We start from the raw sequence: 138,993 nt of genomic DNA on the forward strand, positions 1-138,993 counted from the left end.
GCGGGGCGAGGTGGGCGGGGGGCGTGAGTCAGCATCGCCCCGGCTCCCGCCTTCCCTCTGCGCCTCCCTCAGGCGGTTTCTTCCACGCCCCGCCGAACCCCCCTGCGCGGCTTCCCGTGGGCTTCAGTGACCTGGTGGCGCCTGCCCGTCCCCTGTGGCCTCCGCCCGCCCGCGCTCGCCACAGGCTCTCCATCACTTACCCCAAAAACCAGGCTTTTACCCCGACTTGGGCGCCCCTTGTACTGCTGGTTTCAATCCCTGCAGATGCTGCTGCCCTTGACCCCCGAATTTAAAGTAGACCCTCTGTGGTCTCAACTTTACAATTGCACCTGGTTTGTTTATTTTTTCCCTAGAGCCCTAAGGCATTCTCGAATTATTCTGTTTGTTGGGGCAGGCGGCGGGGTGTGTGTGTGTCTGTGCCTGTTATCAAGTTCTCTTGAGAATGTAACCTCCATAAGAGCAAGGCAGGCCTGTCACTTGTCCCCACCCCCACTCCAACCCAAGTTTAGCACTTTGTAGTCACTCAAACTGTGTGTGGAATAATGAAGGGGCTTTGGAGCCAGACTGCCTGCTTGCTAGCTGTGTGTTCTTGGACCAGACCCCTTGACGTCTCTGAGCCACAGTTTTCTCACTTATAAAATGAAGATGATGATGCCTCCCACACAAGGCCACTTGAGATCATAATTGAGAATATGTACTTGAGTACTTGAGATGCATAATTGAGAATATGCATGAAAAGTACCCACCACAGAGATCTCCATAAGCCATAGAATCTTCTCAGTTCTCAAAATCATGGTAAGGTTGGGGAGATGGGCTCTATACCCATTTTACAGATGAAAAAACTGAGGTCTACATAAGAGGAGGCTGTAAAGGCACCTGAGTAGCAGGAAGTACAGTTTGAGCCTGGTTCCCCCAAATCCAAGGCCAGAACTCTTTGAGCCCTGTCTTCTGGGCCATGTCAGAGCTTTGCTTCAGTCTGCCCTAGACAAGGGGAGGAACTAGGGAGGATGACTGTAGGGGTAATCTCCCGGCTCCCTGTGTGTTCCCCAGACACCTCTTCATGCCCCTCTACTCTATATGGTCACTTTCTTACTGAAACATCCTCCATAGACAACTTCTCTTTTGCTCTTGGAGGCCCAACCACTAGCCTCCTTCCACCCACCCTACCCCCGCAAGGGAGTCCCCAGTTTAGCTCACTCCATGAACATTTACGGAGCACTTAAGATAGATCAAGCCGATCACTGTGTCATCTGGACTTGCCAGGAAGCAGACATGGAGATGGGTTTAGGAGTGCAAGATGTTTACTGCAGGGCAAAGTGGGGGTGTGGTAAAGCCTTAGGGGAAGGAAGCAGGACTGGGCTGGGAAAGCCTCAGATGGTGTTGCAGATTCTTCAGAGTGAGTAGTGGACCTCTGGGGCAAAGAATGTTCATTAGAGGCTGTCTGCCACCTGCACTTCTTGCAGGTGAACAGTGATTTCTTTCTTGAAGAAAGTAGCCTGGAGCTCTGTGACATATGGAGGAAAATAAGAAACATCCCCTCTTGCTCTCTGGGTGCTCAGAGTGCACTCTAGAACTAAAGACAAACACTCATGAAACTCATTCTAAGAGCCCAGCTTCTGGAAGGCCTTTTAACTTTGGGAGGCTGCAGAGCTTGTGGGTAGCCTGGCTAGGAGCCGGGACAGAGGCCTGGGCGGCCGTTCAGGGAGGGTTCCGTAGAGGCCAAAGGACGAGGGAAGAAAGGGGTGGGAGAGGTGCTTGGTTAGGTGGCTACATAACCTGGCTGGGCTCTCCTGTCTCCCCTGAATGACCTTGGATGGGTTCCCTCTGCTCTCTGTGCTTCAGTATCACCATCTGCTTCATGAAGGTGTCAGACCAGATCAGAGTAGTTTAACCTTTGGAAAATCTAAGCAAAGCTAGGGAGTTTCTCCCCTGATATGTGCATTTGGGTTTTTAAAAAAATGATTGTGGTAAAATACATGTAACATACACCATTTCAATAATTGCAATTTAGAGGCATTTGGTGCACTCATGATGTTGTGCAGCCATAACCACTATCTGGTTCTAGAACTTTTCATCATCCCAATAAGAAACCTTGTACCCACAAGTCGCTCCCCATTCCCCTCTCCAGAGCTGCAGGCAGCCACTGATCTTGTTTTTATTGATTTGCCAATTCTGGATATTTCCCGTAAGTGGAATCACACACTATTGGGCCTCTTATGTCTGCCTGCTTTCACTCAGCATAATGTTTTCCAGGCTCATCCATGTCATAGCCTGAGTCACTGCTCCAGTCCTTTTTATGGCCGAATAATATTCCCTTACTTGGCTCTGCCACTTTTGTTTAATCACCATCTATGCTTTTGGTTTTGCAGGTGATTTTGCATTCAATTCCAGGAACTCCCTAGAGTTTGCTCATGTGTCCCTGGAGTAGACTAAGGTCAGTTTGCTCTAGACAGAGCTGAATCATCTCAAAGTGGATTTCCAACTCTAATATATGAGCTCAGAGGGGAACCTGGGAACAGCAAAATGCATCAGGGGAGCCTTCAGGGAGGAGGTAGCATTTGAGGTGAGGTGCAGAAGGTAAGAAGTCAAAAGGCAGATCAGGTGATAGGCCCTCCTTGTGGGGGGACACAGCAGGAGCTGAGGTCCCAATAGGAGAATGCTCTGGGTGTGGAGAGTGGGGCAGGGACCAGCATCATTTAGCTGGAGCAGTTCCCTCCTCCACCCCCACCCTCCCATCCACCCCCCACCCTGGCCCCCAGCAACCTCTCTGGAGCTCAGGGAGGAGAGGCAGTGGCTGGGTCGACAGAGGGCATAACCTCAATTACTGCCTTGTGTCTCAGTTTATTTCCACCCAGCCAGGTGCCGGGCATGTCGTCAGCCACTCTTTGCAGAGGCTAAATAGCCTCCTGAAATAGAAACTGTGTTTTCTCCACAGGCTTCATGGTCCCCTTCCAGGGACAGCCACCCCTCCCAGGCCCGAGGCTGGGGCAGCCTATTCTCCAGTCCCTCATATCTTGGCATCAACCACCCTCACCTCTGGCTCTCTCCTCCCAGGTCTGGCCACTGCTTCAGCCTCACTTCCACAAACACACCTGGCCCACTCTCCACACCCAGGAGAGGGTGGGGCTGGCTCACCCCCATCTCATCTGGCTGCCACTCTGAAAGGACAGATCACCCCACCAGCCTCCTCACTAGAACCTGGCTCAGCTGGCATGCAGTGGCCATCTTAGATTCTTCTGGGCCCTGAAGTCAGGCCACGGCTGGACTCTGTTCCCAGAACGGACTGACTTCAGCCTCAGGGATGATGCGCAGACTCTGGGCACCACCCCCAGGCTCAAATTGCCCTTCGTCTCCCCGGAGAAGGACACAAGGGGAAACTTTTAGGATGCTGCACAGAGTGAGGGTAAACCACTGGTTTGCATCTCAACATTGCCCTTCCTAAACCACTTCTCTCCTCTTTGGAGTGGGGACAGCATTGATCCCCGACTGTCTGTCACCCTCCATCGTCTCATCCTGTTTTGCTATCCTCGGAATCCTTACTCTGTCCTTCTGTACGTAGTTTGTTGGTCTCCCCTCACCGAAGCATGAGGGCCAGGGGAGTAGACACCTTGCCAGTCAAACTCGGTGGCTGTATCCCAGTTCCTGGAATAGTGCATGGCGCATGTAAGCCATCGACAAGGATGGGGAGTTGGGGGGAAGCCTGGAGAAGCATCAGTAGGTTCATGGTAGATGCCTTTAAATATCTGTGGGGCACAGAGAGAGCCTACCCCATCCCTGCCGCCATGTAGCAGCACTCAAAGGCAAAACCATAAACCACAGTGACATTCTTGGGAGTTTTGCTGGAAGACTTTTTAATCAGAGTTTGCCTCTGGTGTGGGAATCTCTGGGACCACCTGCCTGGGCGGCTGTCAAGGTCATGCCTGAGGCCAATGGACTTCATGGTCTGGGCTCTATGCTGAGGTTCTCCCCCAAAAGGAGGTTCTTGTCTGCCTTCTCCTCCCCTCTCTCCCTCCTTCCCTCCTGGTCCTGGTTCAGGAGAAGGCTGCTGGTTGAGGGGAGAACCAGGGCCAAGGGAGCTGGCTCACCCAGAGGGCTTCCTCCACTAGACTGTGGGGGTACCTGACAAGTTGCCCCACTCCATCAGTGAGAACACCATTTTAGTGGCCCAGGGCCTGGACCCGGGAAGGAAGATGCTGATGAAAAGTCTCTGGGCCTGAGTCTCTTTCTAGCTGTGTGACTCAGGCACTGTGCCTCCCCTCTTCTGCTTCCCTTACAGGATAGACTCCATGCTGCCTTCCTTAATCTACTTCCCACAATCAGTGTAAGGAGAAAAATTCTGTGTAAGTCCTCTGAAAACTGCAGATGAAAGAGGTTATATAGTTAAGGCCCAGAGCACTCCAGTCCACTAGATAATTTCTCTCTTAGACTGTGTAGTAGGCAGAATGATGGCTCCCCAAAGATTTCCACATCCTCATTGCCAGAAGCTGTGAATTTGTTAACACAGCAAAAAAGGACTTCGAAGATGTGATTTACAGATAAGAATTTTGAGAAGGGAAGATTATCCTGAATTATCCCATGGGCCCAGTGTAATCACAGGGTCCTTATAAGAGAGAGGTAGGGGAGGGGCACCTGGGTGGCTCAGTGGTTGAGCATCTGCCTTTGGTTCAGGTCAGGATTCTGGGGTCCTGGGACGGAGTCCCACATCAGACTCCCCACAGGGAGCCTGCTTCTCTCTCTGCCTATGTCTCTGTGTCTCTCATGAATGAATAAATTTTTTTTTTTTTTTTAATGAAAGAGAAAGAGAGGTAGGAGGTAGGGAGATCAGAGTCAGAGAAAGAGATGTGATAGCAGAGACAGTGGCAGAGTGATGTGGCCATAGCCTTTAGCTGCTGGAAAAGGCAAGTAGCAGCTTCTTTCCTAGAGCCCCAGGAGGAACACAGGTCTGCTGATACCTGGATTTTAGCCATTTCCAACTATTGACTTCCAGAACTGTAGGATACTAAATTTGTGTTGTTTTAAGCCACCAAGTTTGTGGCAATGTGTTGTGGCAGCAGTAGGAGATTAATATAGATGGGGCATATAGACACTGCTTCAAATTTGATTCTCTAACATTCTTTTTCAGTATTCCTTCTCAGTCAATGAAAAGTTGTGTCATTCCCAAGTTAGTTCATGACTCCATGTACCAGGATGGATCACTGCTTATTGGTCTTAAATTCCATTTTAGCAGAGCATCCAAATTCTGCATAACCAAGTTCAAATCCCAGCTCAGTAATTTTCTGGTTGGGTGACTTTGAGCTAGGTCGCTTGACCTCTCGGAGCCAGTCTGTTCTGTGGCAAAAATAGGGAGTTGTAAGAATTAAATATGATTCCATTCAAAAACTCTTGGGGCCCTGGGTGGTTCAATGGTTGAGCGTCTGCCTTTGGTTCAGGTTGTGATCCTGGAATCCTGGGATCAAGTCCCACATCAGGTTCCCCATAGGGAGCCTGATTCTTTCCCTTTGCCTATGTCTTAGCCTCTCTATGTGTTTCATGAATAAATAAATAAAATCTTAAAAAAACAACACCTCTTTCTTTTCACAGGTAATAAGGTCATGTTCAAGTTGCTAGAGAAAATACAGAATGGCCAGTTAAATTAGAATTTCAGATAAAATAAATATGTGTGTGTATATATATATATATATACGCACACACAAGTATTTCTCATACTTGGAGCATATACTAAAAATGTATTGTTTTGTTTGAAATTCAAATGAAACTGAGTGTCTGTATTTTTATTTGCTAAATCTAGCAACCTTAGTTGTGTCCCAGGTCACATAGCTTGTAAGGAATAGGGTGAAGGACCTGGACTTGAGCAGACTGGCTCAGCCACAAAGCAGCCGTGGACTTAAAACTCAATGGAGCTTCAAAACCAAATGCAATTTGAGCCTTGGAAACCCATCTCATATCTTAAAAATATCTAAAATTATCACGAAAATCAAATTTTATTTTTTAAAGTAATCTCTATGCCCAAGTGTGAGGCTTGAACTCATGACCCTGAGACCAAGAGTCACATGCTCTACTGACTGAGCTAGCCAGGTACTCCATGAAAATCAAATTTTAAAACACCAAATACATATTTATATCTATTGTATGTATACAGAAACGTGTATAAAGTATGTAAAAATTGAAACTGAGTATGAAAATAAGTGGGAGAAAAAACTATGCCAAGAAATGCTATAAAAAAGAAAGATTTATTTATTCATTTGAAAGAGAAAGAGCACATGGGCAAGGGAACAGGCAACAGGGAGAGGGGGACAAGCAGACTTTCCGCTGAGTAGGAAGTCCGACCCGCAGGACCCCAAGATCATGACTTGAGCTAAAATCAAGAGTCAGGTGCTTAACAGACTGAGTCATCCAGCCGCTCCAAGGAATGATTTAACATCTATTAAGAATGTGAGTTCAATCTCTAAAGGTCACATGCCTTTTAGGAATTTTTTCTATCAGCTCAATCAGGACCACCTTACAGGTCCCACAGAGTTCAAGCTAAACGTCAACTAACCGCACTGAGAGCTCACCATGGCCTGGGTAGCCTTCTAAGTACTTCAGCTCCACTGACTTTAAAAAAAAAAAATTTGAGATAAAATTCACATGACACTTCACTACATAGAATTCACCATTAAGAGGTGCCTGGCTGGCTTAGTTGGTGGAGTGTGTGACTCTTGATCTCAGGGTTGTGAATTCAGGCCCTGCATTGGGCATAGAGTTCGAGAGAAAGAGAGAGAGAGAGAGAGAGAGAGAGAGAGAGAGAGAGAACAAGTCAGGGGGCAGGAGCAGAGGGAGAGGGAGAAGCAGACTCCCTGCTTAGCATGGAGCCTGATATGGGGTACATGTGGGTGGGAAGGCGGGGTGCTTGATCCCTAGGACCCCAGGATCATGACCTGAGCCAATTAAATTGTCCCTAGACCTCAGACCTTGTTCAAGATTAAGGTTGCCTGCTTCACAGTTTACATCGTTTATTTGTATTGTTCATGAATTAGCCTGAAGCGTCAGTGCTGGGTGGGGACCTGGAGGAGGGGTGTTTGTTTCCTCAGTGATCTAAAGCAGCCTCCAGGAGCTGAGGCCTTGCCCACCTTGTCCTCCACTGGTGCTGCAAGACCCTCAGAAAGGCATCTGGCCTCTCACTGGGGTCTTGATCACAATAAGAAAGATCATCAAAGAAAGTGAGGCTTGTGTAAGTTGATCAGATTCTAGGGCAATGGAAGCCCCAGCCTGAGTCAGGAACAGCAGGAATGGAGGTAAGGAGGCCCAAGGTCTAGGGAAGAATGAGGGGCAATGGGCACTATGAGACACCTACTAATCAGAAGGTGGGAGCAAAGGCAAGGCACACTCTGAGAATGTGCCCCAGGTATCAGGGGTCTGGGAGGCAGACCTGTCTGCATGGCTCAGCCACCTGAAGAATGGGGCCATTCCTGTCCCACCTGCTGGGAGATGGAAAGGAACATTGGTATAAAAAGTCAGCTAGTGAGGGGCCCTTCCTTCCACTGTGGGTGATGCTGCCCAGAGGCTGTGACTCTGTCCTGTGGGCACACACCCTCCCAGCCACCTGGGAGGTGGCAAGTTCTACAGTAGAATGGGAAGAAATTTTTTCCAAGCCGATCTACTGGCAAGTTTCGGCATCACAGAAATGGCAGGTGCCTTGTCAGGCACCAGGAATTCCTGTTCAGGACCTGCCTTCCTTAGGGTTAGTATGCCCAGGGCACTGTAAATTACAATGAAAACACTAATGGTAATAACTACTGCATTTGTCAAATGTGCATTTTGTGCTAGGAATGGTACAAGGGCTGTCCATCCATCCATCCATCCATCTACCCATCCATCCATTCATCTATCCATCCATCTATCCATCACTCCCAACCTTACAATAACCTCAAAAAAGGCACAGTCCTTGCCTTCAAAGGTGAAGGAATGGAGACTCACAGAGTGAATGGCTTAATTAAGGTCACCCAGCTAGTAAGTGACACTGGCCTCCTCCCAGAGGCATTGCTATGACAGCCACTCAGGTCACACCCCAGGAGCCTAACTACCCTACCATCCCCTGCTCCAAAGATGAGAGAAGAGGCTGCTGCTCAGGTTGGATGTGAAATGGGAGCTGTTGATTGGAGAGGAGGCAGGACACGCTGTCTGCAGCAGTCACAGTGGCTAAGGGCTGCTGTCCCCACCCCAACTCCATACTCAGACACCCGGTGCAGGAAATAATCTCAGACATTGGCTGGCCCAGTGGTCCTGAAGTATGTCTGAGCACTAGGTTCACTGGGGAACATTTAAAAATACAGATTCCTGGGACGCCTGGGTGGCTCAGCAGTTGAGTGTCTACCTTTGGCTCAGGGCGTGATCCCAGAGTCCTGGGATTGAGTCCCACCTTGGGTTCCCTGCATGGAGCCTGCTTCTCCCTCTGCCTGTGTCTCTGCCTCTCTCTCTCTCTCTTTCTCTCTCCCTGTGTCTCTCATGAATAAATAAATAAATAATTTTTAAAAAATACAGATTCCTGGATACAGAGATTTGGATTCTGTAGATTGGGCGGGGGTGGGTAGGGCAGGAATGTGTATTTTATGGCATGTCTGATGGTTCCGATATAGCACCAGCCTTGAGAAGCTGCAGCTGGTCCAACCCCTTCACTAAATCCCATCACGAACACTGGATCTCAGATGAGGGAACTGTCCCCACCTCCTCCCCTCCCCACTCCCCCCTCCTATGGTCATGTAGGCGGGAAGCAGCAGAGTAGAGATTCAGCCCAGGTGGGCCTAGCCACCAACATCAGACTGCATGTTCTGGGAGGAGAAGCCAACTTGAAAGTTGCCCCTAGGGACGCCTGGGTGGCTTAGCAGTTGAGCATCCACCTTTGGCTCAGGGAGTGATTCTGGGGTTCTGGGATCGAGTCCCCACATCAGGCTTCCTGCATGGAGCCTGCTTCTCCTTCTGCCTGTGTCTGCCTCTCTCTGTGTCTCTCATGAATAAACAAATAAAATATTAAAAAAATAAATATAGAAAGTTTGCCCCTATCTCTGGAGCATGGAACTGACAGATAAGTCATAAGGTAAAGGATGGACTCAATATGTAAATATTTGACATTTCTAGAAAACTTATTTCCAAAAAAAGTACAAATCCAGTATACCGGAAGCAATTTTTTTTTTTAAGATTTTATTTATTTATTCATGAGAGACACAGAGAGAGAGAGAGAGAGAGAGAGAGAGAGAGAGAGGAGAGAGAGGCAGAGACACAGGCAGAGGGAGAAGTAGGCTCCATGCAGGGAGCCCGATGTGGGACTCGATCTGGGTCTCCAGGATCAGGCCCTGGGCTGAAGGCAGGCGCTAAACTGCTGAGCCACCCAGGCTGCCCACTGGAAGCAATTTCATAGCAAATAAGACAAAGAGTCAATATATAGTTATGATATATAGTCTATCTAGACAGTGCATTCAACTCAAGCAGGAAACCAAGGGTTAACTGGCCAAATAAGTAAAGAGCTTAAATATGCATAAAATCATTAGTAAATAAACATTTAATAGAAAATGTTTAATCTGGTTGGTAAACTTTAATATGTAAACTAAATTTACACAATATTTAAAACTAGATGTGCATATATATATACATATATGTATATATATATATACACATTTGTAGAAAAGGGTTGAGAAGGATACGCATGGTGGTAGAGCTATCTGACTGCCACTTAATATCCATTTGCACACACACCCCCAGTTTTTTTCTAAATTAACCAAGCTCTTCTATTATGGGGGGTGGTGGGGAAGAAGCAACATGCTCAGGCTAAAAATTATATTCTCCAGCCTCCTTTATGGATAAAGGTGGCCAATTAGAAGCAAGCTGAGGTCATAGGGCAGGGGGACTTTGGAGGAAGCCCTTTAGAGGACGCTGATTCAGCTGGAGGAAACACCATGCCCCCCTCCAGCCTCCCTGCTTCCTATTGCTGGGAATGCAGACTTAATGGCTGGAACTCCAGGAACTGTATTAGACCATGTGGAGCCTTTAGGATGGAAGTTAGGAACTGAGGGGACGGAGTATAAAGTTAGAAGCTTGGGTTCTTCATAGCCAATGATCACAGGCACACCATACCAGCCCTGAAATGTTCTGTCAAGACCTCTTCTATATGGAAGAAAAAGAAATATATTCATTTGCTTAAGCTTATGTTACTTTGGTTTTCTGTCCTACACACTTAAACCTAAACTTAACTGATAGGACTACCACACTTTGCTCTCTATGCTATGGTATTGCCTGCACTGATTATTACTTTTTACAATAAGAACATATTCATGTGTTATTTACATACACATTTGTTTTGGAGCCCCAGAGAATGCAAATTGAGTGCCAGTCCCACCACTACCTACCTAGGTGACTTGGACAGTCAATTAACTCTCTGAGCCTGTTCCCTCATCTATAAAATGGACATGCTTATAATAGAACTTATCTCATTGGGTCGGTGTGGAGCTTAAATGAGCTAATGCAGATAAAATTCTTGGCATCATGCCTGGCTTAGAGCTAGGACTGTACTACATAATGCCACCATATAGGGACTGTTGGTGGCAGAACCAATAAGAAAAACCCAGGACATGTTGTTGAATAAAAAAAAAAACAGCTTGCAAAATTGGCGCATGAATATGATCCTTTTAGTGAGAAATTATTTTTATTTCTACATCTATATGTATACATATGCATCAAGACGTTTGGAGGGCTGGTTGTCCAAATGTTAGTAGTGGTAACTTCTGGGTAGTAGAATTTTTGCTTTCTTCTCTATGGTTGAAAAAGAGCATTATTATTTTTTGAGCAGGAAAAGAAAAAAGAAAACTCTTCTGGAAAACTCTAATAGTTCACACCAAGAATCATTAGAGCATTCTCAACCTTTGACCCAACTACCTTACTCTTGGGAATTGACCTAAGGAAATAATTCAAATGAAAGAAGCTAAATTCATAAAAGCATGCGCTGCAGCATGATTTATAGTAGAGGAAAACGGAAAAGTTAATTAAATTATTAACTTTAATAATTATTAAATTACTTACCCATTGGAACATTGTACAACAATTAAAATGAGAAAGAGGACGACCATGTAACAACGTGGAACGATGCTTATGACCCAACAGGAGGCCAAAGGGGCAGATGCAAAATGAGATCTGTGCAGGCAAAAATCTTGCATGCATTTGGAGGAGGGTTGCAAAGGAACACAGGCCAATAAAAAACACTGAATTCCTTGGGGCCATTGATTGGTGGGGATTTTTTTTTTTTCATTTAGAATTCCAATGTTTCTATGATGTTGTTTGTGTAATATTTTTTTAAGTGGCTTTAAAAATCCCCTTAGGGAAAAGAAAGGAAAGCAGAGAGAGCAATATACGAGGGAGGGGCTCTGCATAAGAGAAATCCAGAGGGTATCTAAAATCCAGGGGCAACATTTCCTGCTTGGCCTTCTACCTGGTCGTCTCAGGGATTGTATCCACTTGACACCAGGACTTGAGAGTGATCTGATGGACAGAAGAGTTGCCAAGTTAGGATGGCAGCCGGTTAGCTGATAATGAAGCTAGGGTTGAGTGCTCTTCAGATTGGGATCATCTGGACAAGTCGATCATGCTTGCTATTGACAAGATTACAGAGAGATGAACACTGGTCAGGGAGTGAACAAGCAGGCTTCCTAGAGGGTAGTTTGGCACTGTGTATTCAAAGGACTCCTCAGATTCAGCAATCCCACTTCTTAGGACTTATCCTAAACCTAAGGAAATGGTCAAGACAGTGCATAAAAATATTTACATAAGATGTTCATCACAGTTTATAATAATTTAACATTTAAACCCTCAGTCTCACCAAAAAGGAACTAGTAAACCGAATTTTGGCATAACCATGCAGTGGTACACTATGGAGCTACACTAACAGGGTATAGACACAAATCAGATGTGCAAAGATGCTCACCACATATATACAAGAAGCTTCCACAGCAAGACCTAGATTATGTACGTAAACACGTTCATTTGCCTATAAGAATTTCTACAAATACGCACCAGAATCCTGACGATGATTACTCTTTGAATGTTGGGTTTAAACATGGTATTAGCCAGTGTCGTCTCAATTACGCTGCAGTGATGCCCCGAAAACCTACCAGTTTCCAACAACAAGCGATAATTTCTCACTCCTGCTTATTTCTGTTGTGGTTGGCTGCTCCTCTGCCCCCCATCTTCACTCCAGGACCCAGATGGACAATCTCCACCTGAACACTGCAGGTCTCTGGAGTAGAGAGAAGAGACAGTGGCCCACCCACAGGCTCTTACAGATGGTGCCAGGCCACTGTCACGCTCCCCCCGCCCCGGGTCCAACAGGGCAGGCATATGCTCTTCCACAGGTCCTCAGGGAGGGGCATTCAAGGAAGGCTAGTAGACCTTTTGAACAATAACACAATCTACCATGAAAGTTAGTTCACCCTCATCTTAGTCCATTTGGGCTGCTCTAACAAAAATCCCACAGACCAGGTGGCTTAAACCATAACCTTTGACTTTTTGGTTCTGGAGATGAGGAAGCTCAAGAACAAGGTGCCAGCAGATACGGTGTCTGGCAAGGGTCCACTTCCTGGTGCATAGATGTCTACCTTCTCTCCATGTTCTCTGGGGTCTCCTCTATAAAGGCCCTAATCCCTTTCATGAGGGCTCTGCCTTGCCCAAAAGTCCCAACCTCCTAATACCATCACTTTGGGGATTAGGTTTCCAGTGATGAATTCCTGGGGGTAGGGAGCCACAAACACCAACTCTACAGCAATCCTATCTATTTCAGTCCTTTCCTTTGCAGCATGTAGTCCTGTCCCAGGAAGTGGATGGGGTCACTGTTGGAGCCTCTTCAGGAGGGAAAACAGAGATACCACGTCCAAGCTACCTGGCACGGGGCAGACGCTGCAGTTTCAAGCCTGAGGCAGAGGGGCCAGAAAGCGGTCAGAAATCTATCTAATTTAAGAGACAGGTTAACTGACCTGTTCTAAAATGATGATAGGACAGAAAGTTCTGGATGTCCTGAATTGTTATGCCAGGTCTGCTATTTATTCTTTTTTTTTTTTTTCAAGATTTTATTTATGTATTCATGAGAGACACAAAGAGAGAAAGAGAGAGATGCAGAGACATAGGCAGAGGGAGAAGCAGGCTCCATGCAGGGAACCCAACATGGGACTTGATCCCGGGACTCCAGGATCACGCCCTGGGCCAAAGGCAGGTGCTAAACCGCTGCGCCACCCAGGGATCCCCTAAAACGGAAATTAAAATAGGGGCGCCTGGCTGGCTCAGTCAGCAGAGAATGTGGCTCTTGATCTTGAGGTCTCAAGGTCGAGCCCCATGCTGGATGCAGGGCCTACTAGATAGATAATAAAAAAATAAAATAAAATAAAAAATAAAATAAAATAAAATAAAATAAAATAAAATAAAATAAAATAAGATAAAATAAAATAAATAAAATAAAATAAATAAAATAAAATAATAAGATAAAATAAATAAAATAAATAAAATAAAATAAAACAAAATAAAATAAAATAGCTATCTTGCCTACTTCATACTCCTTGGTGGGGGGTGGGACAACTCAGTCTAAGGCTTTAAAACTTAATGCTCTTGCACATGGAACATTTGGTTCTTCATGTTGTAACCACATACTCACACATATTACATTTCCCCAGCTCCTCTCATCACTTTGTTCCCAAAGTGGCTTATCTCCCCTTTTATTTGTGTTCCTGCGCTTTCACTAGGGTGGGTGAAAAGATGACAACCAAAGCCTCCATAGGGAGGGAAACCTCTCTGATGGGTGAGCCATGGAAGGCCCGGGATGCAGAGGAATGGGCTCCACTCCACTGTATCATATTGAGAAGTAGCCATGTCCCCCCTTGTTCCTCCAGACCTCAGCCTCTTAGGATAGAAAGGAGATGTCAGGGCTTCCCAAACTGGCTTGCTTGGTAGAGCTATGTAGGAAGCATTTAAAAACTAGCTTCCCAGGCTCCGCCTCCCAGAGATTCTGATTCAGCTGGTGAGGGTGGGGCCAGGCCGAGTCACAGGTGATCCATGCCACCCCCACCTGGCTCTGGCTCCTGTCCAAGCCCTGCACTGGCCTCATGAGGTGCCCCAAAAGGGAGGGCCCACACATCTCGGGTGGCACGAGCCCTGGCAGCTGGGAGAAACCTGAGTGCACCTAGGTTATCTGATGGTGCACCTGCCCTGGTCCTGTGCTCACTTCTTGAATATCAAGAACAGGGGAAGGCTCAGGAAGAAAGGCTCCCCCCCTGCCCCTCAGCAGCACAGCTCACCCTGCAAGCTGCCCCAGTGCCAGAGGAGATATTAAAAAACATATTCCCCTTTTCCTGCTCCTAGCCCTTCAAAACCAAATGCACTGCAGGGTTCTATAGCCTGCCTGCACATCTTTACTGATAACCCTGGAATTTATCGCTCGACACATCTATCAACACGGCAGTGAGTTCCTCGAGGGCTGGGACAGGTCTTACATGACCTGAGCAATGCCGAGGACACCATTAGTGCTTGCTGAATATTTCATGAATAAAGGAGAGGTAGTAACACTACCCATGTTACCACAGGGTCAAAGAAGGGCTGATATTCACACCCACTAGGCTCCCAGGGAATGCACATGCTCATACATCTGAGGGGCGGAAGGAACCCCATCCTTAGTCACCCAGCTAGAGGCTGAGCTTACCATGCCCGGATCAGCACCAGTACTAAATTACTTTTGACATCACAAGACCCTTTGATATAAGGTAAGAAAGTCGGAGAGCCTCTTCACAGGAAAATGCCCTTTCTCTCTCCCATCGCCCACCTGTCTGTCTGTCTCACATACACACACACCCAGCATACAATTTCTAGGTTAAGGGTTTCAGCCCTTTCAAAAAAGGGGAAGCTCCTTTTTTTAATGGAAGTGTATCAGTTACAAACGTAGACAGTATATTAGAGTCACAACTGAACATTCTGCACCTCCCAGTCTAGTCACTGATTTAGGCAAGGATCATCAGTAAACACTAAACTTACTGAAGCAATGTTTGTCAGGGAACAGGGCATTTGTTTGGTTTCCAGGTATCACTCTACTGATAATCTATCAATTTCAAAGTGAAAAATGTACTTGCATGACAGACAGATTGGGCATCCACCACTTTAATCAAGTAATCAAAATTAGTATTATTGATAGTGGGCTGAGCTGACAGGATGTATCTTGAGCTACACAATATCTATATGTATGCTTGCCAAAAATATTTTACCTAAACCCAGTCATTAGCAAACAGATACACCCAGAACGTGGGACATTCTATAAGACAATGGTCTTGACTCTCAAAAATCTAGTGTCATAAAAATGAACACAAAGGAAGGAGGCTTTTTAAAAAAAGAACAAGGGCGCCTGGGTGGCTCAGTCTGTTAGGCATCTGCCTTCAGCTCAGGTCATGATTTCAGGGTCCTGGGATTGAGCACTGCATCGGGCTCCTTGCTCAGCGGGGAGTCTGCTTCTCCCTCTCCCTCTGCTGCTCCTCCTGCTGGTGCGTGTGCTCTCTCTCTCTCTGTCAAAATCATCAAAAAATAAAATAAATATAAAAGAGAACAAACAGACATAACAGCCAAAAATAAAGCATAAAACTTCACTGGAGCCTGTATCTCCCCTTTCCCCCTCTCTCCCACCCAGCCCAAGGAAATTTATAGTGTTTTGGAGACACCTGGGGAAATTTGAAAAAGGACTGTACACTAGCGCATACACTTTCTTAGGTTGATAATGGTGCCGTGCTATAGAGGAGAATGTTCTTTTTCTTAGGAGATACAAGCTAAAATGTTTGATGTCTACCTTTCTTTCAAATGGTGCAGCAAAGAAAAAGAAAGAAAGAGCTAGCTATTCAAAGGTAAAGTAAATGTGGCCAAAATTTAGCAATCAGTAACTCGACAGGCTGAGCACAAAGTCAGCAAACATGGCTCTTTTCTTTTTTTTACAGGTCGAAGATGTCCTTGGTGACATTATGAATACTTCCTCTTTCCAGACTGTACAAACACCCTGCAGCGAAGGCTATGTGCTTTACATTGAACTATGCTTTTAACTTTTCTGTAGGCTTGAAATCTTTCAAAATGGAATGTACGGTGGGGGAAGGAATCTCAGCCCTGGACTAAGGCTCGGGCCCCCAAATCAGGATTCTACGCTCCAGGGAAGGAGCCTGGACAAAGGAGAAGACCAAGGTCAAGGCGGGCTCACTGGATTTGCCAGGCTGTTTAAATAAAACCAGGCAAACGCTTCTGTAGGTAAAAGGCCAGGGGAAAGTTACCAGACTCTGAGTCTTTCCTGAATTCTTCTCTCCTCCCCTTTCCCTGTGAAGCTCGCCCCACCTTTACTCTCTTGAGAGAGGGACTGTAGCAGGGAGGGGAGGGGGGCACCCAGGAGGGTCTGTGAGGCTCTGGCACCCCAGACATAACCTGGTTGCCAAAAGAGAAAGGGTAAGGCTTGCTCTGATCCTTCTCACTGTCCTCAGAGTCTAGCAGGCCACTGTGCTGGATAGAGGCGCAGGTCCACCAGCACATGCCAGGCCCTCCATGTCCTGCCCTGTGCTTTAGGGGCTAGAAGTCTGAAAGCTAGAGTTCTCAGAATCTCTTGCCAGCCAGGATTCACTTTAGAGCCCACTAATGAGAGGCACTTGCAGAAACCATTACTCCCTTCTCTGGCAGTGGTGGGCAGACTTGATGCCAGTTCCCAAACTAGAAATGTCCTTCCAGGCACCTCACTTTAGCCATGCCCCTGGGGATGCCAAGGCGGGCAATGACTGGAGCTGAAATGGCACCTGCCAGTGGAGAGCATCAGTCCAGCCCCCAAAGCCCACCTGGCATGGCACCGGGACACAGGAACGTTTGGTCATTCTCCTTGCACAAGGGAAGGGGCTCTCTGCTGCCAGGCGTCTTGGAGTCGAGGCAGGAGGGTCAGCAACAGAGAGTCTAGCACAGCCAGACCTTCCCAGGAACACCGAAGACCCCTGGAAAACCAAGAGGCCTGACGTGACTGCCTCATCTTACCAATTCCAATCCTCATCCTCCACCAGTACGAAGCCCCGGCACCCACTGGCCCCTCCTCATCAGTCTTTTTCACTTCTCCTGGGCCTGTGGATCTGTATCAAGGCTCCCTGGGCTTCCTGACACCCACCCCTGCAACACACCTGTGATCCAGCAGCAAGATGCCCTGTGCCAGCAAAGCCTTCACCTCCTGGCTTGCTCCAAACACGTCCCATAGGCTCAGCTGGGGCTCAAACTGCTGCCAGTGCTGGGAAACCAGAAAGGTGAGAGGTGCAGAGACCGTGGGGGGGAGGGTAGCTGGCCAGGCTACTCTGGTCAGAGGTCTGGGGGTGTAGTGAAGGGCAAGGGAGGGTCCGGTCCCTGGCGGGGGCAGGAGGGGGGTTGTGGCCCTAGTCCAGGGTTCTCACCACACTGCCCACTGTTTCTGCCCATCAGGCCTTGGCTGGACCGAGGCCAACCTCCAGTTGCCAGCCCCAGAGAAAGATGTATGCATCTGTGTGTGCACACAGAAGGGGACAGTGATTCTGCAAGACTTAGGAGAAGGAAGTAGTGTGCCACAACTCCCAATTCCTTACCTGGTGAGTGATCCCTATGTCTGTACGTAGCCCCATGGCCAAAACTTCCTCCAGCCTGAGAGAAAAAGCATCAGTACATATTGGAGAGGAGACCTGGGCCTACTCCAATTCTTAAAACCCTATGCTGGGATGTGTATATGGGATACACATACAAGGAAGAGCAGGATGGTGAGGGAGGGGGCAGGGCAAGACAGGAAAACAAAGACGTGCATGTGGGGAAGGCTCTAGGAGTGCATGCAAACCCTAGGTGAAGAGCCCTGCGCCTTCAGATGCTCACAGTTCCAGCTTGCTCAGGGGGATGCGTCTCCGGGTGCCATGCCCAAACAGCATCACTTCTTTCATCCAGTTGTCCGGCTCCAGGGTCTGAATCCGAGCCTCTCGGGTGTGGTCCCCGGCCCCCTGGGGTGCAAATCGCCCATGGGCCCCTGGCAACATCAACCACCACCCCCACTTTAGTAGTACCGAATGCTGTGTGCTTGCCTGATGTTGCATCAGTGGCTCTCAAATGTGGTCCCTGGACAAACAGCATCTTATATGCTAGAAATATAAATCCTTGGGTCCTCCTCCCACAAAATCTGTTCAATCAGAAATTCTGGATGTGGGGCCCAGAGACAGGAGTTTGAACAAGCCTTCCAGATAATTCTGATACACACTAACAATTGAGAACTACAGTGCCAGGCACTACATCAAGCATCTCAAAATATATATTCAACAGCTCTACAAAGCAGATATTATTTCCTTGCTGCACATTATGCATAAGGAAACGGAAGCCTTGAGAGGTTAATAAGTGGCCCAAGATCACACAGCCTTGACATTGTGCTCCTGAGTCATCCCTTTTACGGTTCACAGGGGACTCACCTGGCCCCACGCCAAGGTACTGACCGCACTGCCAGTAGGTCCAATTGTGGGTACTAAGCGCCCCCTGTGGGGAGGGAGGGAATAGTCCGTTCAGAGTGAAGGTCAGGGGCACCTGGTTAGGATGTCCTAGCTCAGTCTTCAAGAGCACCGAGCAGAAACCACCACCCTCCCCACAGGGCCACAATTGTCCAGTCATGGATTAGCCCACCCGCCTGTTCCCCAGCTTCAACCATCAGCCCCAGGACATACATTCCGGGCAAAGTTGGAGACCTCATACTGGCGGAAGCCAGCGTCTCGAAGCAGTGCCCGTCCCTCCTGGTACATCTCAGCAGCGAGCTCAGGGTCAGGGGCAGAAAGGGTACCCCGTTGCACCTGGGTGAAGAGCTCAGTGCCCCGCTCCAGAGTCAGCTGGTAGAGGGAGATGTGATCATCACAGCAGCCCAGCAGTGTCCGCAGCTGCCTGAGCCATGGCCCCACCTGCTGCGCCGGCAACCCCAGCATCAGGTCCACAGATACACGCCCGGGGAAGAGGCGCCGAGCCTCCGCCAGTGTCTGGAGAGCATCCCTGGATGAGTGTGTTCGCCCCAGCAGCTGGAGCTCAGTGTCATCCAGGGACTGAGGAAAGAGGGCCAGGTATAAGCACGGAGGCCAGCTGAGAGGCAGACAGGCACATGTGACCCACCTTACTGAGGACAGATACAAAAGGACACACCAGAAAGCTGGGAGGCCATGGTCAAGCCTTGCAAAGCATTTTTAAGCAATGTCTAATGTATCCTTATAACCCTCCGACATTAGCTCTACTTTATAGATTTAAAAAATGAGGTTTAGAAATGTTAAACAGGGATGCCTGGGTGGCTCAGTCAGTTAAGCATCTGCCTTCAGCTCAGGTCATAATCCCAGAGTCCAGGGATGGAGCCCTGCAAGGGGGGGGGGGTGACCTTGCTCAGCGGGGAGTTTGCTTCTCCCTCTCCTTCTGCCCCTTACCCTGCCTGCAGCTCATGCTCTCTCTCTCTCTCTCTCTCTCTCTCTCTCTTTTTAAAGATTTTATTTATTTATTCATGAGAGACACAGAGAGGCTGAGACACAGGCAGAGGGAGAAGCAGGCTCCATGCAAGGAGCCTGATGTGGGACTTGATCCTGGGTCCCCAGTATCACACCCTGGGCTGCAGGCGGCGCTAAACTGCTGCGCCACTGGGGCTGTCCTCTCTCTCTCTCTCTCTCTTTTTTTTAAGATTTTATTTATTTATGCATGAGAAACAGAGAGAGAGAGAGAGAGAGAGAGAGAGAGAGAGAGAGGCAGAGACACAGGCAGAGGGAGAAGCAGGCTCCATGCAGGGGCCCAACATGGGACTTGATCCCGGGTCTCCAGGATCATGCCCCAGGCCAAAGGCAGCACCAAACCGCTGAGCCACCGGGACTGCCCTCGTGCTCTCTTTGAAATAAATATATAAAATCTTAAAACAAAAAGAAATGTTAAACAACTTGCCCAAGGTCATACAATGGCAAAGTCAGACCTGGAATTTAAAACTGATTCCAAAGCCAAGAGTGTTTTTAAATTTTGCTTTTTTGAAATGCTTCAAACCTCTACAAAAATCGAAAGAGTACAATAAACACCTTCATTTAGATTCACCAAGTAACATTTTGCCACATTTGCTTGGTCTCTAATTATACATGTATGTGATTACAATGTTGAATCATCTGACAGTAAGTTATAGGCCAGCACTGACCAAAAGAATTTTCTGAGATGACAGGGATGTTCTCTATCCGCACTCTCCAATATAGTAGACACTAACCACATGTGGCTATTTAATTTTAAGTTAGTTAAATTTCAATAATCATATTCTAAGTGTTTACTGACATGTGGTCAGTGACTACTGTACAGGTCACTTCAGATATAGAACATTTTAGCAGAATATGCTAGCCACTGACCACATACTAGTGAGCACTTGCAATGTGGTTGCCTAAATGTAATTAACTTAAACACTGTACCCCTGTACCGCTAAATACTAAAGTGTGCATTTCCTAAGAATAAGGACAATCTCTTACATAACCACAATCCAATTATAGAGTTCAGGAAATGTAGGAGTGACATGACACCATTATCTAATACACAGTCATATTCAAAGTTGTCCCAATAATATTCATTGTAGTAACTTCCCTTTCCCACCCGAATCCAGGATCCATCTGGGTCACACATTGCATTCAGCTCTCATTGCCTCTTTAGTCTCTTTGAGTCTAGATACTCAGCCTTTGTCTTTCATGACATGACATATTTGAAGAATACAGACCAGTTTTTAAAATGTCTCTTAATAAGTTCTAGATACTTACTGTACAACACTGTGCTTGTAGTTAATAATATATTGTACACTAAAAATTTTGTTAAGAGGGCAGACTGATCTCACGTTGTTTGTTCTTAGCACACACACACAAAAAAGGTCTTTCTTAAAAAAGTTTGTTTATTTAAGTAATGTCTATTGTGGGACCCAAACTCACGACCCTGAGACCAAGAGTCCTACACCGCAGCCAGGCACCCTCAAAAAAGTCTTTTAATTTAGATTCTCCAGGTGATTCCTCACAATTAGATTTAAGATATGCATTTGAGGCCAGAATATCTCAGAATATCTCTTTTCAGTACATCCCATTAGGACAAAGCCCTGACTCCAAACTCTATGGTAAGTGGTAGATATATTAGAAAGGTTGACAATACTGGATATGGAAATACCAGGAGTCAAACTGAAAAGAATGTGTTTCTCCCCTACTTACAAACCTTCAACAGGTCCCTTATTACCACTAGGCAAAAACCCAAACTCCCTAGTATGATGCTCAAGGCTTTTGGGCTCTACTGTGCAGCCTTGCCTCCAACCTCTCCAGTGACAGAATGACGCATAGCTACCCAGAATATGCAAGCCTCTTCAATATCCTGTCTTTTCCTGCCACACCCTCTCTCCTGTGGAAGTCCTCCTTTTCATTCAAAGATCACCTCCTCCAGGACGGTTTCCAGGGTTTCATCAGACTGAGATGCCCTTCAGGCTGTACTCTGAAAGTCTTCTGTTGAGACCCCCTTTATTGGCAGCCTTTACCATACTGCACGGATCTGATGACCTGCCTGCTTCCTCCTGTGTCTCCAATCACATAATAAGAATTTTTCTGAGTGTCTACTATGTGCCATACACTATGGTGGGTACTTGGAATACGATGATTAAAAAAAAAAAAAAAAAAGAAGGCGCACATGATTCCTGCCTCATGAAGCTTGTGGTCTAGCACAGCACCAATTAAGCAGCCTCACCATACACCTTCCACTGCCTACTGGGCCCTGGCACCCAGAGGAGTCAATACGTGTTTGTCCAATTAATGAATGTGCCCAGAGGAGAGATGGCACTGAAGGCCTGGGTGCTCTGGGGTGCCCTGTGTGAGATGGGTTACCTGGAGGCCGATGGACAACCTGTTGACCCCTGCTGCCCCAAAAGCCGCCAGCCTGGAGCTTGGAGCCGAAGTGGGGTTGGCCTCCAATGTGACTTCCGAGTCTGCAGGCAGGTGAGCTGCCTGGTCCACCGCCTCCAGGACAGCGGCTATGGTGCTGGGACTGGCCAGACTGGGGGTGCCCCCACCAAAGAACACAGATTCCACTCTGGGAAAAGAGGACGGAGAAGAGGAGACCTGGAGGAGCCCTCCGGATGCCTGCACCGGTCCTGGCTACTCCCCGAAACAACTTCCAAGACCTCAGCCTACTGCCCAGCACGGACCTCCGCACGCCGCTGAGTCGCAGCAGAGTCTGCGCCTCAGTCACCAGACAGCTCCGCACGGCGGCCTCCTCCACGCCGCGGGGGATGTACTTGTTGAAGTTGCAGTAACTGCAGCGCTTCTCGCAGTACGGCCACTGGGGACGGGTAGATGAGCCGGGCCAGGGGTGACCCAGTGGCCCTGGCCACTTGCCGGGTTCCGTCGCACCCACCCCACCCCCAAGTCCTCAGGAGTGGCTATGCCGTCTAAGCCCCACGGCTCCCCACGGCAGGTGGGACACGGAATACTGTGCCCCCACTTCACTAGGAGAAAACTGAGACTCGGAGGGAAGCCCCTGGGTCAAGGTCACCGAGCTGGGGAGCGCCCCAGACTTCAGGTCCCCGGACCACGGCATCTCCTTGCCAGGGCCCCGCGTCCGGTCCAGACCTCGGCTGCGCGCCGGGACCCACGCGGGTGGCTTCACTGCGCGGCCAGCCGCCACGTGGGCGCCGCCCCGCCCCCACCCCGCCCCACCCCACTCACGTGCACGTAAAGCGCCGCGCGCGAGCTCGGGGGTCCTCGCGCGCCCTCCGCGCGGCGGCGCCTCCGGGCCGCTCTGGCCGCCGCCGCCCAGCCTCGGGCGCGGGCCCCGGGGAGCGCCACGGCGCCGGGGGACGCGGCGGACACGCGCCCGGGGCGCACGGGAGCGCGCGGAGCCCGGCCGGCTGGGCCGCCGCGGCGGAAGGAAGGGGCCCCCGCGGCTCCCGGACCGGCAGGCAGGGCCCGGGGCTTGGCCGCTGCGGCGCCACCTGCTGGGCACCGGCGCGCTCCCGGCAGCCGCCTGCCGGCCCCTGCAGGGCACCGGGTTGTGGGCGGAACCGCCCCCCTTTTGCACCCTGTCAGAGGGCGACTTCCCCGGCCCGTCTAGGAATTCTCAGTCCGTTCAATCAGTTCCTTCACATTTTACGTGCGTGGCTCAGGGCTGAGCCCTGGGGAGGTAGATGCATAGAACCAGATCTCAGTACATGTGCCTAAGACAGGAGAGGCAAACTAAGAAGAGACGGCAGGCGACAGATACCCAGCATCTGCTGGATACCAGGCAATGTGCTCTGTGCTGTGTGGCCGGGCTGTTACAAGGGCCGCGAAGTCAGGGGAGAAGGAGAGGGCACTTGGGCTGGGTGTCGAAGTTGCAGAAATTCCCAGGGGCAGCCGGCTTGGCCAGGAGAGTAAGCTGTCATCTCCTGGGTCAGGCCAACCTGGGAGGAGACTCAAAGATGCTGTATGTCCGAGAGAGATGCGGTGCAGAGGAAAGAAAGGCCAGGAAAGCAGGCATCTGAAGAACTGTCTGTTAAAGTGGAAAGACCATGGGCTTTGGAGTCAAACAAGCTGTGTGGCCTTGGATAAGACTCTGAACCTCTCTGAGTTTCCAGTCTCACCATTTGTGAAATGGGGCTAGTGCTTACTTGGTAGGGACTATGGTAGAGAAAATGCCTATGAAAGCACCTAGCATAGTGCCAGGCACTAGGAACATCCTAAAGGGCCCTGGATTTTCTAAAAAGTAAAGAGGCTGCTGCTGGAAGGGACAGACACACTGGGAGGTAAGTATTGAAAGCAGCCGGAAAGTTTTGGTCTCTATGAACTGGAAACTGATAGGCCTTTTTGGAACCCAGCTGTTTTTATTTCTTGGGCCAAGCTCCAGTGTGCTTGATCTGGCCCAGCCCATCAAGGAAGCCCCAGGTTCATCTATTTAAAAAAAAATTGGGGGTGGGGGGTGGGTAGGGGAATAACAGGATATGGGATGATAGCTATAGGGTATGGAGTTTTTTGTTTTTTTTTTTAAGATTTTATTTATTTATTCATGAGAGACACAGAGACACAGGCAGAAGGAGAAGCAGGCTCCACACAGGGAGCCTGATGTGGGTGGGACTCAATCCCAGGACTCCAGGATCACACCCTGGGCCAAAGGCAGGCGCTAAACCGCTGAGCCACCCAGGGATCTCCTGGAGTTTCTTTATAAGGTGTTGAAGATGTTTAAAATTGACTTTGGGAAGCAAATGTAACATTGTGTGTCAACTATGCTTCAATGAAAAAATTGACTTTGGGGATGACTGCACGTATCTATGAATATACTAAAAACCATTAAATGGGATACTTTAAATGGGTAAATTGGATGGTATGTGCAATTATATCTTAATAAAGCTTTTATTGTTTTAAAAGGAATACTTCTTGGGCAGCCCAGGTGGCTCAGCGGTTTAGCGCCACCTTCAGTCTAGGGCGTGATCCTGGAGATCCAGGATCCACCCGGGCTCCCTGTGTGGAGCCTGCTTCTCCCTCTGCCTGTGTCTCTGACTCTCTCTCTGTGTCTCTCATGAGTAAATAAATAAAATCTTAAAAAAAAACGGGGGGGAATACTTCTTGCTGGAGTAATCTGACAATGTGAAAAAGCAATGAGTATATCTTTAAAAAAATTGGGTGGGTATCTCAAAGGGATCCAGTGAGTGAGGATTAAATTAAGTAGATAATGAACGCCAAAGTGCTTAGCACCATCGTGACAAGGAATGGGAGGTCTGAAAGTGCTTCATCCCTTCTCCATCCCACAGCAGCTGCCAAGAGAGCACGCCAGCAAGAGACCAACCAAAGAAAACAGAGAAGCTCTTTATGTCAAGTCACAAAGACAGATGGGAATGTGGGGGAAGGGCAGGGAGGGCTTGTGAGGACCCCTCAATCCCTTATTCACAGGTTTAAATGTTGTTCCATCTGCTCTCGAAGTTTGAATTTCTGGATCTAGGGTAAAAAAGAACAGAGTGAGAGCCAGGCTCGGGGCCTCTGCCAGCATGGTGACCAACTGGCTTGGTTTGCCTGGGATTGGGGAGTTTCTTAGGGTAAAGCCAGGAAGGTTTGGGGCAAACCAGGATGAGCTGTGTGGTCACCCTACTGTTAGCCTGGAGAGACACTTCTGCCCATCACTGAGGGAAGCATAGGTGGGGTCAATTGGCCTTCTGGGAACCTAGGACCCCAGCCCCCTGCCCCCCCCCCTCCCCTGCCCCTCTCTGGTCTCTGTTACACACCTTCCCTGAGACGGTGAGGGGGTATTCTGTGACAAACACGATGTATCGAGGAATCTTGAAGTGGGAGATCTACAGACGAGAGGGAGATAAAGTGTGAGGCTGGGCGAGGTCATAGGTTTAGGGAGACAGGGTGCAGGTGAGGACAGGGACGGTGGGAGAGCGGGTTGGAGAATGAAGCAACTTCAGCTTGGGGTGGGTTGAGGTTCGTTCCCACCTTCCCTTTGCAGAAAGCCTTGATCTCTTCCTCTGTAGTCTTCTCCCCCTTCTTCAGGCGAATGCAGGCACAGATTTCCTCCCCCATCCGAGCGTCCTTCACTCCCACCACCTTCCAGCACCAGAAACAGATCTTAGATATGGCCATGCCCATCCCGATTTCCTGATCCTGGGGGCTCACCTGGCTCACCTGGGCTGGGTGACCCACCTGCACTTCCAGCACCTGCGGGTGTTTGTGAAAGAAGTCCTCAAGCTCTGCGGGGTAGATGTTCTCCCCGCCCCGGATGATCATATCCTTGGAGCGGCCCACGATCTTGCAGAAGCCCTGTTTGTCTATCACGGCAATGTCTCTGCAAGGAAAGCCCAGGAATGGCCTCTCACCTCTGCTTCATCTAACTGGCTTGCTCCCTTATTCATCAAACATTTATTGATCACCTACTGTGTGTCTCGCACTAGAGTCTGGGGGATATAGCATGAACAAGACATTCTATATATATGCTTTTCGTGGCTGGCTTTTTTATTTTTTTATCATTCAGGTCTCAATTCAGGCATGTCCACTAAGAGGCTTTCTCTGACTCCCCCCAGTCTAAGAGAAGCTCCCCTCTCCACCACTGCCACTTTCTTTGACCCTACTTTACTGTTTTCATGGCATTTAGACATGCGGAAAATAAGAGCAGGACCCTCCTCATCTTGGCTTCCCTCAGACGGCCAGCGTCCAGAACAGGGCTGGCAAATGACAGGTGCATAAGAACTTGTTCAATTGACAGATGAGTGAGCCTTGGCTCAGATTTTACAGACGCTGGTGTAGGCCACAGCACTGTCCAGAGCACTCTCATCCATACTATGCTTGATCCTTTCAGGGTCCCTGTGCAGAGGGCATAAGCATCCCCATTTTACCCATTGGGGAGATTTTATTTATTTATTTGAAAGAAAGAGGTATCAAAAGAGAACACAAGCAGGGGACGGGGAGAGGGAGAAGCAGGTTCCCCACTAAGCCGGGAGCCCTTAGTAGGGCTGGATCCCAGGACCCTGAGATCATGACCTGAGTCAAAGGCAGATGTTTAACCGACTGAGCCACCCAGGTGCCCCTTTGTTCTCCCTGTTTTAGTTTAATATTTCCAGCTTGGCCTCAGACCTCCCCTCCTCAGACCGCGCCCCCCGGCCTCTCCTCAGCCCAAGCTGCCTTCTCACCCTGTCCGATACCACTTGTCTGGTCCAATTGCTTCGTTGGTCTTCTCGGGCTCACCCCAGTAGCCCAGCATGACACAGTACCCTCGGATGAACAGCTCTCCGGGTGTGTTCAGCTCTACTTGGTTTCCTGTCTTCATGTTCACAATCTGGGCCTGGGACCAAGTAGCTTCAGTCTGGGGCCTCCTGCCCTCTCACCTCAGATGAGGGGGCCCTCAGGGATGGGGAGAGCTTTGCCTTTCCACCCTCTGGCTTTGCCCATCCCAATCCAGGGAAGGGAGAGACAAAGACTGGAGTGGATCCATCACCGGCTAGACACCTGAGCTGGGCTGGAAGAACAACCCAGGCAAGGAGGTGCTGGGGAAGCAGAGGGGGAAGCAGAGGGCGAAGCAGCTGCCGCAGAAGGGCAGGCCAGCTGACGAATTATAAACTGTGCAGAAGAGAAGGGAGTCTCCTCTTATTTCCCATTAAGCAGTAAATAAAGAAGCCAAAGAGGTGGTGTGGTAGAGACATGTGAACAGGAGGAGGCAGAGAGGCAGAGTTTGAAAGCCCTGGTAGAGAAAGGAGCCACAGCCAACGTGCAAGAAAAACTTAGTCTGTGTGCCTCGGTGTCTGCATCTGTGAAATGGGGAGAATTTGGCTTGCCCCTGTCTACCTTGCAGCTGGGCATCCCAGCAAGTAGCAGTGAGACTGTCAGACACATGGGAAGGAGCTAATGTCACTGCACACTCACTCCCTGGTGCAGGGCAGGAGAGGTCTGCACAGAGGATAGTGGTTAGCCTCTGGAGAAGGGCTGCTTGGACACACTGGCAGTGACCCCACCGGGCAGGGGGTGGTGGTGGTGGTGCAGGCCGGCATGAAGCACCAGTGTTGGTGCAGGAAAGACACCCCAGCTGGGAATTTCAGAGCGAGGTGCTCTGGGTCAGCCTTCAAGGTGTAAGAGGCCCTCGGAGGGACAGGCTGCTTGGGAAATTAAGTGTTTACGCCAAGCAAACAGAGGAGCTCTGCAGAAGGTGGGGAGTAGGGGGAGAAATATGGGAGAGAAAGAGCTGTGTAGGAAAAATCTCTGTGCTCTGGCTTCTCTTTGAGGCTGTCCTGGCTGCCCTGAAACAGACAGTGGGGCTTGGCAAAAACACACCTCAGACAGGAAGGGAGGGTGCGGAGTTCAGCTGGCAGCTGCTCACAGCCACTGCTCCAGCTCTTCCCTCTCCAGCCTCAGCCCACAGAAGAAGCCCCAGGCCAGGCCAGAGGAGGACCTTGCAGCTTGGGGGCGGTGCGGGGGAGGGAGGTGGCAGCTCTGCACACCTTGAGCGAGTGTATGGCTCTTTTAATTGAAGGTGATAACCGTCCTCAGGAAAGGCACCCTAGTTGAGTGATAGGATGATAGGAGGTGGGGTCCAGAGGGCCAGGGCTGGGGCTCACCTCTGTGTGAGGCAGAATTCTGCCCACAGTTTCTGCCTTCTGCTCCACAGTGTCCTCCTCGAAGTTCATGAAGGTCACGGGACTGTTCTCCGTGGTTCCATAAGCCACCTGGAAGATTGGGGAAGGGTTGTTTGGAGGGAACCCTAGGATGCAGGGGGAAGGGGAATGAGAAGGAATCCGGGAGAAAGTAGAAGGCAGCTGAATGGTGGGAAAAGAGGCATGTGAGCAGAGGCCAGGGGTCAGGGGTCAGAGGCACTGCGTGCCCAGCAGACTAGCTCAACTGGCAGGGGCCCCAGGTCTAAATTAAAATTGAGAGCAAGGAAGCCATTCTTTTCTAGCCAGAGCTCTTTCCCTGCTTCCTGGAGCAGCCATATGCCTGAGCCTGTGGTTCCCTGCATTACCAATACCCCAGCCTTCTCTCCTTCAACCCTAGGCTGTCTGACCACCCCCTTCCTGATTTCAGACTACAACATCCCCTGCCCCTTCCTTCCAAACTGAAGGTCCCATAAACTTGATTAGAAAGCCAGCCCGCCTCGGCCCAACTGGGAACTGCACAGATAGAACCTGCCCATCCACCCACCCGAAACCTGGGGTCAGTGCCTGGCCTTGGGGTGGGTGATCCCCAAGCTTTTTCCTGTAAATTTATTTCCATCAGAATTAAAATATAGCCAAAGCAAGGATCTAAAAGCCAGTGGCACCCTCACCACCAGCACTTCTAGTGGTTGGAACATTCTGAGCAACAGAAAACCAGAAGCCAGCCTTAGAGGAGCCTAAATACCACCAGGGAATGTTCTGAGCCAACTGTGACCCCCCTCTAGAGGCAATGGGTGAAAGGTCTTAGGAGAGAGGCTAGCTACCCTGTATTCTAGGCTCCTGAGCAGCAAAGACAACAGACCTTTGTTCATCCTCCATTCTCCACCCCCCCACCCCCCACCCCCCACCCCCAATTTCCTCTGTGTTAGCTGGCACACTGCTCGGGTCTGGCCCCTCCCCCTCTCAAACACAGACAACAACCCTGACCTGGCAGCCCAGAGCTCAGACCCTGCCTGCCTCCCCTTCCCTTTCCACAGGAATCCGGACACCGTGGCTGGCAAGTGGACACACAGAGACCTGGTCGGCTGGGGCAGGGCTTGCCCACAGGACCCCAGCCTGCCTTGGCTCGTCCCTGGTAGCCAGAACCTGACCCCGCCCCCCCACCCCCAGAGTCCTGGGGCCACTGCCCAGGTGTGGCCTCTGCCAAGTACACCTTGGCGCCACTCTGGCCGCCACCCTGAGAGACCCCTCAGGGGCAGGTCCTGACCACTGGGGGTGCGGGTGAGGAGATGGAGATATTTTAGGGAGATTAAGGAGGGGGAAGGTGGGAAGGGGGAAACGGTGAGACTGCTGTTCAGTTGTCCCCACTCCATGCCTGCGGTCTTCAGGTGTGTCTGCGAATTCTGTGGGTCGTCCCACCCCCCTCCCCGTTCCCACATTTCTGGTTAGCTCTCAGCCGTGCAACAACGGGACAGGAGTGCAGGGGACGGACGGAACTCAAGCCCTGCGCTGGGAGGGAGGGCGGAGACCAGCCCGGGGGCGGGGGCGGGGGGGGGCGGCAGCGCGCCCGCGGCCTTGGGGTGGGCCGGCTGTCCGGCCGGAAGGGGGAGCCCGCCGCCAGCGCGGCTCTCACGCTCCGCCGGCGCCGCACAAGAGTGCCATTAAAGCGCCGCCGGCCGGCCGACCGCGGCGAGACTCGCGTCCGGCTGTCCGGCCCCGCTTCCTGCCTCCCCGGGGCCAGGGCGCCGCGCCGAGCGGGTGGAGGGGGGCGCGGGGGCAAGGGGGCGCGAACCTGAGCAAACAAACAAGCTCGGGAACGCCTCCTCTCTCCGGTGTGAACTCGGGGCCCTGGACGCACCCGTGCCCCCGGTCCCCGAAGGATGGGGAGAGGAGGTTTTGGGGGGCTGGGGGCGGGCGGGGGGCAGGATGGGAGCGCGGGGAGAGAGGGGGCCTGGGCTCGGGGGTCGGCGCCAGCCCCGCACGGTCGCCAGCTGGGGGCTGGGGGCTGGGGGCTGGGGGCAGGGCCCCGCCCCTCCCCGTCGGGGGCGGGGGCGCATCTCCGGGCGGGAGGGAGTTAAGCCCGGTGGCCGGGATGCTCCACGTAGGAGCTGGCTCCGGCTGCCGGCTGCGGTCAGGGCCGCCGTATAAATAGGGCGGGAGACCCGAGTGCCGAGGACTCGACGCTGCCCGCGCCCCGCCGCCGCTGCCGCCCCCCACCCCGGCCCCGGCCTCAGGCGTCCCGGCCATGGCCCGTCCGATGCTCTTGCTCGTCCTCGGCCTCCTGGCCGGCCTGCTGCCGGCACTGGCCGCGTGCCCCCAGAACTGCCACTGCCACGGCGACCTGCAGCACGTCATCTGCGACAAGGTGGGGCTGCAGAAGATCCCCAAGGTGTCAGAGAAGACCAAGCTGCTCAACCTGCAGCGCAACAACTTCCCGGTGCTGGCTGCCAACTCGTTTCGCGCCATGCCCAACCTCGTGTCGCTGCATCTGCAGCACTGCCAGATCCGCGAGGTGGCTGCGGGCGCCTTCCGCGGCCTCAAGCAGCTCATCTACCTGTATCTGTCCCACAACGACATCCGTGTGCTGCGCGCCGGGGCCTTCGATGACCTGACCGAGCTCACCTACCTCTACCTGGACCACAACAAGGTGACTGAGCTGCCCCGGGGGCTGCTCTCCCCGCTCGTCAACCTCTTCATCCTGCAGCTCAACAACAACAAGATTCGGGAACTGCGCGCTGGTGCCTTCCAGGGCGCCAAGGACCTGCGCTGGCTCTACCTGTCGGAAAATGCACTCACTTCACTGCAGCCCGGCGCTCTGGACGACGTAGAGAACCTGGCCAAGTTCTACCTGGACAGGAACCAGCTGTCCAGCTACCCCGCAGCTGCTCTAAGCAAGCTGCGGGTGGTGGAAGAGCTGAAGTTGTCCCACAACCCCCTGAAAAGCATTCCTGACAACGCCTTCCAGTCTTTCGGCAGATACCTGGAGACCCTCTGGCTGGACAACACCAACCTGGAGAAGGTGAGCTGCTGGCTGCAGAGCTCTGTCCTGGCTCCTTTTCTGCCTAGAGGACCAGGGATCCGGGGCCGAGGCTGGGCACCATCCCTTCACCTCTAAAATTGCTTCTGTCTCTCTGGCTATCTCTAAGGTAAAGAGCTCTGACAACTCTGTCCCTCATCTTGCCTCATCCCCACCCTAAATCCCACCCTGCAGCCCCAGTCCCTAGTCTCAGCCACTGCCGTCCTCGGATTCCTACTTATAGACGGAGCTGGGGCTGCCCTGGCCCCGCCAATGGCCCCTAGGAGGCATGTCCACTGCTCCCAAACCCCCTGCTGTGGGCAGGAGCCACCTCTTCCTGTTGGACCTTCCATCCCTCCTCTGCTGTTTTTTTCCTGTCTCCAGTAAACTTACCACCCCATAAAGGAAGGTTTGTTTATTGAGAAGCTTTCCTGAGGAGCTGTGCAAATCAGGCCCACAAAGAGACCCTGTTCTTGGTGGGGGGTGTACATGTGTGCTGAGGTGGGGTGGAGGACTGGGGGGTGAGGGGAAAGCAAACAGCTGAGGAAGAAGACCTCCTCCATGTCCCCCGGAGGTCCTGGTGAATGTTCTCCTTCTCCCCTAGTTCACCCACGTACACACCCCACTGCATTCCCTGGTCCATTTCAACTGAGTGGGGCTCGGGAACCAGGGCGTTCCCCGGGTTGCAGGGAAGACACCTATGGGCTCTATGAAGGGCCAAAGACGAGAGCCACATACCATCGTCAACATTTGGCACAAGACGCCAGGTGTCTTCCCTGCAAGGAAGACTGGCTGTGCCTCACTGTCCCCCAGACCACTTACTGCCCCTTGCCCACCTTGGTCGACCAGACCTGTCACCTGGCCGCATCCCTGCTTAGTCCTTTCTGCCCTATAGGATACCCAGTGGGGCTGCCTTGGGTTGGGGCAGGATCCCTTCTCGGAACTGGAAAATCACTCTGGTACTGGGGCTTTGGCCAGGAGGTTTGGGCAGGGACCAGGGCAAGGTGTAGAAGACCATCATCAGAACAGTGTGGTTCCAGGGAACTTCACACCCCTCCTTGATCCATGGGCACAGAGTTGAGGGCAGAATCATGCCTGGATGGCAGCCAATCTTTGTCTGGTCCCTCTAGAGATAAAGCCAGAGGTCCCTGTGGCCCACCAGTGCCAGAGTGACCTTTTAGTAGGGAGCAGAGGAGGCAGCAGGGACTGATCTGGGGCCGGGGAGGCCAGGCAGCACTGTGATGACTGGGCCAAGATGTGGGCACCAATAGAATGTTTCCTCTGGAGCCATCCAGCCTGGCCAAAGGTTCCACTAAGGAGGCTCCACAAATAGCCGCTGGCAAGCAGTAAGAGAGGGAGCAGTGAGGACAGAGCTAGGGGAAGTCCTAGGACCCTGGGGCTTTGGGGAGCCTGGGCCCATTGCCCATCCCACCAAACACTGACCAGCTTCATGGTGTGCCAACTTGGGCCGCTGGAACCAAATTCTGGCTGCCTCCCTGGTCCCAGTGTTTGTGCAGGGAGTGCACTGCCAGGGGGAAGAGGAGCTGGGTGTGGTCCTGCCGCTACTGTTTACTTGCTAGTGTGACCCTGGGCAAGAGACTTGACTGCCCCTCACATCTGCATTTTGGAAATGACACCACCTATCTCAATATGTAGATGTACAGATCAGATCACCAGAGAGAACTCAGTCTCCTTGAGGAGCCACTGCTTCTATCCAGGGAAGGACCCTGCCCTCCGGGGCCACAGAGCTGGGAGAGGCTGGGCACTCACTCCTGTCCCCCTCACTCTCCAGTTCTCGGACGGTGCCTTCCTGGGCGTGACCACACTGAAACATGTCCATCTGGAGAACAACCGCCTGAACCAGCTGCCTTCCAACTTCCCCTTTGACAGCCTAGAGACCCTTACCCTCACCAACAACCCCTGGAAGTGCACCTGCCAGCTCCGGGGTCTTCGGAGGTGAGAGCACCCCCACACTTCCTCCCAGAACCCGCTCTCATGTGATGGAGTGGAGATGCACTGGCCCTGCACTAACACAGCAGGGGCATAATTCCTAGATCTGCTACCTAATAGGGGTGGGACTCTAGGGGGTTGTGACGTGAAGATGACGGTTCCAGGCTGTCCTAGAGCTAAGTCAGTCCTGACCCCCCTGGCTCGATTGCCCCTCCCCCAGCACTCCCACACCTCTTCCCCAAGCCCAGCAACTCTCTCTCTCTAGGTGGCTGGAAGCCAAGACTTCCCGCCCTGATGCCACTTGTGCCTCGCCCGCCAAGTTCAAAGGCCAGCATATCCGGGACACAGATGCCTTTCGCAGCTGCAAGTTCCCCACCAAGAGGTCCAAGAAAGCCGGCCGCCACTAAACAGGTGGGGGGGGGGTCCCCCCACTCCCCTCTCTGGAGATTCTAGCAAGGGAGGAGGGTGTCCCGGGATACCGTGTCCCCACAGACGGGCATACAGATCCTCCATCTGCACAGGGAGGGCCAGGGAGGGCCAGGGCTTCCCTTTAAAGTGGTAATGGACACTGCTGGGGACTCCCATCCTTCTCTGCAAGCCTCATCTGGGTGGTTGGAATCCTGACACCGAACCTTGCCTCTCCACAGGTCCTGACCCAGCTGGTCCTGGTGACCGGCCTCTGCCTTCCGCCGGAGAAACTACTGACCTTCCCACCTCTGACCCCCACCTTCTCCTCACAGCCTCTGCTGGCGCACAGAGCTGTCCACTTCTAGACATGTCCTGGCAGGGGGACACAGGCACTCTGGCACAGACCCAGCTCCACCTGATGGTGAGAGCTCCATCACCCCTGGCCCCACTGCCATGGCTCCTCTCAGAGAAGCTGTTGCCAAGACCTCAAGTCCTTCAGAACCAGAACAGGGTGGCCATCAGGATGGCCACCCTTCCATAATCCTCCTTTCCTCTGCTCCCCAGACCTTGCCATTTGGAAACAAACATCAGATCCTTGCCCCACCCCTTGCTTCCAGAAAGGGTCTTGAGCCCATACCCCAAGTCTGACAGCCCTCCTCCCCTCCCGCCGCCTGCCAGGACACTCTAGCAGGACACTGGTGCTTTGCCGCATACCCTACTGTGCTGCACTTCTTTCCCAATTTTTCATAAATATAAATGTATGTATGTGTAATATTTACTCTCCTGTCACCTATTTCTATGGCTCGCCAAGCTGCTAATGGGAGGGCAGACTGCATTTTCTCACATCTGCTTTCTGGAACGAGGGCCAGCCAAGAGGGTCTTCTGTGGAGATCTCCGGCCTGAGCTCATCGCACACCCACCACTCTGTTCTCACCCCGGCCTGGCCTGCCCCCTGCCCACGGCCCCAGCCCGGCTTCCTTCCACTCACCACCAGATCCTTCATGTTTAGCTTGTCAATGATGGTTCGGATCAGCTCTGGGGGTGCAGGGGATCCAGCAATCACACCTGAATCAGAGAGAGGACTGACACAGCTCCCAGCTTCCCAGGCCCAGCAGATCCCCATTCACCTATAGCTCCTTCTAGGGAAGAACATTTCCCTCTCACCCCTGACCCTGGCCTTGTTGCTATAGCTGGCAGCTAGCCTTGGGCTAGTGCCCAGGGACACTGAGGATCTGCCTCCCTCCCACCCACTTCTCTATGGATCTTACTGCCCCCTAAATAAAAGATTGGGCACATGTTCAGCTCACCAGGCCACTCCTGGCCTGGCCACCCTTGGCCCTATCCCACCTCCACGAATGGTCGAGACGTCATAACTGGAGAAGTCTGGCTGGTTCAGAATGTCCACGAACATTGTGGGGGTGCCATACAGGAAGGAGCCTCTGTGTAAGGTGGGGGAGGAATCTCAAAATCAGGCTCGGAAGGGGAAGGGAACTCCCTGTTCTCTCACCTGTCCCACCCTGAACCTGCAGTAAGGGCCAAGACCCCCCATGTGGGAAACAGGAAGGATGAACTTTTTGGAGGCAGGGACTGGTCTTCCCCTGGGCGTCCCCCACTACCCCTGGTCTCCATTTCTCTGGGCTAAAGGTGGGGGAGGCTCTGAAAAGTATCAGGGGCTCATCAGCCCCCAGGGGGCTGCCCACTGATGCTCACCTCTCTTTGCTGATGGCCTCCAGTGCTTTCTTGCCATTAAAGGTCGGAGAAGAGAGGATTAAGGTGGTACCATACATCACGCTCACCATTGTGCCCCCTACAGAACCCAGGCAGTGGTACAAGGGGCTGGGCAGGATCATCCGTTTCTCCTCTGGCGGCTGGAGATAGAGGCAGGAAGCTGGTTCTGGAGCCAGAAGCCCCAGGAGCCAGTGCCCCTAGCCTGCACGGTTTCCCCATCCCCAGCAAGGGCCTGGGCTAGCCGCCCTCACCTTCAGGTGCATCTTCAGACGATCTCCTATCAGGTTGGAGTTGTTGACAATGTTGTAGTGGGAGAGGGTGGCCCCCTTAGGATTGCCTGTTGTCCCCTGAGAAGACAAGCAAGTGATGCTTGGCCTCCTGTTCCCCATCTCTTTCCCACTCTGGGACACTGTATGGGAGAGCCCTGGAACTGGGCAGCAGGAGACAAGACTACTGCCTCAGGTCCATTCATTCCGAGTCTGTGCTCACAAACATTTACCACGTGCCGGGTATTAGGATCCAGAAAGGTGGCAGAAAAGGTCTCTGTCCTTATGCCCCTCATAAATATGGCTCAGAGAACTCTGTGGCCCACCAGCAGATTCCCACTCTGGGCCTCAGTTTCTTCATCCGCTAAATAAGGAGGTGGATCTATCAGCTCTGGTTTTGGTGGCCCAGCGCATCTGCCCCTGTGCTGAGGATTACAGGACCCAGGGAAGAGGGTGGTGTGTGTGGGACAAGGACACCAGTGGCCAATGTTTTCCAGGGCAGAGAGGATAGCTAGGGCTGGCCCCAGGAGAAGAGTGTCTGCACTCCAGACTTCCTCGGTCATCTCCTCGTTCTTGTGGAAGGGTCACAGGGGTGAGGAGGGGCTAGCATGCTAGCCTGCATGTGTAGCCTGGAGACCTCTGCCCTACCGAGGTAAACTGGATGTTGATGGGATCATGGCAGGACAGGAACTGCTGGGTGTACCGGAGCTGGGCCAGATGCTGCTCTTTGCTTCCAGTTTCCACCACCTCATCCAGGAGCAGGGTCCCCGGCAAAGGGTCGTCCACCGAGATGAGTGTGGTCAGTTCTGGGAGCCTGGGTTTAGGGAGGGTCGTGAGAGTCAGGGCCCAGGCTGATAGGAGCCTCATCCCTGGGCTTGGAGGCAGGGGGATACCAAGGGGCCACACAAGGCACCCTTTCCGATATGGGACACCCTCACCTCTGACTCTTCAAGGACCCTGGCTGGGCCTTCTCCAACTCTGGACAGATCTGCTTCAAGATGTTATAGTATTGCTGAGTCTTGAATTGCTTGGGGAAAGCGAGAGCTTTGCAACCTACCTGTGGAGGTGGAGCCCCCCCCCCACCCAAAACAGTTAGCAGGAAGCCCAGGCAGCAGCTCCAGGGTAGTCATCACTAACAGTTGCTCTCTCACACTTACACACCACCTCACACATGCACTACCACCCTCAAAGACACGTGTACCACCTCAACACACACACCAGCCTTGTGTCTGACCAATCCCCCTCCCCTCCCACCCATACAGACCCAAGGAAGGACAGACACTGGGTGTCACCCACTTGTGCATGCCCTCCCCAACCTCCCTCCCATCAGCTCTCTGGCTGTGCCGGCCAGGGCCCTTCCCTAGGAGGGGGTCCTACCTTCTTGAGAGCATACTCTAGCTCCATAGCCTGATAGGCTGGGTTCACAGATACCTAGTGGAGACAGTGAGGGTGTGTTGGTCAGTGTCTCGGCTAGACCCCTTCCCTCTCGCTGCCTCTCCATTCTTAGGGGGCACAGAAACGCCATGTCATCAGAGGCAGTGTCCTATACTTCTGGGCCTCCTTGGTAGGCTTCACGAGAAAGCACCATCCTGTGTGAAACCAGCTGGGTACTGATGGTTTGGAGGCCAAGGAGCTGGGGACTTCCCCCTGAATTGTGGACTCCCTACCTACCCAGCTGTGTCGGGCAAGCCCCTGCTCACCAGAATGATGCCCGCCTGAGCGGTGGCCAGCTGTAGGAGCACCCATGCATAGGAGTTGGGTCCCCACATGCCCAGCCGGTCGCCCTTGCAGAGACCGATACTCAGGAGCCCAGAAGCAGCCTTGTCCACCTGGTGTAAACAGACAGAGCACAGGGGTGAGATGCGGGTAAGCAGGAAGGGGCCTGTGACTCCCACCTCAGCCCTTCGCCCAGGGGTTCATATCAGAACACCCTGGGAACATGGAACAGGTCAATTCCCAGGCCTCAGTGGGCCCGGGGCTAAGTATCCCAGGTGGGGTCCATGCAGGTGACATCAGGCCCCTTCTGTCTCTGCCCTGTCCCATTCTCCTGCCATCCCTTGGGGTCCTCAGGCAGTCCCATCCCCCTGTCCCACAGCAGGTACGGCTCCTGCAGCTCCCCCAAGCCTGCACAGGCTGGGGGGTAGCACTTGCCCACTTTGAAGGTTTAAGAGCAGGGCTCACCTCCTCTTGGAGCTGGGCAAAGGTCACCCTGATGTTTTCATGGGGGATGACCAAGGCCTCTATGTCAGGCATCCTCTGCACTGTGGCTTCCAGGCACTGCCCTACAGTCTTGTGGATAAGGCTATGTCTGGTGGGGCCCTGGATGTAGCTGAGGCCTCCAGTGGGCAGGAGGACAGTGTGATCCGCTTCTCCAGAACTGTGGGGAGACAGGCAACGGACTCCATTAGGCCAGGCCAGGCCTCTCTGGCACCAAGTGTTGGCACACCTGGCTGGGAGGCAGGTTGCTCACAACACTACCTCAGAAACTGCCTGACCCTGCCCCATCTGCAGGAATCAGGACCCAACAGAAAGGTTCAGCTCTTATGTCACTCTAAAACTGTACTCAAACAAACAAACAAACAAACAAAAATCTATTATTTTAAAAACAAAAACAAATAGGCCTCCAGAAGTAAAAGTATCACATGGTGAGCTTAGGCCTGCATGCACTCTCTTGTTCCTCTGGGTGACAGGGGCTGGGCTCCTGCTGAGGCCTCACAGGGGTGGGGGCAGGGCACAAGGTTCAGTGCAACAGGTCTGAGACCCTGTTCTCATCAGAGAGGGTGTAGTGTGGGGCCTGAAAGCCAATTCTGACCATTCACTGCTGCAGCTACTATGCTAGAAAGACCATGTGTATCTTCTGTTGTCTGACTGCTTAGGTCTTGTGGGGGAAAAATTTCTGGGAAGAACAAGGTATGCAGGGCAGAGGGGAGCAAAACTGGGTGGCCCCATAAATGGGAAAGGAGCCTGCTGCCATCTTGCAGGAGGGCTGGTCACAAGGCAGGCGGATGGGGAGGCCGCCCGGACTGGTGGCTGCTTTGGACCAGGGAGAGGATGTGGAGTCACACATGAAATCACCCACTACAGCTCTGTAGGGAGCAGGTGAGCACCAGGCTGGGATCAGGGACAGGGTCTGAGGAGGAGGTGTCTGAGATCTCATCCTAGGTATGCTGCTGGCTGGGTGGGCAACTGCCGCAGACACCTTTGGTGTCCCAGGTCACCTCCATGGAGCACCTCTGGTTTCTGCTACTGGGACAATTCCCTGGAGATTCTATCTGCATGGGGGCTTCAATTCTCCCCTTCTGCAGCTGGACAGATCTGGGAGGCATCTGGACCTTCTCAGAGGTCCTGGGGGTTGCCTTGGCTGTGACTTCAATATCACACGCTATACCAGCTTCTCTTCCAGGCTCTTTCTCCTCACTCCTGCTTCCTACCATTACAAACCACCTGTAGTCCTCATTCTCGGGGGAATCCAAGTAAAGACACAGGATTTCGCCTTTCTAGACCTCAGCTTTCCCACCCATATATGAATAGTTTTAGGACTGGATCACTGGTTATTCTCAAGTGGAAGGGATATTACCTAAATGGCCTGGTTAACCTTTTCTTTCTTCTTTTCTTTTTTTTAAAAAAATAGGCTCCACGATCAGCGTGGAGCCCAGGGCAGAATCAGGAGGGAGCAAAGGGCAAATCTCAGACACTTTCATGGTTTTGTGGTCAACAGAACCTGACAACACACTTCTTCTTACTCTCACAGTGACCAGGAGTCCTATTTAGTTTGGAACCCGTGCTTCTACTCATTCGCTATGGATTTCAGACCAGATAGTCACCTCCTGGAAATTCTAGTTGGAAAATCAACAGGTTGATTTATGTGCAGCAAACAAACAGATACCAAAACAAAACAAAACAAAACAAAAGACAAACGAAATCCATTTCAGTTGTCACATGTGTTACATTTACATCCCTTATCTTCACGGCAGCTCTGATAGGTGCTGCGACAAAGGTCCCCAGGAGGCCCTTGTCCTTAATAAACCACCCTCACTCGGGGTGTTTAGCTGACCATGAACACATGGAATCCAGACCACATTCCCAAGCTTCCCTTGCAGGTGGTCTGGCCAGGGAGAGGTACTATGTGCACTTCCCTTAAAGGAAGGGGCATCATCTCTTGGTCCTTTCCACTGGGTGGAATGTCATCTGCTATAGGGAGAGACTGTAGCTCTCATCTTGGGCTGGAGCTTGACAGCGGGGCATACCATACCATGCTGCCACCACTTGAAGCCTTGGTGAGAGTGGGTTTCTGTGACACACTAAGTTAATCCTAAAAAGTCCAGGTAGGAAGCATGAACTGCCATGCTCTGGGTAAAGAAACAAGAATACAAAGAGACCAAGTGGCCCACTCGGCTGGTAGTAGTTGGACCTGAAGTGGAGGCCTCAACACAACTGCCCCCCAAAGGAGAGCTATGACCATCCCCCATCCCCCAACCCCCACAAATCAGGGAGAAGTGGGTAGCCAATTCTATTCCTTAGGCTTTGGATGTATCCTCCAGACTATCTAATCTCCATTTTATTTCTTCCACAACTGTTTGCTGGTTGACCTTAATCAGGATTGGGGCAGGGCTGGACTGAGGTAGAAAGAGGCGGCTCCTCCAAAGGACTTTAAGGGACCTAGAAATGTGGATGAATGCACTTTGTTCATAAACGAAAGAACCACCCATTGGTTCCAAACCCCAAGGGCAAACAGTTGGTTCTACTTTCCTCCTTCCTCGAACACACCCCAAAGGCCTTGGGCAGAAAGAGGCAGCCATTTCTTTTTCTGTAACTAAACCAAGTGGCATACATTCCAACTAATCCTGAAAAAGACAACAGAGATTTGCTTTGAGGAAAAGTTCTGGCTTTGTTATTATTATTTATTTTTATTTTTATTTTTAAATTTTATGTATTTATTCATGAGAGACACAGAGAGAGGCAGAGACACAGGCAGAGGGAGAAGCAGGCTCCCTGCGGGGAGCCCGCCGTGGGACTCCATCCCCGGACTGGGATCACACCCTGAGCCAAAGGCAGATGCTCAACTACTGAGCCACTCAGGCGCCCCTTATTATTATTTTTTAATTTGAGTGGGAAGCTTAAGGAGCAGGAGGAGGAGAACCAGCAGTCCCTATGGCTCCCAACTCAAAGAAGTAAAGTCCAAAAGTACCCCCCTCATATGCAGTTACCTGTGGCTAAGCAGAGGATCCTCCTTCTGACATATAGTCAGAAGGTCATGGGGTGCCTGGGTGGCTCAGTCAGTTGAATGTCTGCCTTCAGCTCAGGTCATGATCTCAGGGTCTTGGGATCCAGCCCCACATCAGGCTCTCTGCTCAGTGGGAAGCCCATTTCTCCCTCTCCCACTCCCCCTGTCCCTGCTTATGCTCTCTCTCTCTCTCTCTCTCCCTCTGTCAAATAAATAAATAAAATATTTTTTAAAAAGTCACTAGTAGCCTAACACAGCGTCACATGCTTATGTCATTTACCTCGCTTTCTCTCATCATGAAGGCATTTTATTTTCTCATGTCATTACAAGAAGGGTGAGTATAGGAGCATACAATATTTTAAGAGAGAGAGACCACATTCATGTAATTTTTATTATAGTATATTATTATAGTTGTCCTATTTTATTACTGTTGTCATTAATCTTTTATGTGTCTACTTTATAAATTAAGCTTTATCATAGGTGTATATATGGATAGGAAAAAGCTTTGCATATATAGGCTTGGGTACTGGTTGTGATCTTAGGCCTCCACTGGCAGTCTTGGAACGTATCCCCTGTGAATAAGGAGAGATTATTGTAAACATTTAGTGATGCCTCCAGCTACATGGGTTGGGCATCCTAAAGTGCTTAAGTCAGCCAGGTGGGAGCCATGATGAAATGGAGACAAAGCCCCACCTCAAGGTGCTCTCAGAGAGTTGGCATTTGAGAATTCAGGCCCACTTCTGTTGTCAGGAAACAAGATTTTTTTTTTTTAAGATTTTATTTATTTGAGAGAGAGAGAGCACATGTAGGAGGGAGGAGGAGCAGAGGGAGAGTGAGAAGTAGACTCCCTGCTGAGCAGGGAGCCAGACAACACAGGGTTCCATCCCTGAGATTATGACCTGAGCTGAAGGCAGACACTTAACTGGCTGAGCCACCCAGTCATCCTCGCCCCTCCTTTTTTTTTTTTTTTTTTTTTAAGAATTCTCTTGACCTTAAAAAAAAAAAAAAAAAAAAGAATTCTCTTGACCTTTTATTGTTGGCAACTAATGTGTTCATGGTTTTATCTCCAGTGCTTCATGGAGCCTAGAACATAAGAGGTGCTCAGTGGAATAACCAGATGAGTGAATTATAAATATTGCACGTAACAATCCAATTAAAAAATGAGTGAAGCACTTGAATAGACTTTTTCCAAAGAAGATATGTGGTCAACAAGCACATGAAATGCAAATGAAAGCCACAGTGAGCTACTACATTATACATACTCACTTGGAAGGCTCAAATCAAAAAACCCAAAATAACAAGTGCTGGTGAGCGTGTGGAGAAACTGGAACCCTTGTGCACTGCTGGTGGGAATGTAAAATGGTGCAGCCAATGTAGAAACCAGTTTGGTGCTTCCCCAAAAAGTTAAACATAGAGGTTACCAATGACCCAGCAATTCTGCTCCTAGGTAGCTACCCAAAAGAATTGAAAACAGGTGCTCCAATGCAGACTTGTACATAAATGTTCATAGCAGTACTATTTACAACAGCCAAAGATGAAAACAACCTATAAGTTCCAGCAATTAATGAATGGGTAAACAAAATGTGGAATATCCATACAATGGAAAATTATTTGGCCATAAAAAGGAAATGAAGTATTGACATAACTATATATAACATGGAAGAACCTTGAAAATAATGGGCACTATAACATGGATGAACTATAACATGGATGAACCTTGAAAATAATGGGCAGCCCAGTGGTTCAGTGGTTTAGTGCCGCCTTCAGCCCAGGGCCTGATCCTAGAGACCTGGGATCGAGTCCCATGTCAGGCTCCCTGCATGGAGCCTGCTTCTCCCTCTACCTGTGTCTCTGCCTCTCTCTCTTTCTCTGCATCTCTCATGAATAAACAAATAAAATCTTTAAAAAAAGAAAATATTATAAGCTAAAGAAACTAGACACAGAAAGACACATATGGTATAATTCCATGCATATAAAATATTGAGAATAAGCAAATCTATAGATTTAGAAAGTAGGTTACATGGTTGCTTAGGGCTGAGGGGAGGGAAAGATACAGAGGTGATAACTAAGGGGGGTGGGGTTTCTCTTTGAGGTGAGGAAAATGTTCTAAAATTGACCATGGTGATGGTTGCACATATCCATGACTGTACTAAAAACTATTTAATTGTACAGTTAAAAAATGAATAATTTCACTCCTAAGTTTATATCCAACAGAATTCATGCATGTGCTCACCAAAAGACAGGTATGAGGATTTTTGTGTTGTCTTCAATATGGAAACTACTCAACCCCTCAACAGTAGAATGGATAAATACATGGCGATATGTTATTTTCAATGTTATATAGTAATGACAGCAAATAAATCATGATTATACCCAACAATATGAGTGAAACTCATAAAAAAATTAAAGAAGCCAAAAAGGAAAAGGTATATACTGTCTGGTTTCATTTCTATGTACAAAACAGGCAAAACTAATCTATGCTGTTGGAAATCAGGAGAGTAGCCAAATGGGTGCTAGTTATATGGGTGTGCACAGTTCATCAAAAATTCAACAAAGCACTTAAACTATATGTCCTTTTCTGAACCTATGGTATGCTTCAATGCAAAATTTAAAAGAAAACTCTCCTAGGGATTAAGCTAGTGTTGCTATACTCATAATTTATAAACTAAATTTAGTGACAGATTGTGGCATCTATTTACCATTTTGTCACAACAATAAAAGCAGCATGTGCCATTTCTGTGCAAAATCCATCCATACATTAATAACTAATGCTGGGTAAGTCAACCAGACAACATCTGTTTGAGATCCCTGTCCCGGAAATTACTCAAAGAAAGAATCTCCTTTTTGAATGTAGCAGGATTTTTCTTCCTGAGAACTCCAGCAGATGGTAAAGCAGTGTATGTGTCCTCTGTACAATTCATGGTCCCACTGTGACTATTGGCCCAACCAACCTGTTTCATACATGGATGCATGTTCCCCAGGTTCAGGAGCACAGAGCAGCTCATGACACATTGCATGACACACATGGCTTCCTGGGTGCAAGGCTGTGATCCAGTAGGCAGCCCCCAACTGGAATACTAATGCTCTAGCAGGAAACCAGAGCCACCGGATAACCATCTGCCTTACAATGTCATTTTCAGGAATGTCTTTAATGATGAGTTAGGAGTGGGGGTGATTCTGATTTATGAAAAAGATGAGCACTATAAGTGGCAAAGGGCAGTAACGGTATATCTCCTGCAGGGTATGCGACCTGAAGGTAGAAGGAGAACATCAAGTACCTCGCCTTGCAAGGCTGTCTTGCTGGTTTTCTCAAGGAAATTGTCTTGAGTTGTTCCGTCCCTGTTTTATAGGAGGAGGGAGAGGTTAAGCAAATTATCCAAGATGCTGGTGATACAAGTTGATTAAAATGCCTCATCATTCAATCACAAAGAGCATTTCTACAGAAATAAACCAAGTGGCATTGATGCATGAAACACAAATCGGCCACAAACTCAAGGACAAAGGACGATCTAGGAAAAGATGTCCGCATCACAAATCAGAGCAAAACAACCACGAGGCATTTGTTTTCCAAGAGATCAGCAGAGCTGGAAAACACTGATATTATAATGTCTGCAAGTGGTGGCAAAAAACTATGGAGTGTGTGTGTGTGTGTGTGTCTAGTGTGTGGTGTATGGTGTATGTGTGTGCCTGGAATGTGTCTGGAAGTATGTGTCTGGTGTTTGGGATGTGTATGTGACTGATATATGGTGTGTGTGGTGTATGGTGTGTATATGTGGCATGTGGTGTGTGGCGCGTTGTGTGGTGTGAGTGGTGTGGTATGTATGGTGTGATGTGGCATGTATGTGTGTGTGGCGTGTGTGTGGTGCATATGTGCTGGTGTGTGTGTCTGGTGTGTGGTATGTGTGATATATGCATGTGGTATATGTGTATGGTGTAGGGGTGAGGATATAAGTGGTATGGTATGTGTGGTGTGGTTGGCATGTGCATGTTGGTGTTTGTGTATGTGGTGTATGTGTGGTGTAGTGTATGTGTATGTGTTGCATTGTGAGGTGTGTGTGTGGTACGTTGCATGTGTGTGTAGTGTGTGGGTGTGGCATGGTGTGTGTGGTGTGTGTGTGGCATGTGTGTGTATTTATAGAAAGAGAAAGGGTGGATATGGAAAAAGGACCTAGTAAAAGAAGGACCTCTCAAAAGAAAGCATCTGGTATTCCAAATTCAATCATTTTGGTCATTCATCTGGATTATTATACCACCGGGCCCCAAGAGCTGTTATTTCAAAAATCATATATATATATATATTTTCAGTCTGTCTGATTCTGTAATAAACAAAGTCATTACAGGACAAAATATAACAAATCAGTTATCTGCCCAAACCAAAGATTGCTGTCTTTCTAGAGGAGTCTAAGTCTAATTTCAAAATTCCATGACAGGTATTGTTTTCAAAGAATACTCCGAGGCAATTCTGGAAAGCAGTTCACCCCTGCCACAGGAGCCAATTTGTGGAATCCTCAGCTCTGTGCAGCCAGTATGGGAGCTTATCCCAGAATAAAGACCAGGGGGTACTCAGCAGAGAGCCCATGGATTATAACGCTACCCTCAATATTGCCTAAATAAAGCTCCCTAACTAGAGAAGATTAATAACATGATTATTAATCTCAACATGAAAGCAAGAATGATTGATAATACAGAATGTTGGCAAGGATGTGAAGAAATGGGCCCGAGTGTAAATTGGCACAAGGTTTTTAAAGGGTAGTAAGGATAAAACCCATAATATTGCTTATATTACAGGATCCCTCGCCGCTCCCTAGAGCTGGGGCTTCCTGGGAGTTAAAGAGGGAAGCTGATTGCAAATCAAGAGGCATTTCTGTGTCAGCATTTCTGGCAAACTGCCTAAAGAAATCTCATAAGAAAAAGATCTGAATCTTCAAGGACCCAGCAATTCGTACACGCAAATTCTTTTCGCACATTAATATCTAATTTGCATTAAATTTGGCTTTTGTAATTTTGTGGGCTTTTTTTTATAAAGATGGCACCCCAAATTATACAAGCTTCAGAACCCCCAAATCTGGATCCCTTCTGACTTAGTAATATCTATTAACATTTGAATGTGCATGGGATCCCTGGGTGGCGCAGCGGTTTGGCGCCTGCCTTTGGCCTAGGGCGTGATCCTGGAGACCCGGGATCGAATCCCACATCAGGCTCCCTGCGTGGAGCCTGCTTCTCCCTCTGCCTGTGTCTCTGCCTCTCTCTCTCTCTCTCTGTGTGTGACTATCATAAATAAATAAATAAATAAACAAAAAAAAATTGAATGTGCATATCCTTTGGCCAGCCATTCCATCCTAAAAAAAAAGCAACAAAAAAACGAACGAATGTCTAAAGGTATGAATAAAGACATTAATTGCTGCTTAGCAAAGAATTGAGAAAAATACTTTATTTCTAGAAGCAAGGGATTAGATAAAGTACAGGGCATCTGTACAAAGGAACCCTATGCCATTAAAAAATTTTTAAAATGGAGATACTCTATATTTACCTCTATGGAAAATGTCTGATACATTTTAGGTAAAAAGCACATTTCAGGACAATGTGAACTGACATTTACTGATGTATCCTCATGCAGGTTCTCTTCTACACTCTCCACACGTATGATCTCTTGTGATCTTCAGAGACACTCCCTGACCAAAGTACATACTCACTTTCACATGGGAATGAAACTCAAATACCAGTAAATGGCCAAGCTGGTATTCAAATCCAGGACTTCCAAGGCCTCCATACAATACAAAGTGAATCTCTGTAGAGCCCTATGGCTCAAAGACGGCTTCCACATGTGTGTTAGATGACTATCAGTCTTGGAGCACCTTTACAAGGATTATTCTTTTTTTATGAATGAAGAAGCAAGAGGTTTATTTTCTCATGGTTCCAAATCTGGTGGGTGGAAAACCCTGGACCCCTATCTGTGTGTATTTTTAAACGGCCTTCTCTGAGGGATCTATGGGGTCAGAAGCAGCAAACCTGTGGCCCTCTGAATGCCACAGGTACATGGAGAAGTATCCCCACTTGGCCCCCACCTCCCAGACCTTCAGCACACACTGATCCTTTTCTGTGATTTATTTGTGGCAACTGATTCACCTTCACTGCTTCTGATCTTACCAACCTGTTCTCATGTTCCAGCTCCCTCTTCCTGGCACCAACCACAGTGGCTTTGCCCCATAACTGTAGAGGCAGTTTCTTGATGATACCAAGCTGGAAAGCTTTCTGCCCCAGTGTTGGCCCCGCTGGCTGGTTTGGGGAATTCCCATGGCATTCCAGACATTCCAGGGCTGGTGACTACAGTCAGGGCTAGAGGCTACCATGGGCACCCAGGATCACACAGTCCTGACAGGGTCAGAGCTGGGTCCTAGAGGAGTCTGTGGAGGCAGGTACAATTGGGGCATATGAGTAAACAGGTCTGCAGAGTCCACTTGGGGAAGAAACCCTTGCCTCCTATTACTCATTCATTACCTTCTGGGAGGAGGTGAGCAAGAGGCTTGAAGCTGGATCCTGTCCTTGCTGGGGGCAGGAATTAGCCAGGTTACCCTGGGCAAAACTCTTAATCCTTTCAGAAGCCACCAAGCAGGGAGTATAACAAGATATGAGGGCTCTAGGGAACTGCAGGGATACCCCTCAAGCTGAGGCAGACCCCTGCTCTCCTGGGCAAGGTGCCATGGCAGCAAGAAATGCCAGCAAGAAAGCTTTAGAAATGAAATTGAAAGCAATAGCCTGTTTTTGTTCCAAGTCATGGACTGGCCTCTGCCCTTCCCCCCTACCACCCCCCCCCCACACACAGACATTTGATGCCAGGCTGGTCCCCGGGCCCTAAGAAAGACATAAATCATCAACAAAGCTAAATGACAAGCAGCTGCCTGGGTTTACAACTTTCATTTTGTATGTTAGAGACCAAGGATTCATATTTAGCTCAGATTTAAAGCAAACAAACTCACAAATCCATAAGGACAAGTGATCTAACATAATAAATGGGCCAAGAAGTATGAACAGAAAATTCACAGAAGACATTGCAAAAGAGCCCAGTCTCACTGTTAATCAGGGAAATGTTCATTCAGCCCACAGTGAGGTACGCTTTGGCCTCTATCAGAGGAGCAAATGTTTTAATGTTCACTCGGCAACACTGAGCATTTGCGAGGATGTGGGGACACAAGACTTTTGGTGACTACTGGTGGTCACCGTGCCACATTCTCTCCAGGATAATTTCCAAAAAAACTGGAAATGGCAACCCTTTAACACAGCAATTGCATTGCTAGAGACATAGTTATATGGTGGAAAAAGAATATAGATCTATAGTGTCAGTGTAAATAGGTCTTTAAAATGTACTATTGAGGGACCCCTGGGTGGCTCAGCGATTGAGCATCTGCCTTCAGCTTAAAAGCAAAAAACCCACTTAGACACGACATGCATTCAATTTATGACATTAGCTCTCAGTGACAGTCGGACTGTAGGATGGTTATAAAAGGGACTTGAACTTGATCCCTATTGTTTTATTTCTCTTACTTATAATTTTCTGTAACAAGTATGGCTATATGTTAATTTGGAGTGGTAGATACCTAGGGGTTCATTATTTTATCCTGTGGTTGTGGTTCATTTTTTTTTCCATATGAAATATTTAAGAAGGAAAGTATAAGGGATGCCTGGGTGGCTCAGCGGTTGAGCATCTGCCTTCAGCTCAGGGCATGATCCCAGAGTTCCAGGATCGAGTGCCACATTGGGCTCCCCACAGGGAGCCTGCTTCTCCCTCTGCCTCTCCCTCTCTCTCTTTCTCTGTGTCTTTCATGAATAAATAAATAAAATCTTTAAAAAAAGAAGGAAAATACAAGAGGGTTGATGAACTCCTTCTTGGTGCCCTTCTTGGGAGTTCATATGATGCAACATTTGAATGCAAACATTCAAATGATGCACCATAGAGAGAGGGAGACTCAATGGTTCTATCATGTGAGAGGCTGGGTCACGACCAACATTTATGCAATGAGAAAGAGCCCTGGTCTCTCTCTGAAGTTCACGGGCTATACTCACAGGCAAGCCTCCTTCCATAGTGAACACATTCCCTCTTGTAGGAGACACAGTTGTAGTGAAATGTGCCAGTGCATCTTCTAGTTTGTGGTGGAGAAGAGGCAGTTTCTCCTCTTCCGTCCCCCTTGTACACCAAGATTCAGAGGATAACTATCCATCACACCATTCTTCCAGCCCACTGGACCACTCATGGATCCACGCATGGTGGGGCTGTGTCGACTCCTCTCTGTAATTTGTACAAAGACCTAGGCTGTTGGTTGATCTGGGAGTGACACTTGATACATGAGAGTAGAGACGGCCAATGCTAGGGTAGGAGGGGAAAACTTTGAACCTGTAACAGCTGTTTTGCTCCAAAATAAAGTTGAAATTTTTATGTACCTGCCTAGATAGTTGGCACATTTATACCAGTGACAACATATAGTTATTGTTCAAGAAAATAGCTTGTATGAGCTGATTCAGAACATTTGCTCCTTGACGGGATCACAAAGTTACCTATGAGGTTAGCTTACGACCTTAGCTTTCTAGAGACAAAACCTTCAATGTTTCTGTTCACTTGGAGGATGAGAGAGAATTACAAGGTGTCAGGCGGTTAGGAGGAGTTTGTAATGGTTCTAGCACAAGTGAGACTTCCTGTGAGTCTGAAGGCTTCATACTTCAATCACAGCACTCTTGAATTAGGAGATCAGGCTCAAAGCCCAGCCTCCTTAGGAATCACAGAATGTCTGCAGAAATGTAGAGTGCTTCTTGTCCGAGTGGCCTATTTTACAAACAAGCCAAGGGGCAGAGAGATTGAGTGACTTGCCTGAAGCCTTATTGAATGGGAAGTGGTAGGGCTGGGATTCATTCTCTTGTCATCTGATTCCCACAGTGAGAAACACATACACACCAACAAGGTTTCACAAGACAGGATTTGTAAGCTAGAAACACAGCTTGCTTATGTCTGAAGCAAGAAATCTTATTGGGCAGAATTATGGGGTACCTGTCATGTATAAGGACACTCCCCTAGCAAGGCCTATTCAAGAGATGAAATCATGCCCTGTACCTTGGTTTGCTCAACATATGATAAACAAACAAACAAACAAAAATTGTTCCAAAAAAAAAAAATTGTGAGCACAGGCATGTTACCTACCTGGAGCAGCCCAGCTAGGTATAGGCAATTGCCCTGCCAGAACTGTCTCCCACCTACTCTCCATACAAAGTTACTAAACTGTGGGCCTTAAAGTCATTGCAGGAATGCACAAACCCATTGTTGCCAAGCACTACCTGTATAATACTAGCTCATCACTGCAATGAGTTGAAGATCTCTTTAGTATCAGGCTGTTGAGTTAAAAATTTTCTTCTTTTTTTAAGTTTTTTTTTTTTAAAGATTTTTATTTATTTATTCATGAGAAGCACAGAGAAAGAGAGAGGCAGAGACACAGGCAGAGGGAGAAGCAGGCTCCATGCAGGGATCCCTACACAGGACTTGATCCCAGGCCTCCAGGATCAGGCCCTGGGCTGAAGGCGGCGCTAAACCGCTAAGCCACTGGGACTGCCTGAGTTAAAAATTTTCTTAACATCACCTTATTAAACTCTCAAAAATAGGATTAAGGTCAGGTTCAATTTAGCCCCAAAGCTACCAGCTAAAATGGTTCACTTGAACCCAATCTGCTTGGCTTCAAAGTTTCGGCCTATAGATCGAATAAATTAAATGTGGGGAGGCTGGGAGGGCTTGATACCCAGGATTCAAAAGAGTTCAAGTACAGGCAGTTTTATGCAAGGATATGGGCTCCATAGGATCAGTTTCAAACTCCAGCCTCATCAGAAAGTCTTTCCCAGTCCCATTTCCACTAATTAGATTCTTCCCTGCTTTGATTGCCATCCTCCAAGGGACTGCAGCACCTTTTCTGCCTTGTATGAGAGAGTCTATAATCTTCCTCTGTGGATCCGTTTTAGGCAAAGAACTCAGTAAAAACAAGGCCATTCATTTTTATACTCCCTCTCTAGCCTCCAAAGGAGACCGCACATCTATTGCATGAAGTCAGCAAGCGGAAAGGGTAACCAAAACTGATGCTTACCATTCACTGGTTACAATATCCAAGTTTGTAGTTTATTTTCCATTGTTACATTTAGACTGGAGGATCCCCAGTGTAATGTGTAGGGATATTATTACCAGATGGCTTGTTAATCATCTTTGGGGAATTACTGGAAGAGTCTATTTTTTCTAATTACTATGGTTTCCAACAAAAACACTTCTTGGCTTAATGCAATCCCCTCATATAGGGAAAACATTTTATATTTTCTGATACTCGTCCCACCTAATTATAGCCATTCACCTAGAGGGTTGTCCATGAAGTTTAATTACCCCTTTGCCCTACTATCAGCATGGAGTCACTGGAGCTCCAGTTCTGAATATCATTCCTAATTCTGAAGGCTTAAGCCAATGTTCTGTCCTTCTCTGCTCTGAGTGGTCCCAACACCCAAGATGCAACTGTGAGGCAGCCCCAGGCCAGCTTCAGTGGTCTGGAGGAATCTGGCTCACTTCAGGTTCATCAAGGAATCTTCCGTCCAAGACTCCCTGAAGCCCTAGACTAGCCCATCCATCTTCCTTGGGGAAGGGGATGTGTTGACAAGGGGAAGGAGCTGGTGGTTCAGGAGATCTGGTGAACAATAAGAGAGCCTCTTCTTTCCTTCTGGGGAAAAAAGCTTTAAATAACCCCAACTTTGATGGAGAGGGAAATGTCTGGCAGATCCCAGATCTGGACTTGTGGCTGGGCAGAGGCTACCATCTTGGCAACTGGATAAAAGGAAGAACCGGGAACAAGAAGGAAACCACTGACAAGGAGTCTCTCCTTTTTATTTGTTTGTTTGTTTGTTTACTTATTTGAGAGATAGAGAGCTCACACGCATGCACATGCACACATATACCTGAGCAGGGAGACAGGCAGAGAATCCTCAAGCAGACTCCTTGCTTAGCATGGAGCCCAAAGTGGAGGATTGTGGTGTGGGGCTCTCTCCCAGGACCCAGAGATCATGACCTGAACTGAAATAGAGTCATATGCTTAACTGACCCAGCCACCCAGGCTCTCCTCTTCTACTTTTAAATCAGTTGGAATTCCTACCCACACACCATTTGAAGGTCTCAGGGACCAGACCAGCCCCAAAGGAAAGGCTGAACAGAGCCAAGACTGTCAATCCAGCAAGTAGGTAGCATTAATGACAAACTCACCAGGCTCAGGGGTTAGGTAATGCCCTCCAGGTCATATGGTCAGTAGGTGGAGAATCCAAGGCTAAAAAATTACCCCAAAGCAGTCTGGCTTCAAAGTTCTTATTCTTTCCTAACAGGCAAAACTAGGGATCTAATATGTAATAGGCCTGCAGGGGGGTTTGGGGGGGCGCTACAGGGCAGAGAAGCAGGCTTTATGTGTAACTAGATCAGAAGAAGCAGAAAACAGAAGTCCAAGAGCTTTCCATATCATTATGCTTGGAACACGAGTAGTGATCATGTGACTTCTTTTTTCCCCCACTGGGACTTCAAGTCTCTGGAAGACTGGGTTCTTCAGCTTCTATATCCATAGCACCCACCAGGTAATTGACATGACATAGGTGCTCAGGAATTCTGTTGAATGCTTAAGACTCTTGAGGGTTTCTGAAGGGGAAAGGAGTGAAATCAGGCCAAATAGAAAAGGGTTCAAGCGCAAGGGAATGAAAGGATGGGGAAGGAATTAGGCCAAATGCTCAGGAAAACTTCTCTCTGGATAGATAGATCTCCTCCTGGTTACAGAGGCAGAATTTCTCTGAGACCTGGTGCCCATAACCTGAGATTGTATGTAGGCCTGTACCGGGTCCTGCTGTTTACACACAAAGATGTCAAAGGTCAGGAATGTTACTATGTGATCAGAAGTGGCCTGATTTAGCATCATGAAACATGGATGCTTTTAGGAGTAACTTCGCTGGGGCGCCTGGGTGGCACAGTTGGTTAAGCAACAGCCTTTGGCTCAGGTCATGATTCCCGGGTCCTGGGATCGAGCCCCGTGTCTTTGGGCTCCTTGCTCAGTGGGGAATCTGCTTCTCCCCCTCTCTCTGCTGTTCCCCCTGCCTGTGCTCTCTCAATCTCTCTGTGTCAAGTAAATAAATAAAATCTAAAAGAAAAAAAAAAAAAAAAGGAGTAACTTTCCTAAGGATCCTCACATTGTAATAGGGCCCTCACTGAGGAGTCTAGAGGTGGGGCTTGGAGGCCCAGGTTAGCCACTGCAGAACTTGCCTAGGGAGGCACAGTCCCATCTACTGATCAGCCTTGAGCCACGAGGTTTTCTCAGAAAACCAGGCATAGCCATCTTAAAGCATTGCATGCATTCTAGTTTTTGGGAACTAGCAAGTTCAAAACACTGCAAAACGTTGTGATCTTGGAGTTTAGCCAAAAGAGGAATTTGCAGTTTCCTCCAATTCCACCCCCCACCCCATCCTATTTTTGTTAACTAAACAGTTCTCTCCAGAGGAGAAGCCCCTTTGTTCTCCTCCCCACTTAATTCCTGGCCCATCTGGGTGGCAGGGCACGTTCAGTGGTGCCCAGACTTACCCCCTCTGACTGCTGAAGATAACCATCACAGATAACATCAGTGGGAGCCCAGCTGTTTAAGCAATCAGCACATGTTCACATTTGCAATCTTATAGGGAGATAGCGGCACTGCTAGGAGCCAGCAAAGTTACTGGGAAAGGGCATCTGCCAGGCCCCATCCCACTTTTTGCACTGAGGACAGAAGAAAATAGGCCCAGCAGGTACCAAGGTTCGAAAGCAGAGTTTGTCAGCATGTAATGAGGAGAGGGGAGACCGCTAAGCTTAGCGGCCTTGCAAGACAGGCCGAAGATACGTGAGTGCATCCCTGAAGGGAGTCCAGCTCAGAGACAGTGTTCTGAAGCTAGAGCCTTACCCCTGCCCCTCTTTCTTGGGCTAGACCGCCAAAGGCCTACATTCCTGGTCCTCTGTGTGCTCATGAATGGCAAGGACTAGGAGTCCTGGATCTGAACGCAGAGTCAGTGCAGGGTCACTGCCAGCCACCAGCTGAAGCCTCAGTCTGCACGAGCCAGGCCAGTATTTCCTGTTGCCTAGGCGCTGGGTGCGGAGTATCTGCTCCCCAGCGCGTGCCATCCAGAGGTGCGGCAGCCTCCGGCCTGCCAGCCAGAGTAGGATCGGCCCCTAGGCAAGCTCTGCAGGACCCCTCCCTCCCCCAAACTTCCCTGGAGTGGTGGCTAAGTCTGGGTCGTTCGCCTCTTCCCCGGGCAGCCTACCTGAAGGGGCGGACGCCCTGCAATCTCGCTTCCTGCCAACCCCGGGCCAGGACGGTGCGGGCCCCCAGCACCCCTGGGTTCCCGGCACACAGCCTCCCGAGGCGCAGCATCCCGACGTAGATGACCAGGGCTCTCTACGCGCGTCCCGGCCCCGAGGAAACTTTTAAAGTGAGCCGAGGCGGGGCGAGCCGAGCGGGCGGGGAGGCGGGGAGGGTTGCCTCTGCCTATGGGGTGCGGAGGACTCTGTCCGGCAGAGCGGGGCGGGGCGAGGCGTGGAGGAAGCGGCTACGCGCGCGGGGCCACCTTCCCTTCGTACCCGCGGCCCGCCCCTCCCACCCACAAGACGTGCAGGGGGTTTCCCTCCGGATCTGAAGGCCCCGGCCACAGTCCAAGGACAGGCTCGCGTCCCGACCACTAGGGGCCTAGGTTTGAGGGCGCCAAGAGTTTGTTGATTTCGTAGAGGGGGGTTGCAGGCCGGAGGTGAAGCTTGGACGCGTCCATCCCCCAAGGCCAGTTTAGCGCGCGGGTCATGGACTGCTTCCTCTACCTCCACAGGTTGCGAGCCCCTCCCCAGGTTGCGAGCCGGAGCCAAGGGAGCCGGCACAAAGTGTCCTCGAGGCGTGCCAGATGGAGCAGAGGACCCGCGGTGGGTTGGGGAGGTGGCCAGGACAAGAGTGCGGTGGGCGAGCCCCCTCGGGGCCAGGAGTCAGCTAAAGGGATGCTAGTCCGTACCCCCGTCTCCCACGGGCAGCCTCCCACCCTGGGCCTCTGCCCTGACCCATTGCAGTGCATCGTGTAAGGTGGCATCGGGTCCGGGAACCTGTGCTTCTCATCCCCCACCTGCCAGAGCTATTTCCAGCCTAGGACACAATTGTATGCCCTGCCGGAGGCATGAATACAAAGCAGCTGTACAGAGGCTCAATCCACCGTGCCTGTTCCAGCTCTGGTCCTGACTAGGAAAGGTGGCACTTGGCACCAGAGAGTGGCACACCTGTCAGTTTCACACGCTCTTGCCATTTCCTCCAAAGGAGAAGGAGGAGAGCAATGGGAGGAAGGCCTTGGCCAAGAGATTTCCCCTTTCCAAATACAAATCAAAACCACAATGAGATACCACCTCACACCAGTGAGAATGGGGAAAATTAACAAGGCAAGAAACCACAAATGTTGGAGAGGATGTGGAGAAAAGGGAACCCTCTTACACTGTTGGTGGGAATGTGAACTGGTGCAGCCACTCTGGAAAACTGTGTGGAGGTTCCTCAAAGAGTTAAAAATAGACCTGCCCTATGACCCAGCAATTGCACTGTTGGGGATTTACCCCAAAGATACAGATGCAATGAAACACCGGGACACCTGCACCCCGATGTTTATAGCAGTAATGTCTACAATAGCCAGACTGTGGAAGGAGCCTCGGTGTCCATCGAAAGATGAATGGATAAAGAAGATGTGGTCTATGTATACAATGGAATATTACTCAGCCATTAGAAACGACAAATACCTACCATTTGCTTCAACGTGGATGGAACTGGAGGGTATTATGCTGAGGGAAATGAGTCAATCGAAGGACAAACATTATATGGTCTCATTCACTTGAGGAATATAAATAATAGTGAAAGGGAATAGAGGGGAAGGGAGAAGAAATGGGTAGGAAATATCAGAAAGGGAGACAGAACATAAAGACTCCTAACTCTGGGAAACAAACTAGGGGTGGTGGAAGGGGAGGAGGGTGGGGGGTGGGGGTGAATGGGTGACGGGCACTGAGGGGGGCACTTGATGGGATGAGCACTGGGTGTTATTCTGTATGTTGGCAAATTGAACACCAACAAAAAATAAATTATTAAAAAAAAAAAAGAGATTTCCCCTTTCCTGTCCCAGGGGCAGCAATGAAAATCTGAGCCAAGCAGAAAGGTTGGTTAGGGGCAGAGCCTGGCCCTAGAAGATCTGTCCTAATGTCTGGCTTTCTCTCAACTGAGGTCCTGAGAAGGGAACTATGCTGCTCCTCCTTAGATCCTGAAAGTGACCTCAGATCTCCCTGAACCCCAGGCTCCTGGGGATGGTATTCACACTTCAGGTTGTGTGGGGGAGGAAGGAAGATAGGGGAGCAGAGAAATTATGAGGAACTGAGCTTGCAAGGGCACACCTTCCTAATGAGATTCACTCGCTGACTCTGAAAGCCTGGCCTAGGAATGGAATGCCCTGGGACACATCCCTGGTCCAGGGGATCAGCTCTGCCAGTACCTTGCTGGGTGGCCTTGGGCTTGTGAAGTGGTGGGTGGATATGGCTCTCCCAGGCACTTCTAGTTTCCTTGCTAGTTTGAGGATCAGTCCGGGGTGGGGGTGGGGTGGGAGAAGCGAAGGATGAATTCCTCTTTGAACTTGGCTCTAGCCTCAGCTCTCCATACTTAGGTTTCCCTGAATTCTCAGATGGAAGAGCCAGAGAATAACAGCTGCCAGTTTCAGGATATCTTCCACAAGGCAGACTCTTCAAAGCCATTATCTCTGGCTTTCACCATCACCTTGCAAGGAACAGGCATGTCTTGGAATGTGTCACTGTTCTTATAGATGAAGAAATTGAGGGGTGCCAGCTGGCTCAGTCCATGGTAGAACATGCAACTCTTGATCTTGGGGTTGTGAGTTCAAGCCCCAAATTGGGTATAGAGATGACCTAAAAATTAAAAAGAGAAAGAAAGAAAGAAGAAAGAAAGAAAGAAAGAAAGAAAGAAAGAAAGAAAGAAAGAAAGAAAGAAAAGAAAAGAAAGAAAAAGGAAACTGAGACCCAGGGAGGTTTAGCTACTCGCCCAAGGTCAAGGTGAACACAATGAGCACAGGCCAAGACTCAAGCCATACTCACTTGGTAGCTTTGGGCAAATCATGGGGCCTCTCCAGCCTCCATCATCATCTTTAAAATAGGAACAATAGGGGATGTCTGGGTGGCTCACTCGGTTAAGCTTCATCTGCCTTCAGCTCAGGTAATGATCTCAGAGTCCTGGGATCGAGCCCTACGTCAAGCCCCACATCAGGCACCCTGTTCAGTAGGTAATCTGCTTCTCTCTCTCCCTCTGCCCTTGCTCATGCATGCTCTTTCTCTCTCAAATAAATAAATAAAATCTTTAAAAATAAATAAATAAAATAAAATGGGGACTATATACCAGCCGCATGCAGAGGGGTGGGGTAAGGATTGGGTATGGTGACACAAAACTAGTACTCGACCCTTTTTCGGTGATTGTTAGCTTCTCTCTCCATCTTCTCCTTCCTCTTATGTCTACACTCTGAGACTTTCCTCTGTGTTCAGTGTTGCAAATCTTTTTTAGGAGGAAGAATTATTTTTCATCTCTACAAATCCTTGAGAGATGAAACCCTTCTGTGAAAGGGGAGAACATCTGGGAGGAAACAAAGTGACGATATGTAATGTGGGGGTTCCTGAGTCTATTGACCTGAATTCTTGGGTCACTTTGAGGGAGGGGTGGGCAGGGCATATTGCCAACTGGTCCCTATAACTTTCCTCCCTTTACCTTCAGCCAACTCAGTTCTGCACAGCTGCCCAAGGGGCTTTCTGCCCAAACCCAGCACCTGATTTGCATGGTTTATGGTGCCTCTGATTCTGCTCAGGCCACTGGCAACTCCAAGAAAATCCTTAGTCCCTCCCCTTTGCCATATCCTCCCCTTCCGTGCTTCAAAAATGCACTCAAAATGTAAATGCCATTTATTTATTTTTTTTAAAAAATTTATTTATTTATTTATTTATTTATTTATTTATTTAAGAGAGAGAGAGCGAGCACAAGCAGGAGGGGCAGGGAGAGGGAGCAAGAATCTCAAGTAGACTCTGTGCTGAGCGCAGAGCCCAACTGGGGCTTGATTTCATGACCCTGAGATCATGACCTGAGCTGAAACCAAAATTGGTCAATGAGTCACTTAACTAACTGAGCCACCAAGGCACTCCCCATTTATTGATCTTTAAAAAAATTCTTAGTATCAACCTATAAGTAAAGTTCAGAAGAGTTCATCGCAGATAGGGAACAGAAGGTAAATGCTACATACCTGGGAAGTCACATGTGGTAGAAGCTGAGAAGGAAAAGTAGGAGATGGAGGGGGCAGGAAGAAACCCTTACCTTAATTTGAGTCATCAAGAGATCCTATCTATCAGTGATGGAACATGAAATAAAGGAATATGTTATTTAAAGTTGCACAGGTAACCAGTCTATGTATGAAAATAACAATAAAGTTGTATTAGGAGGTCTTGGGGAAGAGACATGGCTATGCAAATCCTCCCCTATCAAACAAAATCAAGAAATGGCCAAATACATATAGCATTTAGAGGCAAATAACAGAAGGCAAAGCATAAATGGTTAAAATCATTCCAAATGGTTCCCTTTGGACTTGAAAAGACATTTCTCCAAAGAAGATATACAATGGCCAATAAGCACATAGAAAGATGCTCAACACAAAAATGCAAATGAAAAGGCATTTAATGAAAGTAGTCATCAGGAAAATGCAAATCAAAACCGCAATGAGGGGACACCTAGGTGGCTCAGCCGTTGGGTGTCTGCCTTTGGCTCAGGTTGTGATCCTGGGATCTGGGATTTAGTCTCGCATCGGGATCCCTGCAAGGAGCCTGCTTCTCCCTCTACCTGTGTCTCTACCTGTCTCTCTCAGTCTGGGTCTCTATGAATAAATAAATAAATAAAATCTTCTTAAAAGATTTTATAGATGATTTTATAGGGGTGGGGGGGCGCAGGGGCAGTGAGGAATTAGTGTTTAATGGGTATAGAGTTTTCATTTGGGAAGATGAAAAGGTTCTGGAGATGGATGGTGGTGATGGTTGCATAACAATGAGTGAACTTAATGCCATGAACTGTACACTTAAATATGGTTGAAATGAGAAGGCACCTGGGTGGCTTCGTCCGTTAAGTGTCCGATCTTGGCTTCTGCTCAGGTCATGATCTCAGGGTCCCGGAATTGAGCCCATGTAGGGCTCTGTGCTCAGCGGGGTGTCTGCTTGTGTCTCTCCCGCCCTCTCTGCACCTCTCCACTCCCTCGTGCTGTGCATGTGCAGGTGTGTGCTCTCTCTCAAATAAATAAATAAATAAATAAATAAATAATAAAATGTTTTAAAAATGGCTAAAATAAAATGGTAAATTTTATTTATGTCTATTTTGTTATAATAAAAAAAGTTCTTTTTGGAGCATGGGACTGAGAAGAGCAGAGTAGAGAATCAATGTTTAAAAAAAAAGAAAAGCCTTTTTCTTGTTTTATTTTCCTAAGACAGGGTACATGTTGGGTTGGTTCTTTTAGATTTTATTTATTTATTTATTTATTTATTTATTTTTTTAAAATTTTTTTTTTTTATTTATTTATGATAGTCACAGAGAGAGAGAGAGAGGCAGAGACACAGGCAGAGGGAGAAGCAGGCTCCATGCACCGGGAGCCTGACGTGGGATTCGATCCCGGGTCTCCAGGATCGCGCCCTGGGCCAAAGGCAGGCGCCAAACCGCTGCGCCACCCAGGGATCCCTAGATTTTATTTATTTTTAAGTAATCTCTACACCCAGTGTGGGGCTTGAACCTACAACTCTGAAATCAAGAGTCACATGCTCTACCAACTGATCCAGCCAGGTGCCTTCTGTATGTTTTAACTCAATTTTTTTAAAAATATTTTTTGAGAGAGAGAAAGTGCATGTACATGGGTTGGGAGGGTCAGAGGGAGAGGGAGAGAGTGAACCTTAATCAGGCTCCATGCCCAGCCCAGAGACCCATTCAGGGCTGGAACTTGTGATTCTGAGATCATGACCTGAGCTGCAATCAAGCGTGGGATGCTAAATCAACTGAACTACCCAGGCGCCCCTTAATAAAAATTTTTACTAGCAGGCTTCTTGATGAGCACCATAGATCATATACAGGAACTAATATGTTTGTTTTTTGTTTGTTTTTTACAGCAAAGCAATCAGTTCAATCAGCCCTGGAGTCAGATTGGGGAAGAAATCCAGTTCTGCCGTCTTTTCTTTCAATGACCTTGTGCAAATTTCTCTTCCCTGGTATAATTTTTCATACATCTCTGTTGTAATCGATTGTTTCCAAATAGTATATGAGAAATGTCGCTTTTAAAGAATCTTCTTCACTGTTTGTCTGAGGTGGGAGCTGTCTGGGTAGAAATGCAGTGCTTAAGAAGGAGAGGAGGGGAGTAGAGTCTGCTAGCAGCCCAGGCAAAGAAAAAGGAAGAGAAGGATGAGGAAGTGTTCTCATTTTGTGTGTGTGTGCACACGTTTGTGTATGTGTGTATGAGTGCATGTGTGTTTTAAAGTAGGCTCCAAGCCCAGTGTGGGGCTTGAATGACTCTGAGATCAAGAGTCATGCCTCTACCAGGTGCCTCTGGATTCTCATTCTGAAAGAAGGGATGGCAGTGCCCTCGGACAACATAATGCTCACACTCTGCCTTGTCAGAACTGGTAGCCAGTACCAAAAACAAGAAAACAAAGAACAAGGCTGATAAAAATTGCTGTTTCTGAAAGCAGAAATTGGGAACTTGTTCTGAACTGCCACGTAGAGTAACATTGTTTTGATCACAAGTGATCACTGATGGCAGACACAGGAAGATATAACCTTAAAACAATCACAATTTTCCTACTGGCAACACAAAATTGAAAAAAAAAAAAAGCTAAACAAGCTACAATCCTAGCAGCTGCCAAAGGTTGTGAAAGCCTTGCTTTCATAAGAAGCGGAGGGCAAAAGTCTTTTTTGGATGATGTAATTTTTAACTTATTGGGTCAAAGTCAAGAACTGAGATCAACTGTGAAGTCTTGGATAAAGATGTAGTGTTATCAGACGAAATCAAATTTATCTTCCTTTACTCACTTATTGGTTCTGCAGACATTTATTGAATATCCTGGGATCCTGGGATCGAGTTCTGAGTCTATCTCCTTGCTTGGTGGGGAGTCTGCTTCTCCCTCTCCTCCCCGATCATGCTCTCTTTCACTATCTCTGTTGCTATCTCTCAAATAAATAAATAAAATCTTTAAAATATATATAGCTTCCCAATAGATAGAAATTTATGATTGAGGACATCTAGTCTTGGAGATGGAGAGATTAGGTCATGAGTCCAAAGTTGGCAGAATAAGAATTTGATCTCAAGTTTCTCTCCAACATATGGTAATTTTATTCATTCATCTGTTGTTTATTTATATTAAAATTTTTCTACATTGTAATTTATTACAAAGGTAATAAGTGAACCTTTGAATACAAATATTCAAAGTACACGGGCAGCCCGGTGGCTCAGTGGTTTAGCGCTGCCTTCAGCCCAGGGTGTGATCCTGGAGACCTGGGATGGAGTCCCACGTGAGGCTCCCTGCATGGAGCCTGCTTCTCCCTCTGCCTGTGTCTCTGCCTCTCTCTCTGTGTCTCATGAGTAAATAAATAAAATCTTTAAAAAAATTAAAACAAACAAAAAATTTAAAAAACCAAACATGTAAACATATATATGTGTTTATTACCTCCCTCTCTCTATTTTCTTTTCCGAAATATGAGATCATGTTGGGCAATTAATGAAATCTGAGTAAGTCTACGGATTATACATGGATATAATTGTTTTTTTTTCTAAAGATTTTCCCAGATTATGATTGTCTTACAGTTATGTAAGAGATTTCCTCATACGTGGGAGGTACATGCTGATGTATTTATAAATAAAAAGGCATCGTGTCTGTAGCATATTCTCAAATAGTTGAGAAATATGTTTATATTTCTGTAGTAACATGTTAAGAGTTGGGAAATCTGGGTAAATGGTATCCAAGAATTATTTCTTCTATCCTTGCAACTTTTCTTTATGTCTGAAATAATGTCAAAGTAAAAAAAAAATTAATGAGATTGTTTCCTGCATCTATCTTACTCAGCAATTTGCATTTTTTACTTGACCATATATAACATTTTTTCCAGGTCAATACATATAGTTTTATTCACTCTTTTTAATGCTGCAAAATGTTCTGGAGTAGTGTTTCCATTGCATAAATACACTCTTGTTTAGTTCAACCACTCCCCTTTTGATGGATTTGACTTTATTTTTATTTTTTTAAAAAAGATTTATTTATTTGAGAGAGAGAGTGCCCAGCAGTTGGAGGGGTAGAGAGAGAGAGAGGGGAAGAGAATCTCCACCAGATCCCCCTGCTGAGAAGGGAGCCTGACTAGGGGCTTGATCTCAAACCCCAAAATCATGACTCTGAGATCATGACCTGAATTGAAACCAAGAGGTGGATGTTTAACCAACTGAGCCACCCAGGTGCCCCTGATGGACTTGAAGTTAAATGCCATGTTGGCTATATATTAAAGACTCACATAAGGGGATCCCCGGGTGGCCCAGTGGTTTAGTGCCTGCCTTCAGCCCAGGGCATGATCCTGGAATCCCGGGATCAAGTCCCACATCAGACTCCCTGCATGGGGCCTGCTTGTGCCTCTGCCTCTCTCTCTCTCTCTCTCTGTGTCCCTCATGAATAAATAAATAGAATCTTAAAAAAAAAGACTCACGTACGTTTGCATTTGTTTCTAGACCCTCTATTTTGTGCCACTGATACCTGCCTATGACAATGCTCTACTGTTTTGAGCTTTATTATAGGGTCTAATATCTGGTTGGACAAGACCTTTGTGGCTATTTTTTTTTAAATCTCATGACGTGTTCTTGGCAATGCCTGGACGTTTATCCTTCCATATGAATTTGATTTTTTCCCTGTTATATGCATTTTCAGATCATTTTTACCCAGCCTTTTTTTTAATTTTTTTAATTTTTTTATTTTTTTCTATGCAGCTTTAAAAACAAAAATCTTGTTGGGATTTCTAATTGTGATTGCTTTAAATTTAAAATTTACTTTGGGATGGACTGATATTCAGTAAACAACATGGCATATTTCTCTATTTGTGTAAGTATTTAAAGCAACTCCATGTAAATAAATAAACCATATAGAGAGATCATTTGCCTTAAAAAGTGCTTTGGGAGCTCCAATCCTCAAGGGCTGAGTCTCTTTATTTCAACCCACCACTGGTTGAACAGACTCAATTGCCCTTAGAAAATTTGACTTCTGGGGATCCCTGGGTGGCTCAGCGGTTTAGTGCCTGCCTTCAGCCCAGGGCGTGATCCTGGAATGCTGGGTTCGAGTCCCGCATCGAATTCCCTGCACGGAGCCTGCTTCTCCCTCTGCCTGTGTCTCTGCCTCTCTCTCTGTGTCTCTCATGAATAAACAAATAAAACCTTAAAAAAAAAAAAGAAAATTTGACTTCTTGCATCACGTTATTTGGTTTTTACTCCTATGTGTCTCTCTGTGGGTCCTTGGCACACATCCCCATTTTCTAATCCCTATTCTACAGAAGGAGAAATAGGAGCTCAGAGAGGTGGAGCGATGTGCCAGGATGGCACTAGAGCTAGCAGTCACAGCGCTGGCCTGATGCCCAAGCTTCTTCCAGGAAGCTGCTATATTCTGTCTTGGTCCTAATCTTTGCCTTCTCAAGGGCCATGGTGCTTCTGTTCTTTTTGGCAGCTCCTCAAACAACCTCGACATCTAGGCACAAGGTGGCAGTTGGTGAGGGAGCTGCAACCCTGGGCCAGTCTATTGTTCCCAAGGAAAAAAGCTACCAACGGATGACAGGTTCCACTCTCTCATGAAGCTGCCTTAGGGATTTAAAAATAAAACAACAAAAACCCTTCTCAGAGTGAGCAGCTGCTGTCAGCTGCTCACTCTTCTGTCCTGCTTCCCTGGGCTGTGACTTTGCCTGTCTGAATCTGACCCAATCTTTCAAGCCCAACTTAAATGCCACCTCCTCTATGGTGCCATCCTGGTGCCATCTTCCTTCCTCCGGGCTCTTTTGTCCCCACTGTGCTAGGTATGACCCACCTTCCTTGGAATACATTCACTTGCCATGAATGTCTTGAAATAGCTAAGTAGTTGATCTCTCTGAGTCTCAATTATTTTCTTTGAAAAATGAAAATAATGTCTGCCTTATAAGGCTGTTGTGAGTTAAAAGAAATAACATATGTAAATCATAGCTCTGCTTGGGGCTCTTAAATATGTAAGTCTTAAATATGTAAGTCTGATGTTATGATTCTCAGACACATGCCCACACAGTCCCATACATTTACACAGATTTTGTCTGTTTTGTTAGGGCCCTTATCCTTTCTACTTTATATAATGATTACTTGTATTGACAATAGGCCAATGGCCTTGGGGGTAGGGATGAGAGGGTGTAGTGAAAAGAAACAGGATTTGTAATCAAAAGATTTGGGTCTGCCCCTATGTGGGTGAGGACAAGTTACTTCTTCCTGAGTTTCTTCCTTAATAAAAAAGAGACAACAGGGGTGCCTGGGTGCTGAGTTAGTTAAGGAGTTAAGCATCGGACTCTTGATTTCAGCCCAGGTCATGATCTCAGGGTCATGAGATGAAGGCCTCCCTCACCCCATTGGGTTCTCTCCCGACTCCCACTCTCTTTTTTAGAGAGAGTGAGAGAACAACAAAATGTGCTGTATAGTCTCTCCATGTACTCTATCACAATGAGATAATGGATGCTCAGGGGCTTTAGAGATTGCCAAGTGTTAATGTATAATTATTCAATTGCCCTGTCTGTTTCCCAGAAGCCCAGCACAGTGCCTTGGTGGGGGTAGGAGGGGTGTGCACAAGGATTTTTGAAATAAGAAGGCCATAGCACTGAGTTCATTTGATCTTCACAGTTGCCCTATGAGATAAGCTTTGATGTCCCCATTTCAAAAACCAGCAAACTGAGGTGTGAAGTGGGTAGAGTGCTTCACTTGTTCATTGATTCATTCAGCAAACCTTTGCATGAGAACCATCATGCATCAGATACTCAGACATTGGGGATACAAAGACAAAATCCCTCCCTCACAGTCCATAGTGGAGGATAGGCACACAAAGATAACACAAGGCAGGTCATGAATTATGGCTAATATTTATCAAGTACGTACTAAATGCCAGTCACTACAGCAAGCTCTCAGTGTTTCACTCATTCAATCTTCCTCAGACTCTACTAGCTAAGTACCATTATTATGGACATTTCTGAGCTATCCATAAATAAGGCATTGTGATTACTTTAGCTTTCATAAATAGCAACTGGCAGAGCCAGAGGCCCCACCTTAACCACCAAACTCTATCACCTCTGATAGTAAGGTAGCACACAGACATTGTCAGAGTCCCAAGGAGGGACCCCTAACTCAGTCTGGGGTTCATGATGGTCAGGAGAGGTTTCCTGAATGACTAGAAATTAGCTAAGCAGAGGTGCATTGGAAGCTAGGCTACCCCCGGAAAGGGAAAGTTATGTAGGCTGATGTAGGAAAGATGTTAGGGTTTGAAGCCTACAGCCAAGAAAGAATTCTTGAGGCAGCTTTGTTGCAAAAAGGTGGGTTTTTCAAAGCACAAGGGCCAGACCCTTGGGCAGAAAGAGCTGCCTTGGGGTCCTGAGAAGGTGCCCATTATATGCTTTCAAGTTGGGCAGGGGTTAAGGCTAGCATAAGTCACTAAGGAATTTTGGAAGCAAGGTTTCCAAGACCTTGTGGGGGCTAGGTATTGTTGGGAAAAGGTCATTTATTACTGTCTAATAAAACCTTAGTCATGAGGCCCTTCAGATGTGTATTGGTGGGTCATATGCTTGGGGGATGATTGCTAACATGTATCTTGTGGTGGGAGAGAGATAAAGGAAGTTTCCAAAACAATTTTTAAAAAAGATTTTATTTATTTATTTGAGAGAGAGAGAGAACATACACAAGCAGGGTAGAGAGGCAGGCAGAGGGAGAGGGTGAAGCAGGCTCCCAGCTGAGCAGGGAGCTCGATGCGAGGCTTGATCCCAAGTCTGCGAGATCATGACCTGAGCAGAAGGCAGATGCCTAACCGACTGAGCCACCAAGCACCTCTCCAAAGGAATTTTTATATGTTAAAGTAGACTTACAGGATCTTGGAGGTCAGGCTAAGATTGCCTTTTGCTCTTAACAAAGTATTACCATGGAGGCAGCTGAGTTCCTAGAGGAATGTCACTCTGCCTGTTTTAAGGACTTATCAATGGGGTGGAAGTAGTAAGTAAATTTAATAATTCTCTTACCTTTGTTTCCCACATCAGAGGCCACCTAATGGAAGTCTATACAGCATCCCAGGCAGGCAGGGACTGGGGTTTGTGAGGAGACTGTAGAAGCAGGAAGGGACAGTCTAGAAAGGAGAGTGGTCCATATTCTAGAGGTCGCCAGAGGTATGAAGGGTTTTATTTTTTTATTTTTTTTTTATTTTTTTTAATTTTTTATTTATTTATGATAGTCACAGAGAGAGAGAGAGAGAGGCAGAGACACAGGCGGAGGGAGAAGCAGGCTCCATGCACCGGGAGCCTGATGTGGGATTCGATCCCGGGTCTCCAGGATCGCGCCCTGGGCCAAAGGCAGGCGCCAAACCGCTGCGCCACCCAGGGATCCCGGTATGAAGGGTTTTAAAGAGGAAAGACTTGGTTAGATTTTTAGAAAGATCAGGATGCCTGGGTGGCTCAGTGGTTGAGCGTCTGCCTTTGGCTCACAGTGTGATCCCAGGGTTCCTGGAGTCAAGTCCTGCATGGGGCTCCCCACGAAGAGCTTGCTTCTCTGCCTATGTCTCTGCCTCTCTCTCTGTGTGTGTGTCTCTCATGAATAAATAAATAAAATCTTAAAAAAAAAAAAAAGATTTTTAGGAAGATCATCTGGGCAGCTGGGTAGAGGTAGATGACAGGGAGAGATCTCTCTGACTCAGTAATCTAGACTGGAGCTGATGGTGGTCTGGACAAGGACTCTGGCAGGGAAGAGGATATAAGAGAGATTCAGAGGCTGAATTTTCCCGGTGATGATCATTTGGGGATTAAGTAAAGAGGACCGGGAGCAATTTTCAAAGACTTGCAGTTTTGGCTCCTAATCCAGGGGAATGGGGGTGATTTGATAAAGTCAGTTTGGGATGCAATCCAGGTCGTCTGGCTCCCTTTCCCCATGCCCTTTCGCCTCCTGGCGCCGCCAGCGACAGTGGCCCAGTGGGGGGCCCCGGGGGAATTGCTGCAGCTGGGCTGGGCAGCCGCGCTCGCGGCTCTGGATCCCTTCCGGCGGCGGCGGCCCCTGCAGTGCGCCCTCCTAGGCTCCAGAGGGCGCGCTCGCACACGCTCGGGCCGCTCTGGCCCCGCGGGTCTCAGTGGCCGCGGAAGGTGACGTGGACACGGAAGTGGTCGTCGTCGCGGCGGCACCGGTGGGAGCGGGGCGCGGGGCTCCGAGTGCAGCGGGCGGGCGGGCGGACGGCGGCGTCTCGCGCCTGCGGCGGCGGAGCAGCGCGCGTTGTCGGTTGGCTGCGAGTCCGCCGAGCCGGCCCGCGGCTTCTCAGCCTCTCTTTGGTCCGTCGGAGCCCCCGAGCCGGGACCGCTCTGCCGGCGTCACCATGACCAAGGCCGGGAGCAAGGGCGGGAACCTCCGCGACAAGCTGGACGGCAACGAGCTCGACCTGAGCCTCAGCGACCTGAACGAGGTCCCGGTCAAGGAACTGGTCAGTACCGCCCCGCGAGGCCCAGGTGCCCGCCCGAGCCTGGCGCTGGCCCGCTGGCCCCGGCCGCCTCCTTTCCCGTGCCTCAGTCTCCAGATCTTAAAACTGGGTGGGGGGAGTGGGACTGAGTCCCCGGGGAGCCCCCCCCGCCCCCCCTAGTTTCCTTCCTGGGATGTACACGTGTCACTTTGGCGTGGTTCCAGAAGACGAGAAGGCGCTGCTTGCTCGGCCCTGGGTTTTTTTTACGGGTCGGGAGTCAACCTCCCTCGTTCCAGGGGGGCTTCCACAGCGCTGGGCTCCGTGTTTGACTCCAGGGAGGCGCCCACGGAGTGGTTGCTGGCTGTTGGGGGAATGAATGAACAAATGAATGAATGACTCGTCCGAGAAGTAGGCCTCCGTTGAGACCTGGGTGTGGCCCGGAACTGTGCATTTCTGGGAAGCCGGCAATCCCGGCTGCCTGCCCCAGCCCTGAAGTATCGCTGCTTGGCTGGCAAGGGCTCTTCCCAACTCAGCTTAAACTGGCTGGAATCCAGTTGCTTCTGCCCACTCCACGGCCCCTCTACTCCCACTCTCTCAGCCAGGAAACCGAGGCCTGAAGTCCCAGAAGATGACACAACTAGGCTGCTGCCAGAGTGATGTTAGGTCATAGGTCCCTGCTTTTCCCACCAGGTTTCCTACAGGCACACCCGTACCGGTAACCTACGCTTTCCTCCCTGCCTTTAACGAATTACATTTGCTTTTGGCACTTGGTTCTGTAGTATGGAGGTTGGAACGGATTTCCAGTTCGTATTCCAGGTCCATTGCTTAATAGCTGCGTGCCCTTGGCAAGCTAGTTAACCTTTATGCCCATAGATTTCCTCATTAATAAAATGGTGATAATAGTTCCCATCTTACAGGGAAGATTGATTGCATTCAGAAGTGCTTGGTCGGTAGTGAATGCTGATGCATGCAGCTATTATTACTACTACTACGTTATATTTCAGTGTTGATTTCTTTCTTTCTTTCTTTCTTTTTTTTTAATATTTTACTTATTTATTCATGATAGACATAGAGAGAGAGAGAGAGAGGCAGAGACACAGGCAGAGGGAGAAGCAGGCTCCATGCCGGGAGCCTGACTCAGGACTCGATCCTGGGACTCCAGGATGGCGCCCTGGGCCAAAGGCAGGCACCAAACCACTGAGCCACCCAGGGATCCCCTCAGTGCTGATTTCTAAAGGCCTCCCTAATTGTGGGAATTTTATCTGGAAAATGCTTCATGTCACTGAACCGTTCCACATGTTGGTTTGACATTTTGTTCTCGTTCTTTTTCCTAGGCTGCCCTCCCAAAGGCCACCATTCTGGATCTGTCCTGCAATAAACTGACAAGTCTACCGGTAAGATCGGCAGGCAAGCACAATTCCTTCTAGAGTACTGATGCTTCTTGTTTGAGGGTGTTATGTCGTAAGGCGTAATTTCAGGACAGGCCTGCAGACAGGCCATCACTGAATGGTACATGCTGGGATAGTTTGTCTCAGCAAGAAGGGAAGCACGGTAGAAGCTTCATTTTTTAGAACAGTGGGGAAGTCAGGCCAATGAAAAACTAAAGTCAACAGATTTACAGGCTGAATCACTTATTGGGGTCATCTTTTTTTCTGCCTTATTTTATTCCTTTGAAAAGTAGTTTGCCTCTCTTTTGTGGAGAGGAGAGGCCATTCTGTAAGTTCGTCTGCATTCCAGAGAGAAAGCTGTTTATGAACAACAACCTATATCTTTCGATGAGGAACAGGAAAAATAATGTGGCTTTCAGGGACTACCGTATCATTATTCTCCCCACCCTTGAATTACTTGAGATACTTTTTTCGACCCAGCCAGCCTGTGGTCAGGTCCTTTTGATTTTTCTTGCACAACTCCTCCCAGTTCTCCATTGTATTCTTTGTGATGTCTTCAATTCACAGTCCTTTACCTGGGTAGGCCCCAAGTGGTTCCGCCCTTCAAGCCTCTCCAGGGCGATGGTGGCAGGTCTGTTGCTGTTGTCGTCTTTTTGCAGTGATCACTCTGGCTGTGTCACTCCCTGCCTGGCTCCACTGGGCTCTGCTTGGGGATCAGGTCTCAGAAGTTGGCAGTTGCTTCATTGGATCATTAGTCTGTTTTCCTGTCAGTATTCCCCTGAGCCTCACTCATTATCTCTAGGATCTTTCTGAAGCTCAGCAAGAACCATTTCTCACACTGAAAAAGCATCTGAGATCCCACTGCTTCTAGAAAGCATGTCGTGTCTAATAAAAGTATGGTGGCAAGTCCTAGCAGCTGGCCACTGCCTGTGTCGTCAGTAGTCACACAGTGCCCCCCCAATGCCGCGTACCCCCCCCCACCAGTGTGCTCTTCAGTCTGTTCAGTCTGAGTGTGTTCAGTTGTTTGTGCCTTCTCAGCACAGATCCGCTGGTGATTATAGGCCCCCAGAGAGCAGGAGTCATGCCTCTGCGCCCAGGTTGGAACGTCACTGCAGAGCGGTACTGTGTTAGGTGCTGCAAAGAACAGAGAATACCACAGAGTACTTGAGAGGCACTTGATGTTTTTGGGGAAATGGATGGTCATGCTGTGCTTTGACCACTCCTGTGAAAGGAGAACATAGGGTGCTGTGAGGGGATGGGCAGGGCCTCCTGTAACAATGTGGGGGACCGCCTAGGGGCGTGCACAGAACATGAGGGAACACACTTATTCTTGTGCCTACTTTGTGCTAAGTCCTTGTATGTACACATCTCACTACTTACCAGCAGAAGTGCTGGGTGTTGGCTGCATCTCCTTCAAGGTGGAAGAGCGGATGGCAGGTAGGGTCAGGGTTTACAGGTAGTCGCCTCTGCCTTGAAGGCTTCTGCATCATCATACCGAGATGTGAGCCCATGGCTTGAATGTTGTGCCTCTGGGTCCTAGGCGGAATTTTGTGGCCTCACACACCTGGTGAAGCTGGACCTGAGTAAGAATAAACTGCAGCAACTGCCGGCAGACTTTGGACGTCTGGTCAACCTCCAGCACCTGGATCTCCTCAACAACAGGCTGGTGACCCTGCCTGTCAGCTTCGCTCAGCTCAAGGTAACAGTGTTTCGTCCTAGGGAGGTGGAGCCTGGTTGTGAGAGCGGCTGGCAGGAAGACCACTCGTTGGTGCCACCTCAGAGGGATGGCTTTCCCTGCAGCTGGCATACGCAGGGGCTTTCTTCCTGCTCATTTTGTCTACCTTGAGGGACTCTGTGTGTGAACTTGGCCTTGAGCGGCCTCTCTGTCTTCTTTCTTCAGAGCCTGAAGTGGCTGGACCTAAAGGATAACCCCCTGGACCCTGCCCTGGCCAAAGTGGCTGGGGATTGCCTGGATGAGAAGCAGTGTAAGCAGTGTGCTAACAAGGTATGCACGGAGCTCCCCAGCATCCCCTCTGCATGGTCCCCTGGGACTCATTTCTGCCTCCTCTTGCTTTTCCCTCCCAGGGCACCTGGAGCTGGGAGAGGTTTCCAGCACTAAGGTCTCAGTGAAATATGTCTACTCTGAGCCTGTCAGGCAGAGGGACCTTTGTCTCTGGGTTTACTTTACAAGAAGCAGAATGGTACTGGCTTCTCTACTGTAAAATTTTTATTTTCTAGAACCCAGGACCTTACCTAATCAATCCAACATTACACCATTGACAGTTCTTTCTTTTTTTAAAGATTGTTTATGGGACACCTGAATGGTTCAGCGGTTAAGCACCTGCCCCTGGCTCAGGGTGTGATCCTGCAGTCTTAGGATCAAGTCCCACATCAGGCTCCCTGCCTGGAGCCTGCTTCTCCCTCTGCCTACATCTCTGCCTTTCTCTTTCTGTGTCTTTCATGAATAAATGAATAAAATCTTTTTTTTTTTTTAAATGAATAAAATCTTTTAAAAAAAGGATTATTTATTCATGAGAGACAGACACAGAGAGAGAAGCACAAAGACATAGGCAGAGGGTGAATCAGGCTCCATGCAGGGAGCCTGATGTGGGACTCGATTCTAGGACTCCAGGATCATGCCCTGAGCGGAAGACAGACACTTAACTGCTGAGCCACCCAGGCGTCCCTTGACAGTTCTTTAAATGGGACGAGAAGATTAGAGACTGTGGCCTTTCTGAGTCATGACAAAGAAGTTTTGTTAATATTTGTAAGCTTATACCTGTAAGCAGACATATCCTAGGCAGATGGGACATGTGATTTCAGTCGAGTCGTCTGATGCAGGAGTGAGGAATAAAGGCAGTATGGAAGGCAGAAATTATCGGCAGCCCTAAAGGTGCCTCACCCTGCTTCTCTCTCTCTCTCTCTCTCTCTCTTTTTAAATATTTTATTTTGAGAGAGAGAACATGCACGAGCAGCGAGGGACAGAGGCAGAGGGAGAGAACCCTAAGCAGGCACCATGCTGAGGCTCAGTTATACAACCCTGAGATCATGACCTGAGCTGAAATCAAGAGTTGGACACTTGACCAATTAAGCCCCTCCGGTGCCCCATGCCATGCACTGATTCTTTTTTTTTTTTTTTCCCTTGCACTGATTCTTAAGCATCTCTCAGATGCCAGCTATGGTCACTTTTTCCCTCCAGCTTTGGAACAGCTGAGCACCAGATGGCTTTCTTGGCCATATTTAGGAGGCATGATGAACAGAAAGGACTTGAAATCCTTTTACTTTAAATGATAGAATTATTGGAAGTGAAATGTGGGCACGGTGGGTCTCTAGATGAATCTCAGGAATAATGGCCTTTCTTTTCTTTTCATTAGTTCAGGGTGTCTTAGAAAGTCTCATCATGTATCTCACCCATTGTCACAGGAGACCAGGTGTACAAGGTCTGGGCAGCCAGGTAGCCACGGCAACAGCTGGCCTATAGCTGAGAACAGTACAAGTGATCAGTGAAGTCCTGGTGCTTTAGGAGTGATGTCTGTTCTGAAGAATAGCAGGAGCTGTCACCCACCACTCTTCCTTTGTCCTACATGCTTTATGCTTCACCTCATGATCCTCATAACCTTGTGAAGTAGAGCTCACTTCCATTTCTCTGACATAAATGCTCACTGTGCACACAGATTTCATTTATCCGTTTATTCATTCAACTAACATGCTAAACTGTATGAAATTGCTGATGCTCCACAAAGATCATTTTTATTGAGCACAAAGATCTTAGCATTAGCATATAGCTTCCAGACAGAGCACCAGGTACGACACTGCATTGTGGATATGGTAACTGAAGCCATGCTCCCTGGCTCCTTAGCCTAGTGTGGTCTCCTGCAGCACACCATGAGGAGGCATAGTGGAGTGGCTCGGGCTGGCTAGAATGAGGTCACTTGTCCCCTGGGGTTAGTTTAACCCTCAACAGCTCTGACCTTGTATTGGTGCATGGGTCATTTGCAGTAACTGATAAGCTTCGTGCACAGTACAGCACCTTTTAAAAATAACTTGTTAGGGTCACCTGGGAGGTTCAGTGGGTTAAGCATTTACCTTCGGCTCAAGTCATGATTGATCCCAGGGTCCTGGGCTCAGGTCATGATTGATCCCAGGATCCTGGGATCAAGCCCCACATAGGGCTTCCTTGTCGGTGGGGAGCCTGCTTCCCCCTCTCCCTCTGCTTGTGCTCTCTCGCTCTCTTTGTCAAATAAGTAAACAAATAAAATCTTAAAAAATAAGAATAACGGGCAGGCAGCCCAGGTGGCTCAGCGGTTTAGCGCCGCTTTCAGCCCAGGGTATGATCCTGGAGTCCCAGGATCAAGTCCCATGTCGAGCTCCTTGCATGGAGCCTGCTTCTCCCTCTGCCTGTGTCTCTGCCTCTCTCTTTCTTTCTCTCTGTCTCTCATGAATAAATAAAAATCTTAAAAAAAAAAAACCATAAAATATTTTTAAAAAAAAGAAATAAAAATAACTTGTTAGCTGGACAGTATTTAACAAGTGCTTACTGTGTGCTGTGGACTGGGATAGGTAGAAAGAATTGGCCTTCAGGGGCTCCCAGTCCAGAGCAGAGGAATTGCTCCCATTTCTGAGCTTGCTGTGTTGTCAGATAACTCTTGATGCATTGGAGCACAGGGAAATGGGATGTCTCTTAAGCCTCTGGGCTCTTTATTTAGCCACCTGTACACCCCTTAAAACCACCAGAATGGTTGGTGCTTAATATTTGGAGTTCAGAGTGAGACAGGGACTTTGAACTGGGGCCACCTCCCACCATCAGGCTTGACCTTCCAACAGATCCTGCACTCCTTTATTGAGTGGCCATTGTTTAGTGATGGTGACTCCCTTCCGAGAAGTTGCAGCAGGTTCAAGGCCTGGATGGCCCATGACAGGGTTCCTCGTGGCTTCAAAGCAGGCTCTTGCAGGGAGTCCAGGAGGTTAAGTCACTTGCTAAGGTCACACAGTTAGGAGCAGTAGAGTCAGGATTGTGCTGGGCTCTAAGCTTTCACTCTGTGCTCTACATCCAAGGGATACCAGCTTCTAAAGATACAAACAAACTTAAAAAATAAAGTCTTCTACCTCCTCCCCTAACCCTAGTGAGAATCTCTGGGGCCGTTTCAGTCAGAGGCCATTGTGACTTGAGTGGACGAGGATTTGAGGGGCTCTGGGTGCCAGGGCTTTGTCTGCTATATGGGCCGAATGGCTCTTCCCTTCTTCCTAGAGGCTTCCTTGCTCTGTATGCTGATGTGAGTGGGACAGACTCTGGCCCAAGAGCTCCAAGACCTGTACTCTTAGCTGTGCTACTTTGTAGCTATGTGAAGTAGACAGGTCACACACAGGCACGCACAGGACATAGTACACACACACACACACACACACACACGCACACACAGCCCCCGCCAACCTCAGCCTTGGCTTTTTTCCTCTTGAAATGGGGATCCAGTCAGTTGTTCATTGGACATGTATTGAGTATTTAGCTTGCAGATGGGATAGCAGTCTCCACCTTAGGGAACCTAGTGTTATGACCGAGAGAGGTAAGAAGCCTCCCAGGACAGGGAGGAGGGGAAGTTCCATAAGGTAGCCAAGGGAGTGACATTGGGACGTCTCGGGGGAAGTGCTGTCTCTGCTCATCACCACAGTTGCTGAGGGATTACATGGGATCATGCATGTGACAGTAACTGTAAAGAACAGGACTCTCTACACACTCCAGTCAGCACTGGGTTTCACAGATGTGTTTGCTCACAGCTTTAGTGACCTGGGCATGAATGACCCTTCTCCAACTAAGGCTGGCACTGTGTGTTAGGAGACAGACAGGATCGCCTCCCTTAGCTCTGCGTTACCGCAGGGCTCTGCTGGACTGAAGAGAACAGTGTCACTTTTTAAACATTTTTATTTATTCATTTGACACCGAGAGAGAGAGAAAGAGTAGGCATGCACATGAGCAGGGGGAGGGGCAGAGTGAGAGGGAGAAGCAGAAGCAGACTCCCCTGCTGAGCAAGGAGCCTGATGTGGGGCTCGTTCCCAGGACTTGGAGATCATGACTGAGCCAACAACAGACGCTTAACCACCTGAACCATCTAGATGCCCTAAACAGTGTCACTTGTGAGCCTCCTGAGCAAACATGTGCTGTGGGGCCCCCTGTGTGGGGCATTTCAGCACTCTTTTTCCTCTGTAGGTGTTACAGCACATGAAGGCTGTGCAGGCAGACCAGGAGCGAGAGAGGCAGCGGCGGCTGGAAGTAGAACGAGGTACGTGCCATCCCTCCTCTGCCAGCTTCCTGTCCTCACCCAGCCTCTGACTCACATGCACCAGGAGCTGGGGTCCATGGAAGTGTCATGAAGAGCAGCAGGGAGCAGTGTGGCGGTGTAGGGTATCAGCTTTGTCCAATGGGTCTGTCTCCAGTCCTGGCTTCTCCACTGAGCTCCAGAGTCCCACTGCCTACTAGGAGGGTTAAGACACATTTTAAAACTTAAGCATGGCCAAGACAGGCAGTCACCATTCCTGCACTTATTCAAGCCTGAAATTGCAAAGATGTCCAGGATGCCTTTCTTCAGTTACTCTGGTATCTGGTCTAGCTGAGTCCTGTGTGTGATGCTTCCTCCCCGTCCAGGCCACCTGCAGCTCAGCCACCATGGTCTACACAGCCCAGTGCTTCCCAGCTCCGTGTCCTGTCTCCACACTTGGGCCTCCTCCTCATGGCAGCCAGGGAGATCTTTTTAAAACAGAAGTCAATTATACTGCTGTTGGCTTAAAACACTGTAATGGCTTCTGTCGCCAACAAGACCCACAATGGCCCCAGCCTGCTTGCTTCCAGCTCTGTCCCACAGCCAGGGGAGAGAGAATGCTGGTAACTCCAGCTGCACGAGCCCCTGTGGGTACTCGAGCACACCAAGTCAGCTCTGACTTCAGGGGCTGTGCCTGGTTTCTTTCCCCTCAGGTCTTCACATGGCTGGGTTCATGTGCTTCCTCGTGTATTCAAATGTGGCATCAGAAGCACCGGGACTTGGGTCACTGTCCTGCCTCTTGCTCCATCACAGTCTCTTACTCTCTCTCTGGCATACATCGTTGCTTTTTTTTACTGTTTGTTCACTTGTTTGTCTCCGTCTCTAGAAAGCTTTAGATACTGGATCAGACAAGATCGCGTGCGTTCAGGGTGGTACGGCCGTAGAACCTGACTTGTGTTCACTGTTCCATCTCAAGCACTTTTTTTTTTTTTCAGATTTTTTTTTTTTTTTTTAAGATTTTATTTCTTTATTCATGAGAGACACAGAGGGAAAGGCAGAGACAGGCAGATGCTCAATCACTGAGCCACCCAGGTGCCCTATCTCGAGCACTTAGAACAAGGCTTGGTGCACAGTGGGTACTCCATGGACTGGCTGGCTTCTGGCTCCCTGACTGGAGGATTCCTGTGGTTGGGGAGGGACGGGCATGGTCCCCAAGTGACACTGGGTCCTTTTATATGTGTGGCTGCTGTGATGCCATGTTTCCTTGGACCACTGCTGCTTGTCTTCCTGCTGCCACATGCTCTCTCCAGGCTGGGTGTAGCGTGCCCTGGGAGTTCTCAGTGCCCGGGCTGGAACTTGGAGCTAGTTTGTACATAGAAAAGCAGTGGAAAGCTCCAGTACTTGGCGTACTACTGTTCAGCTACATTGGTCACATAGGCTTTTAAGCCCTAAAAGGACTTTTGACTCCCTAATTTGTGGCATCCCGGCTTTGGAAAAATGTACTTCAGGCTTCCAAATAACCAATTTGAAAGTGCATTTTTAGAAGCCAGTGATTTGTAAGCTGGGTACTGGATGTAAATGTACTGGAACCATGAAGTAAGTCAGAACGTGTCACAGACTCCTGGGTTGGAAGTGTAGAGGTACCCTCTGACAAATTAGTCTTGCTTCCTCAGGAAAACACTTCATCCCCTCTCACCATGAACTTGAGTGCTCACTTTCTCTTCTTCTTTGCCCTTCCCAAGCTATGTTCCTTTCTGAAGCTTGGGAAGATAGGAATGCCGTAGAATCCACACCCCCGGTCTCCTCTTCACAGCCAAGTTGTATGAGGCTGTCGCTCGCTGTGCTTTCTCAATCCCCTGGCTTGTCACCCATGTCTTTCTCATGTGCCCCTTGTTACATTGCCCTAACATCTGCTGCACAGGGCTAGGGACCCTTTAATCTACTCAGTAAACCCTCAGAGTAGCTTATTGCACCCGAGGGAGGGCCTACTTCCCCAAGAGTGGAGAGACCATTGTTTCCTCTTACTACAGTTTACGTGACCTGTGGCATAAGGGAGAGGGGGGCGAACCCAAGCTTTTATTTACTCTGGAAGGTACTCTCGCAGGTTTGGGGGTGCGAAGTCATTTTGCGGTGCATTTTCCTGTAGAGGCGGAGAAGAAGCGGGAGGCCAAGCAGCGAGCTAAGGAGGCCCAGGAGCGAGAGCTGCGGAAGCGGGAGAAGGCAGAGGAGAAGGAGCGCCGAAGAAAGGAGTATGACGCCCTCAAAGCAGCCAAGCGGGAGCAGGAGAAGAAGCCCAAGAAGGAGACGAATCAGGCCCCAAGTACGTTTCCACACTTGCAGGGTTCCAGCTGGGCTGCCGTGGGGGCACCCATTTGTTTTCAGGCACAGATGAGTGAGTGAGGCTGCAAACCGTGGTCAGACACAGTATCCTGCTCTGTGGCCTGGGAGCAACTTGGGAGGGTTTGCCTACAGGGAGCAGGGGGCTGTCCTGGGGAGTGAGTGCTTTGCTGCTTTGTTTCCCCAGAGCTGCATGCTGGCGTGCAGGTGTTCCATCAAATGTGGCTGAGAGCGTTCCCAGAACAGGGAGCTGCCCTTCTTGTAAGGGTTAGATGCGAAAATCACAATAAGGCGAAGACTGCATATGGTCACATTACCCTTAAAAGTCCCTCACATCATCTGTGAAGCGCACTTAGGCATTTTGAGTGCATGGTCCCATCTCCCCTCTGTCTCAGGAAAGCTGGCACTGCCTCTGGTTGGTTCTCTCTCCAGATCAGAATGGAGTGCTCTCTTTTTGCTTTAACACCAGAGGAATCCTTTTACTGCATTCAGGGAACGGTGCTGTATAAAGAACACACTAGTGTTTTGCCTGAAGATATCCAGTTGAATTTGTGTAGCAGTGTGGCTCCATGTACAGGGGAGGATTGCATACCCTCTGGTCAGAAGGGGCCCCCAAGGGGGAGGCAGCTGTGGGGGAAGGAGCTCCATCGGAAGGCTGGAGGCCTGCAGCCCTCTGCTTGTCCTCGCTGGCCTTGAGCAAATTGCCCAGCCACTTTTTGGTTTCCTTGTGTAAAACGAAGATTGGACCTCCTTACAGGGTAGTGATAGCATTGAGAAAAATCTCACTTGTGACAGGATCATGCAGTTCTTGACATGTGGATGCTCAGGCAAGTTTTTTAAAGTTTGTCTAAAAATCTCAAAACCAATTTTTAAAAAAAAATTAGAAATGTAATATAGGTATTCATTCCAGAGAACTAAAAAAATTTCTGGATATATATCAGAAAATGACAGTCACCTGTAATCCCTGCTCCCAGCAGCAGTCACTGTTCACAGTACAGTATCTGACTCTGACCTTCCCAGCTTTTTTTTCTTTTCTCTTTTTAAGATTTATTTGAGTAGAGCAAGTGAGTGCGCACAAGCGGGAGGGGCAGAGGGAGAGAGAATCTCAAGCAGACTCCATGCTGAGGGTGGACCCTGATGTGAGGCTCTATCTCATGACCCCAAGATCAGGAACTGAGCAAAAACCAAGACTTGGACATTTAACAGACTGCACCACCCAGGCTCCCCAGGCTTGCTTTGTATGTGCATATTTTATAATAATAAAGATATGAATAATAATGCCAGCATCTCCAACCTGTTTCCCCAAGTGGGCAGTACTCTACCCATGGTTGATGCCCTCTGAAGAGCCCGGCCCTTGATACAGAGGGACCCTGCAGATCGTGAGCTGCATGAGGGAGCCAGAGATGCCCTGGAGGAGGATTTCTGTCTCAGTCTCTGCATAAGCAGAGTGTTTAAGAACTCACATGTTCTTAAAAGTTTTGGGGGCTTGGGAGTCTTCGTTTGAGAAGGGGGTGTGAGCAGATCTGCACAGGAGAACAGGCATCAGTGGGTAGAACATGCGTCTCCTCAAACTGACCAAAGCCCTCTGTCATGCCTGTGTCCCTCCAGAATCCAAGTCTGGCTCTCGCCCCCGCAAGCCACCACCCCGGAGACACACCAGGTCCTGGGCTGTGCTGAAGCTGCTGCTGTTGCTGCTGCTGTGTGTGGCTGGCGGGCTGGTGGCCTGTCGGGTGACAGAGCTGCAGCGGCAGCCTCTCTGCACCAGTGTGAATGCCGTCTACGACAATGCAGTCCGGGCGCTGAGCGGCCACGACATCCTGCAGTGGGTACTGCAGACCGATTCCCAGCAGTGAGCTCGTCCTCCACACCTGCTGCCTCCCAGCCTTGGAGCTTGGATTCCTATGGAATTGGGTTCTGCTGGACACAACCTCTTTTTAGCGTCAGACCTACCTGCCATCATCAAATGGCTGCCGATTGGTACTTGAGATCTCCTCTTTGTAGGACTTCTCTGTTCCGTAGTCAGGGTTCCCTGGTGGAATAAGGAGAAGGGGGAGGTGGGACAGTCACCTGCATGCCTAAAGGAACAGGCTTGGGGTAGGCAGAGGAAAAAAAAACAGCCTTTTCTAGTTATACAAAGCTGTGTAAAGGCAAGGCTTGTTTCTACTAAACGGTCAGGTCAGCTGTCACTACATTTATACTTTTGTATGTCACAAACCCTTTCTTTCATTCCTCCCTGCATAGCCAGGGCAGATCAGGAGGCAGTGTGATATTGGGGACTAAGGGAACAAACACCATACTCAGCAAATCTAGCCTAAATTGGGGGGTCGGGGGGTATACCTATTTTCTTAAGGACCTCAGACATTTTAATGACCATTTAAAATCTCAGGCCGTGAAAGGGACTTCAGGTCCATCCAGTCCAATAGAACACGTGCAGACAAGGAGACGGAGGCCTCCCATGACTTGCCTACGATCTCCCAGCTAGTTTGAAGTAAAACTGGACTCCCACTCCAGTAGCCTCTCTTTCCATCATTTTGCTTTCTTAATAATGTCTGGAGAGAACAGAACTCACACCGGAATGGAGTGTCTCAGCTGGAGTGTAGACTCTGATGGTAGGCAGCTTTGTGTCCCACAAATAGAATTCTCCCAGCTGTGAGGGTCTTGGGCAGCTCCTGTAGAGTCCTGCCTCGGCTCATGTGGCTCTCACAAAACGGTCCGGGCTCCTTGCCTCACTTTTAGAGCATTAACTCCCCGCTTGCCAGTAAACAAGGAGGTGGACCGTCAAAGCCATATTGTCTGTGACAGCTGTGGGTAGCTGGTGTGACAGAGGCAACCTGAAAACTCAACTTTCACAGAGCTGGAGGTTTAGAATTGTTTAGGTCTAGACCTATAACCACCTCCACAATGAAGGGAAGTAGCACCATGGAGCTTAAAAGTGGTGCGTTTACAAACGACTAGCACAGATGGGCAGGACTCTCCATCCTCTTGTCTGCCAGACTAAGCCTTTTCTTGCTCTGTGGCCTCCTTGGCCTTTTTTTCACAAAAGCCAGATGAAGGAATGAGAAATGGTCGTCATGGTGCTTAATCACTGAAAACTCCCAACTGCAAGCTTCTTGTCCCTCCCTCAGGAGAGCAAAAGCTTGTCATGAATCGCCAGGGAGTGGGGTTTGATTGAGCCTTAGTGGCTCATCTGGAGAGGACAGCCCCTAGTGACTGTCCCCATCCCGGGAGTGACTTCTCTCCCCCCCCAACCCCCTCCCCTGGCAGCTCTGCTGCAATGGCCCACACCTTACTCAGAATCACTACACATTCCTCAGTCTTCCTTCAAGCTCCAGAGCCAGTGGTTCAAATGCTTTATTGAAACTACATAGTGTGTAAAATGAGAGAAAGAGGGCAGGGGAGTTAGCATAGGGAGGAGACCCCTGCACAGGGGCCAGCTGAGGTGGCCTCAGTGGGTGAGAGGAAGGCAGGGCATGCTCAGCCCCAGCCAGCCAGCTGGCTGAGGGAAGTTCACTTGTGATCTCAAGATTTGAAGCTGAGGTTCTGGATTTCTACAATCATTAAATACGTGTCTGAGTGGTCAGTCTTTGTTCATTTGTGTCTTGATGGCTGCTAGGGCAGGGTGATTTGTGTACGGCAGCCGAGTTCCACTGGGAGAGGAACATTAGGTGCTTGGGAAGGTGAACACCAGTATCTCAGCTGTCTGTCTCAAGGTGATGGGGGTGGGGTGGAGACTGCTGCAGACATGGGACACCCAGGAAGTATGTTTGAGCCTGACCAGGCTTGTGCTTTAGGAAGTGCTTCCAGTCTCTTTCTGTGGTCCTCTTCTGAGCTGGGCGAGGTAGAAATCTCCAGCTTTTCATCCCTGTCCCCAAGGACTGGCATCAGTCTGCAGTGTCTAAAGAGAGATTTGGCTGCAGGGTGGTCATCTGAAGGTAGATCCGCCTGGATAGCTCTGGTCCAATGCGGCGGCAGGTGGATGTCACGCCTTCCCCACGGCGCACCTGTATATCTGCAAGCAGATTCTGGCGTTCTTGCTCCAAAAGACACCGTCTATAAGCCTGGAAGTGGCGAATGACCTCTCAATACTGTATCATCCAGGGTCACCCTCTCCATCAACGAGGGGGCAGTAAGCTTGGGTGGGGGGATGAGAACCTGTCCTCTCCCTGGGTCTGTGTTCACTGATCTCAGCAGGCCCGTGGTGCTGACTACCAGTGCCCTCCACGGAAACTGCCTGGGAGTCCACTAATGCCACAGGGTGTTGGAGGTGACCACTGGAGCAGCCTACCTGGACTAGAAGCTGGGGGGATGGATAGGTGTCCACAATGGCACTGGCCATTTCCAGGCTGACTCGGTTCAGCTGCTGAATCTGCCTCCTCCAGACCTGCGCGAGCCCCCTGCCGGCACGGTCTACCTTTGCCCCTCCAGCCCAGTCACTCTCCAGGCAGAAGGAAAAACTAGTTTGATCTCGAAACTTCCTGTAAAGAGCAGTTGAAGAGTTGTGAGTCACTTGTCACTCCACTTGTCCCCTTCACTGGGAACTTAGAAACCCCACCACCAACCTCATGAGAGGCAGGCACAGTGTCATATCTGGTCTATGTGAGTGCTCATTTTGTTCCCAAGCAGTGTCCCTTAAGAATGAATGATATTAAGTCTTTTTCATAAAGACACAATGTGCCAGAAAAGAACCAGGTAGTTTCACATGTTGAAACTGGGCTGTACTGACTAGAGAGGCAGTGTGCACAGGGACAACCACTAGGGGCTAGGTGTCAGGCAATCTGAGAGTCTGGTTCCAGTTACTCTAACTTGCTAGGACCTCAGACAAGGCAGTCTTCAGGCCTCCATTCCCCAAGCATGAAATGAGGGACTCAGACTGGACTGTCTCTAGGTCCGCTACTCATTTTAAATTTTGACCACAAACACTCCTACAGCTGAGTAGGCTAAAAGCTTGTTTTATGAGGGCTTATTACAACGTCACCTGACCTGGGATAGCCAGGTAACCTGGCTCACTGGTGACCCAGCACCAGCCTGCAGAACATGAACTTACAGGTGAGCTACCGCAGAACATTTTAAAAGGACTGGGCTTGAGGGCTCTTCATGGGCATCCCCAGCCTGGGCTGACTCCTGCCACCAGCCTGGCAGACAACGGGCTGGTGGCAGAGTTCAGGGGAAAGAGACCGTAGGTGGGTCCAGAACTGCTACATGGCCCAAGGCCCAGCAGCGGAGCCCAGACTTGCTGGGGACACACTCACTTGAAAGGCGCTTCGGCCACCGCCTTTGTAAACGCGCATGCGAAGTCGGCCAGCTCTTTCCAGCTCTGCACAATTCGGGCCTGGGCTTGTGTGTACAGCTGTAGATCCACCAATGCCTACAGACCCCAAAGCAGGACAGGCTGGAGGGGTGCAGAGACACTGGTCTGTGGTTCCTCCCACCCACCTGCCAGCCAAACCCAGAGAGAGCCTAGCCCCTTGGCTCCCTGCTTAGCCTTTTCTCTCCTACCTGGTGCTGAGGCAGAAAGGTGTAACCAGCTGGCACCTTGCTCATCTAGAGCAAATCAGGTTAGATGAGAGTGGGAGCCCAGCCTGACTCAGGTAATGTGAAGTTCTTACCTCTTCCACATCTACTCTGGACACGGTGCGCCCTGCATTGGCCTCTGGCTGTCCCTGCTGCTTCTCCTTGGCCTGTTCTCTATTTGCCGCTCCCTGCTTCCTTCTTCTGGGAGGATTTGGAACACTGGAACTGGGGAGGAAATCAGAGCGCGGCTGCTCCAGGCCAGGCTCGGGCAGAGCAGGGGTGAAAAGACCCGACCAGAGCCCAGGACTTGTTAGGGGGACCCAGATCTGGGATGAGTAAGTTCACTCCTGGTAGCCCCGAGAGCTGCCCCTTTTCATGCTCCATCTTGAGGATCAATTCAAACCTGAAGCACTTCTTCTGATCCACAATCACCAGTGACAGAGCTTTCCCAGCTGTCCTTGCTGTGGCGTCAGTGACAAAGCTCCGCAGAGTTTCCTTCCCCTTCTCAGCGTCACCCAGACTTCCCTGCGTGAAGGGCAGACACTGCGCTAATATTTATTCCCTAGAGTCGGCCCTCTGTCCCCAGCCTCAGCGCCCACCCTTCTCTGCCCACCTGCTTGAAGTTGTAGACCATGGATACGAATGCCTCTGCCGGGAGCAGTGCCAGGACCACGGGTTCCTCCACCCAGTCTTCCTCTCCATCCTGCCAAAGGACCCGGAACCCAGCAGAGGGAAACTGGTCAGTAGGTGCTCAGCACCTGTGAGAGAGACCCAGGCCTTCTGGGTGAATGAATGCACCCACATCAGCCGAGCCCATTTTTGCATTATTCTTTCTCTTCTGGAATGAAGCTCTGGTGGCAAGAAACAATAACCCATGATCCTGCCCCTCCCCAGTTGACTCTCCAACCTTGGTGTACTGCCTCTCAGAGGTGGTAAAGAGGAGTTGAAATGGTCTGAGAACTGCAATGTTTCTGTGCACTTTGGATAGGGGGAATGGAGGGAAGCAAATTTCCAGTGAGTTTTATACTAATGAGTACTTGGCCTTTGAGGGCAGATGTTGACTAGGAGCCAAGAGGCTCAGACAAATACACAGGCTTGTGTGTGACAAAGAAAAGAACCTCCAGGGGAACTGCCACCCATGAAAGTCCCTGCTCTTCACCATTGCCACACGGTGGCTTCATGTGCCACACTCCTGCAGCAGTAGTGTGACCCAGCAAAGGGAGCAGGGCTTGGGGGGAGGGGGTTCGTCACTGGGTCCCTAGAAACAAAAGCCAAGACCCACAATATAGCATAGTGCAGTGGGAGGAGTGCTGGGTTCTAGTTCCCACTTGGCCACCAATCAGCCGTGACCCTTCACAAAGCTTTCAACTTCTCCCACCTGTGTCCCCTGAACCATGATGCAGGGTAAAGGATTCCCTCCGTGTAGGAGAACTGCCACTGCCACTGCCACATGAAAGATAAGGTGGGAGCACCCTTAAAAGTAACCCTGTGATGTGAATATAAAGATTTGCTGATACCCCAAATTAAAAAGTGTGCAATGGCCCTAAATTACTGATGAGAATCCAAATGAGGGGGCAAAAAAAATTTTTTTTAAGCAGGCTCTATGCCCCAACCTGGGGCTTGAACTTATGACCCTGATATCAAGAGTCTCATGCTCTACCGACTGAGCCAGCAGTCTCTCTTTTTTGAGAGAGCAAAAAAACCTGTTTCATCTGGACATTCTTAAAAATGAGGAGTGGAAGGCACAGGAGCTAGTAACCTCGGGAGCTCAGGCCAAAGGAAGGAACATTTGCCATGTGCCTACTATGTGCTTGGGGCTTGGTTATCTAACTTAGTCCCCAGACATGGGACATCCAGAGGAATGCAACAGTGTCCTCATTTTATACACAAGGCCACAAAACAATGAAATAATTTTCCCAGGGTCAGAGCAATAAAGCCTTGGGGCCTGGGTTTCAAGCACAAGCCCACCCATTCCCAAAGCCCAGTTAGAATTAGGAATCCTATGCAGATTATCTTCCCTCCGCCCCCACAGATCCACTCTCCCCCTTCCTACTCGCTCTCTGCAGGAGGCCATTATCACCAGGCCCTCTGGTGCACATGGCCAAGTGAGAATGGCCTGTGGGAAACCCAGCAAGAGGCTGGAGGCAGGGAGGGAGGGAGGAGTGAAGGTGAGCTATTTCTCTGGGTCCCTGGAAATGAGTCACTTAGGGTTTGCTCTGTTCCTCTACGGGAGGTCAAGGTTCTCTCAAGGTGAGTCCTCTCTAGATTTCTCTCTCCTTCCAGATGCTGGTAACCACTTCCTCCCCTCATCCATTCAGGCCTATGCATGCCAACAGATATGCCAGTGGTTCTTAGCCAGAGCTGATTTTTCCCCACAAGGGACGTTTGGCAACATCTAGACATTTGTGATGGTCCTGACTGAAAGGGTGCTACAGGAGTGAGTGGGCAGAGGCCAGCGCACAGGACAGCACCCACAACAGAGAATTATTCAATCTGAAATGCTGATTGTACCCGAGGTGAAGAAACCTTGAATTAATGGTATTACGACCCTGTGGGGCTGTCCCGTCTTTGCAGTTGCCCTGTACCTAAACACACTTAAGAAAACCATTCCTTGGGCAGCCCGGGTGGCTCGGAGGTTTAGCACCACCGCCTTTGGCCCAAGGCGTGATCCTGGGGACCCGGGATTGAGTCCCACGTTGGGCTTTCTGCATGGAGCCTGCTTCTCCCTCTGCCTGTGTCTCTGCCTCTCTGTGTCTCTCTCATGAATAAATAAAAATCTTAAAAAAAAAAAAAAAAAAAAGAAAACCATTCCTTCTTACATCTTCCTTAAATTACCCTAAGTGTGCCATCTGTTTTCCCAATGGGACCCAGACTAATATTCTTCAGAATGAAAGCATGTTTCTCGGGAGCTCTAAGTAGGAGGAAAGACATCAGCCAGAAAACCACTACCTCAGCTGGCTCGGCCCTTCTCCTCCAGGTGATGCTCCGGGGCATGGCCTGTGCCTCGATCACACAGCGGCACTCCATGGCCTGCAGTGCCTCGAGCAGCTGGCCTCCACCTTCCGTCTGCAAAAGCACTGCAACAGATGACGGGAGAAGGGCAATCAGGGGGTAGCCTGGAAAGTGGGTACCCCAGTAAAGGATAAAGATGGGTGCCAGGAGGACCTGGATCCAGCCCAACGACGATGTGCTTTAAGCATTCCTTAGGCCTCTGAGCTTTCACCCTGTTAACCCGTGCTGCTGCTTTCTTCTTCTCCTGTTGTCTCACAGTGTTTTCCTTCTGGCTCGCTGGTCCCCGCGGCTGGCATCCCTGCGAGCCTCTCCTCCGGACCTTCGGGCTACGCTTGGTTCTCTTCTGAAGTGGGAGGACCTCAGCATTTGTTTCAGTTATAGTCAAGCTGCTGTTCTGGATAGGACAGGAAGCTTTAAAGGCTAGAAGCTGATGGCATGGATTATCTCCTGCAGGGTCCTTGTTATTTGATGCATGTCTCTCTGAGGTGTCATGGAGGGGAACATCAGGGACCTTTGGAAAGGATTGTTTTTTCCAGTCACACAATGCTCCTTCATTATTTTGATGATCCCATACCCTTTTAACCGGAGAACTAGAATCCTCAGGGCTCAGCTGCTTGCAGGCCAGAAACTTACACATAAGCCTCTGAGCCAGGGGAAGGATTTCTTCTTCATCCTCACTTCCACTGCTTAGCACCCTGACAGGCTCTGTCTGTGTGACAGGTTCAGCTGTGTCTGGGGTGGGTGGTGCATCTTTCAACCGTGGTGATGGAGGACAGGAGGCCTCAGAATCTGAGGTGTCAACCACAACAATCTTCTCCTCCCTCTGTGGCTGTCTCCTCTTTGTTGAAGAGGGTTCCTTTCTCAGGAAGGCAAATGTTGGCAACTCTTCAGAGTCACTCTCACTAGAATCCAGTGAGAGTGAGGACCTCTTTAGAGCCATCAATACGTGCTATCAAATTAATTCCCTAAAAGAAAAAGAGAGATGAAACACAGATCGTAGCTCTGAATTCAGTCCATCAGACATGTTAGGTGGTCAAACGTTAGGGAAATATATACAAAATACAGAGAAACAGAAAAGCAGAACATGGTCCCAGGACATTCAATCTGGAACTCAGTGGTCTATAGTCTGACAGGACTGACTTCTCAGATCCCTTCTAGGTCAAGGTGACCCAGAAACAAAGTGGAGATTACTACTGGAAGTTTTAATTCAGTAGGAATAAGACTCAACACCACCCCCTTGTTGATCTCTGCATTTGAAATGGAGGTGTCAAATGATTCTTTTTTTTTTTTAGGACTTTGAAAGAGTCTGAGAGAGCGAGAGAGCGAGAGAGTGAACACTTAGCAGAGAGTGAACACTTAGCGGGGGAAGAACAGAGGGAGAAGCAGACTCCCTGCTGAGCAGGGAGCCTGATGCAGGGCTCCATCCCAACTCCTGGATCATGACCAGAGCCGAAGGCAGAGGCTTAGCTGACTGAGCCACCCAGAAGCCTCAAGGCATTCTTTCTTTAAAAATTGAGATACCGGGATCCCTGGGTGGTGCAGCGGTTTAGCGCCTGCCTTTGGCCCAGGGCACGATCCTGGAGACCCGGGATCAAATCCCACGTCGGGCTCCCGGTGCATGGAGCCTGCTTCTCCCTCTCCCTGTGTCTCTGCCTCTCTCTCTCTCTCTGTGACTATCATAAATAAAAATTTAAAAAAATATTTAAAAAAAAATAAAAATTGAGATACAATTCATATACCATAGACTTCTTTTTCAAGTGTACAGTTTAGTAGTTTTTAGTATATTCACTAAACTCTGCATCACTAATTCCAGAATATTCTCACCACCCCAAAAAGAAATCCCATAGCCATTAAACAGTCACTGTTCACTTCCCCCTCCTCCCAGCTCCTAGCAAGAACAAATCTACTGTTTATACAAATTTGCCTATTCTGGATATTTAATACAAACAGAATTGTACAGCGTGCGGTCCTTGGAGACTGCCTCCTTTCACTCAGCATGTTTCTCAAGGTTCAATTATGTTGTGCCAAATGTCAGTACTTCATAGCTTTTTACAGTTGAATAATATTCCACTGCATAGATATGCCACAATTTGTTTCTCTGTTCAGCACGGCAGGGTATTTGGCTTCTGGGCTTTGCCCATTATAAATAATGCTGCCATGAACATTCATGTCCCAGTTGTTTTTTAAAAATATTCATGAGAAACGCAGAGAGAGGGGCAGAGACATTGGCAGAGGGAGAAGCAGGCTCCATAGGAGCCCGATGCAGGACTGGATCCCAGACCTGGGGATCAGCCCTGAGCCAAAAGCAGACCTGAGGCACCCAGGTGCCCCCATGTCCAAGTTTTTATGGGGACAGGTTTTTTTTTTTTTTTTAAGATTTTAAAAACTTATTTATTCATGAGAGACACACAGAGGCAGAGAGAGGCAGACACACAGGCAGAGGGAGAAGCAGGCTCCATGCAGGGAGCTCGACGTGGGACTCGATCCTGGTCTCCAGGATCACACCCTGGGCCGAAGGCGGCGCTAAACTGCTGAGCCACCGGGGCTGCCCTATGGGGACAGGTTTTCAATTCTGTATCTACACCTGGAAGTGCAATTGCTGGGTCGTGTGTACAAGAGTCAGTCTTCGAATAAACATTCACTAACGTTGTAGGTGTGACCCAGATGGGCCATGTAACCTCCCGGAGCCTCGCTTTCCGATTTTGTAAAACAGGGATGATAACACCTACTCCATAACACTGTGCGAATAACTGAAATGGTGCATCTCCAGCCTTAGCACAGCACGAGGCAGACAGTAAACGCTCCACGTCTCTGGAGGGACCTCCTCCCGGTCCGCTCCCAGAGCCCCGCCGCAGTCCGGCAAATCGAGGTTGCCTGCCAGGCCGGGCCGGCATGTCCGCACCGCGCGGCGGAGCCCCGGACGCCCTGGTCGCCGAGGCCCTGTGGGGCGGCGCCCAGGAGGCCGGCCCCAATCTGCCACCCGCCGCCCGCCGCCCGCTGCGCGACAAGCCCGCGCCCAGGGTTCACCTGCCACTCCTCGCGCCACGATTTCAACTGCCGCGCAGGCCCCGGAAGCAGATCGCCTGGTAGCGGAAGCAGTTCCCCTGGTAGCGGAAGCAGATGTTCGAAACCGGAAGCGAGTGCACGGCAAACATGGCGTCGGCGGCGCTGGCGCTGAGGACGCGGGCGGCTGGTAACGGGACGCCGTGGCTGTTGCTGGGGGAGGGGTTTAGGCGGAGCGGGAGCCCTGCAGGGAGCCTGGGGATGGAAGCTGTTCCCTGCGGAGGCTCTTGGGCGCTGAGCTGGAGGGGGCTCGGGGCGGAGGGGTGGGCCCACGAGCTTTGAAGCGCGGCCGTCTCTGATCACGTGACCCCTCCCGGGCGCCCGGCTGGGGGTGGCGGTTCGAGGAACACGTGTCTTTCTTTTGCCCAGCGGGTAGAAATAGCTTTCCTACGCGGCTGCTGACGTAGGCACGCCGCCTCCACCCCCTGGGCGCCCTTCCTCCCTAAACACGGGCACACTGGAGCTCAGAAAGTTAGCCCGCTCGTTCAGCAGAGTGAGGGCTCCGTGCCGGAGAGTGCGGTTAGGTGTTGGGCATCTCAGGAGAGATGAAGACAGTCTCCCGGGCCGGTTCTTTCTAGTGGTTAAGCCAGTAAATAAGCACATGAACAAAATGGTTGTAAATTGTGACAAGTGCTGTTAAGGAAGGCAAAAACCTGTGTATGTGTGTGTGGTGTCTTTTGGGGGGTTGGTGGTTAGGGAAGCCCTTTGGGGAGATAACCTCAAAGTTAAGACCCAAAGAAAGACTGGAGGCATAGCCCTGTAAGAGAATGAGGGGCAACAGAGTGACTTAAGCCAGTTTTCCATGTTGAGAAGGAAACCATTGCTCTTTCGTGAATTTAAAGAGAGTAGGAGTGGAAATGAGGAAACCAGATGGAAATCTCTAATGGTGGCCCTGATGAGCCGTGATTTAGCCAAGATACTAGTGTTACTAAATTTGGGGGCAAATGAGTGGTTTTAAGATCTGTTTTGGAGATTAGATAGAACCCAGAGTTTGCTGGTGAACTGGGTATGTGAGATGAGCAAAGGGAAGCAATCTGCCACGGAAGATTTCTGTGGGAGCAACCGCATAGGTGGTAGCATCATTTACTTTGAGGTGGGGAGTAGGCTGAAGGGCAAATATTTGTGAAAGAGATAGTAAAAAGTCCCATTCTTCATCTTCATAAGTTAGAGGATGAATGAATGAATGAATGGGTTTAATGGTAGGTAGATACCGGTGCTGGGCAGTTAACATGTTTTTCCAAGTATTTATTTCTCGTCCTTTGCCCCAGCTACTCCCTTTGCTCATTAAAACTTCAGAAACCTGATTTCAGGAACTCAACTTGTAGTCTCCAGAGTCTCACAAGGCTTCTCTGAAGACTCTGGCGTATCCCTGATTAACTGGCTGTGCCTGCAGGCCTGAAAGCAAGGACTGCCAGCCCTGTGCTTGTCACATAGCAAGGGGCTTCCATCTTGGTTAGTATGAATTTCAGTTCACTTTCCTTTTAAAAATAAATGCCATTGAGCATTTTGGAATGAGAATGGAGAGGTCAGATTGTCAAGGGCAGGGTGTCAGTCTTTTTGGTTAGGACCCGTACTGGGTGGGCTTGCTGATGAAAGAATCCAGCCTCCTGAAATGGCTAAGAGCCTGTGGGAGCCACCCTCAGAGAAGCTGCCCTTTTTGTTTACAAGTATCTGGTGTGCAGTGGATGGGTGGATGGTGGAGAAAGTGGTGGGTGACCAAAGCAGGACCCTCTCTCTGGGTGTCCTGTTGCTGGGCACTGTGGTCCAGCCCCTCCACAGTGTCTGGAGCCTTGAGGACATGTGGTGGGTGAGGCTGAAACCAGCAGCTCTGTGGTGTCCTCTTGCTGGTTTATATTTCAGTGGTGTTTGTTTCTCCTCAACAGTATTGAATGTGTCAGAACCCAAGGCACATGGTGTTTATTTTTTTTTCCGTAAATATTTCACTGCCCACTGCCTCCCCCGGCCACACACACACACTTCTTATACAGTGCATACACCTAGGACAATACAAGGAATGACTTGTCCCCTGCCATGGGAGAAGGCCAAGGACTTCCAGACACTCCCTGAAAACCAACACAGTCGAGTGGCACTTCTGCTCACGTATCTTCCTCACCTCCCCTGCCACCTCTCAGTTTAGCAAATGGCCCATTGAGGTGGAGAAGCAATAATTGGGGGAGCCTTTCTGAACATTTCTGTTCTGTATGCAATTACAGCCCTGCTGAGCCCCCCTCAGGCTGCGTCTCTTGCCGTCAGATATGCATCCAAGAAGACAGGTGGCAGCTCCAAAAACCTGGGTGGAAAGTCACCAGGCAAACGCTTTGGCCTCAGGAAAATGGAGGGTAAGGGCGTGCCTTCGTTTCCATTTCCCAGCTGCAACCCTCCTGATCCTATACTCTCCACTTAGCTTGCCAGAGCACTTGGCTCCAGATTACAGATGCAGAGAAGACCTGAGGCAGGGTGGGGGTCCTGAGGAAGAGCAGATAGGTGTGAACCTGGGCCATGTGACTGGAGAGAGAAGACTGCCAGAGATTGAGGGTAGGGAGGGATTGGCAGAAGGAGACAGGGGTCTCCTGTATCCGACCGTGTAGGATTGGTTTTGTCCAGGGTCAGGCTTAGAGGTTGGTGTGCAGCATTTGGGCCAGGAAATCGAGGGCCGGTATGTTTTCTTAGTTTGCTGTGCTGTCCTATTACTGGGGTCCAGAGACAGTGTGTTTGTGGACTTTTCTTCTAGGTCACTACGTTCATGCTGGCAACATCCTTGCAACTCAGCGCCACTTCCGTTGGCACCCAGGCGCCCATGTGAGTTGCTCTGTAGCCCTTTCCCCTTTTTTTCTTTCCCAGGACCACCTTTCTATGCTCCTAAGCATGGTAGTGATAACAAAACAGTTGCGTTTATTGGGTACTTATCAAATGCCAAGCATCTTTTTGCTTCCTGGGCTTGCATTGTCTCGTTTCATCCTTAGCCCATCCCTGGGTATCACCTCCATTTTCCAGGTAAGATGCCAGAGACTTAGGGAGTGGAGAGGCCCACACAGCAGAGCTAGGGTCCGTGCTGGGGCTGCCTGACTCCCAGTCACTGTGCTTTGCCTTGTGAAACATCAGTCTGGTTCTCTTGGTTCCCTTTCTAATCCCCTACTTGTTAGGGAAGGAGATGCCTCGTAGTTTGAGATACTTTTTGAATCTTGGGAAACTAATTTCAGTGTATTCTTTTTTCCTTCTTGCTAATTCTCTTTTGCATAAAGTTGTTATTAGATGGCTGTAAGATAGTTTGAATTTAATAAAATAGATTCAGTGTATGTACCAGAAATTAGGTCCATATAGGAAGGGATTTCCGTTTTTTTTTGTTTTTTTTTTTTTTGGCAAATTGGGATTACTTTCTGAGGTAGGAAGGTTCTTTGTTAACACAGATATGTTCTATATTTTTTTTTTAAATATTTATTTAACAGAGAGAATGAGCTTGTGCGCACATGGGGTGATGGGGGGAGCAGAGAGAGAGGAAGAGAAGCAGACTCCCTGCTGAGCTTGGAGCCTGCCTCTTTCTGGAATCAGTCTCGTAACCCTGAGACCACGACCTGAACCAAAATCAAGAGTTGGACGCTTAACCCACTAAGCCACCCAGGCACCCCTGTACTGTACTCTTCACATTATCTTCTTAAATGTTAGTTTATTTATCTATTTATTTTAAAAGCTTCCATTCATTTATTCATGAGAGACACGGAGAGAGAGAGGCAGAGACATAGAGGGAGAAACAGGCTCCATGCGGGGAGCCCGATGTGGGACTCAATCCTGGGACTCCAGGATCACGCCCTGAGCCGAAGGCAAATGCTCAACTGCTGAGCCACCCAGGCATCCCTTAAATGTTAGTTTCCTTTGTAATCAATCCCCCCACCGCCCCTTTTTGGGGCAATTTTAATAGGCACAGAAAGACTGATGGTAGCTTATAATTATGTCATAAATGCTAATTTGTATGTGAATTGGTTGTATTTATAGTAGCTTTGTCTATTAAAACTTGAGACACTGGCTGTGTGGTTGTGTTAACTCTTGGAACTCACCAAAATAACAACAACCAACAATAATAAATGCTAACGTGTTTTAAACTAAGCAGTATTCTAAGCTCTTTATGATTAACTCATTTAATCCTCGAGGGGACCGCATAAAAGTAGTTAATATTATCCCCATTTTGCAAATGGGAAAACTGAGACACAGTGAAGTAACACTACTTGTGCAAGCCACCCAACAGTAGGTAGTGGTGCTGGGATTTGAACCAAGCATCCTGGCTCCTGAGCCCATTCCTTTAATCAGAGATATATTGAATAATGCTTTGTTGCCTAGATAAAAATTGCCACACGTCTAATTTCAAGTTCTAAAAGAAAAATGCTAAGATATATACAGCGTATAAACTGTATATGCAACATGGAGTTTATTCTCCACTCATAATTTTTGTCCGGAGAATAGAAAAGGTAGCTGCTTCATAAGGTGAGGACTAAAGGGGTTATGAGTTATAGAGCAAAAACTTTAGAGATCACTATATAGGACGAAAGCATAGCAAGCTCATGTTTACTGTGATAACTCCAGTGTTTTTTAATTTTAAGTGAAGCAAGCTCCCAAGGGGTAATGATTAGAGGCGTTTTCCTGGGCCTGGTTTGGGGATTTGTCTAGTGTGGCTTCCGGCCCCTGCACAGATGTGGGTCCAGAGACCAGCCTTCAGGGACTGAGTACCCACGAGGATTGCCTGTTGGAGTTTTCTTTTCTCTCTTCTGTCAGAGTCAGCAAAGAAGTAGAAGGCAAGGAAATGCCAAGCAATGGGAAAAGGAACCCAATTAGAGCTTGCTTGCTTTCTTTCTCTCTTCTTTTCTTCTTTTCTTTTCTTTTCTTTTTCCTTCCTTCCTTCCTTCCTTCCTTCCTTCCTTCCTTCCTTTTTTACATTTTATTTATTTATTTGACAGAGAGAGTACAAGAAGGGGGAGGAGCAGAAGGAGAGGGAGAAGCAGACTCCCTGCTGAGCAGACAGCCTGATGCTGGGCTGGATCCCAGTACCCTGGGATCATGACCTGAGCCAAAGGCAGACAGTTAATGAACTGAGCCACCCAGGTGCCTCGAGATAGAGCTTTCTGATCTCCCATTTGGTCCCAGAGCCTTATGAGAAATTTGTCTTGAAGCCCTGGGATGGCCCACCTGGCCACCAGTTCAGCTGACCAGGTCTCTGTGTTGCAGGTGGGCCTTGGGAAGAAGAAGCACCTGTATGCCCTGGAGGAGGGAGTGGTCCGCTACACTAAGGAGGTCTACGTGCCCAGTCCCAGCAACACGGAGGCTGTGGAGTTGGTTACCAGGCTGCCCAAGGGTGCTGTGCTCTATAAGACTTTTGTCCACGTGGTTCCTGTGAAGCCTGAGGGCACCTTCAAACTGGTAGCTATGCTTTGAATTCCTGGGGCCATTGGATGGAGACTGGAGCCCAGGTGACAGGAGAGGGTGGCACCAGGAGAAGTCAAGAGTTGGGGATAGCAAGGCCTCCTGAGGAAGCCCACTTGGTAATGACTGTAGAAGACTCCGAAATGACTGGCTAGGAAGCCTTTTGGGAGCCCTGACCTGGGGCCAAAAATAAAGTTTGCTGGAGTCATGTGCCTGTGCTGTCTGGGGATAAACCTGGGTGGAGCTGCTTACTCTTTGGTTGGTCCTTAGCCATGGTCTATTGTGCACACCAAGGAACAACCTCAAAGCAGAAAAGAGGCCTATCAGAGTGAGGAAATGAGAAGGGGGAGTATGCTTGAGGAGGGGATTACTTTAGCACCACCTCCCTGGGGAGAAGGAAGAGGAGAGATTGTGCCTGAGGGTATCACAGCAAACCAGCCCACTTCCCGCCTGATCCCATCCAGGCCTGGTCCTGGGAGGAGTGGGTAGGAGGAACTTCAGGGGAAGCAACATGGTCATGTCCTCTGCTGGAACCATCTTTGGGGGAAGCCCGGGGTACAGCCCCCAGAATGGCCACTTGGCAGACTGCTCCCTGACTCTCTAGATCCAGTGTGGAGAGGCCAGATGGACTGAGGTCCTTTCAATGGTGAGGCAGAATGAGTGACAAATGGGCTTCTTTCCATGCACCTGGAGAGAGGCACACCCTCCTCACATCCTTTTCTGGTTCTTGGTTTCTCTCAAACCATAAAAAGCAGCCAAGGATCTAGCTTTAGGAATACTCAGTCTGGGCCTAGAGTGGGTGGGGGCCAACCTTCATTGTCAGTACAGCCCAAGACCATAGAGGCTTAGCTTCAAGTGGAAGGGTCCGGAAGAAAGTCTCACCTGGGGCAGAGGGTCATCCTGGCCTTTGGAGGTAGGCAGTTTTGGCTGCAGCTGCGGTGGGGCTTATAGAGTCCCGTGGCTCACATCCAAGGACCCTCAGCTCTGCAGGCAGGAGCTTCGGGGTTTGGGGACACAAGCCCCACAATTTAGGATGTCTGCATGAACTTGCCACTTTGTTCTCTCAGGGCATGACCCCATATTCTCCACCTGCAGATTTTTGCAGGGGTGACCCAGAGTTTTTTGGGGTTCACTTTGGCTCCCTTTTTGTCGGGTCTCATGTACCAAGGCCCAGCTGGGAAGATTGCTGGGGGCATGTTTGTCAGCTCAGCACTGTCCCTGCCGGTCTCCTGGAGAATCAGGAAGGGGCAGATGCAAGAGGCTCTTCCCTCCTACAAAGCGTTGTTGCCCCAAGGAGAGGAGGTGGCTGCTTCATGGGGTGGGCCAGCAGAGCCACAGTTGGGTGGTGGTGCATACAGTGACGGTAGGGCCTCCTCATGGCTTGGTAGCAACTGAGGAGTAAAGGCATTAACCATTTCCTGACCCACCAGCCTCTCTCCACCTGCCCATACATGCACATACTTTTTTCAGGCTTTGGCTTCTCTGTCTCCTCTCCCCCACTGATGTTCTTTCCTGGAAACAAGTCAAGCCCTGTTGCTGTTGCCACCATGGAAACCCTTCCACAGGAGCCTGCTCTGAATCCCAGGGCAGCCCCCTCCCCTGGGCTGGGGTCTGCTGTCCTTCCCTCCTCCCAAAGAGGTGAAATGGGGCCTCTTTTCAAACCCTGGAACTCTCCATCAGTGGCCCTTTCCTCCTAGTTGAAGGGCTCTAACTGGGCATTATGTGTAAGAGTAATATGAAAAAAAAAGCTCTCTTCAAGGCACCTGTGGCTAGGAATGTTGAACATTCACCTCTGCAGGCCCAGATCCCAAAGTGCTGTGCAATTGGCTGGTGAATCAGCTTCTGCTGGTCCTTTTTTCAAATACTTTTGTAGCTGGGCAGGTGAGCCAGCTGCTACAGTGGCAGTACCACACAGAATACCTTGCCCCTCTGGGAATAGCCCTATAATCAAGAAAAGCTGAGGGAACCAGGCAGCCATGCAGCTTCCGTCTGGACCTTCCCCAGGGTGAGACTCAGATTAGGGTACCACATGCCCTCCTCTCCCAGAAATCTAGGCATCATCCCATCCTTCCCTTAGCCACCCTAAGCCCCGGGCCTGGCTTCAGGCCCCTAGTACACACCTCTCTGCTGACTCCTGGGTGGCAGCCCCAAGAATCCTCCCTCACCAGCATCCCTCAGGAAGCTCAGCAGCTTTCCACTGCCTGGACCTTGCTGGGGCGTCCCATGGTGTAGAAGCAGGGAAGGGGGAAGTCCTGGGGAGCATGAGGGAAGACTCAGTGAAGCTCCAGATTCAGGGTCAGTAAGTAAGAGAACAGAGCCCAGCCCTTCTGTCCCTATGTCACTCTCCCCACTCCCTTTAGTTCTCTCCAGTGAGACCAAGGAACAGAGCTCACTCAGCATTTCTGAGATGCGCTCAGTGTAGAGATACCACTCCTCTCTGGCCACCAGCTCATTCTCCAGTGGTCTGGCAGCCACTTCTGATGCCCTTCAGGTAGAGTCAGAGAAAGCCTCCTCCTCCTGTGCCCACCTCTCCAACCTCTCTGGTCCCTAGAATTACGCTTGTGGGGGTGGGGGTGCGGGATACATCAGAGCATGTGGAGGTTGCAGGTCAGACAATTCCTTCTGCTTTCCATATCTGGACTCCCATGTGGTGCCCCGTCCCTGGGGAAAGGCCTGACAGTATTGTAGCCACCACCTCCCTCTCTCATGAAGTCAGTGCTCTAGACTTTCCCCTGGTTGCTCAGGAGAGGGTGAGTTTCCAGTTGCTTGGAGAGCTGGAATGTCTTAAGACCTTTGTCCTCACCAGCAGCTCCCAGCACCGGGTCCCCTTTAACAATAACAATAACAATAACAATAACCAGCCAGGATGCTAGCAAGGACCTTATTTTTTGTATCTGCAATTTTTTTAGATTTATTTATTCATGAGAGACCCACAGAGAGAGAGAGAGAGAGAGGCAGAGACACAGGCAGAGAGGAAGCAGGCTCCATGCAGGGAGCCCTTCACACCCTGAGCCAAAGGCATGCCAAGCCGCAGAACCACCCGGGCTGCCCTGGCAAGGACCTTAATAACCCTTTCCACACTGCTGCCTTGGCCCCAAGGGAACCCAGGCCGGAAGGTACAGAGTCCATAGAGTAGATTTGAAAGGCCTCTTCCATACTGAACAGTTGCTCTTCCCTGGCCAGAAAGCAGGGATTGGGGTAGGAGGGCACGAAGGGAAGGGTAGATGGGTAGGGGTACTTACGTACTGGCTGGAGCTCTGGAGCAAGGGGCAGGAGCAGAGACCCTAGCAGCACTGGGGCTCATGAAGATGCAGCAGCAGCAGCAGTAGCAGCAGCAGCAGCAGGATGGCCACAATGAACACCAGGACAAAACCGTCCTCCCCCCAGAGGCACAGTCAAGGGTCCAGTCTGCATGTGGCATGCATGGGCCCATCTCACCTCCTTACATCAGAATCCCACTCCAGAAATTAGGTAGGATTGACCTGGCTGGTCTAGCATCAGCTTGCCATGCAGGGGAAACTGAGGTGCAAGCAGCTCCCTTTCTGCTGCTGCACCAAACCCCTGCAGCAGGCTTATTTAGGAGAGCAGTGTAGCTTTATCCTGTCTCTTTAGCTGGGGAAGTGATACGTGTAAGAAGTTTAGAGAGGAAAAAAAAAAAAAGTTTATTTTTTTTTTTTATTTTATTTTTTTTTTAAAAAAAAAGTTTAGAGAGGGACAAACTTGGGGGGTGGGGAAGGAACTGCTGGCAGGGCTAGACAGCCTTAGAAGTGGGTCTGAGGGGGCCAAGGAGGACTCTAGGGCCTGAACTCAGACTCTGGTTCCCAACCCCTTCTCCACTATCATGGACCATGGTGTCCCAGAACTCGGCAGGTAAGGGCCCAGCCAAACAGCATTCTTCCCAAGTAGCTTGCTCTAGGTGACCCCATAGATGAAGAGGCTGGGCTTCCAGTCCATGGTGAGAGGTCAAGGGTACTTCTGATCCAACCCTAGGACTCAGGACAGCAGTAGGTACTCCTCGGTGGCCACAACTATGGCTAGGAGGCTATTGTGCATGGTGATCTGTGCACGCAGAACAGCAGTGGCAGAGGGGTGGCAAGAAGGGGCATCAGCCTCGAGCCACCTTGACGACAGCCAGCAGGGCCACCCCCCAACCAGGAACTCTGGCCCAGAGGAGCAACTGCATTCAGAGCCAGAGCATCTTTGAGCAGGTCTCCAGGTTGTCAGCCTCTGCCTCTGCTCATCCTGCCAATGCGGTGCCATGATCTCATGTCCCACAGAGGGCATTCCCCTCTGCGGGCCTGGCAGCCATGAAGATCCCTCTACAACTTTCATTAGAGGCTGGCAGGAATAGACTCAGCTTCTGGTATACCAGCCAGGGGAGCTCCAACTCACACCAACCTCTGTACTTCTCAGTTCCAGATAACCTCCCAGCGACTCTGCCTCGACACTTCCCAGTGGCCCAGATAACTGGGCTCAGGATGCCAATTGGCTCTCTTCTGCTCTTGGCTCCCCTCTCTAAGGGAACTGAGGGGTCCAAGGTTGCCCTGGAATCCAGGCACAGGGGCAGTGGGGGAAGGGAGGACACAAAATAACAAAAGCGTCTCTGCCCAGGCCCTCCTCCTTCCTCCAAAGGAATTCTGCAGCCCAGGGGGTCCAGCCTGCCCCAGCCACCCCCACTCCCATCCCAAATCCCACCTGCCCTGAACCCTGATCTTGACCCCAGTGGCCCAGCCAGGGGAGGATTTCAGAGAAAGCTCAAAGAGCCCAAGCCTCCAGGCTGAGCTAACCTTCTAGAAAGATGGGGGTGGGAATAGCAACAGAGAAGCTGCGCTTGCTCTTGCCTCAGTGGCTTGCACAAGGGAGAGGCTGAGAGAGGAGGGCCTCCGCAGCCAAACCTGCCTTCTGAACCGACCAGGGGTTCTAGAGCCTGGAGCCTGGTCCGGGTTCCAACTCAGGAGGCTACAGCAGTGCAGGTGAAGCTGCCCTGCAAATCTCCTGGGGGAGCTTTGAAACCATACCTTCACTGCGTTCCCACCCCACACCAATGAACTCAGAACCCTCAGTCAGGATGCCCCACCACTGGGCTAAATGTGCAAACTCAGGACATTCACGGCAAAGGACAGTCATGAGTAATACGTAACCAGGGCCTGCTGTGATGGGGTGAACGTGGCAGGGGCTGAAACAACGCATGCCCCATCAAGGTCAAAAAACTGTTGTGCTAACCCAACAAACAGCCCAGGTGAACCCTGCCAACTGGGTGGGGAGTCCTCAGCCAGCCAATGATCTGACCATTACTACCTGGGCATACATACCTGGTTAATATCTTTTTATCGACCTAAGAGTTGATGTCAAAAAAAAAAAAAATCTAGAGACTCAGAGGGAGTTTCAGAAGTTCACAAAAATAGCAGCCAGAAAAATGTCATCCTAGTGCCTAACCACGCACTATTTCCTAGGAGGTCTTGCTGTCAGCTCTTTCCTGGCGACCTGCCCTAAGGAGGGCAAGAGGTGATGTGAGTGGTACACAGGCCTCCTGCCTCCGTCGGGAGCCTGCTGCCACCGCCTGAGAGCTGTGACTTCGGGCTCATCATTTCAGTTTCCTGATATGCCAGATGCAGACAATAAAAGTGCTAGCCTCACAGGGTTGTGAGGATTCAACGAGATCCTGCGTGCAGGGTCGGCACTGGCTGAGCAGACAACCCCACCGCCCTTCCTGGCGGTCAGGGGCGCCCCCTCCTGGCCACTGGGAAAACTAGACATGTGGCAGTCTACCCCGGAATGAAACTCTTTGTTCCCCCAAGCAAAGCTGAGCAAGAGGCATGACCGGCTGATGGATTTTTTTTTTTTTAAGATTTTATTTATTTCAGAGAGAGAGAGAGAGAGAGAGAGAGAAGCAGGCTCCCCGCTGAGCAGGAGCCCCATGCAGGGCTCAATCTCAGGACCCAGAGAGAGAGAGAGAGAGAGAGAGACAGAGAGAGAGAGAGAGAGAGAGAAGCAGGCTCCCCACTGAGCAGGAGCCCCATGCAGGGCTCAATCTCAGGACCCAGAGAGAGAGAGAGAGAGACAGAGAGAGAGAAAAGCAGGCTCCCCGCTGAGCAGGAGCCCCATGCAGGGCTCAATCTCAGGACCCTGAGATCATGACCTGATGCCATGACCTAAGCAGCTGCTTAACCCACTGGCACTCCTGATGGGAGGATTTTAAAGATCCGAGAAACCCTTGCTTCCACATTCAGTAAAGTGTGAAGGGCTGATACAGAGCCCCTGCTGACAAAGGCAGGAGACCTGGAGGGAGAAAGGGCTTGGCAGAGGAGGGAGGCTAGACAAACCTTTCCAGCATGGCCCTCCCAGGGCTTAGGATGGTGGCCAGGGACCACTCTTGTCCCTAAAGCTCCAAAAGTAACGATCAGCCCATGGCTGGGGCTGCCTCCATCCTGGAGGATGCACCATAAGTCAGAGCTGGGCAGGAGAGTGAGAGTGAGGAGGGCTCATGGGATGGGCCCCTGGTGATGCCAAAGGCAAACAAGCTGACCTCCTGTGGAGCTGCTGGGTCAAGGCCCTTGACAACTGAATTGGCTTTTGCACTGGTCTACTGGGTGGCAATGAGCAAGTGTCCAAGCCTCTCTGAGCCTGTTTAGCCCTCAGAAAAAAGAGGGAGCTGTTTTAGATGGGTTCTTGCATCCCTCTTAGTTCTTGGATTCTAAACCGTTCCCACTCTAGGGAAGTGAAACCTCCACCTTCTCATGGCTACCAACGCATACCAGTGAAGACGTTCAGGAGAAGGCCAGACAGTGACAGCTTCCCAACACTCAGGAGGAAAAGACACAGAGGCTCGACTTAGAGAGATAGAGATATATTTCTTCTGTTGCATATTTCAGACTTCACACTGAGCTTCAGGCACAATGCTGCTCTAGGTTCTTCTGAGAGCCCCGACAGAGTCCTCTTCCCACACTGCTCATGAGGGCTCGCCCCTCCAGGGCGGGAGCCCAGGCCCTGCTTGCAGTTCTGGGTACCTGGGAGACTCTGTGTTGGTCTCAGCAGGCCCTGATGCCCTGCCTTGCCTACCAAGGGGCAGGACATGCCGGAAAGCCCTTGAGCCAGCCCCACCCCTTCTTTTACAGTCCCCTGGCTATAAGAGGAGAGGCTGTCTCGCTAGAGTCCAGCTCTGCAGCGCTCCCCCAAATCACCTGTTCTCCGGGCCTCAGAGCCTGGCATGGCACTTGTACCCCTGGAGAGCTTCAGCCATGAGCACCACAGGCCCAGGCGGGGGTGGGGGGGTTGGGGGGGGGAACGAGGCCCTGGAGATTGAGGCCAGCTCAGCCTCCTCCAGAGCAACAGCAGATGGGCTCCTCAGGCCCCTGCTCCCCAGAGCCATGGCCCACTTCCTGGGGCTGCTCTGAGCCCTATTGCACAGTTTTCATTTCCAGTTCCTCCCCCTATCACCCATTAAAAACAACAACCAAAAAACAAAAACAAAAAAACCAAAAAACCAAGAAACCTAGAAGGAAAGTGAGGAGGAGCGGGGCATGGAGGCTAGAGCCCTTCTCCCCACATTCCTGCCAACCCTCTGGTCCCCAGCAGAACCATCAGCAATAAGTACCACGCCCATCTTCCCTGCCGTCTGCTCGGGTTCTTAATGGCTGGCAAGGACGTACTGCCTGGGCCTCTGGTTCTTGCCTGCTGTGAGGGGAACACCCCTCCATTGTCTGTAAGGTGCAATTCCCCGGGTCATCCGGAGGTGTTGGCTGGGGCCCTGCTACCTGAGTCGCCCGTCTGCTTTGACAGGCCCCAGCTCTGATTTGGGGTCGGGGAACACAGAGCTCCAGCTGGTCAGTCTGCAGAGCTCCAGGGAGGGGCAGGCGGAGGGGCCCATGGCACACAGTCCGGCCACAGACCAGAAGCCACTCAGCTCCCCATCTGTCCAGGCCTCAAGTGCCGGGCCTGTGAGCTCTGCATGCCGGCGGGCGGCCTCCTCTGCGGGCTCTGGCTGAGGCAGGTTCAGGATGCCACTGAGGCCCTGGAAACTCTGCTCCATGTACTCGTTGTGGGGTGGCCCGGCGTGCAGCCAGCTGGCATCATCTGGGGGGTGCAGAAGAGGCAGTAAGTGAGCCCTGCCTAACTGATTCCAAGAAGGCCAGACCCTGGCATTCAGGTCTGGGCACCCCAGCTTCTGTCCCAACTCGAACAGAGTCACAACTCGCTGAGTGACTTGTGACCTTGTGCTAATCCACAGAACTTTTTATACCTGTAAAACTGTTAGTTTTATAAAATCAAGACCAGGGGGATCCCTGGGTGGCGCAGTGGTTTAGCGCCTGCCTTTGGCCCAGGACGTGATCCTGGAGACCCGGGATCGAGTCCCGCATCGGACTCCCGGTGCATGGAGCCTGCTTCTCTCTCTGCCTGTGTCTCTGCCTCTCTCTCTCTCTCTCTCTCTGTGTGACTATCATAAATAAACAAAAAAAAAAAAAAGAAAAAAGAAAAGTGAAATCAAGACCATAATTTCTGAATTCCCAACTTGACGATTTGGAAGAGTGGATTCAAGGCACTTTGGAAGATAAGGTAACTTTCCCATAATGGTCTGGTCTCTGTCTCCTATGCCCCTTCTCAGCCACTTCCAGTGGTTCCCAGAGCCATCAGGGGCCCCACACTCAGGCCCTCCTAGCTTTGCTGGCCTTCCTTCCCACGCCCTTATCTCCTACCCCCTCGGCCCCGTTTCCCTCATGCACCAGATGCCTGTGGGGTTTGTCTCCTCAGCTTAGAATAGCCTTCTCTGTCTATAAAATTCCAGCTCATCAGGGCTCAGCTCCAATACCGGCCTGCTGGAAAGCTGGCCTCCATTTGTCCCCACCTCCTGCATCAGGCTGGGAGTCCCGGGAGAACAGGGGTGTGGCTCGTCTGCTCTGGATCTGCCACAGCACCCCAGTACCCCATCTTTGTCTGGGTTACCCTTGCTCTGACCCACCTTCTCTGTGATAAGACATAGCCAGAGCAAGAAAACATCTACCTCCCTATTGAGCACCTACTGTATACAAGCCACTTTTACCCATATACTCATCCCTAATATCTCCCAGGAGGCAGTTGTATTAGGCCCTCCTTGAGGGAACCTGAAGCCTATGCCTGTGGGGAGGGCCATGGGACCCTGCCCACCCAGCCACATGATGGACTGGGTGGCCAATCGGATCAGAAGGCCAAGTAATCTGCTGAGGATAAAGGCACAATTAAAGTGTCAAAGCAATATTCCAAAACCAAGTCCACCTGGCCACCAAGCTTGCCTCACTACCCTAGCACGGTGTGGGGATCCTAAGGGACAGACCATCCAGGCCCCAACCTTGCCTCTTCCCCTACTCGAGGGTCAGCTCTGATGGTCTACCTCTTGGGGTCACCAGCACAAATTGTATCCTGTCTGGCTTCTGGGCCTAGATCCTTACCTTTCCTGAGAGGTAGTTTGCGGTTGAAGGTCAACGGCAGCACGAGGAAGCGGGTCTCACCCAGGGGTTCCCAGAATTGAAGCAGTCGGACAGTCCAGGCCCCGGGCCGCAGGGGCCGGCTCAGTGGGGGCTTGTACTGCGTGACCTCGGTGTCCGCGTCTACCGCAATGTCATAAGACGTGGCTACCACGTATGTGGGGTCGATCCACACCACAGTAGCTGTGAGGTTGGGGCCCCGGGCCCAGCGCTGCATGGCTACAGGCTCATCCAGTGGCCCCAGCAAACCCCCAAAGTTCCGGAAGAGACGCTCTTTGGGGTCCCACTCAGTGCCAACCTGTAGGGAGGGAGGCAGCTGGGCAGGAGCCGGGTGGAGGGGAGGGCAAGTCCTCTCTACTCTGCTGCTGCCTCTAACTCTCTGCATGACCTTGGGCCAGTCACTGTATCTTTCTAGGCCTCAGTTTCTCCATTTGCAAAAGGAAGAGCTTGGACTAGGATTTTTCTAATATCTTTCTCAGCTCTGAAATTTGTTCTGGACTCCTGTTCTGGTTTGTTCCATAGTGGTAGGGGCAGTAAGGCAGAGATGAGGTTGGAGGCTTTGCCCAGAGACCATCCCCACATGAAGCCACGGCCTCTGAGAAAGAGCCAGAGGAAGGACACTCCAAAGCCTAATGGAATCTCCAAGTCCCTCTAGAAGAAAGCCACCATGGTTTAGAAGACTGGGCTTGCACTGTAGGGCAACTACAGTCTCTACCCTGCTCACTGCATGCCCTCTGTGCACCCTGGGGTGGGAGGCCCTCCTCAGCGTGCACCTGCCAGGGAGACACTGGCTCCATTGCTGGGAAAGAAGAGCCCGTGCACCCAGTCCTTATCCCTCCCTTGGTGTCTGTCCCCCTCTCCCCACTACCCTGGGTCTTGCTGGGGGTCAAGAGAAAGCAAGGGGAGGGCCTGTCCCACCTCCAAACTCTGGAGCCGGCTGGCCTGGTCACTGCGCCCCAACAGCTTCAGCGACCCCTGGGGCATCAGCCACATCTCAAGCGTCTCTGCCGGCCCCTGGGCTGAGGGCTGCACCGCCTGCGTCACCAGGTAGCCCTGGAAATGGTCGTCATAGAAATACAGGTGCACGCTGGACGGCAAGCCCCTGGGCTCAAACCTAAGAAGGTTCCAGCAGGGAGAAAGGGAGATGCCATCAGCACACTCGAGTTGGCCTGGAGTCCCAGGGAGGGGGCTCTGGGGAGTCCCCCATCCCTAGGCACTTCTTTTGCCCCAGATCTCACACCCACGGCACCTATGTGCCTCGCTCTCGCTCGCTTTGTTCTATTTGCATTTTCCCCTGCTTCCGACTGGGGGCTCCCTGGGGCTCCCTGGCTCTTTCTGACTGGCCTCCCCATGGGGTGCCACACGCTGAGGGCCTGCGGTATGTCGAAGGGAGGTCTCACCTGCAGAGTGGGGTGGCCAGTGGGGGTATAGCGGTGGCAGCATGGCGCAGGCTGAGGCGGGCGAAGGCGGTGTAAGCGGTGAGCATGACGTCACTGAGCCCACCAGGGCCATCGGCCGCGTCATAGGTGTTCTCCCAGTAGGCCTTGAGGGCTGGCGTGCCCGGCGGGTAGCTGCCATACAGGTGGAAGTCCAGGATTTCCAGTACCTCCTGGTTCACAGTCGACTCAAACTTCCGGGCGAAGAAGGTGGGTCTGGAGACTTGCTGGAGCAAGAGAGGCAATGGGGATGAAGGGGTCTGGAGGTCCCAGGCGGTGTAGCTAGGGTTGGGGGGGGGGCCCTCCTGGCACCTAGCAATCAGGGTCCTGGGACCTTTCCTCCTGCCATTGGAGCCCCAGCCCCCCAGGTTCCCCGAGGTGCTCACCCTGATTCCTTTCTCGCAGACAGAGGCTGGGGCCAGGAGGGGGCAGGGGGCTGGGACAGGGGGTCCTAGGAAAGCACCTGCAGCCGGAGGAAGTCCTGCGGCTTGAAGTCGTTGGGCGAACAGCCACACCAGTCCACAATGTGCTTGTACTGGCACTTGCAGCCTAGCCTGCGGTTCCAGTTGGTGACGCGCAGGTTGTTGTCCACCAGGCTCTCGCAGGCTGGGCTGTTCTCCAGCACCGTGTGGAAGAAGGACTGCGGGCGGGGTTGAGGGTGAGCCACGGGCACCCCGTCCCACGGCCTCCCTGGCCCGGCTGGGGACGTGGGTTACCCACCTCAGCGGGGAGCAGCGTGTATGTGTAGAACTGGCGCAGCTGAGCCACGAGCGGGTCGTCTGTGTATACCACATACTCCACAAAGCTGCGTGTCAGCACGAACCAGTCGGAGCCGCCGTCCACCACGATGCCTGCTGGGATCTGCCGCTCACCCAGGCGCCACATGTGTGAGTCACACTCATGGAAGAGCCGGTCCAGACCCTGTTTCTTGATGAACCTGCAGGTGGCAGACAGGCCATGATGAGGGTCATGGGGGGGGGTTGGGGGAGGGCAGGCTCTCTTGTGTGCCTAGGGACCAGCAGGCCTCAATCTGGGTGGGCTTGGTTTGTAGGCTCTACAACCGGGCTGCAAGCAGGGCAAGGGGGGGCCTCCCCGACCCCTCACCTGGAGTTGTCCCGGCCATGTGACTTGAGGAAGTTCTTGTCTCGGTTCTTAGACAGGAAAGCCACCAGCTCCTCGTTGGTCCTGGGGAGAGGATGGGGCATGGGCAGTGTGTCTAAGGGGACTGGCTCAGGCCCAGGGCACACTCCCCACTGGCACCCCTGTCTTCGCCCTCTGCCCCTCCCTGCCTCACGGACAGCTGTCCTGACCACATGCCCTGCCCCCAGATGATGCTCTGCGGTGGTGGGCACCTACAGCCCTCCTCCGCCCCTTGCCCTTTGACCATGTGCCCCATGTCTGTCCAGGCCTCTGCTTACTTCCTAGTCTCTTGTCACTCTCAATCCTGACATCACCTTCACCAGCCCCTCCCCTTAAAACGAGGCTGTGGTCCGGGGAGCAGAATGAGGCCTGGGGGAAGGGAAGGAGTCAATCAGGCCCCTCCCATGCCCAGGACCCCCACAGGCCACCTTCTGCTCTGGAGGATTCAGAGCACTGCCCCCTACCTGGTTGGGTAGTCGGTGGCACTAAGATTGATGAAGAAGTCCCAGGCCCAGCCAGGCACCTCCAGCAGGTCCTGCATGCTCCGCAGATACATCCGCAGCAGGCTGGCCCCGCCCCAGATGGTGACCATGCGCCAGGGTGTCACCCGCACATTATCATATTGCCGGGCCAGCTCCACCACCTCGCGGTGCAGGTAGTTGGAGCGCTGCGGGGGTAGGTGGGGGTACTCAGCAGCCGCAGGGGGCCCCCCCACTAGCATGACAACCTCCCCACCCCATCTCCAGGACAAGTGACATGTAATGGAGAGACTGCAGGGCAGGGCTCCAGCTCCTAAGGGGCTATGTCACCTGTGCTGGCTGTTCTCCACATTCTAGGTCTCCTCTCCTATATGTGGGTCATCTGAGCAGATCAGAGAGCCTGGCTATCTGTGACCTTCTGGGTCTCGATGCTACTCGCTCAGATTCCTGTGTTGTCCCCCCAACAGTACCTTGTCTACATGGATATAAAAGAAATGCTGCTCATGGTAGACAGCCTTGAGGAGACGCTTTAGCTGGCGGATGGCACGGCCATGAACCACCAGCATGTAGGCGATTCGTACTGGGGGGCCGTCCACGGGCTGCTGGGCCCGGACCTCGTCCCACTGGATGCCGGGGTTCATCTTCCCTGAGAGGAGAGAACAGGGCATCAGTGAGGCCCCTCACCAGGCCACAGGGTGGCAGGGAGGCGGGAAGAGGGACTGCCTGCCTTCCAAGGGAGGACCCTGGACTTGGAGCCTGACACTCCCTGGTCCTAGCTCTGCCCCTGTCGCTTAGTGCACTTTATCGCCAGCTCAGCTAGGGCGGTGGGCCCCTCTGAGCTTCCCTCCTCTGAGAAACGAGAGTGAGGATCCCTGCTGTGCCACCCCCCGAGGGTTACCACCCCTCTGCCCAATGCCTGTCTCTTATTCTTACCAGCCAGCTGGCAGTGCCTGGGCACAGCCTTGGGCATGAGGTTCCCGGCCTGGTGCAGGCACACCACGTTGGCGATCTCCTGCTGGCACTGCTTGGAGCTGGCCCGGGCCAGTGCGGACAGCGCGTCCTTGCCCACGATCTCACACTTGGGGGTGAAGCCATTGTCCGTGGGCTGAGGGGCGCCCTCCACACTCCCCGTGTCTCCATGTGGTGGAAAGCCAGCCGCCCCGACCAGCGCCTCCCCGGCTGCCGCCCCGCTCAGGTTCTGGCGGCCAGGGGCCTCCGGGGGCGGGGCCGGTGGGACCCGGCGGCTGGCCCTGTGCCGGCTGGTGACAGCCCGGACCACCTTGGCCACGGGCATGCCCGGGCTCTCAGCACGGCCCCGCCAGCGCCCATGCCTTCTGCCTGTGCTGCCACGCCGCCCGGCTGAGCTGTCCGTGTCCTTGGAGCCCTCGCCGGGGTCCAGGGGCCGTGGCTTCCTCTGCCTTCCTTTCTGTAGAAGACAGGCAGACCCAGGTCACAGGGACGGTCACTGTCCTCCTGCCCTGTAGCTCCCCTGCTGGCCTCAGGCCTACAAGACCCAGCCTTACCCTCTGCCCCGAGGGGTGCCATTCATTGGAGGACTCTGCACAAGGAATGCTTCCCCTGGGAGGCCTCCCTGACTCACCAGGGAGGAGGTGCCATCTGCCCCGTGGCCCCACTGCCCCACATCCCCACATGCTCAGGCCACAGGGCACTGTGTCCACCTTGTACTTTTGAATCAGACACTGCTCTTTTTTTCAGCAAATATGAAAGTGAAGGTCTGCATATGTCACAAAAGAAAGGCATGGAGACCCTGCAGAGGACGCAGGAGTCCCGGCCAGGCCCCGGGTGGGGACAGGGAGGAAACAGGAGGAGACAGGAGGAAAGCACTCTACCAACTACAGCGTTTCCACGTGGCGGTGCGGAGGCCATGAGAGCCAAGGGGCCTCGCCTGCTGGGGAGCACGGGGAAGCCTGAGACCCTGGTGGAGTTGGAGTGCGTGACTCTCACCGGGTTCACACCTACGGACGATGGGGAGGGGGTGGGGGCGGGCAGGAGTCAGCAGGCCGAGCCTGAGACTGCCAAGCCAGCCTGCCCCTGGTGTTAGAAGGGACAGAAGGGAGAGCTTCAGACAACAGCGCAGCCCGGGACAGCCTTGGCCAGCTGGTGGGAACGGTGCAGACGGCCGGGAACCACTGCCGCACGCAGGCACTGGCCAGACGGCTGAGGCAGGGCCGCAGGGCACCCGCGGCTGGAGGCTGCTACCTAACTGCTCCTCGAGGTACTTCTTCCTAGAAGGGAAATCCCGGCCGCCACACCCGCCTCCTGGCTCCTATGTCTCTCCTCCAACCAGGTACTCCCCTAGATGGCCCAGCACACCTGACTCCCCCTCTCCCTGTCCCCCTTCTCGGCACCCCTCCTTTTTGGACCAAATCCCACCCATCCTCCAAGATCCAGCTCCAAGTCCCCAATGTGAACCATCCCGTTTGCCCAGGAGGGGAACATTCCTCTGGCAGGCTGGGCTCCCAGGTGAGGGACCGTCACCCCAGCCCCATCTCCCCCTGTCCAGCGGAGTAGCTGGCACCCAGAGGACATGTGGCTCCTGTCTGCTGGCTGAGATGACTCCCCCAGGCTGCCGACCTTCTCTGAGCAGGTAGGGAAGGAGGTGGGAGCGTGAACGAGACAGAGAGTGAGCTAGTGTGCTGGAAGGAGCTGTGACGGCCATCTGCCGCGCCCTCACCATCCCCTGGGACCCCTCCGTGGGCCTCCCCACCCATGCACCACAGGCCTCACCTTCTCTGGCCTGGCCTCTCGACAGACAGTATGACCTGCCGGTCCATAGCAGCCTCCTCACTAGACCCCCAGCTGCCCTCCTGGGGCTTCTGCTGCTTCCCCGGCTGCCTTGGCCCACTCTCCTTGGTCTCCCCAAGGCCACTCTGGGGCCCTTCCTGACCCTCGCTTCCCGGGGGGACCTGAGTCCAGCCACTCTCGGGTTTCTCCCTCTGGCCTGGACTTCTCCCTTGAACCTTCAGGTGTTTAAATGCCTGCCTGCCCCTTCAATATCTCCCTTGGGAACTTGATAGACCTTTCGAACCCACCAGTCCAAAAGTGAGCTCCTCCACTTCCTCCCCGACCTGTTAATGGCGACCCTCTCTTTCAGGTCATTGGGGGGAGTCATCTTGACTCTAGTTTCCCTCAGACCTCACATCGATCCCTCACCAGTAAGCCCTGGTGGGACCACCTTCATGATACATCCAGAGTCTCACCACCTCTCCCGACCTCCATCACCGCCACCCCTGCCCAGCGTCCCTGGTCCCCCTGCTCCTCCTCTGGCTTCCTGATGGTCTATTCCCATCACAGCAGCCCGTGTTCCTGTTAAAACAAGCCCCACCTCACTGCCCCTCTGCACCAAACCACCCATGGCTTTCCCTCCAAGGGCAAACCCCAAAGGCCCTCCAAGAGCCTACAGAGGCTCCGGGAGCTGTGTCTGGCCACCCCTCCCCTTCTGATCTCATCTCCTACTAACCTCTCCTCACACTCACTCTCCTCCAGCCACAGTGGCCTCTCAGTGTCCCTCCACACTACCTGCCAGGCACTGTCCCCTGTGCCTGGAATGCCCTCCCCTAGAGGTCCCCACCACCCAGGCCTTGCCCCCTTCAATTCTCTGCTCAGATGGCATCTTCCCACCAAGGCCCACCCTGATCCACTGGGTGCAAACTCCAGCTCTCCTTCATCCTCTGCTTCATTTTTCCCACAGCACTTACTTCCTTCTCTCATGCTAGAAGGTATTTATTGCTTCTGTGTTATTCTGTGTCTCTCCACTCACGAGAACGTAATGTCCATGAGGACCGGGCTTGTGTTGTTTTGTTCACTAATGCATTCCAAGAGCCCAGAAGAGTGTCTGGGAATGGGAGACACTCCATAAATATTGGCTGAATGAATGAATGAGAGTAAAGCTCTTGGTACAGGCTCAGCATTCCATAGATGCTGACACCCTTATTATTATTATTATTATTATTACTATTACTATTACTATTACTATTACTATTATTATTACCATCACTGGAAAAGGATTAGGACATACTCAAATGGGAGGTCAGGAGAGGCGCCAAGGCCCTCAGACATTTTGGACTCGATTGGGTTGAGTTGTCCCTGTTCCTCCCCCTGTTCCCGTCAGAGCACAGGAGGCACCTCGAGTGTCAGGCTGACAGCTACCTTAGGGCCAGACCCCCTACTCCACCCAAGCACCTATGCTCTCTGTGTATGGCACCCAGCCAGCCCTCTGATCTCTCGAGAGGAGCCCGATGAGAGCTAGGGGCGTCCACCCCCATCTGAGGAGACACTACAAGAGGGAAGGCAGGGTGGGAGGAGGAAGATCTCCCCACGCACGTTGGGGAGGGCAGCCAGGAAGGGTTACTGCAGCTCCATGGGGCTGAGTGTACGTCAACCAGGTGACATCTGACCTGGCTACATGGTGGGCATGGAAAGACATTCCCGAGCTTAGGTGGCTAGAGATGGCAGAGAAGCTGTGGGCTCTTGGGTGGAAGCTGGTACCAGCAAGACAGGAAGCTGGTCAAGAGGGCAGGGCATGGGGCACGTGGCCAGGCTGGCTGCGGTGGGGGACAGGATGTGAGAGGAGATGGACCGCTTGGTGTCCTGCACTGCAGCAGGGCACCGGCTGATCCTGAGAAGGTCAATCTCAAAGAAAGCTGGGGGACCTGAAGGTAGCAGTGACAATGGGGCAGTGGTCCCTGTTGGATGGCCAGCCCCCACCTCCCCCTCCTCCCACCAATGATCATATGGGCATCAGCAGGGCCCCATACTTGTGCTCCCAAAGGGACTTTCTCCAGTAGCCCTGAGGTCAGGGTGCCCTTTGATTACTGGCCCTCTGACCTCTGGCCTGGGTGCCTTCAGGCCTTCGAGGATTCCTCTGCCCTCTGAGGAGGCATTCAAAGTCCTGGCCACTTTGCAGCTCTGCAGTCCTCCTTGGTACCCTTCTCTGAGCCCCAGAGACAGAGAACACAGAATCACTTACCCCACACCCCACCTTCAGACTTCTCAGCCTGTGTTTAAAGTAAGTGGTGAGACCATGTTTGTGAAAGCTTTTAAAACCCTAAAGTGGCTCTTTGGATGTTAATGGTCAGCCCTAGTCTCCACTCTAGCCCCTGCACAGATGGGTAGAATGTGCATCTGAAATGCACATCTGGCCCCACCACCCTCCTGCTTCACTTACAACCCCTCCCTCGGGGTCTCTAGGATGTGCCCCAGACTAGCTCTTGAACCTTCTTCCTGAGAACATGCCACACCCTCCTTCCCCCCACACCCTCCTTCCCCTTCCTCGAAGACACCAGCCAGCCACGCCCATTCTCTGCAGGGCCTCTACCCAGACTCTGTCCCCCTTGTCCCCAGGATGACTGGCTTCTCCAGCACATGTGCTGCTTCCCAGCAAAGCCTCCCCCCATCACCCAGCTCCACCAACCCCCTTGATACTGAGTTTCCTTTCCACTTTCAGGCTCTCCCTGTGTACCATCTCTCCAGCGCCTGGGCCTCCTTGTCTACGTTGTTTATTTCTGTATCCCCAGTCTTAGCCCAGTGCCTGCTAGGAAGTGTGAGTTAACAAACATTTGTTGACTGACTGACCAACTGGATGGATGAGTCCCTATTCCCAGTGTGCACAGCCAAGATAATATTTACTGGTGGCTCAGTGAGCACCAGGAACTCCTAAATACTTCACGAGCATCATTTTCTCTTGATCTTCATGATCACCCAGTGAGAGAGGTGCTACCAGTACCCCCTCTTGAGGAGGGACACTGCCGAGGACACGGAAGGTTAGGAGACATGCCTGTGGTCTTACTGCCACTTAGCAGCAGTGTGGGAAGAAGACCTGGGATGGGGAGGCGGGGCGGTCGGTCGCATGCTGGCGCCCACTTTCCTAGGCACCCTTCCACAATGCCTGGCTACCCCCAGCTTGGACGATGTGGCTGCTGAATGGGTCCAAGTACTGATGGCTGCCTGGACTGCACAACCTTTAGGTCACTGAGGATCTTTTCCGTTCCAGTCCAGTCCAGCCCTAGCAGCTTCTGCCAGGAACCTGGATGAGGAGGTGGGGAGGTGGGATCCCAACTACTCTACTGCCCCAGTTCTCCACCCCAGGCTGTGGGCAGGGCAGCAGGGATTCCAGGCCTGGACAATCTCTTGGCCCATTCAGAGACTCACAGACTCAGGGCCATTGGTTTCTGCGAAGCCTCAGATGTGCCATGGCCCTCGCCAGAGTGGTCACCGGCCTCTGCTCACATACTCTGGGGTCCGAGCACTAACTGCCTTCGGAGAATGTCTCAGCTGCTCAGACAATCTTCTTACACTGACCCCCAAAACACTTCTCGTCCTCCTCCTCCTTACTGGTCCACACAGAATAAGCTCACTCTGCTCGGGTGTCACAGAATCAGCCTTTTCCTGACCCCACTCAGCTCCTTTTGGAGTTATGGTCTCACATGACTCTGTTACAGCTCCTGCACCATCCCAGCCTCTTGGTTCTCTCCCAAACCACAAGGGCAGTCCTTCTCCCAGTCTCCGCAACAGGCCTTCCAGACTGCCCAGCTGTAGGAAGGGTAAGTGGACATGGAGGCTCCCTGGCCTTCACACTGCCAGGTGGAGAGGCCTAAGAGGACATGGCAAGCAGAACATCTGACTCTCCGCCCTAGAGGCACCAGAAACAAGGGGGTGGGGGTACGGGCACAGAAGCCCTGCCCTCTGGCCCACAGCTTAGGGCCAGGGTTTGGCCTAACTCCTGGACCTTCCAGGATGGCACATACCCCACTGGACCCTTCTGGACCACCCTGGTAGGGGACGTGTCTGGGCCTCCAGCTGAAACCAGCCAAGAGTGAGTGACACTCTCAGAGCAGGGACCTGGGTACTGAGCTGGACAGGTTTGTCCCTTCTCTGGGGCCTGAGGCTCTGCTAACCCAGCTGATGCTATCCCCATTCCCTAAGAGCTAGAGCCCACCCACCCTCCCTTCCCTAATGTCCTGGGGCTACTCACCAGCTCACTTCCCCCGTCATCTCCTCCTGAAGACCCCCACCTTTCTTCAGACCCCAGGCTAAGAAAGCCATGCCCGGGGGACACTCCAGTTCTCTCCCTTGGGGTCACTCCCTGTTCGCTCAGTGGCCGTACCGACTTCCAGCCCCGGGCTCCACTTCTCCAGCAGTGGCTGCCGCTCAGGCGCGGCTGGGCGCGGACGCCCGGGGTCCCCCGGCCCCGCTCCTCCGCCCACCACGCGCACACCCCCGCCCCCTCCCAACTTCAGAAAGTTTGGCCTGGGGCTCCCCACCTCCGAGCAGGCTCGGGCCCGGCCCCGCCCCCCGGTCCTGCTCCCGGCGCCTGACCTTCAGAGCTCCCCGGTCCGGAGACCACCCCACCAAGCCCCGCTCCTCCCGCGCGGGCCCCCGTCCGCCGCGGCCCGGGCCTCCGGGTCACGCACCGCCCCCGCGCGCAGTCCCCGGGGCCCTCCTGGGAAAGGGGCGCCAGGGGGCCGATGCCCGCTCCCGGCGGCCGCCCGCGCCGGCACGCACGCGGCGGGTGCCCCACTTCCCGGCCGGGCCGCCCGCAGCCCCACCAGGACCCCGCGCGCCCCCGCGCCGGCCTGCCCGCCCGCCCGCCCGCCGTCGGAGCACCTCGCCCGGCTCGTCCTCCTCCAGGCCGCTGAAGCTCCACACCACCAGGCCCTGCAGCAGCAGGATGGCCAGCGCCGTGGCGATCGCCAGCTTGTAGCGCCGCACCAGCTTCTGCACCCGCGCGCTCGCCACCATCTTCCTGCCCGGGACGCGGGGCGCGCGCCCAGCCCTGCAACCCGGCCGCGGGCGCGCGCCTGGGCGCGGACCGAGCCGGCTCCCCCCTCCCAAGGAGGCGGGCCGGGCGCGCGCCGGGGCGGGGCGGGCCGGGGGGGCGGGCCGGGGGCGGGCCCGGGGCCCGGGGGCGGGGCCGGGGGCCGGGGGCCGGGGGCGGGGCCTGGGGCCGCGGGCCGCCTCCCCGGCGGTGCCTTCCCGGTCTTCGCCCGCGGCGGCTCCTGCACGCGCTCACCTGCTCGTGGACGGAAAACCGGCCGCCCGACCTCCCTCGCCGCCTGGGGTCGCGGGGTGAGGGTGGGGGTGGGGGTGGGGGTGCGGCAACTCAGCTCGGTGCTGATTAGCTCTCCGCCCCGGGCGCGCAGAGGATACTAGAGCTCCCAGGAACGCCGAGATGGGAGAGGTTGTGTAAGCGCGACAGGCCCCTGCTTAAAGCCCTGGAGGCCTCACTAGCTGGGCAAAGTCTAACCACCCCCCCCCTTGATTGCACGCGAGGCCTTGCACAAAGCCTTGTTTCGTCTCGCCTCTTTTCATCCTAAGGGTCTTTTTTTTTTTTTCCTAAGGTATCCACAACTACTTTTTTTTTTTTTAAGATTTTATTTTTTATTTATTCAGAGAGAGAGGGGCAGAGACACAGGCAGAGGGAGAAGCAGGCTCCATGCAGGAAGCCCGACGTGGGACTCGATCCAGGGTCTCCTGGATCACACCCTGGGCTGCAGAAGGCGCTAAACCGCTGCGCCGCCACCGGGGCTGCCCTCATCCTAAGGGTCTTAAGACCTCTCCTAGAGCCATGGTTCCCAAATTCTAGGGTGCATCGGAAGCACCTGGAGGACTTGATAAAACAGATTGCTGCTCCCCATCCCCAAAGTTTCTGTTTTAGTAGGTCAGGAGTGGGGCCCCGAGAATTAGAATTTTCAACAAGTTCCCAGGTGATGCCGATGCTGCTAGTCTGGGACTACACTTGGAAAACCATTAGACCTTTGCATATCGGTTTTCTGTGCCAAGTGCTAGCAGCTGTTACCTGCCTCCGTCCTCTTCGCAGCCCATGGCATCCCTCCCACCAAGTGTTTCCCCAGCACTGCGCGGTGGAGCACTAACTATATAGACAGGTGTGATTTCTCTGGGATCATGCGTTATTCACCTTTGAATCCTTGAGGTGACATTGGACACCCAGCAGTGCTCAGTAAATGTTGCAAAAGAAAGAGGAGGTGAAGCCCAACTTGCTGTTTAAACAGCTGACCCTAACAGTTTTTGAGGGTCTGGCATGTTCAAGCACCGTGTAGACAAGGCATGGGTGCCAGCAGCCCTCCCCTGAACCTGGCATACCCACGGAGAGAGGGAAGAGAAGCCAGAAAGCAGTGCCCATCAAAGCAAGGTACATGCCCAACTGATGAAGCCAAGCAGCATGAGAACGAAGCAATAAAAAGAGCAAACCCAAGATTGAAGATTTAAAATAAAGACTGTAATGATCCACTACAGAGCGGTCTGGAAGAAGAAATAGTTAAAAAAGATTTTTTTTGGAAGGCAATGTTAAAGGGGTTTGGAAGTTGCCAGGCCATAAACTTGGTGAGGGAATTCTAAGCTGTGATGCGTACAGGAGATCCAGTTATTTGGTGGCACTTAAATAAAACCTCTTTTAATCATCTCCAGCCCCTTTGGTATTTGTAATCATTCCATTCTTAAGCCTTAGTTAAATGGGAGAATTGTAAACAATGTTTCAGATGACAGTTTGGCTACTTAAGAGAGCCTATACCTCTAGGATTTTGGAAAACATCAGTTGACATGCCAGCAATTGATATGTTAATTAAATATTGATCTTGTGTGCTCATTAAATCAGGTTCCCTAGGGACTTCTACCTGCCAATACTGCCCCCCCAACACACACGGACTATGAAAACCATAGCTCTATTTTCCACTGATTATTTATATTATATTCATTATATAACATTTAAAACAAAAAATAAGGAATAAACTAAAAATCACCTATAATCCCATCCCTCAAGATAATCATCATTAATATTTTGGTGACCATCTTTTCCTTCATCTGTTAATGTGTTTATGATTTCGGAGGGATAGGGTCATATTACACACATAGTTTTTAAATATTTTTAAGTATTTTTCTCCCTTTCCCCCCATGTTCACAGCTTGGTTTACTTGCTTGCTTCTTTCCTTCGTAACTTCCATCCATCTTTCTCCTAATAATTCACACGCGTGTGTGTGTGTGCATGTGTGTGTGCACAGACACTTTTTTTTACTTGGAATCATTTAAAAAGCTGAATCATATTATGTTCACTTCTCTGCATCTTGCTTTTATCCCTTAACCATAAATACATAATACAAGGTCCCCCAAGTCAGATGAGACAGATCTAATCCATTTTTAAAAATTTTTTTTAAGATTTATTTATTTACTTATGATAGAGAGAGAGAGAGAGAGAGAGGCAGAGACACAGGCAGAGGGAGAAGCAAGCTCCATGCCGGGAGCCCGAAGCAGGATTCGATCCCGGGACTCCAGGATTGGGTCCTGGGCCAAAGGCAGGCGCCAAACCACTGCGCCACCCAGGGATCCCCTAATCCATTCTTTTTTTAAAGGCTGCATAAGAGTCTACCCTTTCTTGAATGGGCATTCACTTGGTTTCCAGCTTTTGCCACTATCACAGGCTGTAGTAAACCTGGTTCTATGCAAATCCCTATGCACTGATGCTTTTATTTCCAAGGTGGGGTTTCCCACGGGCTTACCAGAGAAAAGAGAACTTAAAATTTTAATAGCATTGCCAAATTGTTTTCCCCAAATGCTCTGACAATTCACGTTTGCAACAGCAGTGAACAAGGCTGTTACTTTCCTGCATCCCTTCCAGCAGCAGGTATTATTGCTGTTTTTAAGTTTTGCTAATCTAATAAGTGAGAAGTGACCTCCATGGCTTTTTTTTTTTTTTTTTTTAGATTTTATTTGTTTGAGAGTGAGAGAGAGAGCATGAGCAGGGAAGGGACAGAAGCAGAGAGAATCTCAGGCATATGCCACGCTGAGCATGGAGCCCAATCCTGAGATCATGACCTGAGCTAAAATTGAGTCAATCGCTTAACCAACTGAGCTGCCCAGGCACCCCTACATTTAAGGCTTAATGCACTGGAATTTGTTTTGTGTTAGGTATGAGGCAGAGGTGTGGAAGTCTTTTTTTAGCACTTACAGCTGATCACTCTCTCAGTGCCCGTTTAGATTTTCTAATTTTTGTAACACACTTATTACTGAGGTATAACACACATAGATCGATTTCAGTTGAACCATAGAAAATTCGAGGTTCATTGCAACCCACTGTCTCCTCTTTCCTTTAGATTTCTCCTATAGCTGCCATTGTGCTTTTTTTCTTTTATTTTAGAGGATTCTTGAAAATACAAAATAGCTCCTTAGAAAATCAGAACAGGAAAGCATTTTTTAAGTTTAAGTGGGCTGCTTGTATGAAATATTCTTTCTTGTGTGAAGGCTTTCTCCTTAGAGTCTTAGTTTTAGGAGCTATTTATGAGACATGGATACTGAATGTTTTCAAATGCATTTTCAGCAGTTAGAGTCCAAACTTGACTTAGGACCAGAGGGCATGCAGGCCCCTGCAGTAAAGCCCCGAGGCTATGCCTCCAAGCATCTCCTGAGGCTCTGCCTCCTTGCCTTAATCTGGTTTCCTCCTGTCTGTCTAGTTCCTTGGATTGACACTTCACTGGGCTGTCTGCTGGGCCTGCTGCTGGCCTCACCCCCAGATACTACCTTTGGGACATCCCCTCCAGTCCATGCCCAACCCAGCTCCAGATCCCTGGGCTTCTGCTTGTCAAAAAATAAGTTCTAACATCCATTGAAATGATTATATGGATTTTTCTTTTTTTTAATATGGATTTTTCTAATGTGACCTGTTGAGATGATGGATTATTTAAAAAGTATCACATATCAAAACATTTTTGCATCTCTTAGAGTAAGTGTAACTTGGTCTTAGTAGATTTTTTAGTCTTTTCTTTTAAAGATTTTGTGTATTTATTCATGAGAGACACAGAGAGAACGAGAGGCAGAGGGAGAAGCAGGTTCCATGCAGGGAGCCAGATGTGGGACTCGATCCCGGGTCTCCAGAATCACGCCCCGGTTTGAAGGTTGTCAAATCGCTGAGCCACGCAGGCATCCCTTAGTAGATTTTTATTTTTATTTATTTATTTATTTATTTATTTTAGTATAGTCACACACACAGAGAGAGAGAGGCAGAGACATAGGCCGAGGGAGAAGCAAGGCTCCATGCACCGGGAGCCCGATGTGAGATTCGATCCCAGGTCTCCAGGATCGTTCCCTGGGCCAAAGGCAGGCGCCAAACCGCTGCGCCACCCAGGGTTCCCGATTTTTTTTTTTTAAGATTTTATTTATCCATTCATGAGAGACACACAGAGAGAGGCAGAGACACAGGCAGAGAGAGAAGCCAGCTCCATGCAGGGAGCCCGACGCGGGACTCGATCCCGGGTCTCCAGGATCACGCCCCGGGCCGAAGGCAGGCGCTAAACCGCTGAGCCATGCAGGGAACCCCCCTTAGTAGATTTTTTTAAAAAAAGGATTTTATTTATTTATTCATAAGAGACACACAGAGAGAGGCAGAGACATAGGCAGAAGGAGAAGCAGGGGCGGCCCAGGTGGCTCAGCGATTTAGCCCTGCCTTCAGTCCAGGGCCTGACCCTGGAGACCTGAGATGGAGTCCCAGTCAGGCTCCCTGCATGGAGCCTGCTTTTCCCTCTGCCTGTGTCTCTGCCTCTCTCTCTGTGTATGTCTCTCGTGAATAAATAAATAAAATCTTTAAAACAAACAAACAAAAAAAAAAAAAAAAGGAAAAGCAGGCTCCATGCAGGGAGCCCGATGTAGGACTCAATCCCAGGACTCCCGGATCACACTCTGAGCCAAAGGCAGACACTCAACCACTGAGCCACCCAGGTGCCCCTAGACTTTTTTTTTTTTTTTTTTTAATTGTAACATAGATTGACTTGAACTTGCTAGTATTTTATTTAGGACTTTTGCATCTATGTTTACAACAGAGATCGACCTACACCAGAAGCTGCAGAACTGGTGACTCATAGGACTTGTATATTTGAGCAGCACAGGGCTTTGAAATGTTTGGTTTTGAATTCCTGATGCTGGAAGGCACACTCTGGTTCCTGCGGCTCCCACTTTCCCTTGCCATTTCACACCTAAGCGATGCCACTCATTTATATTACTTTCTGGCTTATAGTCACTCGTATTTGCAAACCCTGGTCTATGGTTTTCTTTGCTCTCTCTCTCTTTCTCTCTCTCTTTTGGTAGATTGAGAGTTATATCAGTTTACAACACAAACTGAGAAGCATTCTTTATTCTGTGCTTGAAATAATTTATACAACAATAGACAATGCTGTTCCTTAAACATTAGAAAAGCCTTGTCAGCAAAACCATCAAGTATTTAGGGAGCTAATTCTTTGATAAGTTCTATTTTTTCTCTTGGTTATTGGTCTATTCAGAATTTTGTGCTTCTTTTTTGGGTCAGTATTGTAACATGTGAGTCTTTTTTTCTGGTGAAGAATTTCAACACTCCACTCTATTTCTCTTATTTTTTGAAAAAGATATTATTTATTTATTCATGAGAGACAGAGAGAGAGGCAGAGACACAGGCAGAGGGAGAAACAGGCTCCCTGAAGGGAACCCCATGTGGGACTTGATCCCCAGACTGGGATCACGCCCTGAGCCAAAGGCAGAGGCTCAACTGTTGAGCCACCCAGGCCTCCCTGTTATTTTGTTTATATCATATGTCAACAGTATGAATTATTCCAAAAATGAAAGGATCACATCTCTTTTATTTTTCTGTTAAGCCAATTGGGAGCCCATATGAAGTATTGGCTTTTTCTTTGGTCTTCTGAGTTGTCTAAAAAGGCTGTGGTGGACCCATGCAGTTCACAAAGGGGTTGTCAGCTGGGCTTCCACCCCTAAACAGGAGAGCATTGGAACATTCTGCTCCTGCAAATCATTTGACTGCCACATGGAGTCACTGTAGGAAGCTGATCAGTAATTAGAAGGTCCCCAAATGTGCTTTTCCTCTTTTGATCCACAGCCCTGCCCACTCACTAAGCCCAGACAAAATGCCCATTACTTAAACTCCCAGGGTTGTGGCTTCAATACTCATTTCTTGACCCCCCAAACTCTCTCTGCCAGCATGTTTTCACTGTGAGAAGTAGAAATTCCATCTCCAAGTGACTGAAACAAAAACATTAACATGAGGAAGGTTGGAAAGTTTATGCTTTGACATACTCCCTATGTTCCAAACACATAGTAAGAGAGAAAAAGTATAAGCAACCTTAAAAAAAAAAAAGAACAACTGGATAAACATCTCAGTGGACAAGAAAGAACTAACTGGAAACCACAGTGGTAAGTAGGGCCAAAGCCAAGGACCTTTAGGGTGGTGGAAGCTAAAATGTTGCACATGGGATAGCAGATAGAGCTAGACCCTCTGGCTGAAGTCATGGACTGGAGTGAGCCCCCCTGATGTGTGAAAAAAGGCTGAAAAGAATGGCAACTGACTAGCTCTTAGGAGCCATGGCCAAAACTGTGAGCCTGAGGCAGAGCAAAGGGCAGAGCAAAGAAAGCCTCACAGTCAAGAATTGGGTGAAGCCATCCCCTAAGTCCGTGACCAAGTCTGCAAGACCTTCACATCAGTGAAGAGCACAAGTTCATGGCTGCCATCACAAGACCAGTCCTAGATTTGTCTTATGCATACAATCACAAAACTAAATCAACCAGATAGAAAGAAGGGAGAGAAAAACAGAGCATAAAGTAAAAGCAAAAACTCCCAGCCATAAGGAGACTATAAACCAAAATTCCAAAGCATATGAAGAAATTAAATGCTAAATAAACCAACCATTGAAATATGCAATCACAGATAAAATTCATTTTTTTGGATTAATCTGGCAAAGACTGGAAAATAAGGATGTTCAAAGATAAATGAGGACATCATTCGACAAACAGGAAATTATGAAACAATGCAGATGAAAATAAACTGAATATATAGAAATAAAATATAAGCAATTATAAATCCTGGAAATAAAAATATCGTCATGAAATAAAAAATATCTCAAAAGATGGGATGAGTTTTAGACTGGATATAGTTGAAGATAAAATTAGTGAATTGGAACATAGGTCTGAAGGATGTACACAGACCGCAGCAAGAAGAAACAGAAATTTAAAAATAAAAGAAATAGTTCAAAGAACGGGAGACTAGATGGAGAGCTTCCAATAGGACTTGCAAAAGAAAAAGAATGAAGAAAATGGCAAGGAAATCATATTGAAGATATTACAGCTGAGATTATTCCAGAATTGAAGAAAAAATTCAAAACATACAATAGAGATTTTATTTTTTATCCAGTCTAATCATCCATATCTTCCTATGTGTGTTTAAGCCCTTCACATTTATTGCTATTAATGATTTATTTGGACTTTCTTCTACTATTATGCTGCTCACCATCCATTTTCTCCACATTTTTTCTCCTTTCCTACATCCTATTAAATGGAGAAAATCTTATGTTTTCCTTCTCTTTCTTAGAAGGACCAGGATTGGTACTGCTTTTGTCATCTTACTTGATGCTATGTGCTTTTAAAAAAATATCTTCTTGTGTTTTAGTTGCCTTCTATTCAGCCAATTGGTGAAGGAGGGATTCCTGCCCTAGGGTTATGGGCATGACTGAACACATGATACCTAATACTGGGCAGTTTATTAGTCCCGTTTACTCACTGCCCAGGGGGAGGGGAACAGTACACTGTGCAGAGTCTTAGGGGGTTGAGTTCAGGAACAAAGTGTACAAACAGAGGCTGTGTGAGGCAGGCTTTACAGTATCAAAGGTGTGATAACCCCTGGTTTTTGTGGGAGGATATTATTGGCTTGTTTGAATAATGACGCAGGCTAGCAGGAAACTGAAACCCATTCCTCAGAAGTAAGCAGGACCTGCTCTTGGTACTCTTGATAAGGAGAGTTCTTTGGCTGGGGGACCTTATCTGAAGAACAAAGTAGGGATGAGAATGTGTGGTCAGGTGGTTCAAAGGCTTCCTAATTTCACCACATGTCAAGGCAGCACTTAATATTGTTGTTAATTTTTTTTTCTAGAACTGTATAGACTGCTTAATATAATGCTCAATAGTTTTGAAGGAAAGAATTAGAATTCTTTATTAATTCTGCTCATGTTTACCTTAAGGGTTTTCAGATGTTTTTGATCTAATAGTTGATGATAATAGTCTGCACAGAACTATAATTTTTACCTCCTGTTGTGGAAAATCAGTTTGTCCCCATTCATTCCCACTTTTTCTTAATTTCATCTGGGATTATAAACTTTGTTATCTTTGTTTATAATAACTAAACTCTTTCAAAGGAAAAGACTCTTTTTTTGGATCTTCAACTTGAAACTATTTTTTAAAAACAATAATTTAGAGTAATGTATGTGTCTTGACTTTATATAACTTATAACTTTACATTTTAAAAAAGTTTAATGCCCCTTCTTTATGGAGGAGATCATTTTTAAACTTAGATTAACAATTTCAAAAGTAAAGCCTATTTATTGCAACAAATCAGCTCAAAAGCATTTCAGGGCAGCCAGTGATCTTCCTTTCTTTCCCACGTGCCCCCACCCTGTAGGATTAACCACCTTTTTGTTTGTTTGTTTAAATTCCAGTTAACATACAGTGTAATACTCATTTCAGGTGTACAATATAATAATTCAACACTTCCACACAGCACCTAGTGCTCATCACAACAAGTGTACTTATAGCCCTTCACCTATTTCTCCTAGGCCTCTACCCACCTCCTCTGGTAACCACCAGTTTGTTCTCTATAGTTAAGAGTCTGTTCCTTGGTTTGTCTCTCTCTCTCTTTTTATGCCCTTTGGTCATGTGTTTTGTTTCTTAAATTCCACATATAAGTGAAATCATATGGTATTTGTCTTTCTCTGGCTTATTTCACTTAGCATGATACTCTTCAGCTCCATCCATCCCATCGCAAATGGCATTATTTCATTCTTTTTTTATAACTGAATAATAGAGAATTAACCAGCTTTGACAGTTTGTTTTGTTCCCTCTACATTTTTCTCTCTGCTTTCATAAGTACATGCAGATGAACAGGTCCTCCTCTAAGTTTTACAGAAATGGAATCATACCAAATTATTCAACTACTTGCTGTTTAAAATAATTTTATCACAGACATTATTTAGGCATATTTTATCATGGACACTCTTCCAGGTTAATATATACATAGCTGATTTATTAGAAATGGCTATATGATGTGTAGTACTTCAGTATGGATGTACCATCATTTATTAAATGATTAACTGGTTATTGGATGTGTTGATCATTGCTGGTTATTTTGCCATTACACATACTGCTGTAAGAAGCATCTTAATTGGGGCACCTGGGTGGTTCAGTGGTTGGGCATCTGGCTTCAGCTCAGGGCGTGATCCTGGGGTCCTGGGATCGAGTACCACATCGGGGTCCCCACACAGACCCTGCTTCTCCCTCTGCCTATGTCTCTGCCTCTCTCTCTGTGTCTCTCATGAATAAATAAGTAAAATCTTTAAAAAAAAATCTTAGTTAATTTATCCTCCATACTGTTGCCTTTGCTTTTGTATATACATTTGCAAGAGTGAAATGACTATGCACATCTCAATTTTTAAAAGATATTGCCAGAAGATTGTAATAAATGAATGCTTCTGAGAATATATGAAAGTTCTCCTTTCCCTAGACTTCTAAGCAAATGCTTCAAGGTGGAATTTTTTCCCATTCATGAGTTTTTGCATCTGATTTTTTTGGTAGCGTCCTAGTATACATTTGCAAGAGGAGTATGTGATTTATTCAAGGAAAGTACTCAGGAGGATTATTTTTTAAACAACTTCCTAAGAAAGCCTTTATGTTCCCTTCATTCATAAATGACAACATGGCTTTTCCTTTAGATTGTTCTAGATCCGTATATTTCAAACCCAGGTCACAACTCACTCAATTTAATAGATTGTGACTGCATTTGGAAAAGCATAGAGTGATGTAGATAAGAATAGAAAATATTGAAGGATTTTGAAGGTAATTTTTGTATCATGAATGTCTGAAGATATAAGTAAGAGGTAGATTTAAATTTTTTATATCTTCTATCTCTCTATTGGTTACAAGGTAAAATATATTTCTTTTTTTAAAGATTTATTTATCTATTTTAGAGACAGGGAGAGAGAGAGGGAGAGAGAGCGTGCACAAGTTGGGGAAGGGGTGATGAGAGAGAATACCAAGCAGATTCCCCACCAGGCACAGAGCCTGACATGAGACTTGATCCCAGGACCTGAGATCAGGATCTGAGCTGAAATCAAGGGTCAGACACTTAACCAGCTGGCCATCCAAGCACCTCAAAGTAAAATGTAGTTCTTTTTTTTTTTTAATTTTTTTTTATTTATTTATGATAGTCACAGAGAGAGAGAGACAGAGAGAGAGAGAGGCAGAGACATAGGCAGAGGGAGAAGCAGGCTCCATGCACCGGGAGCCCGATGTGGGACTCGATCCCGGGTCTCCAGGATCGCGCCCTGGGCCAAAGGCAGGCGCCAAACCGCTGTGCCACCCAGGGATCCCCCGTAAAATGTAGTTCTAACAATGAGTTCAGGTAGAAAAAAAAAAATATGACATTTACTTCTCTGGATGATGTGAGAAGTTTGAGATCATTTTAATTTAGGCTTCTGTTTTTTACTTCTCCTGTTTGTCTGTGAGATCCTCATTTATCACCCCTCCCTCCAATATAAGATTATTTTAAAAATTTTAAAATAAATGTATGCATGTGGTGTGTGTGTGTGTGTGTGTGTGTTTTAAAATACACACACCAGAACAAAGGATATTGAAAGAAAAGTAAAATCTCTCTCCCTCTTCGATTTCGTTCCAAGGATGATGTGTGTGTATGTGTGCGTATGTTCCAGAAATTTTAACTTTTTTTTTTTAACTTTGAGAATGCCACCATAATGTGTCTAAATGTGGCCTTCTTTTCATCAACTTTGCTTAGGACTCAGAACATATGCTCAGCTTCCAACTGAGTTCTTTCTGTATACCAGCAAAGTTTTCTCCTGCCAGGTCTTTGATTACTGCTTTTGCTGTACCCACTCTTTTCTCTCCAGATTCCTATTATTCCCAGGTTGTATCCCCGGTGCCCCACCGCCTGCCTCTTTTCTTTTCATCTCTTTATCATTTTACCTTTGACCATGTTAATTGTATTGTCTGCAGTGTCTCGTCTGCTATTTACAGCCTCCATCATGGGTTTTAACCTAGCCTTTGTGGTTTCTGTTTCCCTGCTCTACTTCCTGCTCTCAGATTTCTGCTTCCTTATTATGATCTTTTCGAGTTTCTAGATCTTTTCCAGAGCTCCCTGGACTCTTATTGATAATTCAAATCAGATATTCATATATATATGTATTTTAAAACATGTGCTTCAGGGCACCTGGGTGGCTCAGTGGTTGAACATTTGTCTTTGGCTCAGGTCATGATCCCAGGGTCCTGGGATCGATTCCCCCATCGGGTTTCCGATGGAGAGCCTGCTTCTCCCCCTGCCTGTGTCTCTGCCTCTCTCTGTGTGTCTCTCATGAATAAATAAATAAAATCTTAAAATAAATTAAAAAAAAACTTGTGCTTCAGTAAATTCTCCCCCTCCTCGCTACCCCCAGAGAGGCAGTTTCCTCCTCAGAACCTTCAGGGGATGTTTATCTTTTGAGCTGCAGAAACTTCCTAGAATCTATGACTTTCCATTTGCCTCATCCTCACAGAGGGGAGTCTGTCCAGCATGGCAGTCAGGCTAGACTACTTATCTGTTGGTTTTGTTTTCCGTGTGGGAGTGAGATGAAGGGTGGAGGCAGGGGCAGCGTCTGCCCCACTCTTCAGAGGACTGTCTTCTCTCATTGGTGACCAGGGCTCAGGTCCTTCAGGGGGTGTTTCCTGGGCTGCTCTGTGCCTGCAATATCCGGCTTGGCCCTGCTGGGGGCACTGTATCAGGGACTGCCTGGCCACGTCTGTCCGGTTCAAGCGTCCACCCTTAGGGACCCCATTTGTCTAAGGAGCCAAAGCCACACTCTGCGGGTCCCTTCGTCAGTGATAAACCTGGCATTTTGATCTCTCGTTGCCTAATCTCTGTGACCTGTTTCTTCAATGAGGGAAGGGGAAGAAAGGGATACTTTTTTTTTTTTTTTTTTTTTTTTGCCTGTCCAACAATGAATCAAGTCAGGAAAAAAAAAGAAGCCACATTCAGTGGGAGGTTGGTAAGAGTTCCTGCCTGAATCTTTCTCAGAGGGTCATCAGGTTCAGACCAAAGGAATCCAGGCAAATGGGCCGCGAGAATGATCATGTCAGACATGGTGCAGCCCAGGAGGCGAGGCAGCAAGCAGAGGCTGGGCAGCCATTGCCGGTTGAGTGAGCGACACCTCCACGGATGAACTCTTAGAAAAGGAAAAAAATGAAGTTTTATTATTTTTAAATTCTCAGGAAGACCTAACCTTTGCAAATAAGTTAATCAAAGGTTTGGGGGGAATTCCTGGCAGCATGGTAGCATGCTTTTCTGCTTCATAGAGCCACCAGATGCTTCTCAGGGCTTCTGAGTGGCTGTGTCCAGGTGTGACCAGCCAGGCGCACAGGGTACACTTGGGGTGCTCAGAAAGCTGCAGGCAGGCAGAGGTGGGAGGGAAGCTTAGGGGTGGACCCACACCCCACTATTTTTTGGGCCACCCTGGCCTCCAGCCCTGGCCTGTTGAGTGAGGGCAGAATCCCCCTCCACATCCCAGGGGGAAGCCAGCATCCCCTTTGTCCTGGACACATGCCCCCTGTCCAATGGGGTAGCAGCCTGGCTTCTCTCATGATTCCTTCTGTTTGGCCCCACACAGTGTAGTCTGACAGAAAGTTCTGGTTTCCTCAGTGTGGATGGCTACTTTTAAGTGCTGTTGCAAATCTTCCCTTTTTTCTGGTGGCGTTTTAGGAGTGTTCTGTTGGGACAGGAAGAGGGGAGGCTGAGAACAATATCCAGAGAGCAATGTCTATGCTACCCCCCTGCCAGGAATTCCCAGCCACATCTTACTTATTTCCTCATAATTCATATTTGAAAACCAGAAAACTCAATGTTTTCCTATTCTTAACATTCTACAGTCCAAGCTTTTTGGATCCTTTCCCCTCAATTACTGTGATAGGATTTTCTCATGAGTCAGGCGCTGAGGCCAGAGGCTTCTGCCTGTAAATGGCATCAGATGGAAAAGACACAGGCCTGCTTGGCCTTCACACTGCTGGCCAGCTGTGAACACTGCCTCATCTTTTTTTTTTTTTAAGATTTTATTTGTGTATTCTTGAGGGACACAGAGAGAGAGAGAGAGGCAGAGACATAGGCAGAGAGAGAAGCAGGCTCCCTAGTGGGGACTCAATCCCAGCACCCTGGGGACTCATGACCTGAGCCAAAGGCAGATGGTCAACCACTGGGCCACCCAGGTGCCCCAACACTACCTCATCTTTAAGTGCAGCTTACAGTCCTCTTCTTGGACCCTCCCCCTTCCCCAGGCAGAAGTGGCCACATGTGTCCAGATCGCACCCCCATCCCCGACTCTGTGCACTTACCCCTTCCCGTCAGTGTGTGCTTGTGCATTTGTTGGTCATGTGGTCCGCTCTTGGGCTCTTCTGATTTTTAAAGCTTTCCTCCTCCCCTTTGATTTCTGATTGCGAAAACACTCAAAGGAGTCATCCTCTGTGCTTTTAACATTTTCAATATTCTCACAGAGAGGCTACGACAGCTAAAGCCATCCCGGTTAATCAAGACTCCCCCAGCATTTGTGCACGCAGGGGGGACACTGCAGGTGAGGAGCACTTCAAGGGAGGAAGATGTGTGGCAGTGCTGTGGCAGGGTGGCGTGGAGGGCCTTGAGACCTCCTGAAACCCTGCTGGATGGACCTGACAAAACCACCTTTGGAAAATTGGCAGTGATTGTGGTGGATGTTTGAAGTTCCTTTGCACCGAGGCTGATTCTTACTCTCAGCAGAACATGAGGAAGAGACATGAGTTACATGGATGGCCAGCAGGTTCCCACCTGCCCTTCCTGGGGAGGACCCTTGAGTCACTGACCATACCGTCCCTGAACATGGAGTAAGTGGTCTGCTTCCGAATGTCAGTGGGATATGTTTGGGAACAAACCTCAGTTTACAGACTCAGAACAGTCTCAGAATAGATTTCAGCAGTCTGTGCTTTGTGATGTGTGTGTGTGTGTGTGTGTTGTTCACACACTCATGGAATAGGAGCGTCTAGACTCTGAGGAAGCTCACACAGGCCTGACTTTGACTGATGTTGGCTAAAAAAAAAAAAAAAACTGGCCTGGATCTGGCAGGACTTAACTTTGCCAAGCCCCTGATACCTCATACAGTGGTCTTCAATCTTCATGGTCACTAGGAAATGTCCTGATGTTGGGGAATTTTGCCTGGTTTGGTTGGGGCTAAGGCTAGGCCGTACCCCTCGGGGCATCTTCCCTGAGGAGGGTCAACAGCTCCACCATCTGACATGCTGGGGAGAGCTAGATGCCCTCGTAAAACACCAGAGCTTCTGAGGTGGGCCTGAAACTGGGAGGAGGAAAAACCTCTCCTCTCTCTGGCTTGGTGGTTATCGGACCAGGACTCCAAGTAGGGAGGGTATTCAACATTCAACATCCAGTGCATTTTACGTGAGCACCTACTATGTGCCAGGCACCACTCTCAGGGTTGGGATGCAGTGGTGAATAGCATAAAATTCTTGCTCTCAGGTTTACTATCTATTAAAGAGAGATAGATGATACACGAGCCAAGATAAGTAAATCTGATTTGGATAGCGACAGATACTGTGAGGACCATGAAACAGGCAGAGGTCACAGTGAGGGCTGGGTGGCTACCATGGAAGGTGTGCTCAGAGGAGGCCTCCTGGTGTGGCATTCAGAAAGGAAGTAAAGATCAGAAGAAGCCAGCCGGGCAAAGATCCTGGAGGGGTGACCCAGGATCAAGCAAATGTCCTGCAGTGGGAGTTGGTGCATTCTTGGAACAGGATGAAGGCGCAAAGAGTTGCAGGCTGATGGGCAAGGGGAGGAAATGAGATAGACGTGGCGGCCAAGGCCAGATCATTGACTTGAGGGCAGTTGCCCTACCCACAGCAGCCAGCAGTGGGTCAGAGAGCTTAGAGGCCCTGGAGAATGGGCCCCAGGTCATGGAGAGGCAGTAGAAAGCGTGTATCCTGCTGGCTTTCTTTTCCCTCACACTTTCACTAAAGTGTTTACAAGGTGGAACCTAGTCTCCTACTATTGTGTCACATTCCTGGGAGGGTCTGGGACGGTGCTGGGGGTGAGGAGGGAGGGTCAGCTGAGGGAGGCAGCTGACAGGGGCCTTGGAGCAGGCCTCAGGTGGGTGGCAAGAGCGGAGCAGCAGTAGGGGCAGAAGGCTGGAGAGGCAGTAGTGGGCATAGGAGGGCAGAAATGAACACGCCACACTCCCCTGTGGATCCCAGGAGCACCTGGGAAGGCTGGACTTCCCATCGCTGAGTGGGACGGGAGCTGGAAGCCCGGTGACTTGTGCTCATTTTGTGGGCCCAGCATGCTCAGGCCGGGGTAGGCCGATAACCTATGATACTCCCTCCTCACTGGGTGTCCCAGGTGAGCTTAGCAGAGCCACAGGGTTGGAGGGCGGGTATGATACACACAGGTGCATGGGCTTTTGTGCTGAAGGAGGATGACCTCTTGGATTCACCTTTTCCTGTTTATTCTACAAAATTTCTTGAGCATCTATTATGTGCTGAGTACTATTCTGAGCACTGAAGATACAATGGTGAATAAAATGGGCAAAAATACCTGCTCTCGTGGAGCTTACATTCATGTGTGTGTCTGTGTGTCTATGCCTATGTGTCATGTTTGCACACACACACACATGCATGCACACACTATGTGGGAGGCAATCCAGGAGAGAGGAAGTGAGGGAGGAGAAGGGAGGGAATAGAGTTGTCCATGTACCCTGGCCCAGGCCGAGGAACTGGTTTAGAACCTCGATGGTGACAGGTGCAGGGTTGGAAGCTGAAGGATGCAGGGAGGTGGCACATGCCTCTGTCCTTCTAGAGCCTGGGGGACAGGATGTGATGTAGAGCTGCAGAGGAGACCTTCTGTCTCTCCTCATCCACCTCCAGGTCTCCCCAGGCCTCGGCCCTTCCCAGCTGGAGGGTTCTGGGTGCCCCAGCAAAGACCAGCCGGCTCAGGGCAAGGCCTGCAGAGCTCCTGAAGTAGACATGGTGCCCGGCCCACCTTCCAGGAGACGTGTGGGCAGTGGCTAGCTGGGGAGGAGGCTCAGATGGGGAGGCTTGTCCTTGGGCACAGTGTGGACCCTCATTCAGAGACGCTGGGAAGGGGCAGCCGGGCATCTGGGGTGCTGCAGGCCAAGAGCACAAAGTTTTTGCAGTTTGGGTGTTAATGATGACATGGCCTCCTTTGTACCTGGCTATTGAGGCCAGGACCCAGGAGGCCTGAGGGAGGTGGGTGCCGCTTCAGACCGCCATCCTCTAAACACAATAATTGTAGCTGGGGAGAAATAGATGCTCTGTCAATAAAATCTGGATATGAATTCCTTTATGTTAAAAATGAGCATGTATCTGCTACACGCTCTTTTCTGAACTGTTCAGATAATGCACTGGGATGCATATTAAACTGTTTAAATATTAGACAATAAAATAAATCTGGCCTTCTGGGTGAACCGCCTTCCCCTGTGTGATTTGGTTTCATAATTCCAGCTGACGGCAGCTGCTGTCTTCAGGGAGGCACATCCCTGAAGCCGGCTGCTCTTGAGTTGGTGACGTGCCCGTGGCGACACCTTGAGATTTACATGTTGGAAGAAATACTCAACAGAAATTGTTTAGGGCGGATGAACAGTATTTTAAAATTTGCGTCAAGGGCATTGCCCACTCTTGCAGGAGAGGGGAGCATTTATATCCCGCCTCTACGGTATGGAGTCACTTGAGGAAATCTAAGTTAGTTGGCGCCGCTTTTCTGATTAAGGCCAAGCCCCCCCCCCAAACAATTGCCATGCTGGTCTTCCTCTTATACTGGCCCTAGCAGGAGAAATTGGGTTATACTCAGAAATAATTGGTACCAGCTTAAGCTAAAGGTAAGTATTTTCAAATTTGAAGGGAGCTTCAAATTTGAAAGGATGGGAAAGAAAAACCATATCATTAGACAATCAACCCTACAGTCCGAACCTCAAGAATGGTTCAGAAAAGTGTACTCTGGGGGCACCTGGGTGGCTCAGTGGTTGGACGTCTGCCTTTGGCTCAGGTTGTGATCCCAGGGTCCTGGGATCAAGTCCCACATCAGGATCCCTACAGGGAGCCCGCTTCTCCCTCTGCCTATGTCTCTGCCTCTCTCTCTCTCTCTCTGAGTCTGTCATGAATAAATTAATAAAATCTTAAAAAAAAAAAAAAAAAGAGTTTACTCTGTTTTTTGTTGAGCCCAAACCAGTGGACATCTAAAAACTCCCTCTCTGGTTTCTCCTTGTTCTCTTCCTCCCCTTGCTCCCTATCCCCACCCCAGCCATTCCCGGGGCCATTTTATTTTATCCATGGGCTTCCCCATTCCAGGTTCTCAGTCAAATGGTTCTTTCTGGTTTTTCTCTTAATGGAAGTGGAGGTGGTTTGTGTGTAAGGGAGAAGGTTTTAGTTTCCTCTGAGCAAAATACTGACCAGTGAAACAATCCTTTCTCTGGCTAAAATGGATCACTTCTTGCAGTGGACTTCACTGAGTTATTCTGCTAATGAAGTATGTGTCATCCCTCTGTCTTACCAAAATACTTTCTTGTATATCCTAGCTCGGCATGGGGCATAAAGAAGGAGGAGGGTGGATACACTTCCTTGGAAGGTAGGAAGAGAAAACCCTGACTGGCCACATAAGGAAAAAAACCTACTGAATGGCTGTAGATGTCTTAAAAGGGAAATAGGTTGCCAGAGAGGTAATGAACATCCTGCTTGAAAGTGTTCACATGGAGGCGGGTTAATTACACTTCTGGTGAGAGATTGGATGCAGCGATCTCCTAGAAGGAAGAATCTAGGGAAATTTTTCTTGGCCACTTGTACCCCAAACAAATCTGTCACTGTAGTGGGCATCTGTTGTTTCTGCCTCCCACTGCCCTTTATCCCTTCTCTCTGGCCTGAGAGGGATTGGCTTCACCCCAGTCCCCCCATGTGGCTCTTGGTGATCACATTAATGAGTGATAGAAAATTTTCACACCTTGTGCCCCCTCCCATGGGTCCATCCACATGCCTTTCCAAAGACCTCTTTTCTGCTAATCTTCGAATGCTACTCCTTCTAGGTCCCTGACTGATCAGCCAAATCATGTGTCACTCCGTATACATCCCTACTTCAGCCCACTTCTCTTTATGCATGAAGTGGATGACTAGATATACCGAAGGTCTGACAATGGGGAGGATTTCTCCTCCCTACAATTCCAGGGCCACCTCCAGGGCAGCTGTAGTCCCTTGTGGGTTCCCCCTACATGCCAATCCAACTCATCCATGAACTGAATAGCATCCTCTTCTTCCATCAGCTGCTCGTAAGCCCACCGTCTCCACCCCATGGTGGCTATAGATGTGGTCAAAGGGGGAGGCACGGATCTTACAGTGGTTGATGGCAGAGAGTCACACTGGGAAACTACATGGGAGAAATGCTGAGACTGTCCTTTAGGTCTTTAAGGGTGACACTCATCTCTGCCATTGCCCCAGTGAGACAGGATTATTGGTTGGCTGGCTTCACCTTCTCTTGCTTTCCCTATCTTGGCCCTTACCCTATAGGCCAAAGATTCAATGTGAGGATTTGGTCAACTCTCAGCTATGTTGATCCCAATTATATATTAAGAGACCAGGAAAAAGACTATGAAGTGGGTCTACGGACTTGGTGGGCCTACTGTAAAGCTGGTCATGGGCTAGGATGACACTTATTACCTGACCTCCATGTCTCCCCTCTGCCAGGGGGCTATGATGATGTCTCAAGTCCCTGAGTAACAATGTCTACTTGGACTTTGTGTCCAATAGTTCCCAAAATGCCTGCATAGTCCCCTTTCCCCAGTGTATGATTTTTCGAGAAATCACCCAAGTTTTTGCAATGGAAGGGCAGGGGGATCCTCACCCTACACGTGTGCCAGGTGATGCAGGCTTCTTCTTTATTCAGTAGGTTCTAGATCTTACCTTAGTCTGGAAACTGGATAAAGGATCATAACTTTTTATTAGGGTGGCTGATTATTTTTAAATAAGTTAGGCAGTGCTCTTTCTGTCTTCCCATCTCTCTTGCCTCTAGGAACACCATGTCCTCTCAACCATTTCCGTGGCTCTCTGAGAGTCAGGACCTCTGGCTGCCTCTCTGGCCTGGCTGCTCATATGCGAATTGTGCCCCCTTTCCCATAGTTAAGTGCTACCTACCACTTGGTCTCTATTATGAAAGGTTCCTCTTCTTCCTGCTAGTCTCAGGGAGCCTGTTCTATAGCAGGCTCTCTCACCCTCAGCCCTGCCAATGGAGGATATAGACAACAATGACTTTCTCAAAGAAGCTAAGCGTGTCCTATAGGGTCTCCTGAGAACAGTTTCCTGGGGAGTTTCTGGGCTCCCTGCAGGATAATCCAGCCTCACAGGCCCTCTTCTTTGAGCCATTGATCTTTGCTTCTACCACCTGCCACGGCAGTTCCGGCTTTTCTACTTCACTTAGTTTGAGCCATTGCTGTTTTCAGGCTCTCAAAAGCCATGCTGGCACCTTCTCTTGGGGTCCTTGCCAGCGGGCAAACTCTTGTATCACAGCAAAGTGTTCCCATATTATTAAATCTTCTCTAGTCAAACTTTATGTTCTGCCCTGTGGCCCTCATCCTTGGGACCCAGGCTCACATCTACTCTCCAGACTCCTGCCAGGACATGTTAGCAAGTTGTGGTAGCTTTTGCAGGGTACAGTACAGGCTTGTTCCTCCCTTACCAGGAGGCCCAGCACTTCTGGCTGGGTTTTATGGTAACTTGATTTGTGTTTTTTGCCTGCCCAGGAGAGGGGTTGCATGCTGTGATGCAGAGGAGAGGCCCCTGCACCATCTTCAAGCAAGAGGGATCTTTAGCCCTACACCAGGAGGACAGAGCCCTTCTGCAGGGCCAGAGGGTTCAGTGGAGCCTGGAGACTCGAGATTTTTGAGTGCATTGCCCCAGATGTTAGCATATCAAGTCTCTGAATCTCAATCCTTCTCTACTTTGAGCATGACCCTTGGCAGAACAGATTTGTCTTGGTTGAGAATTTTACTTTCTCTAGAGCTCATTTCTTTCTTTTTTTTTTTCCTTCCTCTCCTGGGGTTGGTTTTCACATTGTTACTGGGGACCACAGAGGGGTCCTCCTCACTGTCAACAGAGAAGCTCACAGTTTCTTTAGCCTCTTCAAACTTGGGCCCTGGGGGGTTGGGCATCTCAGACATGTTCCCATCACTTCAAAGGGGCTCTGGGTAGGTGCTGGGTAGCTGTAGGGCGTAGCCTGGTTGATAATGATGGCATACTTGGTGCAGGGGCTGAGTGGGGGCAGAATTATAGCAAGGGCCCAGGGGTGAAGGACACAATTAGCACTGGCTCCTTGGTCCAGGCATCCCTGAGGAAAGTGTCGAGTCCTGAAGGAGTGGGTGAGAAGTCGCCATTGCAGCCATCTTGTCTCCACTGTGGCTGCTCCATTACTCATACTGTGAATTCCCAGACCAGATTCTTAGTGTTTTCTGCCCTCCAGCTGTAGAAGATAAAAGAATCTCTCTTTACTTGCTGCCAAGAAGACTTTCACACTTTGCCTTAAATTGATGATTAAGTCTTCAAACTTTCATTGCCTTTCTTTAACCATTGATAGCCTCCAGCCCTGTGATTTATATTCTTACTTCCCTCCTACCTCTGAAATATCTGGGAAATGCTTCTAGTTTCCCATCCCAGGGCATCCCCAGTGAGAATTTTAACAATTGCACCACTTCAGCATGCTATGCGTTACCTTCCAACTCCAAACTGGTGTTCAAATCTTCCCGGACAGGTCCGGTCCCTGGAAATGGTTCCTGTGGTAGAAATTTATATGCCAGAAACTGAGTGAGGCATGGTATCAGGAAAACACACTGGTCTCAGGAAACAGTGAAAAGGTAAACCAGGAAGGATTGAGCAGAAGAAGCAGACAAACTGCCAAAGGGTTGTAGCAGAGGGCTCAGCTGGTCCCGCAGGGAGCTCTGGAGCTGAGGGGGCCTGTCAGCTGCCTCAAATTTAGGCAGGAGGACTTGGCATTGTAGCCCTGCCCTAACCACTCTTTGGGAGGCCATGTAACCTTGGGCAAGGCAGAGGATGGTATTTGGGTGGGAAGTATGAGTGCTTACTAGTATGAAACAATACCTCAGCTGTGAGCCATCAGGGATCAAGGCACCTGACATCTGGGGACAGAGTTCCCTGGTCCTGGAGTGAGAGGTAGAGCTCTCAGTATCGCAACCCTGAGGAGAGGAAAGATACCAGATTATTGGTGACATCCTTTGAGCCGCTGTATGGAACCTTGCCTGAAGTCACATCTCCTTCATACTTTTCAATTAAACATACAAGCAAATTCTCCTTGTTTAAGCCACGTGACTTGAGCTTTCTGTTACAGGCAACGTAAAGCCTATCCATGATCTATGGATCCACGTGCACACGTTAACGTTTTATTGCCTTTTTAGATACCAGAAGCTAAGATTAATTTGTGAATTGGAAAGTTTATTCATAAGAAGAAAGGTTTTAGGATAAATGAATGAAGATTCTTTTTTTTTTTTTTTTTGGACTGCAGTATTACCTGTATATGGAGGGGGAATTACTTATGGAAATATTTACAAACTTATACTGTAGTATAATTGGTGTTTGTTTGAGCACTTCATTAATATTTAATTTTGCACCATTTCTTGAACTAATTTATTGGCATATTTTCAGCATTCCACTGAGAGACTTAACGTAAATCACATTAATAATAAATGGCATGAGAGCTTTTTTTTTATAAGAGCTTTTTATATTTCTTTTCTGAGCTATCATTTTAAACTAATTTTCTATGACAGGGTATTCTAAATGTACTATTGAAGATGAGACTTTCTTAATGTCTGCTTCAGCAGCCAACAGGAAATACAGTGTGATTTTAATTATATTCATGTCTTGGATTTTGACACAATGCTTTCCGTTATTAACTCTTGTAAAGTGTACCTCTTCATAAAGGGTCTTCAGCCATCCATGAAAAAACAGGCTTGCTCAGACAAGTGCTTGCAGCTAAAATGAAACTATAGAAGCAAGGTCATCAGATGAAGCAAGAAGTTTCCTTGTGGGAATCGGGGCAAGACATGTTTACCAGGATGACAAGGACCTAAATTCTTCAGGTGGTTGATAATTCTGTGGTCAGGCTGTCATGCTCTATCTATGTCCTAAAAAACCACCAAGTTGACTCTTTAAGCAAGTTACATTTGCAGTAAGTAATTCAAAAGTTTTATGTGGAAGACATGAGAGAGGATAAACCACTGAAAGCATATCTTTTTTTTAAAAGATTTATTTATTTATTTATTTATTTATTTATTTATTTATTTATTTATTTTTTGGGGTGGCGGGGGAAGGGCAGAGGGAGAGGGAGAGAGAGAATCTCAAGCAGACACCCTCTGAGCACAGAGCCTGACACATGGAGCTTGATTCTACAACCCTGAGATCATGGCCTGAGCCAAAATCAAGAGTTCAGACATGACCAACTGAACCACCCAGGTGCCCTGGGTGTCTTCCAATGCATGTCAAGTTAAGAATTAACTTGCAGAATTTCAAAACAAATGAACTTTAACAGAGTTTAAAATTTGTAAGAAACATTTTTAGCAAAGCAGATAGATATTAAAAAATAAAAGCAAAAATGATATTTTTTTCCTGCAATGCTTCTGCAACAGTATAGATTTTTTTGACTGCAAGTGACAGAAATCCAGCAGAGAAGGTGATGGGCGGAAAGTAAGAAGGGGAATTCTTTCTCCCCTCTCCCATATCCTACTTCCACTTCCAAGGGGACCCCCAGGGCTAGGTAACTACTGTTTTTGTGTGCTTACCAGCCTTCTCCTGCTAATAATAGCACCCCTTTGTTTTGGAGCAAATGAACCTGATTCCCCGTCTTCCTGGTGGGGTGCTGTCAATCACTGGGCCCCTCCTACTCCTGCAAAGGAGGTGGACAAATGTCTCAGGCTGTCCCTAACTTACCAGTACATCCTCCTGGACCCAGTGACTGTTCCAAGAGGTGGACCTGTGACAAATACTGGCCAATCAGAGGCCTTCCCTCTGGAGACCTAAGGGCTGGCTTTAAAGGCTGATCTTCATAAGTGGGGTTTCCTGAGCAATGTGATGGAAAAGGAAGTAGGCAGGATTGTGGTTAGAAGCCCAGGGAGAAGCCAAACTATTCCACAAAAGGAAGGAGAGCACTAGAGAGAGGTCCTTGGAAAGAGTCAGGACTGGTAGGATAAAAGTCAGTAAGGTAATTGGGTGAGATGGGATGGTGAGGAGGGTAGGAGTCTCAGGGGTGCATCAGGAAGGCTGGGTGATGCTCTCTTTGTCCTCAGTTTCTCTCCTCTCCTGTAAGACAGAAACTTCAGAAGGTTAGGAGGGCTCAGGCTGGGAGGGTTCAGGTGATCTCAGGCTTCACCCTGCCTGGCCATGCCCTGGCCCCATGCCTGTCCCCACCTAGCATTCCCCTGGTGCCCTGCCCCAGATGGGTCAGCATGAGGACCCAGATTTATTTAAGATTAGAGAAACAAACAAACAAGAAAGGACCAAGAAAGCAGAACGTGGGGGGCTGGGCATCGCCAGGGGCTGTGTGAGGAGGGTCAGAGGAGCACCCTGGGGACCCACTGACCAGGGACTGGGAAGAGACATGGGTGGCAAGGAATCTGAAGAGTTTGCTATGGAGGGAGTGACGTCAACCCCCACCCTCTCAGTTTTCTCTATGAGATGGTCAGTAAAATCCACACGGCTCACGACTGCCAGAGCATGCGAGATTGGCAGGGTGCAACAACAGAAACTGTGTACAGGGGCAGCGGATATCTCTGCAGTAACCTCTAGCATGGAAAGAATAAGACCAGAAGTCTCCTTTCTTAACATTCTCAAGCTCATCCCTTTGAAAGCCACAGGCAATGCCATGT

The 138,993-nt window shown here is 49.8% G+C and overlaps 7 protein-coding genes across 10 annotated transcripts; 3 read left to right on the top strand and 4 right to left on the bottom strand.

Annotated features, from left to right (window-relative positions):
- Positions 1-15,495: 15,495 nt before the first annotated feature.
- Positions 15,496-23,700, bottom strand: RSAD1 (radical S-adenosyl methionine domain containing 1). The gene is made up of 12 exons (XM_041726813.1): positions 23,654-23,700; positions 23,325-23,403; positions 22,734-23,114; positions 22,214-22,347; positions 21,894-22,098; positions 18,720-19,085; positions 18,471-18,534; positions 17,890-18,037; positions 17,613-17,667; positions 17,181-17,284; positions 16,851-17,000; positions 15,496-15,554 (listed from the first exon to the last, which is right to left on the bottom strand). Exons 1-11 carry the CDS (start codon positions 23,698-23,700, stop codon positions 16,883-16,885), a joined length of 1,701 nt encoding a protein of 566 aa, XP_041582747.1. The 3' UTR covers positions 15,496-15,554; positions 16,851-16,882.
- A 1,125-nt stretch (positions 23,701-24,825) lies between these two features.
- On the bottom strand, positions 24,826-54,190 carry ACSF2 (acyl-CoA synthetase family member 2). Its single transcript, XM_041726042.1, has 16 exons — positions 54,033-54,190; positions 37,664-37,859; positions 37,183-37,311; positions 36,860-36,913; positions 36,421-36,539; positions 36,131-36,296; positions 35,468-35,563; positions 35,199-35,356; positions 34,836-34,927; positions 34,477-34,553; positions 28,082-28,189; positions 26,663-26,814; positions 25,680-25,821; positions 25,473-25,583; positions 25,259-25,327; positions 24,826-24,974 (listed from the first exon to the last, which is right to left on the bottom strand). The coding sequence occupies exons 1-16, from the start codon at positions 54,140-54,142 to the stop codon at positions 24,924-24,926; spliced, it is 1,830 nt and encodes a 609-aa protein (XP_041581976.1). The 5' UTR covers positions 54,143-54,190; the 3' UTR covers positions 24,826-24,923.
- On the top strand, positions 28,196-34,464 carry CHAD (chondroadherin). Its single transcript, XM_041726043.1, has 4 exons — positions 28,196-31,133; positions 32,923-33,086; positions 33,346-33,491; positions 33,728-34,464. Exons 1-3 carry the CDS (start codon positions 30,360-30,362, stop codon positions 33,485-33,487), a joined length of 1,080 nt encoding a protein of 359 aa, XP_041581977.1. The 5' UTR covers positions 28,196-30,359; the 3' UTR covers positions 33,488-33,491; positions 33,728-34,464.
- A 13,024-nt stretch (positions 54,191-67,214) lies between the features above and the next one.
- On the top strand, positions 67,215-81,074 carry LRRC59 (leucine rich repeat containing 59). The gene is made up of 7 exons (XM_041725761.1): positions 67,215-67,542; positions 68,853-68,912; positions 70,447-70,605; positions 70,807-70,911; positions 75,109-75,181; positions 77,304-77,477; positions 79,103-81,074. Exons 1-7 carry the CDS (start codon positions 67,438-67,440, stop codon positions 79,345-79,347), a joined length of 921 nt encoding a protein of 306 aa, XP_041581695.1. The 5' UTR covers positions 67,215-67,437; the 3' UTR covers positions 79,348-81,074.
- On the bottom strand, positions 81,067-89,107 carry EME1 (essential meiotic structure-specific endonuclease 1). 4 transcript variants are annotated; one of them, XM_041725759.1, is made up of 9 exons: positions 89,045-89,107; positions 86,171-86,982; positions 85,955-86,082; positions 83,619-83,708; positions 83,409-83,530; positions 83,101-83,230; positions 82,744-82,859; positions 81,780-81,969; positions 81,067-81,552 (listed from the first exon to the last, which is right to left on the bottom strand). In XM_041725759.1, the coding sequence occupies exons 2-9, from the start codon at positions 86,955-86,957 to the stop codon at positions 81,376-81,378; spliced, it is 1,740 nt and encodes a 579-aa protein (XP_041581693.1). In that variant the 5' UTR covers positions 86,958-86,982; positions 89,045-89,107; the 3' UTR covers positions 81,067-81,375. The 4 variants fall into 4 exon arrangements, with proteins under 4 accessions (XP_041581693.1, XP_041581691.1, XP_041581694.1 ...); XM_041725757.1 differs by having other exon boundaries at positions 85,952-86,082; XM_041725760.1 differs by having other exon boundaries at positions 85,952-86,082; positions 86,651-86,982; positions 89,045-89,105.
- A 12-nt stretch (positions 89,108-89,119) lies between these two features.
- Positions 89,120-94,697, top strand: MRPL27 (mitochondrial ribosomal protein L27). The gene is made up of 4 exons (XM_041725762.1): positions 89,120-89,210; positions 91,294-91,419; positions 91,812-91,879; positions 94,295-94,697. Exons 1-4 carry the CDS (start codon positions 89,138-89,140, stop codon positions 94,499-94,501), a joined length of 474 nt encoding a protein of 157 aa, XP_041581696.1. The 5' UTR covers positions 89,120-89,137; the 3' UTR covers positions 94,502-94,697.
- Positions 94,698-101,320: 6,623 nt separating this feature from the next.
- On the bottom strand, positions 101,321-114,840 carry XYLT2 (xylosyltransferase 2). Its single transcript, XM_041726393.1, has 11 exons — positions 114,629-114,840; positions 107,936-108,428; positions 107,473-107,648; positions 106,988-107,190; positions 106,488-106,568; positions 106,104-106,320; positions 105,847-106,023; positions 105,348-105,610; positions 104,866-105,061; positions 103,912-104,245; positions 101,321-102,562 (listed from the first exon to the last, which is right to left on the bottom strand). Exons 1-11 carry the CDS (start codon positions 114,761-114,763, stop codon positions 102,240-102,242), a joined length of 2,598 nt encoding a protein of 865 aa, XP_041582327.1. The 5' UTR covers positions 114,764-114,840; the 3' UTR covers positions 101,321-102,239.
- Positions 114,841-138,993: the final 24,153 nt, after the last annotated feature.

The sequence above is a fragment of the Vulpes lagopus genome, chromosome 12 (genome assembly GCF_018345385.1).
Source record: "Vulpes lagopus strain Blue_001 chromosome 12, ASM1834538v1, whole genome shotgun sequence".
In the NCBI taxonomy this organism is placed as follows: Eukaryota; Metazoa; Chordata; class Mammalia; order Carnivora; family Canidae; genus Vulpes; species Vulpes lagopus.

Bases quoted from the DNA above. Each gene is read 5' to 3' on its own strand.
- RSAD1 (XM_041726813.1), bottom strand. From the start codon at position 23,700: ATGCTAGGTGCTTTCATAGGCATTTTCTCTACCATAGTCCCTACCAA. The intron at 18,535-18,719 runs GTATGTCCTGGG...CCCTCCCCACAG, and splicing joins TCTCCAACTTTGCCCGGAAT to GGGGCGCTTAGTACCCACAA. The intron at 17,668-17,889 runs GTGAGCATCTGA...TTTTTCTCTCAG, and splicing joins CCCCTGAGCAAGCTGGAACT to GCTGGAGGAAGTTTTGGCCA.
- CHAD (XM_041726043.1), top strand. From the start codon at position 30,360: ATGGCCCGTCCGATGCTCTTGCTCGTCCTCGGCCTCCTGGCCGGCCTG. The intron at 31,134-32,922 runs GTGAGCTGCTGG...CTCACTCTCCAG, and splicing joins ACAACACCAACCTGGAGAAG to TTCTCGGACGGTGCCTTCCT. The intron at 33,087-33,345 runs GTGAGAGCACCC...CTCTCTCTCTAG, and splicing joins CAGCTCCGGGGTCTTCGGAG to GTGGCTGGAAGCCAAGACTT.
- ACSF2 (XM_041726042.1), bottom strand. From the start codon at position 54,142: ATGCTGCGCCTCGGGAGGCTGTGTGCCGGGAACCCAGGGGTGCTGGGG. The intron at 36,914-37,182 runs GTGAGCAGGGGC...TGTCTCCACTAG, and splicing joins CTCAGGCGGGCATCATTCTG to GTATCTGTGAACCCAGCCTA. The intron at 26,815-28,081 runs GTGAGCCCCAGC...ACTTGGTCCCAG, and splicing joins GAATTCTGCCTCACACAGAG to GCCCAGATTGTGAACATGAA.
- LRRC59 (XM_041725761.1), top strand. From the start codon at position 67,438: ATGACCAAGGCCGGGAGCAAGGGCGGGAACCTCCGCGACAAGCTGGAC. The intron at 68,913-70,446 runs GTAAGATCGGCA...TCTGGGTCCTAG, and splicing joins ATAAACTGACAAGTCTACCG to GCGGAATTTTGTGGCCTCAC. The intron at 70,912-75,108 runs GTATGCACGGAG...TTTCCTCTGTAG, and splicing joins GTAAGCAGTGTGCTAACAAG to GTGTTACAGCACATGAAGGC.
- EME1 (XM_041725757.1), bottom strand. From the start codon at position 86,957: ATGGCTCTAAAGAGGTCCTCACTCTCACTGGATTCTAGTGAGAGTGAC. The intron at 83,709-85,951 runs GTGGTTTTCTGG...GTCCTTTGGCAG, and splicing joins GGGCCGAGCCAGCTGAGGTA to GATGGAGAGGAAGACTGGGT. The intron at 83,231-83,408 runs GTTTGAATTGAT...TTTCCTCCCCAG, and splicing joins GATCAGAAGAAGTGCTTCAG to TTCCAGTGTTCCAAATCCTC.
- MRPL27 (XM_041725762.1), top strand. From the start codon at position 89,138: ATGTTCGAAACCGGAAGCGAGTGCACGGCAAACATGGCGTCGGCGGCG. The intron at 89,211-91,293 runs GTAACGGGACGC...ATGCAATTACAG, and splicing joins GCTGAGGACGCGGGCGGCTG to CCCTGCTGAGCCCCCCTCAG. The intron at 91,420-91,811 runs GTAAGGGCGTGC...CTTTTCTTCTAG, and splicing joins TGGCCTCAGGAAAATGGAGG to GTCACTACGTTCATGCTGGC.
- XYLT2 (XM_041726393.1), bottom strand. From the start codon at position 114,763: ATGGTGGCGAGCGCGCGGGTGCAGAAGCTGGTGCGGCGCTACAAGCTG. The intron at 106,321-106,487 runs GTGAGGGGTCGG...TGCCACCTGCAG, and splicing joins CATGGCCGGGACAACTCCAG to GTTCATCAAGAAACAGGGTC. The intron at 102,563-103,911 runs GTAAGGATCTAG...TGCACCCCCCAG, and splicing joins CAAACTACCTCTCAGGAAAG to ATGATGCCAGCTGGCTGCAC.